The sequence below is a fragment of the Sesamum indicum genome, linkage group LG12 (genome assembly GCF_026168435.1).
Source record: "Sesamum indicum cultivar Baizhima isolate 11 linkage group LG12, ASM2616843v1, whole genome shotgun sequence".
In the NCBI taxonomy this organism is placed as follows: domain Eukaryota; kingdom Viridiplantae; phylum Streptophyta; class Magnoliopsida; order Lamiales; family Pedaliaceae; genus Sesamum; species Sesamum indicum.
Genome location: NC_142668.1, coordinates 8,113,391 through 8,257,569, shown reverse-complemented (window position 1 = coordinate 8,257,569; position 144,179 = coordinate 8,113,391). Strand labels below are relative to the sequence as shown.

General features: G+C 34.3%; 13 protein-coding genes across 18 annotated transcripts; 7 read left to right on the top strand and 6 right to left on the bottom strand.

Moving 5' to 3' along the window:
- Positions 1 to 9,252: 9,252 nt before the first annotated feature.
- On the top strand, positions 9,253 to 11,152 carry LOC105178540 (phenolic glucoside malonyltransferase 1). Its single transcript, XM_011102032.3, has one exon. It carries the CDS (start codon positions 9,424 to 9,426, stop codon positions 10,792 to 10,794), a length of 1,371 nt encoding a protein of 456 aa, XP_011100334.1. The 5' UTR covers positions 9,253 to 9,423; the 3' UTR covers positions 10,795 to 11,152.
- A 5,225-nt stretch (positions 11,153 to 16,377) lies between these two features.
- LOC105178618 (uncharacterized) lies at positions 16,378 to 16,839 on the bottom strand. Its single transcript, XM_011102128.1, has one exon. It carries the CDS (start codon positions 16,837 to 16,839, stop codon positions 16,378 to 16,380), a length of 462 nt encoding a protein of 153 aa, XP_011100430.1.
- Positions 16,840 to 19,590: 2,751 nt separating this feature from the next.
- LOC105155192 (cytosolic sulfotransferase 5) lies at positions 19,591 to 20,801 on the top strand. The gene has a single exon (XM_011071060.2). It carries the CDS (start codon positions 19,639 to 19,641, stop codon positions 20,566 to 20,568), a length of 930 nt encoding a protein of 309 aa, XP_011069362.2. The 5' UTR covers positions 19,591 to 19,638; the 3' UTR covers positions 20,569 to 20,801.
- Positions 20,802 to 24,387: 3,586 nt separating this feature from the next.
- On the top strand, positions 24,388 to 34,578 carry LOC105178541 (diacylglycerol kinase 5). Of its 3 annotated transcripts, none has more exons than XM_011102034.3 (13): positions 24,388 to 24,543; positions 26,152 to 26,416; positions 26,700 to 26,822; positions 26,926 to 27,054; positions 27,607 to 27,692; positions 28,559 to 28,682; positions 29,306 to 29,354; positions 30,177 to 30,259; positions 30,507 to 30,574; positions 31,405 to 31,479; positions 33,116 to 33,203; positions 33,312 to 33,428; positions 33,894 to 34,578. In XM_011102034.3, exons 2-13 carry the CDS (start codon positions 26,222 to 26,224, stop codon positions 34,215 to 34,217), a joined length of 1,461 nt encoding a protein of 486 aa, XP_011100336.1. In that variant the 5' UTR covers positions 24,388 to 24,543; positions 26,152 to 26,221; the 3' UTR covers positions 34,218 to 34,578. The 3 variants fall into 3 exon arrangements, with proteins under 3 accessions (XP_011100336.1, XP_088732480.1, XP_011100335.1); XM_088876354.1 differs by having other exon boundaries at positions 24,418 to 24,543; positions 26,205 to 26,416; XM_011102033.3 differs by having other exon boundaries at positions 24,505 to 24,646.
- Positions 34,579 to 38,846: 4,268 nt separating this feature from the next.
- On the bottom strand, positions 38,847 to 47,216 carry PSB29 (photosystem II reaction center PSB29 protein). Its single transcript, XM_011102036.3, has 5 exons — positions 46,870 to 47,216; positions 45,332 to 45,599; positions 44,778 to 44,994; positions 39,597 to 39,712; positions 38,847 to 39,228 (listed from the first exon to the last, which is right to left on the bottom strand). The coding sequence occupies exons 1-5, from the start codon at positions 47,063 to 47,065 to the stop codon at positions 39,135 to 39,137; spliced, it is 891 nt and encodes a 296-aa protein (XP_011100338.1). The 5' UTR covers positions 47,066 to 47,216; the 3' UTR covers positions 38,847 to 39,134.
- Positions 47,217 to 52,061: 4,845 nt separating this feature from the next.
- On the bottom strand, positions 52,062 to 52,692 carry LOC105178543 (large ribosomal subunit protein uL15x). The gene has a single exon (XM_011102037.3). It carries the CDS (start codon positions 52,623 to 52,625, stop codon positions 52,185 to 52,187), a length of 441 nt encoding a protein of 146 aa, XP_011100339.1. The 5' UTR covers positions 52,626 to 52,692; the 3' UTR covers positions 52,062 to 52,184.
- Positions 52,693 to 55,733: 3,041 nt separating this feature from the next.
- LOC148784828 (homeobox-leucine zipper protein ROC2-like) lies at positions 55,734 to 58,171 on the top strand. Its single transcript, XM_088876527.1, has 5 exons — positions 55,734 to 56,100; positions 56,513 to 56,711; positions 57,153 to 57,270; positions 57,460 to 57,648; positions 58,028 to 58,171. Exons 2-5 carry the CDS (start codon positions 56,533 to 56,535, stop codon positions 58,169 to 58,171), a joined length of 630 nt encoding a protein of 209 aa, XP_088732653.1. The 5' UTR covers positions 55,734 to 56,100; positions 56,513 to 56,532.
- A 23,624-nt stretch (positions 58,172 to 81,795) lies between these two features.
- On the bottom strand, positions 81,796 to 85,358 carry LOC105178544 (uncharacterized). Its single transcript, XM_011102038.3, has 2 exons — positions 84,963 to 85,358; positions 81,796 to 83,167 (listed from the first exon to the last, which is right to left on the bottom strand). The coding sequence occupies exons 1-2, from the start codon at positions 85,200 to 85,202 to the stop codon at positions 81,983 to 81,985; spliced, it is 1,425 nt and encodes a 474-aa protein (XP_011100340.1). The 5' UTR covers positions 85,203 to 85,358; the 3' UTR covers positions 81,796 to 81,982.
- Positions 85,359 to 88,031: 2,673 nt separating this feature from the next.
- Positions 88,032 to 93,395, top strand: EMB1923 (embryo defective 1923). Its single transcript, XM_011102039.3, has 2 exons — positions 88,032 to 88,484; positions 92,471 to 93,395. The coding sequence occupies exons 1-2, from the start codon at positions 88,118 to 88,120 to the stop codon at positions 93,163 to 93,165; spliced, it is 1,062 nt and encodes a 353-aa protein (XP_011100341.1). The 5' UTR covers positions 88,032 to 88,117; the 3' UTR covers positions 93,166 to 93,395.
- Positions 93,396 to 102,020: 8,625 nt separating this feature from the next.
- On the top strand, positions 102,021 to 110,953 carry LOC105178546 (external alternative NAD(P)H-ubiquinone oxidoreductase B1, mitochondrial). Of its 4 annotated transcripts, none has more exons than XM_088876459.1 (12): positions 102,021 to 102,187; positions 102,382 to 102,523; positions 103,228 to 103,504; positions 103,776 to 103,982; positions 104,076 to 104,326; positions 104,434 to 104,526; positions 105,216 to 105,435; positions 105,616 to 105,720; positions 107,905 to 108,168; positions 108,251 to 108,372; positions 110,464 to 110,583; positions 110,664 to 110,953. In XM_088876459.1, the coding sequence occupies exons 2-12, from the start codon at positions 102,444 to 102,446 to the stop codon at positions 110,749 to 110,751; spliced, it is 1,827 nt and encodes a 608-aa protein (XP_088732585.1). In that variant the 5' UTR covers positions 102,021 to 102,187; positions 102,382 to 102,443; the 3' UTR covers positions 110,752 to 110,953. The 4 variants fall into 4 exon arrangements, with proteins under 4 accessions (XP_088732585.1, XP_088732583.1, XP_088732584.1 ...); XM_088876457.1 differs by having other exon boundaries at positions 104,431 to 104,526; XM_088876458.1 differs by having other exon boundaries at positions 102,021 to 102,208; positions 104,431 to 104,526.
- Positions 110,954 to 116,349: 5,396 nt separating this feature from the next.
- LOC105178622 (Tetratricopeptide repeat (TPR)-like superfamily protein) lies at positions 116,350 to 121,125 on the bottom strand. The gene is made up of 2 exons (XM_020699427.2): positions 118,187 to 121,125; positions 116,350 to 116,781 (listed from the first exon to the last, which is right to left on the bottom strand). Exon 1 carries the CDS (start codon positions 120,580 to 120,582, stop codon positions 119,518 to 119,520), a length of 1,065 nt encoding a protein of 354 aa, XP_020555086.1. The 5' UTR covers positions 120,583 to 121,125; the 3' UTR covers positions 116,350 to 116,781; positions 118,187 to 119,517.
- A 2,627-nt stretch (positions 121,126 to 123,752) lies between these two features.
- On the bottom strand, positions 123,753 to 127,952 carry LOC105178547 (beta-glucuronosyltransferase GlcAT14A). The gene is made up of 4 exons (XM_011102041.3): positions 126,530 to 127,952; positions 124,941 to 125,016; positions 124,727 to 124,842; positions 123,753 to 124,436 (listed from the first exon to the last, which is right to left on the bottom strand). Exons 1-4 carry the CDS (start codon positions 127,128 to 127,130, stop codon positions 123,919 to 123,921), a joined length of 1,311 nt encoding a protein of 436 aa, XP_011100343.1. The 5' UTR covers positions 127,131 to 127,952; the 3' UTR covers positions 123,753 to 123,918.
- Positions 127,953 to 133,145: 5,193 nt separating this feature from the next.
- LOC105178548 (NDR1/HIN1-like protein 6) lies at positions 133,146 to 134,234 on the top strand. The gene has a single exon (XM_011102042.3). The coding sequence runs from the start codon at positions 133,352 to 133,354 to the stop codon at positions 134,054 to 134,056; it is 705 nt and encodes a 234-aa protein (XP_011100344.1). The 5' UTR covers positions 133,146 to 133,351; the 3' UTR covers positions 134,057 to 134,234.
- Positions 134,235 to 144,179: the final 9,945 nt, after the last annotated feature.

Sequence of the window (144,179 nt, the reverse complement as noted above, 5' to 3'; positions counted from 1 at the left end):
TGAAGAACTTTATAAAATAGTCAATACTTGCAATTCATATGTGACTATGTAAATTTTTCTTTTTTTAATAAACTGACAATATAAAATTATATTATAAATTTCAATGAACATATACAGCTATACCATAAAATTTATAGTGAACTAACATGTACTATTATTATTGCGATTGAAAAGTCACAATTCAATTTTAGAAAGAATCATGGAGAAATTGATTGCACAACTATTCATCTCATGATTTATTTCGAAAATACGGTATTTCTTAATACTTTACAAACTTTTCATTTTAAATTTAACAAATGAATTTTTAACATAACCTTATTACTTCCATAAACATTGAACAATACAAACTCAATCTTATTATATTATATTACAAGGGTTTATTAAAACTATTGTCATATTATTATTATTATTATCTGAAATTTTAAATTTTATAAATACTAAATATAAAAAAATATATCATCAGCCCAACCCAACTCATTAATTTAAATTCATTTTAAACCCAATACATATTGAACCCAATCCGTTTGGACCCGACCCAATCTGCCCATTCACCACCCCTAGTTGAAACTCATATTATCACCACTAATTTTTAGTTATAATTAATATTTTAAACTTTGACCTCCTTATTCCTTCCTGCAGCATCACGCAGACGCACGTATGCTAGCAAGATGAAGCTAGGTTTGTTAGTGTTTGGTTTTTACAGTGCATTCCAGAGGTCATGCAGTGTTGTGTAGTGGCGGTGTAGTCTAGAACGAAAAGTTGAATTTCTTTAGTATTCCAGAACGTATCCATATAATTTATTGTTTCTAAATTTTGTTGAAAGTTTTTATATTCACGACTAAATAAATGGGTTACCCCTGTGATAAAAGAATCGGAAAATTATCTTTTGTATTTTAAAAAATGAAATAAATTATCCTCTTATCAATGATTTAGATAAAGGGTAATTTACTTTATTTTTCAAATAACAAAATATATTTTACTATTTTATTTTTTATAGGAGATTTTTTCGTCTATTTTTTATATTACATAAGGATAAATTATATTTTTCCGCTAAAGAAATTGTTGAAGTCGTCCCAAGAAAAGTCTCTCTCTCTATCTCTACGTGTGTATCTCTTGCTTGGAAGGGGTAGGTTGATTGTAATGGGTTGGTGAAGATACGAAGGGCAATGTGATGAAATGGGTTGGTGAAGATACAAAGGGCAATGTGATGAAATGGGTTGGTGGAAGCGATTGCTCTTAACGACCAACTACCAGACAGACGCACACAAAAAAAAAATAAAAAATAAAAAAGAACAACTACCAGACACCTGTTCAATAACGTTAATTTATTAAAAGTTAATATATTAAAAGTTGAATTTGAGTGATGTAAACTATGTCGGATCGAATCTTATCCTTGTCAATACAGCAGCCTCACTCGCTAGTCCACGCATCCTTCTATTCATCTTCTTTTATTATTATTTACGGATAATTACATTTGCTTTTTCTAAAATTTAGTGTAATTATAGGTATATTTTTTATAGTTTAAAAAATTACATTTAGAATCTTGAAGTTTGTTTTCGTCATAAGTCCCTCTATTAATTAATTAAAATTTATTGAATTTATTGATATTAACAAAAAATCGAAAAAAAATAACTTATATTTTTTCACATTGACTATTATTGGTTTACTGCAGGTAAAATAAGTCTTTTATGACCAAGTTACCCTCATACGTCTTTCACGAGTTAATGCATGTGAGAAGGTATATTTTCACGTTATAAAGGCAGTTTAATCTGAAAAAACTACTTGACCCGCAATAAGTCCATCGAGATCAAATATAAATTTTCATTCAGTGTTTTTGTTTATATAAATAAATCCAGTGATTTTTGACTAACTGATGGACTTATTTGTTGGACGGCATCAAACTTCAAGAATACTAGATGTAATTTAACCACAATGAATTTTTGTATAATTACATTAAATTTGAGGGGAGGAGAATGTAATTATCCCAATTATTTATTGACTACTATTGTATACATTTACCATCTAACTAAAACTAATTCATAATAAATTAAATTATAATTACTTTTAAGAATTATTATATTGTACCATTTGTGGCTTGTGTAGTCAGATATTTGAAATGATGCACTAACCCAGGCATTAGGACTAAAAATTAATCAATAAGTTTGAGTTCATGTGTTTGATTTTCAATAATTATGAATATTTATTTCAATTTATATGGATTTATGAGTTTATTGTAATTTATTTTATTATTTTTTATTTATTGACTGATCGATTTATTACTTGGTTATTCTGATATTTATGTAATTATATAATCTATACTAATAAATAAGAGAAGATCTTTCTCTCACACAAATAGCAGTTATGACACAGCGACACTAATTTTTTATTATGTCGATAATACCGCTAAACTTTTTTGCTTTGTTGCTTTCTTCTTTCTTTTTCTTTTTTTTTTTTAAATGTGACCTATTGGTGTTTATATAAATATATATTATATTCATAATATATTTTAAAATATAAAATAATATTTATTATTTTCATACAGAAATAACGTGCCACGACAACTAATTTTTTTGAAAAGAATCAAAGATTAAAATGTCAACCATATCAATCGTCTTTGCAAAAAAGAGAGTCCCAGGAATTCATAATTTTGAGGGATAATTACACTCCCCTCCCTTGAAGTTGGTATAATTACACGTAAACCCCCTGTGGTTTGAAAAATTACATCTAGCGCCCTTAATGTTTTGTTTCTATCTAACAAATAAGTCCCACGTTGGTAAAAAAGTACTGAATTTACTGATATTAATAAAAAAATTAAATAAAAACTAATATTTACCCTCGATTGACTTATTCAGGTCAAATAATTTTTTCAGATCAAAATACCCGTATAACGGTAAAAATATACTTCCTCACATGCATATAACGGTAAAAATATACCTCCTCACATGCATGAAGACGTATGAGGATAATTTGGTAACAAAAAAATTTATTTGACCTGCAATAAATCAGTAATAAGTCAATTGAGGGTAAATATAAATTCTTTTTTAATTTTTTGTTAATATCAGCAAATTCGATAAATTTTAACTAACAGATAGAATTTGTTAGATGAAAGCAAATCTCAAAGGTGCTCGATGTAATTCTTCAAACTATAGTGGATTTACGTGTAATTACACTAAATTTCAGGAGAGGAGAGTGTAATTAATTTTAAAACAATTTGGTAGCTCTCTTCCTCGCACAAAGAATCCCGTTTTGTGTCTGATTTCCGTATTTTGATGAATTTGTAGAGTCTATTGTTTTTTTTTAAAAAAAAAAAAAAAACCCGAGGGTGGGGGAACTTTTCAGAGTCCCCTTCCCATTTGCATTAATTTAGGTTTCTCCCCAAATTTACAATAGGGAGTACTAACTCCCTAGATTTGTCTGAAAAAATTATAAATAAGGAGTACTAATCCCTTACAATTAAGAGCTGATAAAATATAAATAAGGAGTATTACTTCCTTACAAAAATAGTTGTAGAAAACATAAACAAAGAATACTATTACCTTACAAAAAGCTAAGACTAAGCCAACAACAAAGTTAGTGACACAAGCTTGAATATAAAGCTTCACAGTGCCAAAAGAATTTAACCATGTTTTGTAAAGGCTAAATTCCATTTCTTTTATTTTTTTGTTCCATGTGTTTTTAGGTGATGGAAGAAAAAATCAATAAAGAAGAAAAAAAGTTGATTCCTGAAAAGAAAAAAGTGCTGAAGAAGAAAAAAGATTAACAAAAAAATATAACTTATCAAATCGACTTGAATGTAATAAATTATTGAATGACCTTGGTCAATTAATCTAGTCATGTAAAAGGTCAGAATAGGTGGGGGATAAAGTAGTATTTTATTTTTACCAACCTTAATTATTGTAATATTATATTAATATAAATACCACATTCATCATAATTTGTGGCACATTCTGTGTGTGTGCAACTTTTACAAATACAATGTAAAATAAAATATTTATAAGTTTTTATTATTTAACAAAGTATATACAAAATAATAAGTTAATAATAAATTTGTAAAAAAAATGGCGATAAAAAAAATGAAAGAAAATTAGAAAAAAAAACTATCAAAAGATAATGGGGCTCGGAAGTTAGATGAATATTTTAAAAAATAAATTAAATATAAAAAATACATACCAAAAAAAGGAGAGACCAAAGAGGCGCTCTTCCTTAATATATAATATAGATAGATAAAATTGCCATCAAGAGCCATTATCTCGACTGTCAGTGGATGAGGCTAAGCCTTACAATTGTGCTTTTGCTAAAATAAAATTAATAAAATTGGCTTATAAAGAGGCAATATTTTTTATGACTATTGCTCTATAATGGATTTAGTTACACAGATCGGGCTAACACATTTTGAAATTATTCTCATACTTAGCTTCTAAGTGTTTACCACTGACACTTTAAGACAGAACAAGCTTGTGAAGGAGCTCAGGATCCGATTGAATTCCTAAATATTCTAAAGATATTCAGGAACTGAGGATTGTTAATAGAGGAAAAAATAAACAAAAAGAAAAGAAAAAGTTGACATTCCCGGAACAAGAAAGTGTTGACGAAGGAAAGAAATCAAAATAAAAATAAAAAATTGACTTACCAAATCGATTCAGATGTAGCAAATTACTGAAAATGTCCTTGATCAATTAATACTAGTCATATAATCTTTATCTATTTTAGTTATTGTAATATTGTATTAGTATAAATACTCCATTCATCACTGAGAGGAGGAGGAGGAGGAGAAAAAAGAGAAAAAGAGGCTTGTTTTATATTCTAATATAATTGTACTAAATTGCCCTCCTAACTATAAAAGTCTAGTCGATCTCATTTTTATACCATTAGTAGGAAAATCTCCATGTGATTTACTTGACTAAAATGCCCTTATAGTGTGTGTGAAAGGAACCATGGTCGAACTTACTTATTTTAACCTTTTTCTTTTTATTTCTTTTGGTTATATAGGGAAATACCAAAAAAATATATAAAAATTTGAAAATTTTAATTTAAATTAAAATAATATACTAAAATTCAATTCCCAAATTTAAATTTTACATGAATATAAATATTAATTAATTATAAATTAATATAATATTTTAATAAATTAAATTATTTGGTATAAATAATATTGTTAACTTTATATTACAATTATATGTAATTAAAATAAAAATTAGTTATTATTAAATTTGAAATTGTTAAATCAATTTTCTTAATTTGTTAATTACTCTAAATTAAAAAAAAATCAAAAAATAATTTTTTAAATAATATCTGTGACTGTAGCTGTTGTCATCCGGATCTACACTGGGCGACCAGCTATTGTCTGCCCTAGGCAACCACATTACCCAACACAATCCCAGTCTGGTGGACCGCGGTCATCTAGATTGAGTAGCAATGGCGATCTGCGCTCGTAGCTGGGGAAGGGATTTGTAGTGGGGGGCGAGGCTAGGGTTCTGGTGGCGTAAGGGCTTTTGGGGGTGGGGGTTAGCTTTATTAATTTTTCTTTTTAAAAAAATAATTCTACTTTTTTAAATTTTATAATTATACATATAATATATATTCAAAGTTTGTAAATTAATATTCTTAATATTTTATAAATTTAATATAACAATTGAGATAATTAATTAGATCCAACAATTAATTTTAACACTAAAAGATTAAACGGTCATTAATCGAAAAATAATATTTAATAAAAAAATGTTTTGAAGATCACTTGATCAATAGGATTTTTTTTTCTTTCTATATTTTAAATGCAAGGAGAGTTTCCTTTAAATTTTTTAAAACACAGAGGAGTCTTATGCAATTTTTTATAAATTATAATTTTTATTACGTTATTCAATATATCTAAGTTTAAAAAAATAATGATTTTATTTTATGATAATTATTTAAAAATTAAATAAACCTGAGATACACTCTTAGAAGGAAGGAGGTATTTTTCTCAATTTTTAATATCATCATATGGAGGTAAGAAAAACAATTATTTTATAGGAGTTTTTGTGAACATGTTAAATAGAGAGGGTATAGTGCATTTAACCCAACAACGTGGAAGACCTCTCTGCACTTGGACCTGTCCGTGCGGTTGTGACTTGTGAGGAACTTAATCTCTAGTTTTAATTCTATTTGTTTCTCTTTCCCTTGTTGTACTTTGCTCATAATCTTGCAACACATGGATTTGGGTTAAAATGCAAGTTTTTGTCCTTTTAACTTGGTTTATTTGATTTTTTTGTCTTTTTATTTTCTAAGTTTGTATTTTGATCCTGAATTTTTTAATTGTCAGGGTTTCGGTCCTTCTTTATGTTGAAGTTCGCCTTCACAGGTGAGAAAGGTAAACTTTGGTTAAAAAATTATCTAAAATCGCAAAAATTAAAAAGATAGATGACCAAAATGCTATTTTAGAAAGTTAAAGGATTATAATATTTTTTCGAATCGAAATATGCGACCTTCTCGAGTAGATCTGAGCTTGCTATATTTTTGCCCAAGATGCCGTAATGAGCCATAAGGAAGAAACAAGTACGTTAGGCTAGTCGGGTTTGTTTCCGACTAAAATCCTCCGACGCTCAAGTTAGTTTCAGTTTGTTGTAAAAATATGCGAAAAGAGATATAAATGAGGTGGAAAGCAATAAATGTGTGTTACCATAAATACTTCAGATTTGAGCTATTTATAGGGCCTACATGTATGGTATGGACTGGGCCACCTGGCGTCCCCTGTCCATAATTGTGCGGTGGGAGAGCATGCTGCTTATATGGGAGCGAGTTTCGGATCCTAGAGCGGGTCAGAATTTGAGAACCCGACCCAGGCATATGCACGCGAATCCCCTTAATTTTTACGATATTTTCACTCTAAATAAAGGGTTTTTTTGTCCTTTCTTAAAAAGTAAGGTAATAGTAGTCCCAACTCTATTTATTTGATCTGTTCTCTCTTTCGAATCTTTTTCTCGATCTCTTGGAATAGCCAGCTGATCCTCCTGTTATTGTGTGTATGATGCCTTTCACAGGCGCATTTTTCCTTACTCCTTGGTCCTTCCTTTCCTCGTGCCATTTTTGTTTGCCTTCTCTGCTTCTCGATCTGCTTTGGCGGATGTCCTTCCTTTCCTCCAGGCTTTGAAATATTCTTGTCGCACGAGTCGTTCGATCTCGTTCTTCAATTGATAACATTCTTTAGTGTCGTGGCCTCTCTCCTTGTGAAATCGACAATATTTGTTCGAATACTTTTTTGCCGGGGTAAACCTTGTATGCCATGGCCATTTCAGCACATCATCTTTCTCCACCATCAGTAAGGCCTTTGCTCGTGTCATATTTAAGGGAGTCTACATGTGGTATTTCGGTTGGTAAGGAGGCTCCCTTACTTTTTCTGCTTTGATCTGCGATCTCCCTCCCTTTCGTTGCGATCTCGACCTCTCCTACTATCTGCAGTGACTCTCCATTCCTCATCCTTCATGGCGTTCATCTCTTCCTCGTCTATATATTTTTGTGCTAAGGCCATAAGTTGTTCCACGTCTGCAGGTGGGTCTCTTGCTAGTGCGGATGCAAACACTCCTTTCTTTAGTCCATGGATAAGAATACTAATCATCATATCTATCTGCAGATCCTGTACCTCCAGTGTTTCATTATTAAATCGCCCCATGAAACTTTTTCAAGTTTCGTTTTTCTTTTGTCTTATGGTAAAAACATGAGTAGTGGATCGCTTCTGCTTTCTCTTACTTGCAAAGTGGAAAGTGAATTTCTGTACTAGCTGTTCGTGTGATTCTATGCTAGTAAGAGGGTAGACTAGTGAACCATTTTTGAGCTTTTCCTGTCAAAGTAGTGATAAAAAATTTAGCATTAATAGGGCCAAATTGCCCGTATAAATTCATTACCAGATCAAATGCTGCCACATATTTCTGCGGATCTTTGGTTCCATCGTATTTAGGAAGGTCAGGCATTCTGAAGCTCAGATTTACTACTTCTGTCAAAATTTTGTTGCAGAAAGGAGAATTTCGGTTATGAGATACTATGTCTCCCCGCCTTTTGAGTTCATCAATCTGCTTTCCCAGCATAGCGATTTGTTTCCCCATGTTGTCTACCTCGGCTCGTGAGATAGCAGGTCCCCTCTGATGGCTTCTATCACAACTGCTCGATCCAACCTCAGAGGGTGTATGGTATTCTTTCTCGATTTCTTTTCTACTTGTTCCTTCAGATATTTTTTCAGGGTCTTTTTCCTTGAACAGTCTCTTTTTAGCAGTTTCTCTTTCAATAGGAGTCGTTGTTCTTCGTTCGTATGCGACGATAGCGTTTCTACCCGCTTCTTCCATCATTTGTTGCAATTCTACCCACGTCAATTGTATAGTTCGTTCTCCTGTTCCCAACGTTGTCTCCAAACCCGGCATGTTTTCCCTAGAGTGTTCCTCCATATTCCACTATCCTCAAAAGAGTTCCCACAGACGGCGCCAAATGATCAGGCTTGAATTCGATGATCTTGATTTGCGATCACGATCACGCTTCGTCTCTCCCCGATCTTAGATAATTCCTGAGGATCAGAAAACACGTCAAGCTAGTTGGGTCCGTCCCCGACAAAAATACTCCGACACTTAAGTTAATTTTTTTGGGTTGAGATATATGATAATCAATAACTAAATTAATAGAATCATCAATTACCTTCTACTTATATGAGCTCCGTGTATTTATATAACTAGAACTTACTATGATGAGCTGCCACGTGTCATGATCATGGGCCTTGAGTCTTTAATCGGACGAGTCATCGTTAATTAAGCGCCTGGATCGTGCTGGGAGGCGGGGATCCGCGATCTTGGCCGTAAATCATGCGTGCGGATTTCCCTCTTCTTGCCTTATCTTGAGACAAATTGACTTAATAGTGCAAATCCCGTTTTTACTCTTAATGAAGGGTATGTTGGTCTTTTAGTAATTCCTTACTCATCAGGTACTAGGTGTAATTTTCTCAAATAATAGAAAGTCTATGTGTAATTATATCAAACTTCATTGTATTAAATTATCGTATCAAAAATGCCATTTTTTTAAAAAAGCCGATTAGTTCTTTTATTTGCTTATATTTTCAATCGTAATTAATATATAGATATTATGTGTATATTATAAAAAATTATACATAATAGCGTGTATAAGAACTAAAATAAAAAAAAAAGGGGCAAAGATTTTAAAATATAAAATTCTATTCCAAACGGAGTAGTATAATTCCCAATAAAATTTGTAGTTAGGCAAATCCTCAAGTCGATTTTGAATTTCCTTGGCGTAAAATCATGTCCATGCCCTCTCTACCTCTCTTCATTTCGTGTCCTTTCCTCGACCGTCCACACCTTTTAAAATTCCTGCCCAAGACTTTCCCAAAGTCCAAAAAGATTTCTCTCCTACCCCGCTCTCCGGGTGTTGTAGCGTCATTCCCCCATCTTGATGGCTGAAACCCGCGAAAACCCAATGGCCGCCGCCCTCATCGAGCGCTGCGAAATCGCGCCGTCGCCGGACACGGTGGCGGAGCTAACTCTTCCCCTTCTCCACTTCGATATAACTTGGCTCTACTTCCACCCTGTTAAGCGTCTCCTCTTTTACGGTTTCCCTTGTTCGAAACACCAGTTCTTGGAAACCATCGTTCCCAAACTCAAGGAATCTCTCCTCCGAACCCTCAATCATTTCCTCCCCCTGGCCGGAAACATTGTTCACCCCATCAAATCTGGCAGACCCTTCTCCCGATTTGTCGTAGGAGACTCGGTTACGCTTACCATCGCTGAGTGCAATAAAGACTTCAAGCACCTAACGGGAAACCACCCCAGAGTCTCCGACGAGTTGTACGCCTGCGTCCCTCAGCTCCCGCCGGCGAAGCACTCTTCAGATGCCGTCATATTACGCGTTTTAGCTCTGCAAGTGACGCTGTTTCCTGGACACGGCGTTTGTTTGGGCTTCACCAACCACCACTCCATCGGCGATGCCAGCACCATCGTCCGTTTCATCAAAGCCTGGGCCTCCGTCAACCGATTCGGCGGCGACGCGAAGCTGATAGATGAGAAGTCACTGCCCTTTTATGACAGAACCGCGGTCGCAGATCCTGATGGACTGGATTCCTCATATTGGGACCTCTTGAAGAGATCCAGCTCCGTGGAGCCTCGCCGTCTCTCCTTCCCTCTCAACAAAGTCCGGGCGACTTTCGTCATCAGGAAAGACGATATCGAGAAGCTAAAAGCCTTTCTCCTGAGGAGAAGGCCCGAAATGCACATCACCGCGTTCACAGTGACCTGTGCCCTGGTCTGGGTCTGTCTCGTCAAAGCAGAGGCCGGGGCTGTGCCGGACGACGAGCCTGAATACTTCGGCTTCGCCGCGGACTGCCGCGGACGGCTGAATCCGCCTCTGCCGGCGACATATTTCGGCAACTGCCTGGCGTTTGTCAAGGCGGAGTCAACGCACGGGTTGTTGAGAGGAAAGGAAGGGTTCTTGGTTGCGGCGGAGAGCCTGGGACTGGCTATACAGAAGACTGTGTATAACGAGAAGGGAATTCTTGATGGGGCGGAGGATTGGCCGGTGGAGTTCCGGAAACTAATCGGAAAGCGGCTTTTTGGGGTTGCAGGGTCGCCGAGATTCGATCTCTACGACGCGGATTATGGCTGGGGAAGGCCGAAAAAGTTCGAATCCCCTTCCATCGACGCGGAGACATCCATGTCCCTGTGCAAATCCAGGAACTTCGAGGGTGGATTAGAGTTTGGCCTGTCCAGGACCAAGAAGAAACTGGATTCATTTGCAGCTGTTTTCACCGAAACATTAAGGAATCTGTGAAGTTTCTAATACTGAATTTTTTGGCATTTCTTCTTTATTTGATGGACGATTGAAAAGAACACGTCCAAATTCTAATCTCAACTGAAATTTTCCGGGCACTTCATTCGTCATCTGAAATTGTCGTCGTACAATTGCTGCATCAACTATCAGGTAATATTCTGCACATTCACTAGATCAAGAAGACCCGTGTACTTAGGTTCTTAGACTTGACTACGCATCTTTTGACAGATGAGAATTACTATGTAATCTGTTCAATATGTACATATGACTTTGCTTGGTGACAATCCCGACACTGCTTTGCTGCTGTATGGTTTTTTTCAAGTGTTGGATGTCAATTCAGTCACGTTAAGCCTTCAAATTCCGGTGCAATTAGTCTACAAAATCCGTTGCATACTCCGAGAAGTGCAGTAAAAGTTTTCCCCATTCATTTCACTCTGATAATTGTGGTTTGAAAAATGAATTTAGTACTCAGACATACGTCCCTGTCTAGTAAATATTTGTCAAAATTGAGTTCAAATTGGAATTTCTTGTGTCGGGAAAACTATTATAAAATTCCATTCAAATGCTTTCTTACGTGGCTGACGTATTAAATGTGTATTGTTGTCAATGTAAGAAAGGAAACGAAAGGAAAAGAATAAGAAAAATGTGGGTTCATTTGGAAACGACAGGGTTCTGAGAATGGGTCACATCTACTTCGCCCTACATTACCAAGTCTCTGATACAATAGATTCTTTTGACAAGAAAATATGAATGAAAAATTTGCTTTTTGTCCAAAATGCCGCAGTAGACTACAATTAATATGTTTGCATAGTATTGTTACTCCAACTCCTCCGACAGGGGATGGAATGTGTGAGTTCTGGTAGGTTTGGTCGGACTTTATAATTGACTGTGGTGGTCGGATTCCAACGCGCGATGCACATTAGTTAATTTTAGTAAAATTTGAGGCCATACCACTTCATCTCGAACCGCTATAATTGGATTTTTAATTTAGTGAGGTTTTATGCTCTTAAAAGTTATGAATTTGAACTTTATGGATACATGGGATTTTGTTTTATTATAACAATAGATGTTGATTTGATCTTAGATATTGTTTAGATATAATTTATCTGATATTATCGATTAAGGTACGATTGTTCTAGCTGTTTTTGTTATACATATATATATATATTCGATAAAAATGATTGTAATCGATTTATTTAAAGAAAGAAAAAAGAAAAATGAAAACTCACCTTGCCCCACTCCGAAACTACACCCACCACGATTGAATAAAAAATAATAATTTAAATAGATTGAATACATTCAAATAAATATTAGTGACAGTGAATTTTGACTAAATATATCTATAAAAATTATTCGAGATGAATGTAGACGATTGTAGATCCATACCCAATAATTTATATATGAACATGTCCCATTAGGCTGGATTTGATACAACTCCCAACTGTAGTTGTCATCCCTACTCATGGGGCCACAAAACAGTGGAAATTTGAAAAAGGAAAAAATTCTTCGAATTAAAAGAATTAAAATTTTTCTTCTTATTTTGATCACTTTGAAAATTATTCTTGTTATAATCACTTTGTAGCACATCTAACGTAACAACTCTTTGTTATTGAATAATTCGATAAATACAAAATAGTCCGGCCATAGTGGACTATTAGGAGTAAAAAATGTGTTAATATTTACATAAAAATTCATTCATAATGTACACAATTGATAGGTATATATACACCAAATAAGAGAGAGAAAATAATTACTTCTAACAAACTGCCTATGTGGATAACAACCTAACAAACTACTTATAACAATAGCCGAAAAACATAACAAGAAGAAACCGACAAAAATAAATAGGTCGTTGTTCTGGAGGTCGCTGGTGAGATGGTGCTGGTGGAGGTCGCTGGTGAGATGGATGTTCAGGTCGCTACAGCCCCCCCTCAAGATGGAGCCGAGGAAGCAAGGCCCAACTTGCAAAGTAAACGTCCGAAATCAGCAGCAGGGATGGACTTTGTGAAAAGAAGAGCGACCTAATCGGATCCACGAATGTGAGAAGGAGAGATGAAATTGAGTTTGAACTGATATCTAACAATGTGACAGTCAATGTCGAGGTGTTTGGTGCGCTCGTGAAGGGGTGGGCAGCATTGTTGTCGCACCAGAAGGGGATGGGCAGCGAAACGGAGAGATGGAGGTCGTGCAACACATAGGAGATTCAGAGGAGCTCGCAAACAGAAGAGGCCATGCTGCGATACTCGGCCTCAGCTGATGAACACGAGACGGTGGCTTATTTCTTGGTCTTCCAAGAGATGAGCGACGACCCAAGAAACACACAGAATCCGATAACTGATCGTCGAGAGTCAGGGCAAGAGGCCCAGGACGCATCAGAGTAAGCACTAAGAGTCTGGAAGGTAGTGGAGGGAAAGAAAAGACCGATGGACCCGTTAGATAACGAAGAACATGAAGGGTTGCATCACAGTGAGAAGAGTGAGGTGCCTGGAGGAATTGACTGAGTTGTTGGACAGCAAAAGAGATGCCAGGTCGTGTAAAATCGAGATATAGGAGGGGACCTACAAGCCGCCGAAAACAATCTGATCACCAAGTAGGGAATCGTCATCTTGCTCTAATTTGAGATCTGGCGATAGCAGGGTAGAAACAGGTCTGACATCAAGTATTAAGGTGTCAGCCAGAATGTCCTGCAAGTATTTACATTGGGTGAACTATAGGCCATGCAAAGAGCAAGCGAGTTCGAGCCCAAGAAAGTACTTAGCCGGTCCGAGGTCTTTGATGGTGAATAAGCGATCAAGATAGGCCTTAACAGAATCCAGAGCAGAAAATGACGACCTAGTGAGGAGGATGTCATCAACATAGACAAAAAAGGCAGTGAGTTCGCTTGAGGTTCGCTTGAATGTTCATGGCTCGACTGTTTGAAACCAAAAGCCAGCAACTGGTTGGTAAGGTCTGAATTTTCACTGTCTGGAGGCCTGTTTGAACTCGTAAAGCGATCTTTATAGCTTACAAACTTGTCTGGCAGGAACGCCAAGGAGGCATTCAGGGGGATCCAAATAAACATCCTCCTCCAGAAAACCATGGAGGAACGCATTGTTGATATCCAGTTGTGCCAAGGGCCATGAATTGGAAGCTGCCAGTGCGAGGAAGATTCGTACAGTAGTAACCTTAGCGACTGGTGAGAATGAAGCAAAGTAGTCCACCCCCTCAATCTCAGTATAACCCTTCACCACCAAATGAGCCTTATAGCGATAAATGGTCCCATCAGGATGAAACTTCAGCTTATAGACCCACCGTGAGCCGATGGTACGTTTTCCAGGTGACAAGGTCGTTAAGATCCAAGTTCTGTTTGCAGCCAGTGCCTCCAGCTCCTTAGACATAGCCTCCACCCAATTCCTGTCCTTACAAGCCTGCAAATAACTGTAAGGTTCCTGTAAAGCAGATAAGTGAACAACAAAATCTAGAATGTGCAGCGGAGTACGAAGTTGAGATACAGGAAAGTGAGGGTGCAGTTGTAATTGTAATTTAATAGCCAGGAAAGCCTACAGTGAAGTTGCTAAGATCTACGAAGTGGAACATAGGTGGGAGAGCTTGGCATTGCATCAAGAGTAGAGGGAGTGACCACGGTCGGTGCAGGAGAGGTCGCTAGGCCGCTCAAGGGAGTAGGAGGATCGAGGTCATCAACAGGAAGTGGTAGGGCAATAGGATCAGAAGGTGAGGTAAAGTTGGAATAAGGGAAGATTTGCTCATGAAATACTACATCCCTACAGGTAAAAAGGTCATGAGAGTTAAGATCGCAAACTTTGTAGGCCTTTTTGGTTTGGGAGTAGCCAAGAAAGATACATTTCATGGCACGTTTATCAAATTTTTTCTTGTGAGGCAAAGTGTTGGTAACGAAGCACAGACAACCAAATCTGCGGAGTCGTGTCAGGTCGGGTCGTCTATGATAGAGGATTTCATAAGGGCACTTTCAGTCAAGGATAGAAGTAGGTAGTCTGTTGATGAGATAGGTGGCTGTGAGAATGGCTTTCCCCCAAAACTGAGTGGGTAAATGTGATTGGAATAGAAGAGCCCTAGCAGTCTCTATAATATGCTTATGTTTACGGTCTACGACCCCATTTTGTTGAGGGGTATAAGGACATGAAGTCTGGTGTATAATTCCAAGGGAGTTAAATAGCGAGCTACATTGTTCGTTAACAAATTCTGATCCATTATCTGATCGAATATATTTCACAGAGGCATGAAAGTGAACTTTGATCATATTTAGGGTCAGTGTTTGAGGAACCTGGGACTTATATTTGATTAAGAAGGTCCAGGTCGCACGACTATAGTCGTCTACAATAGTAAGGAAGTAATGACACCAGGTTAGCTACCTAAGGGAGCTAGGTCCCCAGAGATCCGTGTGTAAGAGTTCAAAAATACTAGCAGAGTAAGTGGTACTAAGAGTAAAGGGCAAATGATGCTGCTTGGCCATAGGGAAAATATCACACTGATCATTGATAGAAGAAACATCAAATTTAATAAATTGGATGTGTTTAAGTACATTGGATGAGGGATGACCGAGTCTTCTATGCTATAACGATGTATTACAAATTTGAGCAGAATGACAAGAATTAATCACAAGAGGACTAAAGGATGAAACATCTATAAAGTAAAGATTCCTGACCCGGTTTCCCACAGCAATGGTCTTCTTAGTCCTCTGGTCCTGAAATATACAACAAGAAGCGTGAAAAACAACCACAATAGTGAAGAGCAGATCTTAGGAACTGAAAGCAAGTTAAATTTAAAAGAAGGCACCAGCAACACATTGGTGAGAGTGAAGTTTTTGTCTAAGGTGATGGTCCCGGAATGGGTAACTTGCTTGGTGGAACCATCCGGAAGATGTATTTGAGTAGGATGTGAGATAGGGGTTAGATTTTCAAGGGGACAAGAGTTATCGCACATATGATTAGGGAATTTAAACAGTTAGCTCCAGAACTCATAAGGGCAATATCCGTACCTGTGAATTCATCTAAGCGACCTCCTCCTATCTGTGCGACCTCCCCCATCTGGCCTTCCAGACTGCATGCTAGTTCGCATAAGCTTAAGCAGTTCCTCCTTAGCATCAGGTCGCGACAGTGTCTCCTTTCGGGTTGCTACTTCCGCTGCCAACCCACGCGTTACGCGTGTATCTCTTTTGCGTTTATCCACCAGCTCCTTGTACCATTCAGGCGTTCCATGAAGTTTAAAACAGGTCTCCCTGCTATGTCTTGCTCTGTCACAGTACGAGCAGTGCTGGATTTGCTTGTCCGGCGGAATATACCGTCTCTTGTCAGGTCGCAGGCCTCCCTTAACATTCAATGTCGCGTTCTCACCACTATTTGCGAGCTCCATCTGAACACGTCTTTATTTTTCCATGCTTTGTATCATGGAGTATGTTTTGTTTATGGAGGGTACAAGATCCATGACCAGCAATTGTTGTCTCACCCCATCGAACGCCTCATTAAGTCCCATAAGGAACTGCATGATTGAGTGAAGGCTGCCGTCTCAGCCACGGCCCCCAAGCCCCACAAGTGCACCCATTGCAAGTGCATTGCGGCATCGTCTTCAGCTCTCCCATTTCATCCACAGGTGTTTCATGTTGGTGAAATATGTAGATAGGGAGGAGGAACCTTGTGTCATAGAGCATATCTGCCGCTGTAGTTGGTACAACTGTGGCCCATTACATTCGCCGTATCGCTGCTCAAGATCTAACCATAAACTCCTGAAGGATTTTGTGTACATAAAAGCCTCCACAATGTCTTTGGAGATGGACTTGAGGATCCATGTGGTCACCATGCTGTCCACTCTAATCCACTGTTCAGAAAACGAGTCATCAATATTTGGTTTGATGGAAGTGCCATTGATAAATCCCAGCTTCATCTTGGCACGTAGAGCTCTCTTGATCCCGAAACTCCAGTTGAGGTAGTTGTTGCCGGTCAGGGGTGCACTAACCAAAACCATCCCAGGATGGTCAGAACCACAAAGTTGCAATTTCTCCGGTAATGGGTTACCCCGCATCTCCGCCATCGCCGATACCATTCAAAAACACAACGCAAAAGGACTCTCAAACGCCAGAAATTGTGTATGTAGAGACCTTCAAATGAAGGCTCTGATACCATGTCGAATAATCTAATAAACACAAAATAGTCCGGCCATAGTGGACTATTGGGAGTAAAAATGTATTAATATTCACATAAAAATCCATCCATAATGTACTCCATTGATGGGTATATATACACCAAACAAGAGAGAGAAAATAACTACTTCTAACAAACTACCTATGTAAATAACAACCTAACAAACTACTGACAACAATAATCGGAAAACATAACAAGAGGAAAATGACAAAAATAAATAGGTCGTTGTTCTGGAGGTCGCTGGTGAGATGATGCTGGTGGTCGTTGTTCTGGAGGTCGCTGGTGAGATGGTGCTGGTGGAGGTCGCTGGTGAGATGGATGTTCAGGTCGCTACAGTTATCACCAAATGTAACACCCCTATCGTAAATACAATCATTCTCATAAAAAATTTACATTAGATCCAATAAGACAAATCTTATTTTTATCAATACATTAATTCTAAATTAATTCTACAATTTTCGTAGTGATTTGTGTGTGACTCTTTAGATTCACCTTCAATTAAATTTTAACTTGTGTCGAACAAAATTAACTAATTAAGTCTAATTTAATTATTTTTTTTAGTAACCATTATTTAGAAAGTCCATCATCATGGGTTGTGTCATAGGGGTTTTTGATGCAGTGAAATTTTTACACCCACTACGTGGCCTAGCTTCGCACGAGCTAATCAATCTTTTTTCTTACACACTCTCATTCGTGTACAAAACTTGAAAAATAAGGATGAAAATCACCCACAAAACATGCAAGGTAGCTAGAATTCACACAATTCAAGCAATATAACATATTACAGCCGAATGCAACCTTATATTTTATTTCCAACAACTAAAATACTAGGGTCCTCAAACTTGCACCGAAAGGGAACGGATCGGCCCGGAACGCGGCGGGAGCGTGCAAAATCGGTAATTAAAATGTTAGTGGAATTAAAATCGGATCACAGTGGTGTACCCTTTGATCATTCCCGGCCTTTCAGTGTAAATTAAACGCAGAAATGCATATAAAATAAACACCGTGTTAGGTGGCAAATGATAAGTAAAAACAAATAAAAAAAGTAACCACGAAATACACATTTTCCATTCTTCTGATCGGCTACTCACATTGGCTCCAACTCCTTCTTTGAATCCGTTAGAGGATTCAAGTGTTGAACTCCTCTAAAGTATGTCCACACCAAGCTGTGGAAAGACAACTAACCTTATTATAATTTACTTGATCAGTATTACCCTCGTCAAATCCCTTAATAAAAAAAGAAAAAACAAAAACTAATTCTGTTCATTAATTCTTTGGGCTACGGCATGTATAATAATAATGACAATCTTAAAAATAGCCTTCTTGAGGGTGCGTTTGGGTCTATTTGATGTTGGGCCAGATTTTGTATCATCTTCACTGGGCCTAGCAGGTGTGCAACAAGTCCAGATTGAGTGAGGCTCGTATCAGTGCCCGACCCATCTGGAACCACCTTGTCCTTACGGTCAAAGGAGGGAAAAGCACAGCAGAAATCTGTACTAGCTTGAGACGGGTGTGCGTCGCAAAAGGCGTTGCAAAATGATAACTAGTAGCCATTTCGAATGTCGTCAGAATAGCCATTGTAACTTTAACTAATATTTGTAATCGAACAACATTTGGGATGATGTTCTAAACTCGTCCCAAGTCTGCATCAAATTTGTGACAGATAAATTTCTCTCGTCATAATTTTTTTCCTGAACTGCTGCAAGAACGAGCATTTGTCCATTTACCCGTTGCAAATTAATTCGTATCTGTTCCAAAAATCCATCCCAAACAAGTATTTTTTTTTTTTTTTTGTACTGTTTCAAAGACATAATAATGGGGGGAGGGGGTTATGTAAAATGAAATTTTCCATATCCCTATACTTCCGCTGGAGAGCAACTGTTATGAGTAAAATTATTTCATATTTGAGAGAAGGAACGGTGGAATACAAGGAAAATTTTATTTCGGCTCCAATTGGATCAAATATAGATCAATTATATGACAAGTACCATATATTTATCACGTGATTATTGATATAGAATTTAAAAAAAATGAATAATCACATACCAATTATTATACAGTTACTCTATGATTGCTTCTTACAAAAGTTTTGCTGCTATACAATTAATTCTGAGTGTAAACCTTAATAAAAGCAAAATTTAACAGAAAAAATTAATTATCGTACGTAGACACCCCCTATACTTGTGGCTGAAACAATCCTTCTAACTTGTAAGAATTTTGAAAAGATTCAATTGGAGTTAACGTAACAGCATAAAGTCTACTCTACTTTTTATCTTCATTAGTATCATCAATCATAGTGCTTTGTTTTTGTAGTTCCGTACTCATGCAGCCATGTGCATACAGCTAAGGTCTATAGTAAAATCACATGCACAAAACTGAATTCTTGAAGCTTTATAATATACAGATTCCTTGCTTACATTTCTATCTAGCTTACCCAAAATTCTAGTTCAGATCCCACTTCATCAAATTTGAATCAATTATATGATAAGTTCAATACACTTATTTTGTGATTGATTTGATTCGGTGAAATTTGATCTGCGTAAGAATTCTTCCTATGTTACGTGTACTAAAAGCCAAATGGATAATTGCCTCTATAAAATGAACTCCATACTCTACCAGCATACGCCATCTACCACATTAACATTCCTCCAAAAATTTTCTCTAAGTAACCAGTGTATAGTGTAATCTGATGGAGAATTTTTCTACAGAGATGGAGTTAAATTCCCTCTCTGAAGGAAAATGGTGGGGTGATGATTGCCTCCGCCATGTTGATGGCTTTTGGCTTTTGCCTCAATTTGTCGAACCCATCGATAGGGTTGTTAAGCATTTTAGGCCTCTCCCAAGTGATATAATCTTAGCTTCTTTCCCAAAAACCGGCACGACATGGCTGAAGTCCCTCCTTTTCGCCATTGTTCATCGAACCTCCAAACATCGTTTGGCGATGAAAAATCCACACGAATTGGTTCCGAATTTAGAAGTTCAAGTTTACACTGCATCCGATGAACCTCTAACGACAAATCCTTGTTCTAGACATCGGATTTTTAGCACACACATTCCCTACCAACTCCTCGCTAAAACCCTAGATTCATCCGACTGTCGCATTGTATACGTGACTAGGAACCCCAAAGACACCCTGGTCTCGACATGGTATTTCGTGAACAAGTGGAAGAAGGCGGAAAAGGAGCCGTGGCCGCTTGAAGTGGCAGCTGAAAAATTTTGTGACGGGCTCGTTCCTTGTGGACCTTATTATGATCATGTCATGGGGTACAAGAAGTTGAGTTCGGAAAAGCCTAAGAAGCTGTTTTTTATAACTTATGAGGAGCTCATGAGTGATCCCATATCACATGTCAAGAACTTGGCTGAGTTCTTGGGGTGTCCCTTTGAAGGAGAACATGAAGTTGAAGAGGTTGTGAAATGTTGCAGCTTTCGAGTACTAAGTGAACATGAGGTGAACAAGTCCGAGGAGTCTCCAGTTTGGTTCCAATTGCCGTACAATTCTTTCTTCAGAAAAGGGGCCGTTGGGGATCACAAAAACCACCTTAGTGATGAGATTATAGAACGCATTGATGCACTTACTATAGAGAAGTTTCATTCCGTAGGTTTCATGTATGGGATTTGATCTAATTATTAGGTTGCTATGTTGATTTTTTCACACCTAAGTTTTTATTTATTTGTATGGAGAAAGAGAATAAAATTTGAGAAACACCGTGGTTCTCAAATCTTTTAATATCGCGACATGGATTAGGGACGTTAACGTTTCTTTTTTTGTCTTTTAAACGTATGATCTGAGATTTTTAATTAATATTTCTTGATTGATCTGGGGTAAAAAATACACTTTGCCCCTGAACTGTATATGCTTGATAAAAACACTTATCCCTTAAACTAACAAATGTAATACTTACCCGCTATGATTAAATTTTTGGTCAATCTTGCCCTTGTATTATATATAGTTCAAAGAATTTCTTTTTCTAATAATTTTAAATTTTAAGTTTAAACAAAATTTTCTCAATTGGAAAAACTATCTTTTAATTATAATGAAGTAATAGAAAATTAGTAAATTGAATAGTTTGAATGTTGTTATATTTTAGAGACTCAAAGTTAAGTAATAAATGAGTACAAAAAAATATTTCATAAAAAGATTTTATTAATTTTGTAATAAAATTAAATTATTAACTATTCATTCTTTTAGATAAAAATGAGTAATTAAATGGTTTTTCGAATATTTTTTTTAAAAAATGTGATAAAATTATTATATATTCATTTTTTTCTAAAAATATTTAACTTTTGGTTAAGAATATATATTTGTCAATTTCTTTTAAAAAGCATATATGAATTATTGGTTATATTATATTTCTTGTGTATCTACTATATATATAATTTATACTATACTTGTAATTTAAATTCTTCCCTTATTAAAAAAATTTAATTAAAAAATAATTTGATGATGATTTAATATGTGCTCTTTGTCTTGGCACAAGGTGTCAGTGTTTCTATGTGGTCACTATAAGCCCTATTCTAGTGTAGTTTAGGGGTGTAAACGAGTCGAGTTCAATTTTATTATTTATGGCTTGAACTCGACAAGCTCTTATGATTCGAGTTTGAGCTCGAATCATATATAGCTCAAACTCGATCTAACATGTATTTACACCATACATAAAAAAGAATGTGTAATTATCCCATCATTGCCAAAATATCACTTTTGGTCCCACTAAATAGGGCCCTTCTCACTTGCAGTCCCACGCTTTACGTGTACAATACCTTTAGTCCTAAAGTTCTATTTTTTTAACAGAAATAGTCATGTTCCGTTAACAACTAACGGAAACAACATGTGAGTTGTCATGTGCCGTTAGTTAATTGGCAGCTGGCGAAAAAAACAAAGACCAGGCTTGTGTTCAGTTTTTGGAGGGAAAAAAGGCGCCAAAAAAATATTTTTGGCTATTTATATATGTAAATAAAGCACAAACACCACACAACATTTTTATCTTTTTTTCATCACTTAATCTTAAGAGCAATAGGCCAAAAAATGTCACAAACATCTCAAAATACTTCAAATATTGAATGCTATTGTAATGGTGAATTATGTATAAAAATATGTTCTTATATATTACTAGATGACCTTTTAGTAATGGTGAATTATGTGTAAAAGGACTATTGGATATGCCTTTTTTACAAGTAATTATAGTTTATGTTGTGTTTAAATGTGTAAGCATAAATCCTGAAAGCAATAAAAACGGAAACTAAAATTGCACACCAGCAATTGTTGTGTCTTTGCCTGCTCCAACACCTTGAATAACCAGTGGTTGTGCAATATAGCAGCGGGTATATATCTCCAGCTGGAATAAAGTTCGTTACCGATGTATTCAGAATGGTTTCCATACTAGTAAGGATATTGGAGAGTAAATAATCATTAATTCTAGACTACTAATAGTAATAAATTTAGCAAGAGATAATTATAACAAAAAAGTAGTGTTTCTGGATTCATTATGGCTGGATTCAGTATAATCCTTTTTCACGAAAAGAAAATAAAATCAAGTTACATCGATAGAACTTTATTATCGCAAATATAACCAAATACAGTATACATCATTCAAACAAGAGCTACGCATGCAAGAAATCTTCCATTTAATCTTACTACGTTGTGTTTGAGAAAAACCATTTTCAGAACTTTTTGCTGAAATAGGAGATAGAGAGTCCTGGAGGTAGGTCAAATCTGGGAGTCAATCCCAATGACTTGGTGCTTGGAAATAATATCTTTTAGAGCTTTTCCGTTTATCGTTGTTCTACAACATTTTGCAATCCCAATTTTCATTATTTTAGTTAACTGGAATGGTATAATTTATATTAACTTGTGGCTCAGAATAAAAGAAAACTATATCAAGAGTAGACATATACAAGAATGTGGCAACACGACGGCCTGACAATAGGAAAGTGCATAATAGACAAAAATATCCTTACCGCATTATCGCTTCCCTTCAATCTACCCAGAGCCGAGTCTTTTGCAACTTCTTGTATGCCAACTTCACACCTAGCAGAGATGTAAAAGGTATGTCATATGATGAAACTGGTTTTATTTAATCCAAGCATATAACTACTGTGCCAGTTGCACAGACAAATGAACTTGATTCTTTACCAGCTAAACTATGCTGACTAGATTATAAGAACTAATTGATACAACATTCTATCTTGTAGCACTATCCAAGACTATAAACATAGAAGGCATATCTGCATATCTAGTTATAAGTTAGTTTCTGTATTTATTCATCCAGCTGCAATACCTAATAAGAAAAGATGAGATACCTGGACTAAAGGTGTTGAACACGTAAAGCGTGGGACTGCAAGTGAGAAGGACCCTATCCAGTGGGACCAAAAGTGATATTTTGCCTCTATTTTTTTCGCTAGCTGTCAGTTGACTAACAGCACGTGACTTATCACATGCCATTTCCATTAGTTGTTAACGGAACAAAACCATTTCTGTTAAAAAAAATAAAGTTTTGGGACTAAAGGTGTTGAACACATAAAGCGTGGGACTGCAAGTGAGAAGGACCATATCCAGTAGGACCAAAAATATTATTTTGCCCCCATCATTCAATTCACTTTTACACCATATATGAAAATTTTCCCCACGTTTCATCTCTGTACTATGCTCTTATGCTTAAATCACCTACTATAACTATAGCACTAAAAATCTTCCATTCGTCGTCAATTCTTTGTCAGTCGTTGGCTTAATTATTTATTTATTATAATTTTTTTAAAAAGTATTAACATAATTGTGTTGAGTCATGGACAACCACTAATTTTTTTTTAATAATTAAAGTATCGAGTCGTGGACAACATCCAGGACTTGACACACAATTTTTTTATTTTTAAATTATGCCCATGTCGTGGTTGTAATTCATGGCTCGATTTTTTTAAAATAATTATACATAATAATTAATTAATAAAAACCATAGAATTATAAATTTAAATAATAAATTACAATAAATCATGATGTTAAAATTGTATTAACTAAAATTTAAAAAATATTTGTTCGTTCCACAATTGCGTTTATGGCGTTAACGGCGAGATCTTCTTATTTCCTTACCCATAATTTGTATTGACTCATTTTGTTCATGATTTATTGTGGCTTGTCCAGATTAATACAATTTTAACATTATAATTTATTAAAATTTATTATTTAAATTTGTAATTATATGCTAATATTAATTATTACATATTTCAAATTATTTAAAAAAACTCGAACCGTGAGCGTCCACAACTAGCGATCGTGGATAGAATCCATGAGGTCGAGTCGTGGATGTCTTTATTTTAAATATTACGTTCATTACTCGACCGTTATTTTTTTTAAAAAAAATTATGTGTCCACAACTCGATATAAATGTGTTAATACATTTAAAAAGAATATTATTTTTATAATTTTCTTTTTTTTTATAGTAAAAAAATAATTAAGCCCTTCATTCACGTGCGTTCTTAATCACGCGTTCATTTCTTTCTCGCTCGCTCGCCCCACTTCCGTATTCCATACCTTTACGAGATCCGAATTTCGCTGCAGAATCACCTGTGATCCCTCCAGCAATCCCTTTCTTATCTCTTCCAGGTTCCGAAATAATTCTTGGTTTTTTATTCTTCTTGTATATTTAGCTGGATTCTCCTTTTCTGTTGGCATCTGTTATTGAAATTGAACCGCATAATCCGAAAAGGTAGGTTGCAATTACTGTGATGACTGAGATTGATTAATCTGATACATGTGAGAATGAGAATTTTTGTTTGTTAATGCAGACGTACATGCTGTCTGAATGTGTTATGAGTGAGCGATTGATCTAGTGTATGCGAGAATGAGAAGTTGTGTTTGTTATATTAACCATATATGCTGCCTGAATGTGTACTTGTGAGGTGGAGAGGGTTTTAAGGCGTGAGCCGTTTCATGGGTTGTTTGAAAGAGATCCTTATCCGCCTGTGATTCTTTTCACTTTGATCCTGCTGAAATTTGAGGTTCAGACAAGATTATCACTCCAATTTTAAGAGACAAGTGTTATTTTAGGATCACTTTGTCATACTCAGTTGTGTTTGATTCCAATGTTCTCTCTCCCCAAAACAAGTTTCTAAAATCGCGTTTTCACCTTGTCATCCATCATCTTTTTCTTTCGTATATGAGCCCCACAAAAGAAAAGTCAACAAAGGTTGGCTTCTGGTCTCTCTCTCTCTCCTCTTTTTACTTTTATAAGCTTCAAGTATTACTAAGTCTTTTTTTCATTGAATTGTTTAATTTTTAAATTTGTATGAAGTGTCGCCATTACCTTAATTTTTAATTTATTAAAATATCAGCTCTTGCCCATTTTGATGAAGGAAAAGTCACATCTTTAGTGCACTTACATACAATATAAAAAGTATCAAAGTTCCTAATATGTCATAACATGGACACATAAAGCTACTATCTTTCATGTTAACCGGAAATTACATTCAATACTATGGTACAAAATATAAACTACGAGGGGACCTCACAACATGCATGCAGACCCCATGGAATATTGATTATTTATCTTAGTTTAAGGTAGAGTTTAGTCAGTTTCTAAAATAATTATTTGATTAATTAAAATTACATTGTTCTTTAATTAGTAAAAACTACATAATTATTACTTATCCAATATAAATATATATATATATATATGTATCATCTTGTTCATTCTCCTATATATAAAAATCTATCTACGATAATTATCTTTATATAATATGTACTTTACATACTGAAAACCCGGGATCCAAATACCATTTGACATCTGTAGTACTTTTTGTACCTCCAGAAATAAATTCTAAAACAATTTTACTCTTTCCTTCCTATTTTAAACCATTCTTTAAAAGTGCCAAGCATACATAATATTTCCTAATACATTTCTCAAGAACACCATCTCCATACCACCTAGTCGGAACCATTCAACAAGAAATCCAGATAAAGCCAAAGAATTTTTATTGAGTTTGCTGGTGCATTTTAAGGACATTATATTTTTGTATACTGCGAATATTGTTAATGGTTAATGTAGTTTGACAGATTGCTGATAGTAGATCAATAGGGGTATATTTATCTTGCTTTCAAAGTCAGTTGTGTCTTGCTTTGGTTTCAATTCAGACTAGTAGTAAAAGGTTTGGTTCTATGCGGCAACATTGTAAGAGAATATGGGCTTATAATTTTTTTTCTCTTCTTCTTTAGACAAGCCATTCTTTCTTAGACTCAGATCCCCAGCTACGAGATTCGTATTGCAGTTGGCTTGCAGTTAGGAATGGAGAATTTGGATCTTGACTCTGAAGAATTTATCAAGAAGTTTTATATCCCTAGATATATACTTGAGCCAGAGTCAAAGGCCGAGTTGTTCAAGCCTGAATGTCCTGTTTTGGTATTTATCAACTCTAGAAGTGGTGGTCAGCTTGGTGGAGAGCTCCTCATCACGTATCGATCCATACTAAATGAGAAGCAGGTGAGATCATCTATGTTTCTTCAGATTGTTTTCATCACATATAGTTCATGGCTGTGCAGGGGATGGCCTTTTCAAAATAACGGAGCACATTTTGTACACACACACAAAAACACATTCATATATTTCTGAATTGAAATACATAATAATCCAGAAGAGCCACTACATCAAGTGGTGTGGTTGTAATTTACTGCTATTAATGTAGTAGGACCTTTAGCTTAGTTTTCTGCTGGTCTCCTTCAATATAGATAAATTCCTTTTCATAGACGATCTCATACATTTTCAGGTAATTGATTTGACAGAAGAAGCTCCTGATAGCGTGTTACGTAGGCTTTTTATCAATCTCGAAAAGCTCAAGAATAGTGGTGACGGAACTGCTCCTGAACTTGAGAAGAAGTTGAGAATAATTGTGAGTTGTGAAACAGAAGACTATCTGGAAGTGTGTCTTTCCTTTGATGGTTCTTACTTAGATCTGATGCATATGAAACATCTGATAGCCTGTGACTTTATAGGTTGCAGGTGGAGATGGTACAGCTGGATGGCTTCTTGGGGTGGTTTCTGATCTAAAATTATCTCAGCCCCCACCAATTGCTACTGTGCCTTTGGGAACTGGAAACAATCTGCCATTTGCGTTTGGTTGGGTATGAAAAAGTTTTATGACTCGTGAAGGCAGCACTTGACATACTAAATATATGTTTATTATACATAATTCTTCCGATATGCTGTCTGAGAATTTTTTAGTAGGGCTATTGCAATAGAAATGCATGCATCTAAAGTATTGATGATTGATCTCCTTTAAACAAAATCATAAAGTTGCCTGAAATCTTTAACTGAGCATCATGAGATTGGAACTTCCAGATGACTTGTATGATAAACTCCCTGGGCTGCAGTTCTCTTTTTAAGGACAAATTCTACACTGCTAGCCTAGTCAAGATACTCTGGCACCAACAAATGGCAGCAAAATATAGAAGCCATTGTTTCGCCGATTTCCACTTTAATATATTGTACCTTATCTGTTTCTCTTTGTACTGACTTCATACACAGCAATGACTTTGCTTTTCTTCTTTAATATTATATCAGTGTATGCGGAGCTCATATTAGCTATCTCAGTCCCTTGGTTGAAAATATCTATGCAATCTTTTGGGCCTTGACGTTTCTTGTACATCAAATGAATCTAAGCCTTTGAATTTCAGGGTAAGAAAAATCCTGGAACTAATCGTAATTCTGTGCTATCATTCTTGGATCAAGTGTGGAGAGCAAAAGAAATGAAGATAGACAGGTAATTTCCATTCAAGTTGAGTGACTATGAATTTTCTTGGATCAAATGAAAACAATTGTTTCTTATTATAACAAGATCACATTCCATATAAAAATGCAACACAAGCTGGTCTTTCCTATTGCCACTAGAAACATTCACAGGCTTTCTGAACATATCCATTGGAAACATATAAGAAACAAGGCATCTTTAAGGTAAAATACTTGCACAATGAACATTTAGAGAAAATCTTGCTACCTTGTTTTAGAACAGTAATTACTTTGAAGTAATCCAACAGTTCCATAATCCTTATTTCCAAGCTTTACGGCTCAATCATGTGCTTCATGGATAACTCATTATTGTATCTTTTCTAGATGATGCACTAATGTACTTGTGAAAAGTAGAGAAGGGAAAAAGAGATATGTATATCTGAAATCGAAATAAACCATCTCAACATATTGAGATGGAACAAACACCCTACCAAAGATAACTATCCTACTAGATATATACAAATCATATCATATCTAATGATATATATATAACAGTACTTATTCATGACGTGCCCGTACAAGTCACTGATAATTATGGATCTCAAAAATTTTTTTCTGGAAAAACCTACTGATGAATAAAGCACTTCTCTCGCTTGCCTGCTAATGACCTTTTTAGTTTTGCTTAAGATATTACTTTTTAAGAATTATTTTACTCCTTTGAGTCAATTTTTATTCTGTTCACATAATGAGTCTGTCATCAAGGTCAAGTACTTTTCTATCACATGTTTCTCACAACCTAATGGGCACTGATAGTGACCTGTGCTGAAGTCATTAGTTGCCTAGAATTTACAATATTTTTCTATTCTCCTGATTGTACAAAATAAATTGAATTATCTTCAGTTGGCATATTCTTATGCGAATGAGAGCACCAAGGCAAGGCTCTTGTGATCCAATTGCTCCCCTAGAGTTGCCACATTCATTGCATGCATTTCATCGGGTTTCTTCCACAGATGATCTCAATGTGGTAGGAAGCTTTTCTAACCTCTACATTAATATTTTTCTCTCTTGAGCATTCTATGATTGTGGTGATGAGATTTTCACTTCACCTATGGCTATACCAAAATTGACGCACGTCAATCTACATATTATTCTAGATTTATCTTTGTTGTCTGCTTTCCCTATGTTCCTGGATTTGATACTTCTGATAACTGTTGATTTCAAACGTGTTGCTTCTTTGGTACCAGGAAACGACGATCTCATTTTGAAGTGAAAAAAAAAATCTTCTTAGTGTTATCAGTGATATTCTACCTAACTCCAGACCCCTCCTGAAGTACATGAACAGTATAATGTTTGGTCGAAACAAGCAGCTTTGTGATGTTGTCCAGCTATCAACCTAAACTAGATTGTAGTAGCATGTCTCTGGAATTTTTAACAATATATGAAGGCAAAGTACCTAAATTTAGGGGCAGCGATAAATTTATGGAAATTACTGGGATATTGTTATAACTCATGTAAAGTACAGTCATCCTTATATGTTTCTGTAGTAGGTAACCATCTAGGTAACTAGTACAACAAACAATGTTGTTTCTTCTATTGTTTTAAAAGTAAAAGTGCTATGTGGAACTTCTGAACGTGTAAATGTTTCAGGAAGGTTACGACACATTCCGTGGAGGCTTTTGGAACTACTTCAGCATGGGTAAGTGAACGGTCTGTAAACTTCTTAACAAACTAACACAGTTATGCTTAAATTGATCATTATTTGTACTCTTGTCTTTCATTTGATCATGTGAAATCTTATTAATTCCAGTTCCACTTCGAGCTTGTGAATAAACCTTTGTGCATATATCTTGAGCTATGCCATTTAGCGCGCTTAGGCTGCTCAGGTGTGTAATGAAATAAGGACTACCACTAGCTGAACTAATGAAACTATATTCAATGGTGCAAGATACTATTTACTGTAAAGAATGACATTGATAATTATGAATATTGCTAATTGATCCATGATTCTTTCTTGCAAAGCTTTACTAAATCTTTTGTTAATCCAATGTCCTCTGTGAACTAATGAAACCATATACAATGGTGCAAGATACTATTTACTGTAAAGAAATGACATCAATTATTATGAATATTGCTAATTGATCCATGATTCTTTCTTGCAAAGCTTTTCTCGTAGGACCTGAAGAGATTTGTAGGTTTTGAAATGGCACCTTATAATGGAATTATTTGTCGGTTGTTGTGCCATTCTTAGAAGAATTGCTGAACATATTATTCTTATTGCTTATTTATTACACAGAAAATTAGAATATATATCATAGTGGACCTTAAATTCCAACAACGGAAACTGATCCATTATGTTTCATCGTATTTGAAGCTCATATATACGTGTGTTTGTATATATATAGTTGTATTTCAGTTTCCATTTTTTAAGAAACACGAACAATTGAATTTTCCTTGCTACTGCTGTTATGAAATCATAGTCTGTAAGATTGAACACCTTACTAATTTTTCCGGTCTTCAGGAATGGATGCACAGGTTTCTTACGCATTCCACTCTGAGCGAAAGCTGCATCCAGAAAAATTCAAAAACCAGCTAGTTAATCAGGTATAGTAATAGTATGTTAACATGTACTAGTTTAATTTGGAATTTTTAGTAAAGGATTGCTCACAATTTACCCCTTGCATAGAATTTCCAAATTATTTTTTTATGTCTTGAACATACTAAGGATGCTTTTAGTTGGCTTGAGTTGCTATTATATCATAAATCATTTGTCTAGTGTCTTGTTGAGACTTTCCTGCAACTAGTGTGAATTTTGTTGATTGTAAAGAGATGCTTCTTTGCTGCACCTTAGAGTACATACGCAAAGCTTGGATGCTCACAAGGATGGTTTTTTGCTTCTCTATTTCACCCTTCTTCAAGGTGAGCTTATATGATCTGTGATACAATACAGTTTTGCTTACCTTCCAATGCATAAAAGGAGGAGTTGAACTGTGTAGTTCAATCCATTATTTTTGAAGTGAAACATGTTTACCTACATCTTTGAAGCAAACCCAATATTCACAAATTACTGCTGTCAGCTTAAAGCTTAATAATATGATAACTTCAAGTACTAAAACATACCACCAAACATTGACCTTCTTACAGTGTTTTGTTAATTATAAAGTTTCTAATTTATTTAAGTTCTTCAACAACTTCAGCTTGTTTGACCTTCTAGGTGTGGCTTTCAAAAGTTTGTGGCTGAAATGATGTTTTACCATATGCTTGTTCAGTATTTGTTTTGGAACAAACGTGTTGCAATATCTTACTACTTTTGATGGCTAACCTTTTTCTCCATGTTCATGAATCTACACGATACTGTGAACTTGGTAAATTCAAATATTTCCCTTTTGTTTTCTACTGTTTGCTTTTATATTTCAAACTAGTTTTTCACACTTCAGTTAGAATTTTTGCATAAGTGACGTATCCAATGAGAATATGCAAGAGTATCAGCCTTTTATTATTATATAAGATAATTCCACTATGTTAAAGCCAATCTTGTTAACACCACATGCTTTTCTTAAGCTACAGATATTGTATTTTATTGCTGCAAATATATAGGTGAAAAGCAGTTCCGTTTTTACCTTACCTACAAGGTCAAAAATACTCCATTAGTATTTCTAATATGCATTATGAACTCCCCGAAATACGAAGTCTTTACCTGTCTCTTTCTCCATAACATTTTCTTTTGATCGTAAATAATTGTGGTGCAGGAATATAGCTCAACTCTGCAAGGTTAAGATCATGAAAAGACATGGTGATTGGCAAGACCTCAATATTCCTCACAGGTATAACACTTGTTTGCTATGCAGAAACTAATTTATTTCTGATGGTGTGCTTCCTATTTCCACTTAGAATTAATGAATACAAGTAGTAGTCGAAAAAAGGGCCATGAATCTTCACGTAGAAAAAGGAGGCCAAGAAATTTTGACGTTTTCTGGTCAGAATATTGGTAGAGTTGAATTGGTGGTCAAATAGGATATTTCTATTATCTTAAGAAACTGGTCGGTTTGGATTTGAACTGAAAAGTTCTGGTATTAGTACCTGTATATCTACAATGCATAAGAATCTTCTTTAATTTCTATAATCATAGAAAGCCGTTCTGCACAGAAAGAACAAAAGAAAGAGACATTCTCACAGGTAATTAGTTTTGGTTAACCTATTGCAGGAAATTGTTTTAATGAAGACTCTACTAAAACCAGTTTCTGATTCTCCATAATAAGTTGACATGGCCTATTAATGTCATTCTATGTTCATATCTTGATATTGCTAGCGGTGGCATCTCTCTGGATTTTCCCCTGAATATCTGTCCATATTTTCATTTACCTAGATATACCTGGAGATTTGTACTCTTTTTTCAACTTGTCTCATAGTGCAGAATGTTTGAGATTGTCGTCTACAGAGAGATGAATGTCTCTGTGAGGATAGTCATGATTTCCTGAAAAAGATATGCTTCCATGCAAAATGTTGCAGTAGTTTTTCAATTATTCATGCTATATGCTACAGGAATTTGTTTCTTGAAGCATTAACTATTTTAGAAGAAATTTTTATATTCAGAAATTTCAGTTCTAACCAGTAGAAAATTGATGTGGGCATATCTGTTACTTTCATCTCTATGACTTAACATTATAATAACGATAACTAAAAACTCTCTCAAAATTAATTTAAAAAAGCCAATACACGTAGTTATCTTTTGTCCCTTGGGTAATCCTTATTTTTCGTGTTTCATATCTTTCTCCGTAAACAATTTGGTAAAGATAGAATCAAGAGTCTTCTAGTTAACTTGTACTAGCAAACTTGAGTGTTTTATGTGTCATAAGGTTCAGAAATACGAACTTGTTCTTTTGACTCCTGAAACCAAAATAGACTGAGAGCATAATTTATCTTACATAAGTTGGACTGTTACTTGAATGATTGTAACTTGTAATTCCCATTTGCAAAAAAATACAATCTCAGAATATGTTGCAACTGGACTGGCCATTATCATATTCTCTGACCTTACAAGTTGGGTTTCAAATATGAGATAAATTTACTCACTCTTCTACTGCTGGTAGGCTTTACAGTAATCTGGTAACATAGAGTCTATCATGTTTCCCTTAAGTTTACTTTTACAGAGGTATTTAGCATGTTTGCATTTCGTTTACTTTTGCAGAGGTGTTCAACAGAATTTCATTTATTTCAATATTACTCCACTATACCTTTTTATATATCTTTTTAAAAATAGTAATTAGCATGTTTGCATTTTGTACTATTACTAATAAGACTAGGAAGAATGTATCATGTTTCCCTTAAGTTATTTTCTTTTATCTTACTTTTCCAATTAATGAAACATGTATAACTTATACAGCCACTCTAAATGGATTATAAATGTGATTCCTGAAGAATATGGTGAAGTTGCACTGATATTTCTTTTCCAACATACAGCATCAGGTCAATTGTATGCCTTAACTTGCCAAGCTTTTCCGGTGGGCTAAATCCTTGGGGAACACCAAATAGTAATAAACGTCGTGATGTCAGTAGTCTCCAGAAACATCTTTTTCTTATATTTTGTGGCAATTCTGTTACAGATGTTAGGAACTAAACATCAACTTCTTAAATTTTGTACTTGTTAATATGTCAGAGAGACTTGACTCCACCGTTCGTAGATGATGGCCTACTTGAGATTGTTGGTTTTAGAGATGCTTGGCATGGACTCGTTTTACTCGCTCCTAATGGACATGGGAGGCGTCTTGCACAGGTTTTTTCACTTTTCCTTGTCCATAATTCTGATGTCCAGTGGAGTTTAGTTACAATATTCTTCTAATGTTTTGTGCCAACAGATGCATCCTTGTGTTATTTTCAGAATGCTTATGTTGAGGTCTTGCACATGCAAATATAATCAAAGCCGTATTAAGCATTCCATAAAGTTTAATTGCTTTTATTCATTATAGATGAAATTCTTGGCAGTGGAAAATGCAAAATTGCCTTGGGAAAATAGGTCTGTTTGAGCCATGTGAGAGTGTAGGAACTTCAGAGCATTCTTTGAACTTGAATCACATAAATAGGACGAGGAACCTGTACTCAATATCCACCAGAAAGGCTAGCTCAGTATTATTGAATAAAACAGGAGGGAATTGTTTATTACTTACAATTAGTAAAAGCACAGACTTATTATGGTATCTTTTTATACTTATCCCAACTGTTGTGGTCTTGTTGCATGTAGGCACACCGTATCCGATTCGAGTTCCATAAAGGTGCAGCTGACCATACATACATGAGGATTGATGGGGAACCATGGAAGCAACCTCTGCCAGTTGATGATGAAACTGTTGTAGTAGAAATTTCTCATCTTGGCCAAGTTAAGATGCTGGCTGTCCATGATTGTAGATCCAAAAGTGTCCTTGACCCCACATCTCCAATCGCTCAAGACGTCGACGAGAGGGATAGTGACAATGAAGACGAATCTGTTGGGGAAGAGTGGAGAAAATTTGGAGCAGCAGACACCTTCAAGATTCCAGATGAGGTCGACATTTCCCATCTCAGTTAACCCGCTGCCATTACCTCAATTGTTACTATTTACTTGCCATAAATTATTTGGCTGCCAAAGTTGAAGCATAAATCAACCCCCACACTGATCGTTTTCTTAAACTCCGGTGGACGTTTTATTCGCAAGTCGCAAATATATTGAAGTCATACATTTGATAGGGAAAAACAGACAGATCAATTGTAAGGATTGTCATAAGAAATTGTATGATGATTGGTGCATTGCTTTAGAGAATAGGAAGTATATGCGTTATTGCTGATTTTTGTACAACACCTACTTAAAAGTCTGTAGAATAGCTAAGTTTAAGAACCTAGACATGCTTTTAGCCAGTTATATTGATAATGGCGCAGGGTTAACGTCTGCAGTTGATCACCCTACAACCTGATTTTTAATATTTGTAAAAATGACCATATGTCCACATGTTCACCAATGACTTTAGTGTCGAGGTCTTCTTATCTCTTTACCCACATTGACATTAATATGCAATCATGATATTGTGCAACTAACTTGATTGATTTTTTATGACGGTTAATCGAATCGAATCAAGTACTGAATTATAATATATATAAAATATAATATTAAATATCTTAACATTTATATTTATAAAAACTTTTCTGGTTAATACATATTTAATTGGTTATAATTATTAATTAACAAATAATTTATAATCAATAAATTAATATTATAATAACTTAATCTAAAATTAAAAAATAAAAAGAATTGTGGACTTATACGCGACTCAAAGTACTTTGAACAATTTTAAAAAATAAAAAATAAAAAAGATGCAAGTTGTGGATGCAGTGCACGAGTTACTATATTTTTATTATAATTAAATATTAGAAGTATTTGTGTTATCTTTTAGTTTCTTTTATTTATTTTAATATATCAGCCCAACTTTCCTTGTACTAGTAAATCATAAGCGTGTTGTGCATATTGCTAATGGATTTCATTAATATTCTACATCTTTATCTTCACTAGGAAAATTCAACAAATCAAGAAATATTTTAAATCTTGTGGCAAGAACTTGTAATAACAAAAATATTATTGGTGTTAAATGCAAATTCTTCCACCGTTACTTCTTGCAATATGATTAACGTAGAATTGATTAAAATGTGATTGAAACTTTGATAACTAGATGATTGATTGGTCAGTGTTTTGTTTAGGGATGATTACATTCTCCATTCTTAAAATTTGTTGTCAGTTATACATAGACCTCTTATAGTTTAAAAAATTATATTTAGCACTCTTGATGTTTGCTTTCATTTAACAAATAAGTTCCTCCATTAGTCAAAATTTATCGAATTTACTGATATTAACAAAAAACTGAGAATAAAAATTTATATTTACCCTCATACGTCTTCACGCATTAATGCATGTGAGGAGGTATATTTTCACTGTTACAAGGGTAGTTTAGATGGAAAGAAAATTATTTGACATGTAATAAGTCAATCGAGTATAAATATCAATTTTTATTCAAAGTTTTTTTATTAATATTAACAAATTTGATTAATTTTAACTTATAAAGGGACTTATTAATTTGTTAGACAAAAGCAAACCTCGAAGGTGTTAGATATAATTTTCCAAACAATTAGGGACCTATGTGTAATTACACCAAACTCCAACAGAGGGGAGCGTAATTATCTCTTTTATTTACTCCATATCATTAAACTATGGATTGTTAATTAATTGCAATCGATGTCCTGTTTACATTCAATCTTTCAACATGTGTCCAAGAAGTAGAAAAAACAAACATGTCACTATCAAAGCCTGTATATTGGACAAAATTTGTTGACAAGAGACCATTGTTTCTCTAGTTAATTTCACAGATGTCACAAATTCGTGATTAAACTCCTAAACCTAACAACAGAATAGATAATGTTTAATGAACTAGGAAAAATATGAAAGAGTAAAGCAAAAGTTCATGAATGATGTCAAGTTAAATTTTTTTTTTCGATAAATATAATTTTCATAAATAGAAAAAGATATAGTACAACAATTATAAATCAAGTAGTGTTTCCCTCGACAGGCCAAGGAATACGCCACAATCTATAAAGTGCATGTGTACTAACAGAGCTAGTTAAGGTAATGCCAAGTATACGTTGTCTAATATCCTCCACAATTAAGCTAGCTACAATATTTGGGTTCCGCTCAATATGCTCGAATCGCCTAAGATTTCTCTCTCTCCATATATGGTAGATACACGCACCCAGTAATGCGCAATAGGCCACATTGACAATATGTTTACCCCTCCACTTTCTTGCAGCCCACTCAACATCTGTCATCCAATCTCTATTAGGCCACGCAAAGCGTACAACTCATCTAATAACGTGAAGGTATTGGCAACTGTATCGAATGTCAAGTTAAATTTACTAATTAAAGAATGTCAGGAGGAAAGTATAAGCGTTTCAACCATGGAAGAACTCAGGCACAGTGTGGAAGAAGAGAAAATGGAGCTTCTAAGTTAAAAACTTTATACCGAAGATGGTGAAAACTCAAAGGTTTAAGCTCATTTTTTCAAGAATAGTCTGACATTCCATCACTTCGTGCTGAGGGTTTCTTGGGGAATTAAATTCAAATGAAAGGCAAAAAGCTACAATGCTAAAAAGTTGAAGATAAAAATTAGTCATAATGACCATCATGACACATTTATCCACCCATTTAAATCTTAATTGAAATCACACAACAATCTCATTTTTTGCTGGGCCTAGACACAATATCACGAAATGAACCTAAATATGATAATGATGATCATGCAACTTTTACAGACAATTTAGAGGGACATTTCTATGAATTGGCAAACGATATGCCATTTAGGACAACCTACCCCACCTTATCCAAACAAATAATGTCAGTATCCAGAACCACCCGTTTGGTACTGATCTACTTGTTGGCTAGTAAATGGTGGATTAGATTGGATTGGATCATTCGTTCATCCAAATCTCAGTAAAACGGGACCATAGAATACATATGTTAATATCATCACAATTTTCTAATTTTTTATGTTATTTTTTTCAATATCTCACCAACTTTTAATTTTCTTCTCTCTTTCTTCCGAGTCTCCAGGAGTATTTACGAGCAGTTTTAGAAAGCGTTTTTTAATTCTGACGTTCAAAAAGTACTTTTGAAATATTTGAAATGTCAAATTCTACTTTTGAAATGGTTAAAAAAAGTGTTTTTAGGCCAAAAGCTAAAAACTTCTAGCTATTTTTATTTTTTTTAAATAAATCCATCTTTATTTTTTAATATTATTTTTATTTTTTTTAAAATTGTATATTTAAAGTTGATAATGGAGTTTTTCAAATAATTTGAATAACTTAATAATAATCAAATTTACACTTTCACATATTTATTTTGTATATTTTATTTGCTATATCGAATTATATTATTTCGTTTACATATTATTATTTGATTAATTAATATTCTTTTTCTTTTGCAATCATACAAGTTTAATTATTGTGTATGAATCAACAATTATATTACTTGGTGGGAGTATTATTAAATTAAACATATACTTTTTAATATTTTTAAAAAATATATATAAAAGATAGTAAGCGAAATAAATTTTATTATTTTTGTAAAAAAATAATTATTATTGCATACAACAAGTGCAATAATAAGCAAAAAAGATAGTATCATTTTAATACATTGGAAAAAAATTATCTTTAATCAATTAAGTTTATTTTAGAAGTGATTTTTTTTCAAATACTATCCAATTCAATTTTTATCTACTTTTTATTTTTTATACAAACAATACTTACTTGTGATTCTACTACAACTTTCAACTTTCTCTACAAAAATTATTTTTTAAAAGTAGAAATTTTTACAAAAACTCCCTGACTGTCATTTTGTTTGCTTATTGGTGTGACGCTTGTAGGGAAACATTTTTATTTCAGCAATGCAGGCGTCACAGAGAACCTATAATGCATGGACACAGACACGATATAACACAGACACGATCTCACGGCAACATAAAAAATATAGAAGAATTATGATATGGCACGACTAGATATAATATATATTTTTATTATATATTCTCAATTTCTCATAAAATTAAAATATGCAATATCAATAATATCAAGATAAAATATAAAATAAGTATATCTTACATTTATATTTTAAACCAAATATAATTTTAAAACCACACAATCAGTTTATCTTAAAAATATGCAATGAAAAATTTTTAATATTCAAATTAAGTAAATCATTATGACCATCTCCCAAATTTTTAGTAGTTTCTTCTCAAAACTTTTAGTTTGAAATGAGTGAGTTAATTCTTTTTATTTTTTAGTAAGATCAAAATTCTTTTAAAAAAAATAATCCAAACTTTTTAAAATTCAAAAAACAATCCAAAATGTGTAGGACATGCCACCAAACATGTCCCTGGCTTATCCAACACCGTGTCCTTGTTTTTCTTTTTCGTTTTTTTAATTTGGCATGTCCGAGCGTTATCGTGTCAACACGTATCCGATACTGTATTATGTAGAGAACATTTAAAGACATCTAGAAATGCAATGGGAAGTGAAAGCTGATTGAGCATCATCAACAAGAATGAAAAGAGTTGTACAGAACCTGCCTGCAAATTCAAACAAAAATTATGGTGTTAAAAGGAATGAAACAAATGTTACAAATGTCTTTGACTTGGAAATTTGGGAAACGCAATATAATTTTACTGGTCAGGAACTAACATAAAGCTTTACAACATAGTAGCATGAATATCAATATCAAAGTTGGTCTCTGTGCCTTGTTTGGAGGGCTTGTATTACAAGAAATTATCGAAGAAATATGCGACCTCTATTATATTATCTGCCTGCACACCGGATATACCAAGCTTACTCTTATAATAATTCATCATTGGGAGGCAGTACATCCCTATGATGATGCAGTACATCCCTCGGATCGTAAGGTAACAGAAAGGAAATGCTACCGTGCGGCGGATTGGTACTCTGCCAAGCACTTTGTGACAGCCTCGTTGGCTTTTTGAGATGCTGTCCTTTCTTCTACTTTCTTTTTCTCTCTGAAATTCAAAAGACAAAGAACAGTAAGTAACAATTTCCTAACAGATATTGATCTGAAGCATGACAAAATTTGGGAGAGAAAATGAAAACAAAGATACATGCCAGTAAGCTCTGTATATACTGTTTTATTGTAGCGAAAACAAATGAATATGTGAGAAGTAAAAGAACAATAGCACATCGAAGCTGAAGTTGTTTCTTGAGGGGCAAGGTAGGGAAATGTATTAATCAATTTTCTTGGCATCAGTGGTAAATCAGCCATTATCGTGCAAAGAAAAAATGTCAGTTCAATTGAAGTTTTAGCAAATCACGCGAGGTATCAGTCTCTTATAGCATTGTACAATGAGATGAAGCATTACGGTATTATCACCTGTCAACATATTCCTTTAACAGCTCTTTTGCTTGAACCAGCTTAGAAAGCAGATTGCGGTAGACATCAAGGTCCCGGTCAACACTTTTCTTATTTACATTTAGCGCAAGACAAAGCTGTCAAATCATTGGAGAACCATATCAACAGCAAACAAAGTACAAATTCTATTGGATACTGGGCACCAAGTGATAAGCAAATAAAAAAATACAGTACTTTGTCCATCTCTTCTCTATTATGAAATAAAGGGGCTTCTAATAAGAAAACATATACATTCGTGCAACATAAATATGGAATTTTGACTTGGAATAAGAGTAAACTATGTAATAGTAAACTACGTTATAAAAACTCAAAGGAAGTTCAACAGAAAAATAAAAGTGAAATAAGGTCATTTAATCATAACCCTGAGAAGTATACGACATAGTTGGGGGCTTTTGAAGAATCAGAGAAGCTTTTATCAATAGCAGAACTACCTTTTCCAAAAGGTGCAGCAATCATCTAATTACATGTCTAAGACGAAGAAAAAGAAGATAGATGAGATATGCAGAAGGTACTATTGCTAGGATTGCTTGTCAAATATTTCCATGTAATCTCCTCTCATGAAATATTTCTTCTTTGTATATATGATCATTAGATTTCTTCATAATGTCTCAAACACATCTTACTACTCCACAAAGTATATCACTTCAACCATGATCATTACATTTTATATTTTTCCTGACATCTTTAAACGTTCATCCCCTATCATATTATCACATTTTTTATCTCACAAAATTCTCTCAATCTCATCTAAACAACTCTCATCTCTCCTTTCCACATTAAGATGAGACGATGAAATGAGATCATCAGTGAGAAAATTACAACTAAAATTTCCTCTACTCTTTTAAGGTTGACATGCCACAGCCAAAATGGAGGTCAAGGAGACTTGATTCTGCCTTAATTCAGTATACTCAATCTGTTTAACGAACATCAATGAAATTCCCACCAACAAAAAGATAAGTTATGAAGAATCCTATAATGCAATGTCTTAACTACTCTTCCTGCATCTCCTTCTCGGAAAGGCAAAAAAGAAAAACAGTCCAAGAAGATTTGCGCTCCTGTTGCTGCTAAGAGATTTATAACTATGGTCATATGGTGATGCTAATAAAATTACAACATATCAAAGAAAGCATGCCCAATTGCAGGATGATTGAAAACCAATAATTGGAACAGACAATTTTTTCTTGTTTTTGAGTTGCGTGTAGCGAGAAGGGAAGTACAACACATCTTTCAGAGGGGAACTTTCTTCAGATTGGTTGGTTTTCTGATTAGTGTAACTCCTTTTTCTAGCAGATTTATAAAGTTGGTATGTGACTTTTATGGTGACATTTACACTTAAAGAATATTTTGAAATTTGGAGATCCTTCCTTCTAATATTCACGAGAAGTACATTATGCTATTGTTTTAGCCCGCCTAGTCAAGTTATGACCCAACCCTCGACTCAGTGAGCTTGATTCAGAATAATTACACCCAAAAGTTCATAAAACATATGGAGTTGATCAAATGGTTGGAAGATAATATGCAAATAAAAAATGGAGCTTTGTTCATGCTTCAAAACAATCAAATGACTAAAGGAAAAAAACGAAGGAGCATTTATTTATAAATGCTAATAATGTCCATAAACCATGAAGCACATTTCCCTAATCATAAACCAACACAAAGTAAACCAAAGGCTTATTTTCTTGTCAAGATGAGGGAACATGGATTGCATAATCCCCAATGTCATTTTTTCAAAGTTTTTTTCAAGACAGACATCTATATGCCTGCATCTCAGTTAAGCACCAAGTTCTTATGATGCATCAAAAATAAGAAAATCAACTTCCACATGCAAATCTAATCAAAATCATGGTTAAACAGAAAGAGCAAATCTCTAGAGCCCATATCCTTTCACCAGTTCATACTCAGCAGCTCTCCCATATATGGATGTAAAATTTATTAATGGGCTAATCCACCGGAATCCACATGCAAGCATGATTTCATCCTTAAAACTAGTGAAACAATGATGGTATGATTTCCAATTCCAGATATGCAGACATGTTTTTCTAAATTGGGACTAGCATAGCATTGGCAGCTGCTCCTCAAAGTACATAAAAAACAGTTTATAATGGAAAGGCAAGCTTGTGGACATTTTTACTTGATACACAAAGAAGCAATGTCATAGCTATTAGTTGCTTCTCATATTGTATGGCAAGCCTCCTGATTATAAAGTACAACCTGAGGCATTCTTTTCATCGTTCTTTTCATGTCCCAAGAACCACTGGCGACCACTAAGTGCACAAGCTATAATGTGTCCATGAATCAAGAATCGAAAGTACACGGCCTCTACAACAGCATTAATACTTTCTCAGGTCAAAACAGTATAACGTTTTGCTAGTATGTTCGGGGCCAAAGAGTGTTGGTTCCAAACTTAATAGTAAATCCATGTCTTAGAACACCTTTGTTATCATATGCCCTACGAGGGGAAAAAGCTATGAGAACCACCTAAAGAAAGATTTTGCATGTGTCAGCCACATATTGCACTTCACCTCCTTTAGCACTACCACGAAGACAAAAAATTCATCCTACATTTCATGCCAAATGCCTGTAGGTACTTGCCTCATCATTAAAAAGTTTTTGATTCATGCTCCATAATTTCCTAGGATAAAATAAGAATTATGAGCACAACAAAGATTGCTATTTCTGTTGGCTAATCCTCATGCTAAAATTAAAATTTTATACAGCTGTAAATCCAGTATTTCTTTCCCCTCAAAGAGCAAAAGGTGATTCGTTTATCTTTTGCAATATCTGTCACTTAGAGGCTGCAGGAGCTTCTCATTGTACAGCTGGCTGCAGCCCGGAGTACCCTGGGTCAAGTAGAATCCCTTAAAAGTCCAAAGTTTACCGCTCGCAGTGATCAAATCTACTGATGCAACAATATTGTGAAAATGAATGTGCTCTAAAACCATGTATTATTGTTAGCAAGCAGTTATAAATTACAACTAAGACACTCAATACTAAAATATTTACTAGAGAACAAGTCAACGTTCAGATACAAATAGTAGGACAAGAAGTTAATCTTGAAAATAGACACTGGAGCTTGTGTAGAAGCCTAGTTCTACTTAAGCTTTTACTAGAAAGTAGAAAGAATCACATTAAAAAAGAAAAGGAAAAATTAGAATAGAAACCAGCCACCAATTCTCAAAATTGTTAATCTTGTGCATGAGGTAATTTTGTTAGAAGCTACACCCCGGTCCAGACAAACAAAATGGAAAACCAAGCAGGGCATAGACTTGTGTTTCCAATCATTCAGAATGGTGGAGTCTATTGTGCTAAAAGTCTAACTTACAGGCTCCAGTACCACCCAATGGGCCAGAGTGTGATAACATGACATGAAAACTAGGGAAGAAGCAATGGTTCAGCAGGGCAGTATAGAGAGGTAAAATGCCCTCGACATGCAGGCCCATAGTTGTTAAAAGCGCACAGCGTGCCACAGCACAAAGGTGTCCTGGAGCCAAGGCACACGGCGCATGGCGTGGCGCGCGCATTTTTGAAGTAATATGCAAATTTGCATAAATAAATTATATATTCAGATATTAATATATCTTTTAACTTTAATATTAGACAAACAATTAAATATAAATACTAGAAATTATATTAATCATTATATCATAAAATAAATGTGTAAAACAACTAGTAAGGAATTTTCTCTTTTCTTTTGAATTTTTCTTTCACATAATTCTGTAACTTTTTTTAAAAAATTAAGTTAAAAAGTTTTAAAAACCCCAAATTTCTCTGTTCCTTCCTTTTAAATCTTTATTCCCTTTTCATTTTTTTTCTTTTCTCCTTGTGTGAAACCATAGTTCTCCTCATTCTCTGAAACCCTAGTTTTGCACCGCCGCCGAAGTCCCAGATCGGCGTTGCCGCCAGGAACCCTAGCGTGCCACCGCCTTCGCAAGCGTACCCTGCCCTGTAGCCGCCCTCTGCCACTACTGCGTCATTTCAACTGGGCAAAGCCAGTTTTATTCTGACGCTAACAGAAGGGGCGCCTCTGCGCCTTGCTGGAAGGCATGCCACCGCCATGGCAAAGCCCAGCACCATTTTCTGAAAAAGGTGCTGGGCTTGCGCCTCGTGCCCTTTGCGCCATGGCGCGCCATTAATAACTATGCGCAGGCCCAAGATGTGGGACCTACATGTCACAGTTGAAATGTTGTGCTAATGTTTCGGTGAAAGTTCAAAAAATTAGTCACATATAGCTAAAACTTGTAGCTTTTAGCACAATGGTAGCACCAAATCTTATACTTGGAAAGGCCTAAGCCCTAAGGTTGGCAAAATTCTTGGATGCTTCGAGCAAGTTGGTTAAGGCATAGCAAGACTTGTATACTGACAAAGTAGGATGTGATGATATGTTATATGGGCTGGCGATTTCAGCCTGTAGAGAGTGGAGGTTTCACATCAAGGGGGAGCACTGATATTGGTGGCCACGTGTGATGGGAGATTTTGTTAGTTACATGTACTTAACGAGGTCCAACAATGGGAGACCAACAGAGACATGAGCTTAAATTGCACTGCCTCCAATTTGTGTACAGATTTTCACACATTAGGCTTCATAAAAAGAATAAAGCACGCAATGGTGTATATTGGAGATTAAAAATTCAATATCTTTCTTGGTAACAACTTAAGAGTTGTGAATGAGGTTGTCATTCAATAGTATCTATCGTCTATGATGTAAAACTAAATTCTATTTGTTTACTTCTTCATACTTGATCTAGTTGTCTGGTCCAGATGCACACTTAAGTGGAAAAAGATATGCCAGTGCAATCCACATTTACAGGTTTCCAAGTTCAAGCTAACTTATCTATACACCACTACAAATCACTAGTGATAGCTGTGGCTGACAAAATCTCCTTTCAATTGCCACTCATTCGAATAGCTCATTCCTGAATTAAGTTGCTTTTTTCCGTATGTGAAGATAATTCACAAACTGTTCAAACTTATGGCTGGTTATTAAACTAAGGGCTTCACGGTATACGTCAAGCCTGCTTCAATATTATTCTCTTCATGTGGGAAACCCTGGCAATTAACTGATATAAAGTATGCTTTGCACAATCCTTGCAACTTTAAGGGATAGCATCAGAAATTTTCTGGACACTCCCACTTAATTTTTACCTTGTCTAAGATGGTTGGCTCAGTTGCATTTGATAACTCAAGCAGGCGGAAGAGACCAACAGCAAAGAACCTACTGTAGCTGAAACTTCCTTTGCTTCCTGCTCTTGTGGAAATGTCCTTTAGAATGCCTTCAACTTCGCCTTCTCTGGAAGCGAAATCTACTAAAGAACTGGCAGACTGGGAACGGGCCCATTCTTCCAACTTCTTTGCATCAGCCCTGAAGTACAAAGCAGCTAACCTTAATACGGCAAATTAGCAACTGAAATCAGAGAGAGCAAAAAGTGCTTTTCAACATTACTCGGAGTGTCAACATTTTAAGATAAACTGCATTTCACAGTTTTGACACATGAAAAAGCTAATATTATAAACATGGTTTAAAGTCAGTAGCTTCAAAGCTTTCTCTTAGATGTAAGTGTTTACACAGTTCACAATCAAAATTTGATTAGACGACCTATTTGAAGAAACGTACATAATTTTATCATATCCATCATGTAATAAAGTGCAAAAACACAAACATAGATATCAAATATTTGTTCAAGTTGTTTTATACGAGCCTGTATTGGGCAGGATCCTCATTTAGAGCCTCTATGTAAGCTTTGAAAATGGCCTCTCTATCCTCATCACTTGGGTACCCCTCCATGAGTTGATCGTAGACTGTAACAAAACCAAGTGCAAAGACAGGATCGTACTGATATGACCTCTTGTACCTCATCAAATGCTGCTGTACAATTAGCTCTTGTAATACCGTGTTGTATATACTTGGAATTGGTCTCTTATATGCCTTCAAGAAATTCGACTTTGTCTCAGACACTGTAGGTGGATCTGAAAGCAGCATCCATAAAATAATTTCATAAGCAGTAAACTAGAGAAGAAAAGCGCAAGTAAAATCAAAAGAAATTCACTTATAGGCTTACAGCAAAGAGATCAAAAGAAGCTGAATCAAAGAACTTATAAAATTCAAAGTCTCCCAAGTTGTTAGCCTGATTAAGGATTAACAGGAAAGCTCTATTCTTTAATTTACAGGTAATCTTGACCAATATCTGTAAAATTAACAAAGTTCATTCGGATATAACGTCTAAGGTAGAATTGCAGCATAGTCTTGGAAAAATATCATGTTGCAGCGTTTTACAGAACAACAAAATTCTGAGTATTGTAAAAGAAAATTCATACTTCCATGTGTTTTGGGTGACTAACAAAATTATCAAGGTATGATGAATTTATGCAGAATACTGACAAGTCAATTCAGCCAATACAAATATCAATGAAGCAAATAATTTACAGTAGATCAGCAGGCCATGTAAACCTATCTTTAAAGAGTAAGTAAACAATTAAGAAGTAAACTTAAAGCACTTTATTCATTTTATACTGTCTTTTCCTTTTGGTAAATGGAAGATTTGATTAAGTCAAAGAAGAATGTTGGACTCATTACATTGAAGAACACACTCTTCAGAACTATTCTATATCCAAAGGGAAGCCTTGACCAAAGAAGAAATCATAAGAATAACAGGAAAAAACCTAAATTGGGATAAGCAACAAAAGTTTGATTTGATGACTTTAACTTTATGGTTTTTTGAAGAGAAACAACATATATACGAGTTCCTGCACATCATATCATTTTTTTCTTTCCAAATAGAGTAGAACCACAACCCCAAAACTCAGCTTAAGGTAGCAACCAAGTAACCCGTACACTCATGAAATCAGTAGGCATTTATGTCTCGTACCATCTCCATCCACAATGATATCAATGCTCATTCAGGATGAGTTAAAGTGTTACTATCTGCGCAACTAATACAATTTCACTTATAACACTTGAAAAACACAAAATGAGTATGGTGTTTGTGCTGCTGGACAATCATTTGAACTATTTTATTCCGTTTAAATCAAAGACCATAAGCTTTATACTACCAAAGATGATTCCTAATTGTCGGAGCTTCCAGTTCAAAGTTTCACACTGCAACACGAAAGAATAAAATATCCAAAATCTTGAAAGCCAACTTTGACAAATGTAGCAAAACAATGAACACAAAATCACACCCACAAAACCGACCGAGATATATATATATGAGAGAGAGAGAGAGAGACTGATCCTTGCCTGTGGCAGTGGACATGCAATGAACTACCATACGAGAACTGGAGCTCCCGCTCCGAAAATTGCACGAATCATAGGGCAAGCGGAGCTTAAAAGCATAGAAATTGGACGCCAGATAAGTGCGAGTAGACGGAACTGAGACTTTCCTGTCGGTGGATTGAGTTATTGCAGCAAACGAGACTGAAGTCAGGGCCGCCATTGTTCAAACGGAATTCAATTCCCCTCTTCTCCTGGAAGACTTTTCGGGTTCAGAAAGTAAAATGGTTTTTCATTTCGGAAGAGAGAGAGAGCAAAAATGAAAAGAAAAATTGAGGAGTGGAGTGGATTTTTCAAAAGATTATCCGGCTAAGTTTTTTGCATTTCTTTTCTAGGATTTGAGATGTCAGAGAAGAACCAGTTAGTTTTTGGCACGTCGGCTGTTTTGATGCTGCCCCATTCACCCTCTCTTTTTCTAGTCCACAACTCCTCTCCCCACACAAAAATCAGATCTTAGTCCTGTTTGGCTATTCGTATATTTAGATTTGTGTTTTGAGTGTTTTGTTTTGTATTTTAAAAATAGAGATGAGTAAGTGTGTTTTGAAGATAGATAGTATGTTTGGATTTAATATTGAGATTTGGGAGACAAAAATTACTATTCATTGTCAAATCATATTTCTTTTATATATATTTTTATATATAAATATTGTATATTTAATGTTGTACTTTTTAAGACAAAAATAACTGTTTATTGTCGAATTATGTCTTTTTAATATTATATATATAAATGTATATATATATTATAGAAAGTTGAAAAATAAAAAAATACAAAGATAAGGTGTAAAAACACAAAATCAAGCATTGAATGTGTTTTATCTTATTTTGGAAAATGTAAAAATATGAATCCAAACATTGCCTAGGATTTTGGTGTTCATTCCATAAGATTAAACTCAAAATGCACACTGGATTGAATTAGGCTAATTCAATTCAAGATCTAATTGAATTAATAAAATAAATAAATTAGTTTAGTCTAGGTTTATTTGGGATCGGATTAGTTTTTGACCGGTATCAGAAATTAATATTTGAAATCAACTCAGTTCAGTGATCCAAGATTATCTAGTCCTGGATTAAGTTTAGGCCGAGCTTGTTGGGTTTTTTTTTTCCTTAATAATACATGACATATAATTTTATTTTATTATTCTAAGCTGACTATTCTAATAGTGTTTTTATACTCTTGAAAACTGAAATTTGTATCTATATTGTTCCACTTTTAAAATTTTTAGCACTTTAATTCATTAATATTCTTTGTTTTTTTTAAAAAAATTTATTTTAAATTCTTTTTGAATTTTTTATTATTTAAGTTTATTATTGTAAACTTGTTAGTCAAAATTATTATTTAAGTTCATTATATATTCTTAACTATTTTTTTCTATATATAACTTTTCATGTGATTTAATTTATTAATTATTTACTTAATAAGATAATTATAAATTTAAATAATTATTTATAAGAAGACCTCAATATCATAAAAATAATAATAATAAAACAAACACGTCCAATTCTGATCCAGTCTTAGTATAGCCTGGTCCAGGCCTTAACCGGGCTAGTTCATGTGTTGGGCCTAGGTTTAAAATTGGACCCAATTGGGGAACACTTAAAGGCTTAAGACTGTTACAAGATCGATCATAAATAGTAATAGGTTGATCATAGACCTAATTTTTTCGGACTAGTCCGTACCGATCCTGAGCCAATCTGATCCACTGAATACCTTAAGATTGAACTATGCGAATTGAATTGAAAATTCATTACACTGAAATTTGGTACATGAAAATCTTATACCGAATGTTGGTTCTTAGTTAGGTGGTCCAATTTCGATAAAAATCTAAAAGGGATAATTACACTCCCCTCTCCTGAGATTTAGTATAATTTAACATAAATTTTCTGTGGTTTGAAAAATTATATCTATCACTCCTGAGGTTTGCTTCCATCTAACAAATAGATATTTTCATTAGTCAAAATTCACTGAATTCGCTAATATTAACAAAAAAAATTGAATGAAAATTGATATTTACCCTCGATTGACTCATTACTCATTTATAGCAGGCCAAATAATTTTTTCTGACTGAACTATCCTTATAACGGTAAAAATATATCTTCTTGCATGTATTAATACCTGAAAATGTATGAGGGTAATTTGATCATTAAAAGATTTATTTGATCCGAAATAAATTAGTAATAAACTAATTAGGGATAAATGTAGTTATTTTTTTAATTTTTTTGTTAATATAAGAAAATTATTCAGTGAATTTTGACTAATAGATGGACTTATTTGTTAGACTGAAGGAGGCCTCATGTGTGTTAGATATAATTTTCCAAACTACAGGGCGTCTACATATAATGACACCGAACCTCATAGAAAGGGAGTGTAATTATCCCAATCTAAAATTTTAATGAAAAAATATAATCACAATTTTTATTTATTTATTACATTTTAATAAATAATATATAAATGTGTATAAAAATTATATATAAAAATAATTTTAATTACCTTATAAGTTTAATGCAATTTAATTACCTCACTATAATATTGCAAATGGGCAATTTATTCGCCTGTATTTTTCAAAATGAAGCAATTTAATTACCTCCTTAGATAGTCATTATGAGGTATTTACATTTTTGGTCATTTTTTGTCAAAATTTACCCTCAAACCCATCTCACCAAATCTCTCTTTCAACACAACAAAACTCATTCCTTCATCAAATTCAACCAAAACTACCATTAAGGAAGCAATGAAGCATGAAAATTCAAGAAGTGCATATGCTTTTACGAAAGGAAAACAGTAGGGAAAATCCATAATCAAGATATAACCAGCACGAACTTTGTTTTCATTTTTACAACAAAGTGTGTAATTTTATATAGGCAAAATTACATATTTTGTAACTTTATGTTGTTAGCATTTTTTGTTCTATAGCATACTTTATTTATATATTTAGTTCTTTTTTTAATAAATTTAATTATTAACATCTTACATTTGGTCATTTTTTGACAAATTTAATCATATGTTCCAATTTTGGTAGTAATGACCTATAGTTATAGGATCATATACAATGTGAAAGGGATCAAAATTATCAATACAGAATTAAATTTGTAAAAAAAAGATTAAATGTGAGATATTTAAGACTAAATTCGGCAAACAATGACTAAATATGTTACATGACTAAAGGTGCTAACGACTTAAAATTACAGGACCGAAAATGTGATTTTGCCTTTTATATGTTTTGGGAGCCATATGTAGAGGTGGCAGACGAGTCGAGCCGACTCGCAAACTTCACGAGCCAACTCAATTTTGAACTCGACTCGAGCTCGAGTTCAATTCCCTCTGTTCATCATTCACGAGCTTTTTCTATTTTTTTATTTTTAAAATTTTTATATATTTAATTTCATATTTAATACTTTATTAATTTTATACTAAAAAATGACCATATATTATAATTATTAATCAATATCATATATTTTATTTTGAATAATAATAAATTATGATATTTTTATTTATACATTAAATCTTTATAATACAAAAACAAATTTAATCAATTATGGACAACTACTATTTTTATTTTGTATGTTGAACCCAATAATAACAGTCAACAACTCATATTAACTCAATAATCCACTCAAGACTCACGTAAGATTTAATTAAATTTAAGCAGCACAACCAACTTAAAATTAATTAAGCTAGTTAGAACCCATCGACCCGAAAGCATTCTCACCCCTATTTTCTTTTAATACACAAATTCGAATACAAAACCTACCAAAGATAAATTTTAAGCCAAACACTTGAACTTGTCCCTGGAGACACTGCTACCCCTACTGAAATAAGGTGAAGCTGATGCTTTGTCCTGTTCATTGTTGCAATCACAAAACATTCTTAATAATGTTCTTACCCAAGTCATTTACATATGTGATCACAACAGATAACATAGATTGTACGTAACCAGTACCCAATACTATATATTCCAACAGATGGAGCACTCAGGGTTGTGGTGTTCAACCAAAGGTTCGAAAAGAAACTACCAAATCAAAGTTTCAAATGTTAGCATGCAATCATGGGAGGATAACTACAAAATCATAGTTTCAGATGCTAGTGTGCAATCCTGAGGATCCTCCCGGGGTATCGGTTTAACAATAGATCAAATCGCAGTAAGAAGAACGATAGCGAAGGGACCATAATGAAAAAGGTGAATTGCTAAAACAGATAAAATACTAGGATATCCAAGTAAATCTGAAACTTTATTCCCAATATTGGTGGTTATGTGGAACAAGGGTGCACTAACGAGGTAAGGTGAGCAAGCCTCAGAATAGCTGGTAAAATAGATGCCAGTTATTTGGTTGATGAAGGCACAAGGGAAGGGTGCAATTTATCAGAGCTCTATACATTGCTACAGAATAGCCCACGACAGATTGTATAATGCCAATTTTATGCCAGGGATACACTTCAATTCATCACCATCATTACATATTGACTCACAAGCTTCAATTTGGTACTCGCAACAAACACGTGCAAATTCAAAACTAACGAACCCATGGTTCGTACACATTTTTTTGTACACAAAGCTTCAACTATCCAAATCACAATTACAGAGCCAGAGTCAATTAAACACACAACATAACAGCACATCATAGCATCAAGCATAACACCGGCAAGGCTGCAAAATTAAGTAGCGATTAATGAAATGATACCATTAATAACACATTCACATCATGCTTCCACATGCTAATCACAGCTTTCCTTAGGTATAAGAACATATACCAGTATCCAAACCACAACTTGAATAGCGACAAAAGTTTCATGCAATAAAGAATATATACAATAGAAATATAAGCATAAAGATTCAATCAAGAACCTAACAGCAGCCCAGAACAACAAAAAGAATTCCTGAGTTAAACAGAAGTATCTTGGAAAAAGAAAAAAAATCACCCATTGTTCCCACAACACATTCTAAGAATGTATCCTGACATAACAGTGAGATGGTTATGCAAGAAGCCCAGATATACAATTTTTTGAAACAAATCTAACCTTTTGCATAAAAGCTACACGAAGTAAAATTATCAGCAGCTTGCATCACATTTAATTTCACAGCATCATAAATCAAATGCCTATTTGTGAAATCAACAAAATCGCTGCAAACGCAAATCCAATTGGATATAATCAGAACACAATCTCTTTAATTTGGAACATTTATAAAAATATATCAAGATTTCCCGGATAAAAAGTCCCTCCAGCAATAATAAAGTCAACATCGTAACACAAATCAGTAATTAAACAAAAAAGCACAGAAACCTAATCAGGCAGTGAGCACAACAGCGCCACCAGCCTCCTTAATCTTCTTCTCTGCGTTCTTCGATACGAGCTTCGCCTTCACCACAACGGGGTGGTCGGATGGAAGCGACCCCTTACCAAGAACCTTAAAGTAACCGAACTGCGTTACATCAATCAACGGCGCGTTGTCCTTCGACGCCTTCTCCTTCACTTCCTGCGGTACCATCGACCAGAGCTTGTCGATGTTGACCGTGGGGCAGAAGAACTTGTTGCGGAGCTTGTGGAAGTAGCGCATACCAACTTTCCCAAAGTATCCAGGGTGGTACTTATCGAAAAGGATGCGGTGGTGGTGCATGCCTCCGGCATTACCACGACCACCGGGATGCTTGCGATGTTTACCAATACGGCCGTGACCGGCGCTCACGTGGCCACGCTTCTTGCGGTTCTTCTTGAATCGAGTCGTCATTGTGGCGCTTGAAAATAGGATGGAACGAGCTGCGGTAGAAGAGGAGCGGCAAAGAAATGAAGGCTAGGGTTTGATGAGCTTATATATAGAATCGAGTGTGGGTGAGGGTTTCCCAAGGGGGTCTTGCGTTACGTTATTACCCCTGTTTGCTGTGGGGAATTACGAACATTAACCACTATTCAGTGTACTAATTTTCAGGGGTGATAAAAAAATAAATAAAAATTGCTCAAAATCGTCCGAATTAAATTGAATCGAACCATTATTTATAATTTATTTTTTACTATAATTTTAAATTTAAAAGAAACCACATAGCACTATTGATTTACTTGTAATATTTAAAGTTTAAAAAAAATCGCCAACAATCAAATTATCGCATATTAATTTAGTCTTTATTAGATGTTTTATAGTTGGATTATTATATATATTTTATACTTTAATTTACTTAAAGTTGTAAAGAATGTTGGCGGTCTTAATGGACCCGTCTTAAGTTCATTCATGAATTGGGCCTTTTTACATTTATTTTACAAGAAAAAATAAATCATCGTCTCTAATTATACTCACTAGATCAACAGTTGAGGAGTACATTAGCGGGAGAAAAAACGTTCTAATTGTTAGTAATGCTAAAAACGATAAAGAAAAATAAAGAGACACACAGACCTCAAAATCCAATAGAAATATTTTAATCTCACTAAATTTTTTTGAAAAATATTCTAGATTAAATTTAAGTTTTGGACACTCCAAAATGATTTAATCCCCATAGAAACATTTTCCATCACTTTTGGAAATTCAATATTTTTCAAAATAAATCAAGCATTTTAATCCCACTCAATACTCAATAAATTTCGAAAAACATCCAAGGGTTTCCAAAACAAATATTTGAACATTTCAAGTAATATATTTTATTAGGAAATATTTTTCAAACTTTAACTAGACTTAAATTTATAGGGAAAATCATATTTAACCATTTAAAGCAAAAATGAGTCTAATTAAATTAAATATTAAAAAAAATAGCATTTTCAGGCATAAAACAACGGTCACGTCGCTCAAACCATTCCAGCACAGCTGTAGTCGCTCGAGAGAGGACAACGTAGTTGGCAATGCCAAGCGTGCAACTGCACAAGCAGTCCATGGGTTGGTGCCTAGTGTTTGCCGCGAGCACATTGCATGCTGTTGTGTGCAAGCCGCATGGCCAACGCAGGTAGGCGCCCCTGCCTGCGTGCATGCCCGCCCTGCACGCCCTGATGATTGTGCATGTTTTGTATCGTTTTCCATCTTTTCGTTTCAGAACTTTTCTAAACCTTTTCTTTTTTTTTTTGTAAACATTGAATATTTTTCATGATATTTTCATATTTAATCATTTGCAACACAAAAAAAAGCTCTTCGAAATTAAATCACATCTACACATGCTTAAGCACATAAAATCATGCATAAACTTTATGTAAAATATGCCAAATATTGACCATGATATCACATACAATCCTATATGTTCTAATCACGTTTCAACACATAGAATCTAGCCTTTACTGCTGAATCGGACTCTAATACCACAAAAAGAATCAATATAATCCAGGAGATCGTATACACAACAAAAATTAAAATTAAAAACATGAAAAATAAAAGGCATGTAGGGATCACATCCCTTTTTTTAGGTGTTCAACACTACTTAATACATAAATAAACATACATGGCTAGATTAGAAAAACTACAAGATGTTGGAAACATAAATTTCAGTTTACCTCGTTAGTTCGTCTTCTACTGTTACAAACTTTATTTTGTTTTCTTTAAACTTCCCCACAGGGGCTAACACAAATCCCCTCTACTTTGTTCACACCACAACATTATTGTCGCACATATAATCTTACTAGAAACCAACGTAAATAAAAAGAAGAAAACTAAATAACACATACTATTAATTAATATAATTAATTAATTTCTTTTGTTCTCAACTCGCAAATCTTGCAAATAAAACCTATAGAGAGTGGACAACCGTAGCAGCTGGGAGCAAGAGATGACAGATTTTCCTTACATCACATACAGTTCACTAACATACACACTTCCATGCATACCCCACACTACAAGCACTCAAGTATCACACTAAGCAAACATGTGTGTATCATGGTACAAGTGGCCTAGTGGTTGGTCTAGAAAAACCACCCATTTGGTCCTCTCTGTTGTTACATGGGCTAGGAAGTTTCAACTTTCCTTAACCTCTTTTAAATGGGCTTGTCGGATTTGAATTAAATTTAAACGTGGGTTGGATTAATTTTAATTTAATATTTTGATTATTTTAAACCCAATCAAATTTATTTCGGCCTTCAAATTAATCTCAGTAGTTTTAAGGCTTGAACCCATATTTATTTAATCAAGTTAACAAATCAAGTCTGAAGTGATTAATTAATCTCATTAATTAATTAATTCTAGACTAGATAAATTAATCTCATTTAGGGACAAGGTCCAATGGCCCGTTACAATTTTTAAAATTTGTTCCAAATGATTAACTTGACCATTACAAAAGCCGTTACTATAAAATAATCTTTTTGTAGTATACAAATATAAGATTTGACAATCATTTAAACTTACTCTAAATAATTTCAACACTTTCTCGACCCGATTTAAATTTTAAATAAAGCGTTTTAATATAGATCATCATTATTCAATATCTTATTCGTAGCACTAGAATTTACATTGGAGAAATATCATAATTAAATTCATTATTACATACCATGGAAACACAATATTTGGTGTATTATTGCAACTTATTGTCCTAATGCTCGTGACTTCCATAGGATGCTTAGAAAAAGTTCTGCACTAAATTTCGGAGTATTAACTGCATCCAGAAATGACATTTATTATCGTCAAGGGTTCTCAAAATCTAATATGGGGAAAAACTTTATTACGACAATTTGAATTTATTTTCTTTTTCTTTTAGACATTCTGAATTGTCATGATTTTGGCACTTCCGATGCATGCATAGTGTGATTCTTTTTGTCCTTATCTTTTCTCTTTGTGGAAAATTACTCATCCAGTTGTCTATAAAGCAATATTCATACTCAAACAGAGAACGTTAATGCTCTACTCCAGGTAATTCACCAGCCATAACAACTCGTTTTAAGCCCCCTCCATCAAATTTTAATCCGTCGTCTTCAATTTCTCCGTCCATTACATCAACTTCTTTGCATATGTTCTCCCTATTCATTCTCTCCATCGGACTCTTTTTTACCATCTCATCGTGTCTTCTCTCGTTTTACTTTTGTTTTTCACTCTCGTCTATTTACCTTCTAGAAGCCACTTATTAATCATACCATTTTTTAATAGAAACCTAGGAGTTTATTCAATAGAACATGCCTCAATCATTGATAAATTGAAGGAAGTGCCTTTGTGGATCTCAGCCGTGAATTTTAAGGTTACAAGAAACTTTATCATCTTTGGTAAATTGAAGGAAGTGCCTTTGTGGATCTCAGCGGTGAATTTTAAGGTTAGAGAAACTTTTTCATCTCTTTAAAGTAAGTTTGTCTAGTTGCTACAATTTATTTCTTTTTGGTTAAATGCTTTTATCCAAAGATGCACACTCCACTCTTATGTTGTGTTTGACAGTGGAAAACTTGCATTAAAAATGCTAAGATTTCTATATCAGAAATATACTTTAGATATGTATTTTTTATTGCCTTTTGAAGGAAAAAAAATATCAATAAATACAAGTTTTTGCAAAATTTTTATGAGATTAACACAAGAATTGTTAATCCCCTTTTTAAAATGTATACATGGTAGGGATTATTTTTATTTTTCATTGATTCTTCTACTGCATCAAGTGCTATAAAAATGCACGCCACTTAAATAATATCTTATCATGCTCTTAAACAACTGAAACATAATTCATTGTGCTATAGATAAAAAGGCGAAAGAAAATATGCTTCCCGACATGAACTCAACTGCATCTGGAGGTGATGAATCACAGAGGAACAGAGATGATGGAATTAACAATAAATCTAGTAGAGAAGATCTAGATAACAATTCCATCAACAATCAAGAGTTGAAGAGAAAACGCTACCATCGCCACACTCCAGAACAAATTCAAGAAATGGAAGCGTAAGTTTCTAATAAATTGAAAGTTTCATAAAAGAACGAATTTTAAGATAAATATAAATCTTGTTTAAAATCTCTAAGAAAGCAATTATATTGATAGAAATAAACACAATTTCTAGTTTGAGGAAACAAGAACATTTATGTTTGTTCTTTATGGTCATCTTTTAATCAATGCAATATTACATTTGTAATTGTACTATATTCTTCTTCCTTAATTTTTTGTGATCCTATATTGTAATCTTTTCACCACGTTGGGTATGATGTATTGGAAATTGGTGAGATTTATTTAATACTATGAATTCCACTATCGTCGACTAAGTATAATGTAATTAAAATTCCGCACCAAAATTTTTTGCCAATACTATCCTCATAACCATGTTCAAGTCATGATTTATTTATTGAAATTATCTTTTGGAATGATAACATAATTTCCATTTATTGTAGGTTTTTCAAGCAGCACCCACATCCCAATAACAACCAAAGAAAAGAGCTCAGCAATAAACTGGGGCTAGAACCATTGCAAGTCAAATTTTGGTTCCAAAACAAGAGAACCCAGTTGAAGGTAAGAAAGGCATTTGCATTCATATTAAACAAATTTTATATACTATAAATATTTCCTCAAAAAAATTAAGACAGCCTCTTGAAGTTTTTTGAAGAGAAGTAATAGGATACTAAGTACTTGGCTAATGGTTTTCGGTCTTGAATGTATAAGTATTCAAAATAAACTTTTCATGTAATTATTTATTTACAGACATGGAATGAGCACCATAAGAACTCATATTTTCGTACTGAGAACAACGAACTTCGAACTGAAAATATGAGGTGCAGAGAAGCCCTTAGCAATGCACGCTGTCGTGCATGTGGTTGTGCCATTGCTCTTGCTGGAAAATCTTCTAATGAGCACTGTTTAAGAGTTGAGAATGCTCAACTGAGAGAACAGGTAAATCCGTGAAGAGATCGTATTTAGTTATATTGCAAAAAGTTTTCTCTTAAACTGATCTTGCCTTCAATTTTATGCATTAACAAAGAAGTATCATGTGCAATGTACATATATTTTGTTGTAAATATATGACTTACAATTAGCTATAGAAAATATTAAATTCATAATGTTATATATTTTTCTATGATCAAATCAGTACTACATACAATTATATTTTCAAATAAATTGATAATTATTGTTTTAATTTATGAGGAAGCCATTTAATTTTATTATTTCTTATATATGCCTATTTGGTTTCTCTAAATTTTGCTTTATTTTTGTTATATTATCTATATGCATGTTATATCTTTTCTTTTTATAAATATTTTTTTTTATCCAGATTGAATACCTAGCGGCAATTCTAGCGAAATTCGTTGGCAAGCCCTTGGCGGATGATGCTGTTACTCCCTCTTCTACTGCTTCACCTACAGTTGATACTGAAGCTGTTCGAAAATTAAAGGGAAAGCAAAAGATTGAGGAATAAATTTGTGGAGCTTCAAAATAAGTAAAATGCACTTGTGCAAATATAATTTTTCTCATCAATTATTTCATATCAAGATTTCGTTAAAGAATTTTGTTTGCAATGTTGAAGGATGTGTTATTCCTACCATATTTTCAAATGAAATTTATTGTTTTGGCAAATGATATTATTGACTCTTGATTGGGAATAAAAGAAACTATCAGTTAGAGGTGTCTATCATTTGACTAGCATTTGATGATAGTCATCATACTGAATTGCCTTTTGAATCTTGTTAGCATTTAAGTGAGTTGACAATATATATATATATATGCAAATAAAAATCATTAAAATTTTTACTTTTACCTTTCCAATCTTGCATATAGATAATATTTTAATTTCAAAGGATTATTACCAAGAAATTTTCGTTTATATTAAAATATTTAGTTCTATTTTCTTTATGTCAATGTGTGACTCTCCTAAAGGATGATTATATCTGTCTCCTTTTGACTAGTGCAAGTACTTTAATTATTTACCGATCCGTGATAAATTAGAAAATAAAATATGGTTTGTAGGAGCATGTGTTGTGTTTGTGTGTGTGTGAGCGATGGTTAATAGTGCGGGAGAAATTCGGTAGATTAAATGATTTCTCAATTTACTAGTTACTCACACTTTCATGTTCATACACGATTAATGTTAAAATACTAGTCATAATTATCTTATTATTTTAAAATACTAATCAAATGCTCGCATGTTGCACGTGAGGAGTAAATCTCGTGAAAAAAAGAAAACTCAATAAATTATTTAATATTCTATCTATACAATAAAAGATTATAAAAATAACAACTAAAAGTAAATAAATTCAGTACCTAATTTTTTGAGTTGGTTTTGATTGTAACATTAATCTATTTTTTATAACATCTACTTACTGAAAAATATTTAGGCTTCTTTAAATTTTCAACATAATCTTTTTTTTTCCTTGTTCAGTCTTAGAACAAGTTGAGTATATAATTGATTTATTGCATATGCACAACTACACAAAAATATACTTTATGGTAGAGATAGGCATAGGGTTGCCTGCATATTTTTACTCTTTGTTCTTTCCTATTTTTTTTTAATTGTTGTAAAAGAAATTTCTACAAAATGAGGTCCCTTGAATAATTCTAATTATACCATATTCTATTGTAAGGATGGTTTTAGTAAGTATATTACATGTAGAAAACTGAATACAAAAAGTAATTAATAGAAGTGATATATATATAACATATTAAAAAATTAATAATAGTAACTTACATAAATATCATTTACAATAATATAATTATTACGGCGACATTAAAAATTCATTGAATATAATACTTTTATAATATAAAATATAAGACAGAGATAGAGTTAATATTTTTAATATTTTTAACTATTTCATATTCATATTATGTTTTGCCGAACATAATGTTATTTTCACACAAACAAGGAGGATCAATACTTCTGTATTTGTATGAATGAGTTTTTGAGAAAGCATGAGAAAGGAGTTTCTTAATTGTATGAATGATTTAGTGTAATTGTAGTGTCTTTGTAACTTTATGGCTTGATTTTTATGATTTTGTCAATTATTTTCTGTATTTTCGACGTTTCTAAAATATGAGAGCTCGAGTTTTTGCATTGCTTGTAGTTATTTCTGCAGCTTGTAAATCATCTCCCACAGACAAAAAGTACCAATTCGAGCTACAACTATGAAATACGCCCAAAAACTGGGCAAATACATTTTCAATGCTGGCCGTTGTGGCACGTTATCCCTGCGTGCATATTATAAGTTATTATTTATGCTTTAAAATATATTATAAATAAGAATAAGATATATAAATCAATATATCATATTTAAAAATAAATAAATAAACCTAAACTAATTTAGAGATATTGACACAAAAATATTTGGTGTGAGTGAGTTTTCATATTACTATAGATAGATAGTATAGATAATATAAATAAGAAGAATTTGAGTAAGAGTGGTTGAAAATATATAAGGACAATTTTGGTAATTTATAAAATTACTGTTACGATTTAAGTAACCACTATTTATAAATAAAAATAGATTTTTTTTGGGATAATTACACTTCCCTCCCTTGAGGTTTGGTATAATTACACGTTGGCCCATATAGTTTGGGAAATTACATCTAATACCCCTTAAATTTGGTTCTGTCTGACAAATAAGTCCATCAATTAGACAAAATCCACTGAATTTGTTGATATTAACAAAAAAAAAGAGAAAAAATCTATATTAAACCCCCATTATTGACAAATTCGATGAATTTTGACTAACAGAGGGACTGATCTGTTAGACAGACCTCAAAGGTGTTAAATATAATTTTTCAAACCACATGAGGTTTAATATAATTATACCAAACCTTAGGGGAGGAGAGTGTAATTATCCTATTTTTTTTTTATATAGTATAGATAGATATAGACACCAACTACCAATGCAAGGGGGAAAAAGATGAGCGATTTCACTCCCCAAATGGCCTAACTTGCGGCTAACGTGGGACTTCCATGAAAATGGAGCAGACAGACTATTAGAAATACCAATTAGGAATGGCAATTTAACCCGAACCCACAAAAATCCATAGGGGCGATTCGGGTTTGAAAAATGAGATTCAGGGCAAGTCTTGGGACTTAAGTTTTAAGACCCGCCCGAGTGTGGGACAAGTCTCAAGTCCATGGAGATCCGCCCCGATACATAATTAATCTATTTTTTTTCAAATTTTATATGTAAGTATGTAATTTATTTAATATTTGCCCTAATCCCTTCCCTTCCCAACCGCCCCCAAACACTCTACTTTCACAATCTCATTCTCTCTCTCAAATCTCCATCTCTTTTATCTCCCTCTGAATCTTTTCCTATCTTACCCATATCTACTTTCCTCCATCTTTCTTCTTTTTCTCTCAATCTCTCGCCATCTCTCTTCTATCTCACTGTTTATTCATAACTCTCTTGCCTCGCCTCGTCTTGTTGCAACGCTAACTTTGCCTAGTCGTCTTGTATCGCCGCCACCTTGCCTCACCGCCTCTTCACGCTCGCCGCCTCACCCTCGTTGTGGCTTCTATTCTCTTTTTTTTTATGCATTTCAAAAAATTCGGGTCTGTCAGGACAAACCGACGCTGAGGAGTTTTCGAGCGAGACGGATGGGTCTTGGGTTTGTCTCGTAGTTGGCGGGCCGGGTCCTGGGTCCATTAGTACCCGCCCCGTTGTCATCCGTAATACCAGTTGTCAAAAAAAATTGTCAAATTTATGGACCAATATTAAGGATTCGGAAAACTTGGGACCAAAATCAAATATGTGATTAAGTATAGGTAAAAACAAAAAAGGCAATTAACCTTCCAACTTCATACTAGAAATATCCCGATTTATTGAGCTCGAGAGAAATTTTAGTTCTAATCAACTTGATTATTACACTTTCTTTTCCTGAGATTTGATATAATTACATATAAATTTCCTCTTATTTGAAAAATTACATCTAATGCACTTGAAATTTGCTTCTATCTTAACAAACAAGTCTCTATTAGTCAAAATTCACCAAAGTGACTGATATTAAAAAAAAAAACTGAATGAAAATTAATATTTACCCCCCAATTGGCTTATTACTGATTTATTGCAGGTCAAATAAATCTTCTTATGATTAAATTACCTATTCTACATTTTCATACATTAACACATGTGAGGAGGTATATTTTCACCCTTATAAAGGTAGTTTAGTCAAAAAAAAAAAAAAATTATTTAACCTGCAATAAGTCAATCGATAGTAAATGTCAATCTACATTCACTTTTTAGTTAATCAACAAATTCAAATGTAATTTTTCAAACTACAAAAAATCTACATATAATTACACTAAACTTAAAAAGAAAAGGTGTATAACTATCCCCGCATAATATATCATGTCTAAGTCATTGGGTGTTTCATTATTTCACTAATACAACGACAACATTTAAGGTATGGTAGCAAATTGTATATTAGGATCAATAAAGTGGTCCTAATCTACTTAATAATTAGTCTAACTTTTGCCTTCTTAATCTATAATATCATGAGGCAGGCAATTATTGAAGTAACAGATCTTCCAAATTATTAAATTTCCCCAGGATCTACTTTTTAATTACACAGCTTCCTCATCTTCAACTTTTTAAACCCACCTTCATTGTGGCTTAATTATTATTTTTTTTGCACGAATCTCTATAAACAATAAAGTCTTAATTTTTTTTTGTGCAACTTTGTGAAATTTGCATTTTGTCATATATGATTCATTTTATTTTTATTGATTTTTCTATCGAAAGAACGTAAAATGATGTGCATATGTAAAAAAATCACATTGCATAATCCGTAAGTATCACATACGCACTGCATGTGATTTTTTTTTTTTTTTTTTGATAAAAACTCGATTAAAAAATAGTTATAAATGACGAAGGGCAAAATTTAGTAAAGTTGAGTTGGTAAGTTGACAAAAAAAAAAAATAAATAAACGTCAAATTATAAAAAAAATTCATAGATCAGATGAGAAAATATAATTACTCTTATTTAAAAATACAGAGAGATAAATTACTAAATTTTTTTATAAAAAAATAATTTATTCATTTATAATATCACGAAACGAGTTACTTGCATTTTCTCATTTGGAAAAGTGAGAGTGTGTCTCCAACATCAATAATTGGCATTATTAGTATTAAGGAATAGGATGTAGTGAGTGACCTTCCGATGGCGACAAGCAATAGCTTGACAGTGATGGACTTTGGCATTATCCACAATTTAAAACTAAGACTATTTAGATATTATTCACTTGAGTTACCAACAAAAATATTAAATAAATGCAACTAAAATTACATATTTATGTTAGGATTTAATATAATATTATAAATGAATAAATTACTTTTTTACAAAAAAAAATAGCAATATATATCTTTTCTTGTATTTTTTAAAATAAAGTTCATTTTGAAAACACAGAGAGATAATTGTTGTATTTTTAAAAACATAGAGAGGTAAATTGCTATTATTTTTTTCATATGAAAATAATTTGCTCATTTGCAATATCACAAGGGAGTTGCTTGCATTTTTTCCATTTATGTTAGTTGAACAAAGGCAATTATATAAACCCAACGTAGAAAATTTTTTGCTCAAATCATATTTGGTTAGATTTAATTAAATTATCTAACAGTATTATTGCACATTTCATGTGATTGGTCTGTAACTCCTTTTAAGTTTGATGTTCATTACATCATAAATATATTTTATTTGTTATAATATTTAAGTTCAAATAAAATGTTAAGATATTAATATGAAGCGAATCTCCTTTCTAACAATTTAAAATTTTTTATATAAGACGATCGTGTAATTTGATTTCATGCTCGGCCAAATAAAAAGTTTTGAGTTTGAATATTGTCATCCATTTATAATATACGAAATTTACACGTATTGAAATATATTAAGATATTAATATTAAATCATTATCGTCTCTTAACAATTTAAATTTTTAAATAAGAGACTCACGTAATATAAATCTAACTAGAGTTACTATTGGTGTCACAATTATTGATGTGATCAAATGCACATTAAACAATAAAATAATAAATCAGAATATTGATAATTAATATTTTCCCAATATAAAAAGCGTATGCTAATTAAAATAAAAACTTGCAATATTTGTAGTCAATTAAAATCGAGTATGCCAAGTGAAATGCAAAGGATGAAGAAAAGGTAACTATGTAATTTTGATATTCTTTTTCTATCTTTTATTCTAGTTATTAGTTTTTTACTTAATTTTTCATAAGAAAATTTCGTATTACAAAATACAAACATTCATTTAAAAACTAGTTATAGGACAGTACACTTGACGCATGTGGATAATTTAAATTTTTATTTTTTTTATTCTAATTATATGTAAAAGAAGAAAAATAAAATAAATAAGTGATCATGAGTACTCGTATTTTCTTAATAATTTTTGTTAATTTTAAATGTGCATGAATATGATAAAAAAATTTAAGAAATGGTTTTGTTCATGTTAAAAAGAAAAAAAAATATGTTGAATGCATTTGATCGAAATATATTTTATCAAGTAAATGTGGTTATTCTAACCCCATTAGACCTAGTAAATAACCAGAATTATGCACACTGGATGCATATGCAAAATAAAGCAGAAATCCACTTAATATTTACATAATTATATAAAATTAATTTGATATACTACATGTAATTTTTTGTTATAACTATCGCTTTGTGATTTTTATTCAAAATTAAATAAATAATATGGTAATTATCAGGTGGTACGAGCAAAAAGTTGCTCGTTCAATAAATCTTAGACTTGAGCCTTTTGGGCCAAGTTTCTTCCAGCCTTTGGAAAGGGGACTTGCAAAATATATGTTAGCATTCCGACGCTCAAGTCAGTAAGTAGTTGTGAAAAGATAAAACTAATCGAAATAGAACTATGACGAATGATTAAATGACAAGGGAATGTCAAGAATATAATGCTCTCGTGCAAATGGTATTGCAAAAATTGCGTAGAGACTTGCTTTTATAGTCATAGTCCCATCAGGAGAAGAAGTGTGATCCCTTAGGACTTGGGTCAATAGTGCTACAGATAAGTCCCTTTAAAATTGGAGGCAGCTCGTAAGGATCTTGGATATGTTGTTGGGAAACCCTTGGATGGATAAGTTTCTCAATGGGTATAGATTCTGAATTCTGAGGAGGTTGGTGGAATGCGAAGGATTATCCTCGTGCCATGTCACAATTCATGTGGACGTCCTCCTACCTTGTGGACGAACGGTCTCCTGTGATTTGTGCATACAACCACCTTGGGAACCACATAGACACAGGGTAACTCCTCTTCGTGAGCCAGCGGGCCTTGATTATAGCCCCTTCCTCCAAGGGCCTTTATTAGGTGGTTGGGCTAAGGATCCCACCTTCTTGGGCCTCATGTACTTACAGACTCCTTAGTGGTTTTACTCAAAATAGATTTTCCCTTGCGTTGAGTGTAATTTTGGGATATCATTCAATCCCCCCGCTCTGAAGAGCAGGAGGCCACCTCACTCTTCCTTAAGAGTAGTGAGTTTCTTCCAGAACAGATTGTTGTGTATTTCTCGAGAGAATTCCACTTCACAGGGTCCTTCTTGTCCTTCTACTTTCCTGAAAATGGTAAAACAACTTTCTTCAAAATGTGCTATTCTATTAGGACGAATTGATGGCTAGTACTAGCCTGTAATGATGTTAGGTGCATAGGTCTTTCAGATATAGTGGAGGGTGTTTGAGGGTAACCTCCCCTGTTGGTAACGCATGAGAGGCGTTACTTGGTATGAACGTGGGTGACCATATCTTTAGGTTATTTTCCTTCCTTATTGCATCTCTCTCTGACTCTTCTCCTTCATTTTCCCCCATGATCTTGGAGAGAACATCTTGGAGCTTTTAATTTCTCTTTTCTCCTTTATTACTCCAATAAGTATTCTTTATCTTTTCTTGCGTGTTTTGATTGTTTGTTGTGCCTCCTACTTGTCTTCCTTTCTTGGGGTTTTTTTTTTTTTGTTTTTGTTTTCTATCTTTGAAACTTTTCCTCAACTTTTGATGGCATCATTTGATGAATATGTGAGATTTGTTCGAGAAAACGCTGTGGGCGATGACCCAATGGAGGCTACTTCTAGGGGAAGGGGCTTAGGCTCAACCTCTTATAGATGAGCTTTATAGTGGAGCTTACGACGGCCTACAGTCATACAGTGTTGCCTAATTGATGTACCTTCTAATACGAAAGTAGGGCATTTTTTTAGAATATGGGAGAAACCTCCTTGAGGTAGAAGGAGAAGAGAGGGGAGTTAATGGCAGTCAACGGAGAGGGGACTAGGGTTATTAGCCCCATTTTAACAGACAGGTCCTCTCCGTCCTTCAATGACGCGGATGCCAGTTGGTTAGTTGAGGACTAAGCCATCCCTGAGTGTTATCCGATACTCCTCCCCACCCTGAGAGTTAACCTGATATTCTTTCCTAATTGCTTGTGCTTCATCACTGCCCAGTTCCAGACAGGTTTGCGCCATCATATTCCTCCCTTTTAAGCCGATGTCTTAGTATTTTTAAGGTTTCCTTGAATCAGTTAACCCCCCAACTCTTTTCGTCATTTGGAAAGTTTTATGATAATTTTGTATTATCATGGTGTCTCCCCCATAGGCATGGATTTTTTTTGCTTGTTTTCAGTTGAAAAGGTCGAAACCTAGTATTTTCCACTTTTCCCGCCATCATGGAGTGTGCTTCCTCCTTGCTCCAAACGCCCCCAAGAGCTGGAGGTGGAGTTTTTTTTATGTTTTGCCTCCCTCTCGCTGGGCATTCTCACATGAGTAAGCTTTTTTATCTCCCTCCCATCGCACTATATTCTGTGAGAAAAATTAGTGCAGATCTTTACGCCCTCCTAGAGGAGTTGAATCCCGACCTTTACAATTGTCGGGGGTTGGCGGATGAAAGGCTCCTCTAGCGCTTTAGCTTGAACCAAAGGCGGTCCCCTTGGAGAAACCCCTAAGTACAAATGATTCTTGATTCTTTTCTGGATGCCTTTTCTTCGTATGTTTAGTATTTTACTTGGTTCTTTCCTATCTTTGTAGAACGCATCATGTCCAACAAATTTCTAAGGGAGAGCGTTTAGGGTAGTCCTGGGGCTACACAATGGCTCCTGCTCCTACTCCTACTGCGAGGGATTATGGCGGTACACCAACCTCTAGTGATTCCCAGGAGAAACGCCCGACGATGGCCCCCTAGGGATCATCCAAGCACTCCAAAGGGAGCTCCTCCAATCAACCTCTGGCAATGGTTCCCCTCTAGATGGTTACGCGCTCCACCGCCACACCTTCTCGCTCTCTGCCTCCTCCTTGTAAAGACACGGGAGGGTCTTCCCCCTAGTGCTAGCAATTTTCACCTGAATGTAGCCTTTATACACACCAATCCCTTCTGCAAGAGCACGTGGGGGAGTTTAGGCTATTCTCTGAACTTTTGCGAGGGATGCTACTACCAAAAGATAGGAGGTTGTTGTCTTCCGCCTCCACGGAGGAGTTCACTGGCTTTCTATCCTACCATGTTACTAAGGTATTCTTCAAGTTTTTTGCTTTTGTTGTGTGGATTTGTCAGTTAATCTTTTAACTTTGTTGATTTATTTCGAGCGCCCCCCAATCAATAGTGGTGATGGGAGAAATGCTCTCTCGCCCTCATGCCATGCCTCTTCCCCCTCCTCCGGCAGACAACCAGTGGAAGAAATTTGAGGATTTCTAAGAAGCGGATCGGTAGGGAAAGCGTGGCGAAAGCGCAAAAAAAAAAAATTAATAAAATCAAAAGTGTATAAACCCGATCAAGGGATATACCCTTGATCTTTCTTGCGCAATTGATGTGCCAAACAAAATAAATTAATTGCAATTGACATGTGACAATTTAAAATTCTTTTTGGTTCTTTTTTTAAGTAAATAGACAGTATACGATTATATAATAAATTTCAATGAACATATCTGATACTAATTTATAATGTACTAATATGTATGATTAATATATGCAAATAGCTATTATTATTATGATTGAAAACCCATATTTTTGTTCAACAAATAATTATGGAGAAATTAATTGTATAACTATTCATCTCATGATTTCTTTTGGAAAATATTTTGTACACGTTATGAGTTTATAATTTTATTTAACAAATGAAATTTTAATGTACATGATTTCTTTCCAAAAACAATAAATAATACAAATTTCAATGATATTATTTTATAGGTTGTATTAAATATATCGTCATCTTATTATTATTATCTAAAATTGAAAATTTTTTAAATATTGAATATATAGAAATGGTTACAATTGATCCGACCTGACCCATTCACGATCCAATTTGGACTTATCAATTTTAATTTATTTTAGATCCAACCCAACCCAACCATTAAACAACTCTAGGGTCTAATGTAAACAGTAAATTTATGGGCAAATATAAATATAGTTTTACTCATTTTTTGGGAAAAGTAATAACTTTGTATGTTTAGAAGAGGTCTAAATATAATAAATTATATATTTTAAAATATGTTATATGCATGTATAAATGACTATAAGTGTGTTAATGGGTAGGATCTTATCCTATCCAAATTCATAGATTAATTTTAAGACCCAGATCCAAACTCAATGGATATTATTAGACCAAGATCCAAATCCAGACCCATTTAAGATATATATTGGGTTTGGTTGGGTCTCTACCCATCAATACCCATGGTCTATGTTCTCAATTTGGACCAAAAAATATATTTATTTTTCTTCACTTCAATTAGATTATTATTTATCAATCGATCTATTTTCAATGAAAAAATCTAAAAAATATAAGACATCATAACGTTATTTGTCGTGCAATATTTTCATAAGATTATTTTATAAACAATATAATGAATGATATACTAAAGAGCTATTTGTGAATTGGCCTCAACAATTTTGAATTTGTTAATAAATTATGGGCAAAATAGAAAAAAAATTAATTTAATTAGTATGATTTGCAGAAAAAAAAATCGGGTATGAATCTAATCGGACCCAAATACTGGGATGGTCGAATATTGAGACCCATGAGACTTGAGTGAGGTTCAATAAATTAGGTAGGACTCGAATCTTAATTAATTTATTTAAAATTTTTTGAGTTATGAATATGAGTAGGGTAAAATCCTACTTATTGATAAACTTAAACGATTGTCACGACGGCTAGTAATGTATGAACTGCCAAATAGAGACAAGGAAAAATGCAGAAAGGAAAAATCCAAAAGGGCCAAGTGCTTTATTTTTGGAAGGATAGAAGAGCCAAAGGTTCACAGAATTAAGGAGATGATGAGTAATGGGAAACGTTGTGCGTGTGGAGTGTGTCACGTGAAGTTCCCATGGGCAGCCACCGCCTTCAGCTTCAAGCCCCCATTCTTGATCATCGAGCCAATGGCTGACGGCCGACCCATCGCCATATCCACGTGTCAAATATTTTACTTTTCTTTTTCTTTTTTTTTTCTTTGAGAAGTATTATTTCTTTTTCCTTAATCAGGTTATAAGCTTTTAAAATTTTAATTTGAATTTTATAACGCTGATTTTGTTAAATAATATATATCTGTATATGTTCTTCTTCTGCTAGAATTTGGACAAAAATGCTTATATTATCAAAAAATTACATAAATTTATAATTTTGCCGCTGATTCAATATTATCATGTAATAATTTTTTTTACTTATAAGGAAAAAAATATGATGATATTGCAAGCATGCAAAATTTATTGCCAACTACATATTAACATATGCTGTATATTTTTTCATCAATTTTATCTTTTTATAAAATAAAATATTAATTGAGGGAAAAAAAAATCTAATATTATCATGTATGGAGTTGAAGTATTTAAGACGATTTAAATCTTTTCTTACCAACAAAGGAAGCGAATATCAATGATTTGGTATTTTACATCATATCTTGCTATTAAGGAAACAAATCCTAATTGGCAAATCATATTGTGTCATATCATGAAGTAAATATGACAAAATCTTCCACCCTACAACTATAAATAGGAACGTTTCACTACTTAACAGACAACCCAAGGCACAAGACAAGACACAAGTGAAGACGAGTCAAGAGGTTATTCGATACAGAATTAAAGAGACGATTTAAGACAGAAGCTAGAGAGAATTCAAGAAATCCCAAATCCTCTCAAGCGAAAATCAAAGAAATTCACGGCGTTCAAAGCAAAATCAAGGTGTTCGTCTCGAAAGTCACTTAAAACCAACATTTGATTTGTGAAGAAGTCGAAAGACCCACGAATTAACATTGTCAAGATAGAAATCCAGCTTGGTGGAAGATCGGAGCGTCAAATCTATCAAGAAATATTCAAATCCAAGTCATATATTTCAAAGTTATAGCGTTCAATATGGGAATACGTCAAAAGATCTCTAAATTAATGAAAATTCAAGTCGAAATTGAACGAGATCAAACCGTCAAGTTCTACCTTCGAAGTCGCCAAAGTGACGAATCAGAGATTCCAAGTAGAGATTTTGTACCCGCAAAAAATGCATTTAAAAATCAAAAAATCATTTGTAATATTTTTCTTGTTTCAATCAATTCAAAAATATGAAATTTGTGTTAAAGATATTAACATCACTCCACATATATATTAGACTTATCCCTTTATAAGTAAAAAAATATACTAAATGAGGGACAAGATTAAAATATATATATATATATGTAATATTTTTTGCTAATTTCAGTATTTTCATCTAATTCCTAACATAAAGGGGTTACATGTAAATGCGGAAATATTTTAAGTGGTTGTATGTGCAATTCTAAAACTTCTTTGGAGGAAGGTGCACATTTTCAAAAGGGATCTAAGTGTAATTAACCCTATCATTTAAGGTACATTTAGATTAATAGATTTAGATTTAAGGGAAGAATTTAAAAAAATATAATTTTATTTAATAATAATTTAAAATTCATCAATATTATAAAAAATTAAATTTTTTGAAGTCCAAAATTATTCAAATGAATTAAAAAGTTAAAAATCAATCAATTGAAAAGTAACCTTAAACATTAATTTAACTTCTTTATATACCAAAAAAAAAAAAGCTTGGTACGGATTCCTACGTGCATATAATAAATATTTATTTTTTAAAAATATATATTAAATAAAAATAAAATATATATATCAATAAATTATATTTAAAACAAACAAATAAATAAAATAAAACTAATTTGAAGATATTATGGACACAAAAAAAAATATAGTGTTAGTGAAATTTTCATATTAATATAGATAGATAATATAGATCGTATAGATGAAAAGAAAAATTTGAGTAGGGGTGGTCGAAAATATATAAGGATATTTTTGGTAATTTGAAAAGTTGGTGTTGTGGGAAATAACCGCTATTTGTGAGTGAAAATAAGATTTTTTTTTATACACTAGTTATTGTGGCACGTCGTTCCTACATATATAATAAGTAATCTTTCAATCTTTAAAATATATTATAAATAAGCAAAATATATAAATCAATACATTATATTAATAAAAAGGACGAAAGAAAAAATAATTATTTATTAATTAACGTAAATTTTGAAAAGTTGAATAAATTAGTTATTGTATCACGAAAAATATTTTCAACTTAAGAGGAAATTGGTGCGGTGTTGCCATTAACCGTCATTTGTAAGTGTGGATGAATTTTTCTTTTTATATTAGTACAAATATAAATTATAAGTATATTAAAACAAAAATACAACTTGAGGGATTTTCTTATTGGTGCAGTGCTGATCCCCCCACAAACCACCACTCGTGGCCTTATCTCAGTAAACGACAGACTTTTTATTATCGTTAATTTTCTGTATTGTTTTTATAGTTACGTTGCTGGAAAAGGACAAGTTTTAGGTAAAGGACAAAAGTTTGGAAATAAAGAACATATTGGGACCCACCCACCCCCCCACCCCCCCCACCCCGGGGGGGAAGGTGGGGGGACTGTAGCTCAATGAATTATTGGGAAACCTGTTGGCTGCCCATTGGGTGCATGATTATGACTCATGGGTTTGATTCGGATAAGCACGCCACCTGCCCCCACTCTTGTAGGGGTATTTGCACTTTGCACCCTGAAATTAGGTTAAATTTCACTTTGAACCCTAAAAAAGATTTAAATTGTACTTTCTACCTTAAAAGTTAGTAAATTGCGCCTCAATGTTTTTTTTCGGACATTGGAGTGGGGGAATTTTGGTTTAGTTTGTTAGGTTATGGGGTTTTGGGTTAAGCCTTTAAGATTTGTTTCCATTAATGAAATGGTGAGTTAATTATTTGATATTTATAGGAAAGTGATTATTTATAGTATTAGGATTATCTTGAAAAAATGAACATTTTACGTACCAAAATATGATATTTGGACAGACAATTTATTGTGGGATAGATTATGAAATTAAAATAGTACCAAAAGTTATGTTGCGTTTGCAATTTGGTTTGTAAACAATGGATAACGTTGGATTGGACGAGATCAAACAAAGTAAGTAGGAATATTGTTAGGGATTAGAACGAGGACATCAGACTCGATGCGGATGGAAACCGATAATTAGACTTGGTTTAAGATTTTCAAAACATTAAAAAATATATTTTTCTAAAGATAATACTAGGATAACTTTATAACTATGAAATAATAATATTATAGGAAGGCATTTTTTTTAATAAGTTTTTATTTGCATGGTTTAAAATAAGTGTTACTTATTATAGTGATCTTGATCGAATTCAGCGACTTGGATGAGCGACCTCACTACGGTTAGCTAACTCCACCAAGATCAAATATTGGGTTCTTGAGAATAAGACAAGTAAAGTGAGCTCGTGGGGCACGTCCCCGAGAACGACCCTCCGACGCTCAAATTAGGTTGATCGAGGTAAAAGTGTGCTATTAAAGGCGTGGATCGAAAAGGCTTAGCATTAATTACTTCGAAATGTAGCGTCTTGTGGTATTTATAGGGCTTAACTGGATACTGTTGAATGGGCCACGTGGCTTTATCCTGCTAGCTTACGTCCGCGATCGGACGCCTGTCGTTGCCTAGGTCTTCAAGTGGATAATTGGGTCGGGGCCAAGTCCGCTCCGACCCGACCGATAGAAAGGAAGCGAATCCAGGGCAAAAAGACTGAAATGCCCTTCATTAAGGGTATTATAGGTATTTTTTATGTAGACCTATCATGTACATTAAAACGTCTATAAATTATTTTATATCTTTGTTTAAACCAATAAAAATATTAATTTTATGTATTATTATGTAAGTATAAATTAAATATACATATTTATTTTTCATATAGGAGCAAAATGTGCTTCATATAAGTATATAGAAAATATATTAAAAATCTAAAAAGATCAAGTTTAGTTCCAGTCTGACGCCAAATTTGAGACGCGCCTCGGATATAATTTGATTTAGCAATTTGTTTGTTTATTATTATTTTTTCAAGTAAGAGTGATAAATTATTATTAATTAATAAATCGATTACAATCATTCCAATCAAATATCAATATCTAATCAAAATTACTACAACAATCATACACTGATCAATAATATCAAATAAATAAATCTAACAAACACCTACTATGCAGTAAAAACATCATCTCACACATGTTGCGGACTTCGAGCCATGATCTTAAAATTTTAACTTCGCCAATTAAATTAAATCTTATTAACAATTTTGTTGCATCCGAACTTTTGGTTTTCAGTGCAACGTCTACAGAGTACCATTAACGTCAATTAAATTGGAGCAACTTATTGGCCGAAAATCACTTTTGGGGTGCGATTCGCCAAGATGTGTACTTTTAAGGTAGAAAATGTTGCTGGTTTGTTTTTAAGGTGCAAATTGCCAATTAGCACTATTCCAGGGACCAAACTGAAAATAGTCGTACATTATATGTCTCTTATGTGTATATAGTTATTGTTTCTGGATACGATATTTTGAAGCACGCACGCCGGTTTTCTTTTCTCGAGTTTTTGAGTACTTATTTCATGCTTCCTTATTCTTTAGTCAATAATTTTAATGCTTACCATAAAATACGGGCTTAATATAATTTATCTTCACGTGATATTATAAATAAATAAATTATTTTTTTATATAATAATAATTTATCTTTATATTTTTTAAAATAAAATAATTTACTTTTTTAGAAAACATAGGATGATAAATTACTGTATTTTTAAAAACGTAGTGAGGTAAATTGATAATTTCTTTTATAAGAGGTGATTTGCTTATTTGCAATATCACAAGTAGATTGTTTGAATTTTTTTTCCATAAAATGCACAATCTTTTTTGTTATATTTGTATTAATTAATTTTTATCATAATGCAAAAACAAGTAATAGATTTATAATTGTTTGGAACTCATAAAATTTACCTAATGAATTTATCTTAATAAGTTTTATGTGATTTAAATGTTATATATCATAAAAATATTTTGGATTTAAAACCCCACTTCTCTTCTATTAATGACGGTCAACTTCACTATTAATATAAAATAAGAGACGGATGCATTTTTAGGAGTGTCTGAATCAACAAAAATCCAAAACGTAAAACTTTAAATACGTGGTTTTGGTGACGAATTTTAAATGAGCACAAATTTTTTATTCGGGAGACGTTACCGAATGATCTATCTATCATCTCGATTTTGTTTTTGAAGAGAACCTAATCCCTACCACTTTTGTTGTGAGGAACCACCATCCATCACAAAATTTCATTATTTTGATCACCGTTCATCGTTTTTTTAAATTTTTTTTATTTTTCAGTTGACTTTAGTTAGTTTTTACATTTTTTCTATAATTGTTTCTTGAGTCTCATATCTCACCAAATTATTGGTAGAATGTTAGGTTATACCTGCGCTTAATTCCACAACTCCTTGGAACAATAAAAATTTTTGCGTGTTCGAAATCTATTTAGCTTAATTTGAAAATTTTTCTTTTAAATACTGCAAACTCTAATATAAGAATTTAGAGTTTAATATAATTTACCTTTCTATAATATTGTAAATGGACAAATTATTTTCATATAAAAAACTAATAGCAATTTACTCCATTGTATTTTTTTAAAAATGAAGCAATTTATCTTCTTAGATAAGAAGATAAATTACTTCATTTTAGAAAATACATAAAAAGTAAATTGTTACAGTTTTTAAAATACAGAAACGTATATTACTATTTTTTTATAGGGAATAATTTATTTATATGCAATATCACGATGAGGTTACTTCCATCTTTTCATTCAAGAATTTATTAAAAAATAAACTATATTTTTAAAATTTCAAGGTCTTAAAATATTGAAAAAGAATCCTCCCATTATCCTTTCAGCTTTTTATCGTTTCCACTCCATCAACTATATTCTCGGAATTGACGAAAATCTCACGATATGTCTCGTACACCTTCGAGATTCAAGAGACTGCAATTACCGTTTTACCCTCCAAACCCTCTATAAATACACCCCCCCACTCCATTGTTTCCACAGCAAAAACGCCCAGTTCCCAAGCATCAGAGAAAACATACAAAAAATCTGTAGTGCGAAAGGAGAAGAAAAGCAAAGCAGTTGAAAAAATGAGTTACATGAACAGAGTGTGGATGGCCGCCAGCGTTGCGGTGATGAACGGCCACTCCGATCAGGGTCAGAAGCTGAAATCGGGCCTCAAGTCCCTCAACCACAGCAAGAGGCGCTTTTTATCCAACAGCGGAGACGGCGCGGATCTCCGGCCGTTGTCCGGCGTACTCAACTCCGAGTTCGGAGGGTTTGTGGGCGGAGGCGGCAGCGATGACAAGAGAAAGCAGGCGGATGAGTCGTTGCGGCAAGTCATGTACTTGAACTGCTGGGCTGGCCAGAGCTGAGCTTGATTGCGAAAATCTGGGTGCCCGGAAGGGTAAGATGGTGAATTTTTTGAAGTTGGGAGGAGATCGAGTTGACTCGGCTGTTGAAGTGAGTGGACTCGGATGTCGTTGTGCACTCAATTAATGTGCGTGTCCTTGAAATGAGATAAACAGAAGATGGAGGACTCGGATGTAAATGCTGTAAATTTGTATGACTACTGATTCCCTGAAAATCGAATGGGACAGAGAAAAATGAATGAAAAGACATTTTCTTATTAGATTTCTGCCTCTTTCTTGATTTATATAGATCGTCTTTGCTTGTCATTTAATTTACATTTCACAAGGTTCATTATCATTGTGGATTGGAATTTTTCGTTCCAAATGATCTTTTCCATTGTAATTAATGTATACGCCTAGCGGAATGCAAAGTACTTTGGATGAAGTTTAATGGTCAACTATGCAAAATCTAATGATTTAAGTTCATTAGATTTTTGTGAAGAGGATTAAAGTACTTTCGAAGAAGGAAGAGGTTTTTTTGATGTATCTCTGAAGTGAGAATTGAGGCCTCCCTTTAATTTTTTGATGTATCTCTGAAGTGAGAATCGAGGCCTCCCTCTTTATAGATCTGAAAATTCAGACAAGACCAACGACTAATTGATGATGGATTTTCGCGACAAATAGTTTTAATCAATCAGCTAGGTCGGACAAATGAGTGTTTACTTGTTGGTCATTCCCCAGAATCCCCCACCAGTACCAACTAGTTAGAGAACATACTTAATCATTAATATCTTTTGTTTGAATTAATGCATAGTGATGTGAGGCAATAATTCAGCTGATGAAAGTGAAAAAATTCTTGGAACTTTCGCTAGCTCAAGTTTAGACCCCCACAACACGTATAATTTTATTAAAGATTGCTGTTTCGCCCATAAATACAAGCATTATTACTGACCCTATGCTAGCACTTTGGTTTTGGTTTTTTGATAAGTGCTCTAGAAAGAACTTATTTTCTTTCATAGAAGGCAATCCATCTTGACAGTCATTTAGATAGCTTCATCAAGTCCATATTATTATAGACCACTCAACAATTGAGCTATTATATTATCTTCCTGACCCATTCTTTTAGGATCATCCATCAAGTCCTTGTAAAGACCACAAAAAATATAGAGCTACGGGTTTCCGTATGGTTATTACTATATTATATCAGTCTAGGGGTTTGAGCCCCATTGCTTTTGAACTCTCAAGAATAACTCTCTTTGTTTGTCCCTTTCTGAGAGAATCTACCAAGTTTCTCTCATACCTCTAGGGAGATTATTTTATTTTTCAAGAGTTCTTTCACTGCACCATATATGATACGAATATGTCTCATTTTGCCATTGTATGCATAATTCTTAGCAATACCAATAGCAGCTTGAGAATCATAGTGCAAGGAGATTGATACAGATGACCTCCACAAAGGCACATCTCCCACCAAGTTTCTCAACCATTTAGCTTTTGATCGGCTAATTCAAGAGTTATAAATTCAGATTTCATGATAGAGCAAGCAATACAAGTTTGTTTAATAGATTTTCAAGAAATAGCTCCCTCGTCCGAAGTAAAAACATAGCCACTAGTTGAACTTACTTCATCATTATAGGTTACCCAATTTACATCACAAAATCCTTCTAACACTGCAGGGAATTTATTAAACTATAAACACAAATCTATTGTACCTTTCAAGTATCTTAACAAGCGATAAAATGCATTACAAGATTCATTATTAGGATTATGAGTATAACGACATAGTTTGCTCACGTATAGGCTATGTCAGGTCTAGTGTAGTTCATGAGAAACAAAACGCTCCATGTGATTTTTGCATACTCAACTTGTGACACACTAATACCATTGTTTTCTTTAAGCCATAAGCTGGGATCATAAGGAGCTCTTATAGGTATTTCATCATATGGTTAAAACTTTTCAACATTTTCCCCATATAGTGTTATTGACTTAAGGAAATTCATTTTTAGTTTTTTGTTTTTTTAAATTTTAACATCTAGTATTACATCAGCTTCTCCTAAATTTTTAATGTCAAATTGTAAAGACAAAAATTCTTTTGGGTATATCCTACAACTACAAATCTTGCTTTAAATTTGTTTAAAAATCCATCTGGCTTAATTTTTTTTTTAAAAAATTCATTTACATTTAATAGGCTTACATCCTTTGGATAAATCCACTAAGTTCCAAGTATGATTCTCTAAGATAGACTCTAATTCGATTTTAACGGCTTCTTTCCAAAAACTAAAGTGTGTGAAAGTTATGGCATGTACATATGATTTAGGATCTTCATCAACTAGAAATACTGAAACAAATTGTTTGTTTATCTTATCAAGGTCTTCAACTAAAAATACAGATTAGTCACATTACTTGAAGAAACTTTATGAGATTTATATGTATTATTTAAGGGGAATTCTAGCTCAATGTTAGGTTTTTTAAATTATGGATATGCAATTTTAGTCAAACACCACCACACTTTGAGGTAGGTATGGGTAAGTGTAAAGCCTTTCCACATTTGATAGGGTGTTTCTCCAACTCTATTTTCCGTGGAACTCTATTTAAAATATAGCATGCAGTTAGAACTGCTTCATCCACATGTTTTTAAGTGTACTAGAACTTAGTAACATAGCGTTCATCAATTTTTTTGGAGTTCTATTCTTCCATTCAATTATGTCATTTTGTTGAGGTGATTAAGGAGTTTGAGTTTCATGGATAATATTGTTTATTCCACAAAATTCCTTAAGAAAAATAGTCTCACATTCATCGCCCCTACCAGAGTTAAGTCTTTTTATTTTCTTATCTAGTTGTTTTTTTACTTCAAATTTGAATTTCAAAAACATTTCAGTTGCCTCATCTTTTGTTCGTAGCAATTAAATCTTAGTATATCTTGATCAACTATAAAAAAAAAGAAATATAATATTTCCTACCACCTTATTGTGTTTTTTAAATCAGCTAAGTCCGAACGAATTAATTCCAGCAATTCGTTACTTCTACTAGTGGCAAATTTAAAAGAAAAAAAAAAGTTTAAAAGGCTTTTTAACATATTTTGCTTCTATGCAGCATGTCCTAGTTTTCCATACCACACACCAATGAATTCAATCATATAAGCATAATTTCAAGCAATTTTATTAGAAACAAAAGGAATAGTGTTGAGAACAAACAGCCATTCGACACAGGCCTGTCAATGGGCGGGTATCGTACTATCCGGACCTAGGCCCGATAAATACCCATGGCAATTTTTTCATACCCTGCCCATATTATACTCTATAAAATACTCACAGGGTCTTATCCAAATTATATACAAAAGAATTGGGTAGAATTTGGGTCTTACCTATTTGGGATCCATTTTTTTTTCTTTTACAATACGTTTAGAAAATAAAAGTTCTCAAATTTTAAATTTACTCAAGTTAAACAATTTATGCTCTAAATTAACTTATTAGTATATTTTCATAACCCGTTGGTCGATAAAATACAACTTATTACTTTCAATAGGTGTAAATCGATCATCGTTGAAATTCGAATAATGAACTTGATTTTATCTAATTGACGGACTGGTATTAAAATTTTAAATAAAAATTTTAAACTTATTCAAACAATAAATTGATAATATTAATTGAGTATTAAATGGAGACAAGTTCAAAATAGAAATGAAGACATAAGAGTTGGTAAAAATAAACGAAATTAAGTATAATATATCTAACTTTCGTTTAGATCTCTTAAGTATCATTTGCTTTACAGTTGCATTCAACTTTGATTTGATGAAATTTTAATAATTTGATTCAAACAAAATTTTATTTATTCCACATATTACTCGAATTTAACTAAATTAAGTTTCATCCGCATTTTTTTATTTCGTAAATATCAAGTTAAGTTTTGCTTAGTTTGATCATAAAATTAATATTACATAACTTCTAAATATCACATGTGCATCGCATGTGGTGATTTTTCGACAAAAAACTTAATTAAAAAATAATTATAAATAACAAAATATAAAATTTTATAAAATTAAAACATTAAGTCCACACAAAACAAAAATCTAAATGTAAAAATATAAAAATTAGCATAATTCATATAACAAAATATAATTTAACCCCAATATATTTTACTTATCTACATTTTAATCGAAGTGACAACTAATGCCAGCAGCCCTGTCGGCAACATTCCATTACTTTGTCCATTACAAGACATTGTTAGCAGAGGGCAGTATCATTTGAAACGGCACAAACTACGAAATGCATAGGAATTAGGCTGATTAGTTTATGCAAAAAACGGGGCAAATCTGCTGCATGGGGTTGGTCATTCCAATGTGTTTCTTCTGTTTAAATACTCACAATGAAGCAGCCACCTCCATTCAATTTTCATCACTCTTATCAGAAAATAAAATCCAGCTCATGATCATTATGTCTAAAACTATGTTCCTCAAGTTGGTTTTTGTGCTCAGTCTTGTTCTCATGATCTCTGCGGCTGACAGTCTAAAAATTGGTAGTAAGTATTTGTTAATATTACCGAGCTATATATATATTGGGTGAATACCAATATTGAAAATAAGTACATTATTCTTTATGAAAAAAATATAGTAATTTGCCGCCTTGTACAGGGAGGTAAGTTGCTACATTTTAAAAGTCATAGAGGGGTAAATTGTTGTATTTTAAAAAATACAGGAAGGTAAATCGCTATTTATTTTTTTATAAGGGGGTAATTTGCTCATTTGCGATATCACAAGGGAATTGCTTACATTTTTCCCTATATATATATTATCTTTTGGATTTACCGCAATTTATTTTTATATGATACTATAGTAAATGAACAAGTAATTTTTTTTATAAAATAATAATAATAATTTACCCTCGTGTATTTTTTGAAATGAGATTATTTATTTCTGATAAAATCGTTTTATTCTTAAAAATACATGGAGGTAAATTGTTATTTTTTCAAATAGAAAGGTCATTTTATTCATTTATAATATCGAAGTGGGATTGCCTCTATCTTTTCGATTACACCCTTAATGATTTCTTTGCCGTTGAAAAATTATATTGCATTGTTCAATGTAATTATCTTTTTGTGATATTGTAAATGAGCAAATTATCCCCTATATAAAAAAAATAATAATAATTTACCCATCAGTGTTTTTCAATATGAACGATAGAGAGGTAAATTGTTTCACTTTGAAAAACATAGGAGGGTAAATTACTTGCATTTTTCCCATTCTATCCAAGCCTTAGAGACTTGAAATCCAAACTTTTCATTCCATTTTCTTGTTCTTTCCGTATGCAGTTGGAATTGGAGGCCAAGATCCGTCTGCAGTGTGCAACGCTGTGCATGGAGCAGTGAGCGGTGATACTTGTTCAAGCGTCGCGCAAGAATTCGGTCTCCCCCTCCAAGACTTCATCACTATTAACCCTAATATCAACTGCGACGTGATCTTTGTTGGCCAGTGGCTGTGCATTGATGGATCTGCCTAAGTACTGTTGATGGATGGATATAGAGACCATTTTATGTTAATGAACGGCATCAATTAGGTGTAATAAATGTGACCAAAGTCGCAGGTTTATTTTCGTGTGCCTCTGTGGTTAAGGATTTCACCAACGTTGGAATTTCACACATTTTCTTTTCCAACACAAACAGTGAAACGTCATTAAAATTCCAGTATTTATGTGTGTCTAGCACTCAGGACTAAAACACAAGTGAAGAGGGAGACCCTACCGAGTGAGCTATTTCAGGGACGGTATTGTTTGTTCTCTTTCACAAATATATATAACGGTGACTATCTCTCATGACATTTCGCATGATTACGAACAACCCTTCATTATTTAAAACTGAAATAATAATTTGTATATTATCTTGGAGTAATCCATCAAAATAAAAAATTCGGAGTTCCAATTCATAGCTTTTACCGAAAATCTTAATATCAACAAATTCACTTACGAATTAAAAGAAAAATAGTTTGCCTTTCAATATAAAAGTAGCTCAACATATTTGAATCGAGAAAAATACAAGCAATTCTGTTGTGATATTACGAATGAGCAAATTATACTCTTTTATGGAAAAAAAAAAGACAGTAATTTACCCTCCTATGTTTTTTAAAATACAACAATTTGCTTCCTGTATTTTTTATAATAAAACAATTTACTTCAGACAGGGATTATTTTAAAAACACAGAAAAATATATATATATTTTTTTTCATAAGGAGTAATTTACTCATTTACAATATCAGTCAAATTGCATGAAATCCTGTTTGAACCTACGAATTAAACTTGTTAGTATTTATAACACAAACTTGTAGTGTCCCACATCACAAACCTCTCCAAATCCAACCCGTTGCCATAATTAATTAAAGTTAACAGCTCATTGTTCGGTTAGCCAATGCATGATGCATCAGAAGTTCGATCTTGAAACTTAGAGTAGGTAAAAAGTCAGTAAGCCATAATCAGTAGTATGCTAAAGCCATTTCAGAACTGCTTAAACTAAAAATCTGATTCATCTGTTTCTTCTTTGTCTGCTTCACCATCTTCTCCTGACTGTTGTGCAGATTCGAATCGCACCTCTGTTTCAGCGTGATCGATTTGTTTATCATGTCGATCGTCATTCGTTTCATCATCTTCTCTTCCTCCAGGACTATTTTCTTGTTTCACATTGTTTCTGTTCTCCGAATGCTCTGTGATGACTTCTCGTTCACTCTCGACTTGATTAGACATGTCGAACTTTGCAAGTTTTCCGCCGATCATATGCTCAGCACCTACAGGTTTTATGCGGTTCTGCAACGTGATGCCTGATCGACTCTTTTCACCGTTTCCTCCGTTGTTTTCTTCCGTATAATCTTTCACGTTGGTCTTTAAAACAGACTCATTGCGAACTCTGTCTGCCTCACTGTGCTTCCCTCTCAGTGTAAATTGTCGGCCACGGGAGTTTTCCTGCAACTCCGATTTCACCCCACCTTCACGCACGCCCAACTCTTCATCAACGTCGCTAATGTCAGACTTCGACGTTCTTCTTGAATCAGCATCTCCCGCAGTTGCTAGGTCTTTGCTCCCAGTCAAATCCACTTCGCTCTCTTCTTCTTGATCATTTTTAGTCTTTGCCGTTTCAGAACTTTGGTCACTTTTATCAACACCAGTTCTTCCGTTTTCAGCACTTCTTTCCTCAGAATTTCCACTTTCTTCATCACTCTGCATCGAGCTTTCCTTTTCTGTAAAGCGTGAGGCATCATCTGCTTCGACATCCTTTCCTTCATCATGCTCAGTTACATGCACATCTTCTCTTTTGTCTCGGTTCTGATTGTTCGTCGTTCCATTCCCGGATACGATTGTAGCTTCGTCTGCGCTCACTGACCCGACATTAGCAGGTATACCAACACGAGGGTTCAAGTCCTCGATTCGAGCTTCCTTGCGTTGTAGTATCTCTGTTAGAGCTTTAACTTGAGGATTTTGATCCTTTGCGTCTATATATCTCTCCCTCAAGAACTTGGCCTCATTATGCTTCTCCTGATAGGCTAACTCAATGGTCCTTTGCTCTTCTCTGAGGGAAGATACTGTTGATTGCATCTCTACTAACCTGCCGTTGAGTTCCGTTTTCTGAGCTCGAAGGCTGTGAATCTTCATATTCATCTCCTCACATTTCCTCTTGACTTCTTGCACCTGTTCTCTTTCTTTCTGTGGGTTGAGAAGATAAAGCAAGTGAAATAGAGATATGTACCATGGAAGAAGATAGCCTGTTTGGTTTCATTTTCAAGCTATCGGAATGGATCAAAATATACCCAATATTTGTGTTCGTACAAAAACACCATATCTTGATGTTTTTATCTCATTTGGCATAAATACATACATATATATACACACACATACATAAATCTATATCTTTACTATATAAAAAAGTATGTATCCTAAGTATTTGTTCCTGATTGTGAAAAGACACTCATACCCTTACTTAAGTACTCTTTTTTAATAATAAATAAGAATTAGTTATAGAAGAATAAAATTCTATAAAAAAAATATTTAATAGTCCTAATACCTGTAATTAAACTACTTAGATAGTGATAAATATATTCATTATAACAAATAAATAAGAAAATAATATTTCTACGCGATTAATTTGTTAGAAGAGACTTTTAAATACTTCAAGAAATAATTTAATTCACTAGAGCACGGTAAAATTTAAAACAATATATAAATACTAATCTAAACTTCAAAAATTGAAAACAAAAAAAAAAAAAAAATATCATGAAATTTTAAGTAAAAGTTATGAATCTAATTATTGATTAGAGGTGCTTTAGAAGAATAAATATAAGTAACTTCCAACTAAATGATTTTTATTTTAATATTAAGATTTCATAATTAGTTTTAGATTATAGTTTTACTTACTTTTGTTTTTTTATCATAATATACTGAAGGTAAAATAATACTAATAAGTGCAACTTATGATTATAATAAAAATATAATATTGAAAGTGTCTTAAGTGTTTATTCTTATTGTGATAAGACATACGTACCCGTAAGTACTCTTTTTCAATAATATTATAATTGATCCCTTAAGTTTCTGATTAAAATCACTTTAGTATCTAAAGTCAATTTTTTAATTTTAGCATCCAACCATCTCTAAACTTTACCTTTTATTTCAAATCAGTTATCTGACTATTTTCTGATGAAAATGTGGCCGAAAAATATTCATTTGACCAGCACATGGCTTAACGGCAAGGTTATTTTTGTATTATATATTTTTTTTAAAAAAATAGATAAATTAGACATGGCTTAGCTTTGCTCTGTGACATGAATATGTTCTCCAAACAAGTACATTATGTATTCGGACCAAAAATTACACGCCAAGACTGTATTATATAATATGGTTGTATTCTTTAATGAAGAGTTTCAAAGCATGAATAGACCAAAACACACTTAGACTGTGTTTCACCTATAAGGTCGTATTTTCGTCCCAAAGTCATGTTGTTGTCAAAATTTTTGTCCAATCATGATTTTTTACAAACTTTTCAACTTATTAAAGGATGAATCAAGACAATTAAGGGACAAAACATATGTAGTTGAAACGGTTCATTTCATTACAATACAAACATTATTTGCTTCAACAGTTAGTTTACGTACAACATCTACTTAGTTTCTCATGTGTATTTCTAGCCCTCTCATTATATTACGCCACAAACAGTACTACACAAGCCAAGAAAAAAAAAATCTTCACATATTTATGTGTTGTTTGGGATTTCTGTGTATCATTCTCCAAATTTGAGACAAAAATTAAAGTTAAGTGATGCCAACATTAAAAAATAAACTTAAAGAACTAAAATTTATTAGAAAATAAATTATTATTTTTTTTATAAAAAAATAATTTACTCGTTTAAAATATTACATAGGAGTAAACTGCGTTAAACCGCAATGAGGTTGGGTGTGGGTAATGAGAGAGGGAGTAAATGAAAGTAGATGAGGTTGAAGGAGCATACCTGCAAGAGAAGATGAATGGAGAGAATTTGGTCATCTTTTTCTTTGATCAAGAGTGTGAGAAGGCGTCTGTCCTTGAGGCTGTGAAGGCCCATCAATCCCACCACTCCACACCCAAATACCAACAACACTGTCATCCCCATCAGAACATACACATTCCACCTCCCTCTGCTGCTGCTGCTGCTGCTGTGTGCTGCATGCATATACCCATGCCCATGCCCACCCTTCATTATTCCTCCCATTTCTCTCTCTCTCTTACGGACAGAGATCGTTAGTAATTAGGGCGATGGATGTATGGATCGGAGATCGATGATGTTGCTTTTGGGGTAATAGACTGACTCATCTCTCTCACTCATTTCACGTCGCTTCTCATGTCAAAAAGCTCTCCAACCAGCCGTGCTTTCTCTCTCTTACACGCATCACCAGGTATAATCATGCAATCTATATGTGAAGTTTTTTTTTTTTTTTTTAAGTAAGAGCAATAAATTGTTATTAATTAAAATAAATTAATTTTAATTATTGTTATTGAATATTTATATTTAATAAAAATTATTATAACAATTATACTCTAATTAATAATATCAACATCTACTATTACAGTAGAAACTACACCTATTCAATAGACACAACTTTCCACACATAATGTGTGGAGTTCGAACCCATATTCTTTAAAATTATGGAGCCTTAGCTTCTACATGTGCAATTGTGCACAATTTGTCCAAATTAGATTTTCTCATACTCCATGAATTATGGGCAAAAAAGAAATATTGGATAGTACTAACAAATTGTCAAGTCATAAAATTGTGATTATCATTCATCATATATTAGGGTAAACTTACAACGGGTGATTTTAAATTTGGCATAATTATAAATACCTTATTACTATTTGAAAAATTGTCGAGACTCTTAATTTTAACGATCGTCCAACAATTAATCCAATCCAATAGTTTCTATTAGTTTTCATCTATTTTTTTTTTGTTGCAAGGGCGAAAAAGGTCATTGTGGACAATTTTATTAATGTTTTACAAATTTATAAAAAAAAAAGTATTTTTTTTTTATTTTTAAAAGAGCTAATTGCATTTTGGTCCTATAATTATAAGGAGTTGGTAATTTTGGTCCTCTAACTTCTGAGTTGGCAATTCTGGTCCTATAACTTTCAAATGTATGTGATTTTGGTCCTTCAACTCATTTTATGACCATTTTGCCCTTCTAGCTAAAAATTAACTATAGTCCACTACATGCTCCAAGTTATGTCCCAACATGCTTTCAAAATAAATTAAGTCCTCATAAATTCATATATTTATTCGACCGCCTCGTTTTTGGGTATTTCAAATTTTTGATTTTATGGACTTCCTCCAACCACACTACTACAACAGATGGTTCGAGGTACTTTGCTCCTTCACAACAAACAACACGACCTTATTTCATTTCCTACCTTAAAGTGTAGAAGACACTCCAATATACGGACTTAATAGAACTTTGGACAACAAATCGGACATAAGCGTTACTTTTATTGAGGAGATATATGAAATATTACATAGATATTATTTCCTCCGTTAGGGGAGACAACTAAATGACTCTCATATGATAGAAGACTTGACTCGTTGGGAAAATCCCCATTAACTAAGAAATTTAAAAATACTAAGACTTGAAATTCGAAATATTATGTTTTGAAGAGTTGGAGAAGATTTCTGATGATCCCCATCTGCTTCATTGATTCCTTATTTATAGGCGTCCAAAGACATCAATCCCGGAATCCAAACTTCTTTTTTTTTTTTTTTTTTATGACATCAATGCGTTTGTCATTATCTTGTCTCTTTTGGATAATGTCATTGCTTTCGTTATTACCGCATCCTTTTCAGCTGTTGGCTTGTCAGCCATGTAATTGCTAGCTGGTTTCCTGCTTTACTGGCTGTTGGTCTTTGTTGTTTTCTGCCAACAGTCTTATTTTTTATTTTTTATATTCTCTAATTTTACTTTATTTTGTAAAATTCTTTCTTTTTCCTTTGTCTTGGTTTGGTTCTGTTTTTTTTTTTTGTGTAATCCGAATTTTTGTTTTGAACAGAAACTTCTCTTGTTTCTCACAGCAAGAGCATATATGGTTCTATCATTTGGTTTTTCTCAATCAGCACATGATCATTACCTCTTTGTTAAGGTGCTGGGGCCGATTTTATTGCCTTACTTGTATATGTTGATTATGTTCTAGTTATCAGTCCTTCCCCTGTCTTGATTGCTAAAGTTAAGACTTATCTGGACAATTTGTTCACTATCAAGGATTTGGGATTAGCTCGCTATTTTCTTGGGTTACAGATTGCACAATCATCTGCTAGTACTAGTCTTACTCAAGCGAAGTGTATTCAAGATATTCTGTAGGACACTGGTCTGCAACATGCCAAAGCTGCAATCACAACACTTCCCTAAGGTACTAAGCTATGTGCGACTGGTGGTGCTGCTCTATCAGACTCTGAACGTCATAGACGCTTGGTGGGTCGTCTGTTATATCTGGGATTCACTAGGCCGGCCATTTCATATGGAGTACAACAACTTAGCCAATTCTTACATCGGTCTTGTGAAAACCATTAGCAAGCAGCCTTATACATTGTTCGTTACCTAAAGAGAACACCTGTCACAGTTAGTTGGTTGAGTCAATTAACTTCAGCAGACAGATTCCTTATTTAAAGAGGGGATTGTTCATTTTTCTTCTTCATACAGAAACCTTCAATTTAATCCATGGCGTTTCTTGGAATTCTCTCTCAAAGCTTTCCTTCTTTTTAGTTGTGTACCAGATACGTACCTTTTCAAATTCTCCTGAAAGCCCCTGCTCTCCATTCTGTGGCATTGTAAGATTACCAACGGATGAATCCTCAACTCCATCAACTTTGTTGAATTCTCAAGGGGCGAATTGCAATTTACTCTGCTGTGTTTTATCTTTAAATACAGAATCCCTACCGCCATAGGCAAAAATACTCTCGCAACTAAAGCTGACTACGCTGCTGACTAAGCTGTACAAGTGGACCAGCAAACATAATACAATTGCTAAGTCACTAACAAAAACGTCACTACAAATACACACGACTTTCTTCTTCTTTTGTTTTCTGCACTGTTCATCATCGTCTATGCTCAACAAACTCTGTCAACTCCTAAACCCCCTATAATCATGTCGATGGTACTCTCAACCCTCCACCAGAAAACCTGCATAAAATTTTTCTCACCCAAAAGTTCACCTCGAATTCATCAGATTAATTATTCATTTCCGTTTGGGAGCTCTTCGTTAACCACAAACGCAAAGCCCTTAAACAAACTCCGGATTACCCACAATTTTTACGGGCCATTTAATAAAACTTTAAATGGGTTTCCAGTAAAATCTCGTGGGTTTACTGTAAATGCTCAAAATGGAGGTGATTTCATTCATAACAGGCAGCAAGAAGAAACGGAGGCTCGTGGGGAGAGCAGTATGCCAGAAAGGTTCAGAAATTTGACTAAAGAAGCTCCTGATAAACCTGTTAGGTGGCCGTGGCTCATTGGTGCGCTCAATTTTCTCTTTATATTCTATGTTTTTCTGGATTTTCCCTGCTAATTTATAGTATTTTAATGCATTATTGATTTTTGTGTTAATTACAGAGTTACTAGTGATATTTCTTGTTATTGAATATTATTTTAGTTTTTGGAGTTCAGATTCCGAGGACTTTTAGGATGCATATGGGTCTCGCTGTAGTGTCATTTCTGATGTTATGTACAATTATTTGGGCAGCTGTGCTGTGAAATGCAATACTGTGGGCTACTTTATTGAGAAATGAAGTATTGTTCTTCTTTGCTCTTAGTTTGTCTAATGATAAGTTGTTTTCTTGTGTTCTTCTTTGCAGTAGATATAATGGGATTGTTTATCCTTTTTCTTTTGCCTTTCCGAAGTTGAAATTTGCAATGTGTGAATTTATTCCTGTGAGAACCTCATTTATGACAATGAGATTACTGATACTTACTAAAAGAATATGCTGAAAACCCTGTTCTGATGGAAAACTAAATCAGTCTCAGCAGTATAAGTTTGGATGATATCTAATAGCTCAAGGAAAGGAATGATTGAATATATTATTCTGGTTCTGCTTTTAATCACTAACTTCTTAGTTTGGAAATATTCTATTAAATCTTGTCATATTTCAGTTGAATGCCCATTATGTGGTCTGTGGTCAGATGTTCAGCAAATACGATTCAGTAACTAGCATGGATGCAGCTCTTGTTCTTTCTCTCACTTTTATGAACTACTTGGTAACATTCTACAAGAGACTAAATATAGCTTACACGTGAAATTTATTTTCTATGGTAAAGGACTGGACACTACATATGATATAAATAAACTCACTGCACTTTATGATTTCACGATACTACTGAAGCTAAAATTCAATTCATTCTCAGTATTTTCATATTTATGGCTGGTGTATCTTTAGAATCTAGCAGTTGAATCACATGTCAGAGATGGGAAATAATCATGCATCATGCTTCAAAGTGTCTACTTCTGGCTAGAACATAAATGGTAGAGGACATGTTCAAATTACTCAAGGGAGAAAGAGAAATAAGGGGAAGCAGGATTAGAAACAGAAACTTCCCTGTAAGGTAACTGCATATGGATTAGAAATGAAATTTCTCGTGTGAAGGACTATTATTAGGGAATCAGGACGAGAATCACAAAATTTTTTGATAGGTAATTACCTACAAAATAAAAATGAGAGAAATGGTGGGGTACTCATTAAGTGTTGTCAGTCTTAAACTCTGACCTGTTCTGTCACATTATAATCTAGGATGACTATGAACCATTGTGATTCATTTTTTGAGTGATGAAATAGGTCGTAGAAATAGTTATTTAGAAGTCATGAAAAGTAAGCACTGCCACAGCAGTGATGAAAGTCTTAGAAATAATAAGGTAACTACGTATGGATTAGAAATGAAAAGCTCGTGAAGGACTATTACTTAGGGAATCAGGATGAGAATCAGAAATTGTTTTAACAAGTAAATACATACAGATTAAAAATGAGAGAAATGGGAGGATACTCATTCAGTAATATGGGTCTTAAACTCTTCATCTTTTTTGTCACATTATGATCTACGATGGGTTTAAAGTTTAAACCACAGTGATTCATTTTTTGAGCGATGAAATGGGTCTTGAAATAGTTTTAGAAGTCATGACAAGTAAGCAGAGCCACAACACTGAAGAAATAGAATTTTATTTTATTACATATAGTTTTTAGAAAATGGCTGTCTATTGTTAGTTTCAGCAGTGGTGCAGAATGCGAAATTAATATGAAAATTTTTCCAATTGAGAATGGAATCTGAGGAACTCAGAGCGACAAATGGCTAAATCTTACCACCCCGAGCCATTTTATGCTAATTCAGTCTTTTTCTTTAATAAAAGTGTTTGACTCTTAGAGTTTATTGTTGACCCATTCCTCTAGATGGTGTACAGCATGATTTTGCAGAAATTCCAGTTTTTTGGTCTATGTGGAGGAGATAACTTCAATTTAATTGCATTTGTTTTCCTCCAATTTCAAAACTCCTTGTGGTAACTCATCTGTGCTTTAACTAGCCTGCTAATCCACTTTTGAATTCTTTTTTGTTTTTTCCGATTCATTGACTACCTTCTATTGCATATAAGATGCATAGAAATTATACTTGCATTTCAGAATGGCGATTATTTAAAATTTTAATATATATTGATATTTATATATTTGAAGATATGGTTTTGTGAATAAATTAAAGTCACATTTCTGCCCTTCCATAAAGCACCTTTCTCAAGAATTGAAACTGGCATTTTCTTGAATCAGAAACCACTCACGGCAGCATAGAAACTTCATAGAATTATCAATCATTATGTAATGTACACATTCCTTTTCTATCTTCTTTACCATATTATGATTAGTATATGTGCAACACCTTAACACGAAGAATAGGCTTGATGAAACAAACTCGTAATTCAATGAAGTCTCTTTTTGTTTTTCTTTCATCAATAATTTTGAACTTCATTTTGGGTGGTCAAGTTTGTCATGTCCCAGACTCCCAGCCTCAAAGTGGTGAGTTCGTTTATGTAGTCATTGGGATAGCCTGTGATGGATTAGAAGTGATCAGGAAAAGAAGTGATAATTTCTTGTTTGACCCTTGGTAATTTCTTACTCTCCATAAATAAAATAAAACTGTTTTTCCTGGCTTGAGTCCTTGACCGGAGATTGAAAATACTCATGTTTTCTGTTTCTTCTGGTACAAATTCAGCAATACGGTTTAGGGATTAAAAATTGACTTACTCTTTTTGCATTAGCTACATATCAAATTGAGAATTTAGAGAGAGCTTCTTTTAGTGAGTTGCTTCATGTACAACCGCTTGTTGTCTGGATTTTTACAAATAAAATGGTTTACATACTTATGCTAACTTTAACACCATTATTGACTTAAAGGTTTCTTGGTTTTGGAATATCTTTTGAATTGGATTTTTAATTATTTCAGTTTTTCTGCATGTATATGGAAACAGATCGATGCATTTCAATCTGAAGTGTGCTAAAGGAACAAGCTTCAATATTTATAACCTTTTATTGCCTCGATCCTGTTTTATGTTTTTGGATACACTAGCTACAAAGTTTTTCTTTGTTACTGGGATTTCAAATGGTTGAGATTTCCATGCCTATTATATCATTCACCAATTCAAGGTTAGTGGAACCTTTTCAGTGAATTAACTAAATCAATGTACATCATCCTTGAGTCCAGTAAGAAGAGTATACTGGTTTGTTGATGTAAAAGCATAATAAGAAGCGTTATTTTTTTTAATTATCTGTGCAATCTTGAATTAGAAGTTTCACTCATGAGTGCAGATGGATTGATGTCTAGGCAATACGGTCATTCTATCCCACTGGAATAAATGTCAGAAATGAAAACCTCCCAGTCGTGGAAATTTTAACATGCATGCTTATAATTATTCCTCTATTAGTTAACTGCAACAGAGAATGTCTCTGGATCTCCTGCAAGGGCTTATACATGCATGCATGCATGGTGGCGTACAGAGAAGTGGAAATAGCTCGTCTCATTAGCATATAGCCTTAATAAATAGTTAGATTCGTTCATCCGCTGCTTTTTTCCCTGCTATTAGTGTCTGGATGTTCTTTGTTTTCACGTGATACTTGCTGTTGAACATGTCTTTACTTCTTTTTCTTCTTTGCCTAGTAACCATGGAAGCCTCTGTTATATTCACATGCTTTTGGCTTTTCTTACTTTAATCTGTCTTTAAGGAAAAGTTTGTGAGTCTTTGAAATATCAAAAGGAATAATAATTTGAAGTATATTTTTACTTCCTTATGCTTGTCAAATTCATTTGAGGTACTATGGCCATATAATTGTGTTACAACTTGATTTGTGCATTTTTTGTCCGCTTAAAGAGAATGCTCTACACTCTACATACTAAAGCTGTGTGTATTTCTTGATTGTTCCCATTCTATTGTAAGAGAAATGTTGTCAATTCTAAATCCTACTCTTCACAGTGCTGGCATTCATGCTCTATGCCTGGAGAACTGTCTTGTGGGAACTCTCTAACTGGAGAGCGGCTGTTGCGGCTGTTGGTCGTCTCTTAACATACATCTCAAAATTTGCATTGGCCCTTATATTCCACTTCATTGGAGCTCCAGTCACATCTTTAATTCGAGGAGTTGAGACAATATTCTACACTATTCGTGCTTTCTACTCTGGTATAGTTGCTTCTGCTCCAATTCCAGAGCTAACACTGATCATCATGCTGGTATCTGCTGTACTTGCTGTTGCCGAGGCTGCCTCTCCAGATACTGTGAACAGCCAGCCACATCTACTCACGGTGGCTGGCCTAATTGGATTAGCTGCTGTGACAAACTACATATCTGAAGCCCTTTTCTGGACATTACTTGTAGGTTTATTCAGTTTTGCAAGGTTAGTAAAGAAGAGAGATTATGTATCTTCTGCATTGCCTGTTGCTGCTGTTTTAGCTGCCGTAGGGGAGCCTTGGGTCCGAGTAATTGTCATGGCTTCCTATTTGGCTTTGGCTATCTTTCACCACTCTAATATCCCTTCACATTTAAAGGAAGATGAAGATGCCGGAGCAATAAACAGGGTCCCGGTTCCCCTATTATGTGCTGCATTGGCGATTGGCATCCATGTTGCCGCTAAATGGGCTGGCTATCGGCATTTGACATGGATGATCGTTTAGCTCTTGCAGCCACGTGTTTCCTCTTTGTTCGTAGAAGTGCATGTTCATTCCTATGTACAATTTATATAGCAAGTGAATCTTCTTTGTTCTCTCTTTTCTTTGAGGATTTTGTTGGACAGGTGAGTGACAAGGATACAATTTGATATTCACAATCTTGATGAGAAGAAAGCGGGCATGCTCCATCATACAGTATTTATTACTAATTCTTTTGAGCATATTCCAGTGAGATATATTTTTGTTTTTATACTTTTAGGCACCTTTACGGGAATTAGCCTTGATATCCCATCTTATTCTATTCCAATTACATGATTTTTTGTATTTTTTTTTGAAGTGGTATTCCAATTACATGATTACTTGCAAAGATGTTGGCTCGAATATAATTCTCCAAGGCCGGTATTTGCCTGGATGAAGTCTTGATTATTATCCCACTAAGTTAGGGGGGATTATTTACTGAAATGCCAGAGCTATAAATAGCACATGAGGGCTATAAGAACGCCGGCGATTTTTGAAAAAAAGAAGGGGGTTCACTTATCAATTGCAATGACCATATTGCCCTAATTCCATGTGCTATTAACACCTAATACCTATTTTTTCTTTTACCAAATGCATATATATTCCAAATGGTAAATTATATTTTTGATCCCTATATATATATTCACTTATTCGCTTTTGGTCTTTAATATTCACGTGTTTTGTATTCAATGTTTAATATTTTTTTGCAAATTTTGGTCCATAATTTGACAGTAGGACCAAAATTGTAAGAAGTAGTAAACATTAGTGATGATACCCCTTCAACTATTTAATTCCAAAGTACAAGAATATGGTAGTGGCTCCCCACCAAGGCAGTCCAGCAGGACAAAAACAATCCCATGAGTAAGGTAACCTAGCCCATAGCTTGCATTAACTTTACTAACTTGGCAGACCCAAGAAAAATCTAATCCAGTAAGTTGAGTCATCATACATCAAGGATGACACGTCATATAAGTTGGATTTAACATACGTCATAGTAAAAAATCATTGATTAACTCTAAGAAACCTAACTGAAATAAACTCTTTAGTTAGCAAGTAATTGAATCTCGGGATAATCGGACAGACTGGCAAGACTCAGTCAAAAGAGCATATCTTCGTTGAGATAAATCCCAATCCTAATTGTTTTTTTGTTATGTAGCTAAGGCGTGCAGCTATTCAACGGTACCAGATTCACCCTAACTACCTTCCGTATTCTGCTCTACAAATGCTTATAAATCGAGCATTGTGCAGTTATTTTGCTAAAAGACAAGCTATCACACTAAAACTCTCATTCTCACTCGGTTTCTAGCTATTTTCAGCATTCTTTTTGCACTTCTTACAAATTATATCTATAACATTATTTTCAATCATTATTCTCCTTTTGATTGTTCCCCTTTTATTTCTTCAATAAACACGTTACTAACTTAACCATTGAAGTGCTAACCACTATTTTACATGTTAGTCCCTCGGTAATTTAAGATTTTTGTGAATGTTCTTTAACTATTATGGTGTTACAGGACAAGGGTACGCATCATTAGTGTCATCTGTGGGAACATTTGAGCTATAGGCATGAGAATCGACCAGTTCTAATAATAGAGCGACAATGTATCCTTCGAGGGAAACACTTCTCTCTCTGCTGCAGCAGTCTCCGCTGTTCCACCTTTGAAGCAAGCATTAGGGCATCTCATGCCCCCGCTCAAGCTTTCGATCCTCCAATTCCGTCTACTGCCAACCCCTTTATTTGTGAGCAACTCCTATAGTTCATTATGGAAACTATCAATTCAACCTCCATGGATTCCCAAACCAACAGAGCATAACGGTCCTGTACCTATTGAGCCTGCCAGTAAGCAAGCAAGTTCCCAGGAGCCCCCCCCCCCCCCAAGAGCTGACACTCTCTTATAAAAAAGATGATGGAATTTTGCCAAGAGGTAAGGAAGGAAACCCTGTTCTTGGAGCGAGGAAGTCCCTCCGGTGCTGAGATTATAGCAGAAGAGCTCTCTTCTCATTTTAGGGTGCCTTAGCAGCTCCTTACTTACGATGACACCACCAACCCTGTTGAGCACATTCGTAAGTTCGAGAACGCAAAATTGTTGCACAAATGTACTGATGGTATCAAATGTCACGTATTTCTTGAAGGGAGTGGATCGCCCGGGAACAAGTGCGGGAGGAAAGAACAATAGTGATAAATATGCACAGTTTAAATCTCAACTCAACCAAGAGGTGTGCCTTGGTGGTTCTCGAGCATTCCATTTAGTACGAGGATTAAAAAAACAAGAAAAAGTCCATGCATACTAAGCTACAGATAAACAAACAAACGAGGTGCGCTATGTAAATGATGATTACCTCTTTCGTTAATCACAACTAGCAATGCATATCCCGATCTTTGTTAACCTTAGATTTCAAAGAAGAAGTCCACTAGAGATAATCCATATCACATTGACGGGAGAACGATCTTGACCTCCTTGCTAGAGGAAATCAAAATTGATTTGGATGAAGGTGATTAAAAGAATCACACTCTGAATTAGTGTATTCCTTTTATCACAATTCTCTACAACTCTACGCTTGATACTAGATCAAAGAGAGCTGGAGAAATAGAGAGAGATGAGGGGCGACCTATTTTGGCTAGGTAGGGTTAGAGTTGTATTTTTTTTCTTCTATTATGATATGGTGTACATGATCACATATATATGGCTTGTATGGGAGAGTGAAATTGGGTCTAGATACACTCCACTCAATTATATACGGCAAGCCCCTCTCTACATGGTATGATCCAATCATACCATATAGAAGGAATACCATATATAACTAAGTTGTACTTTCCAAAATTGCAACTTGGTCAGCTCTAGTTCCCAACAATGGAAGTCAACCCTCTAGCCAACAGGCCTTAATTTAGTGAATCGGATTTTATTTTAATTAAATTAAAATAAATTCAAGGTTCAATGTATTTAATTTAACCCAATTTAATAAGACCTAAACTAAATTCCGCCTAATGTCATATAATCCAATTAAAGATATATTACACCAATTTTGACGAAAATCGGTAAATTCTTATAAACTAAATGTTACACCAAGTTCCCAGAAATAAGCGAAAATGATCAAAAACACAAAATTCTCTCTGGAGCAAATTCTAGCACTACCTCTGCCCACTTAGCCATGATCTATAGGATTATAACAAGAAATAACATAAAATGTGTCTCCTCAGTTGCAACCACTTTGTGCACCTGGAGGTTTTATTTTTCGAAATGAGCTTGTTATGTTGAAACCACAAACCCGAACATGTGGCCAAGAACATGGCAGAGTCTTGTGCCCCCATTGCCTTTTGAGCCTTGCTACCATTCTGATCCCCCCTTAGTCTGCTGCAGAATAAATGTTCGACGAAGGTCAGTGACAACCCACACTAGCCTTGCAAAAATGCAGGTAAATAGCATCTAGAAACATCCTCCTGTTCTATGAAACAACAGGCACAACTTTTGTCTTTTGTAATCCCTCAAGAAAGTAAATTGGCCGCTGTTGATAGTGTTTCGTGATGCACCTCCATGCTAACACCTTTGCTTTCGGAGGCACTCTACATTTCCATAGGAACGTCCATTCTTCCCCTTCCCTTGACGAAGATGCTCTGGCAGCTTGGCTAATGAACTGTGAAATGGCTCTTCCTCTCAAAGTGCCAAACCATCTCATCAAGGCAGGGATTCTCATTTAGGGCTATCAACAGGATGCACTCTGCATCGTAAGGTAGGAATTTAGATCTAATCAAGCCCTCTTACCTTTTGCGCTGTAGGTAGATGAGCAAGGCTACATTGTCATCCTTCCGCAATGTTTTAGGCTGTGCTAGGGGATGGAAAGTAAGTGAGGGCTGGAGTCATGAGTAACCCACAATAATCGTCGTCTGCTCGTCTCCAATCTTCTAGTGAAGCCCGTACACCAGCAAGTCCCTCACCAGGAGGGGTTGTGGCCTGATTCAGCCATGAAAAAGTTAGTCCTTGGGAAGTACCGTTGTCGGAGAATCTTGTATAACAATAAGTTTTCGTATGTTGTCACCCTCCGCTCCTGCTTTGCCAATAACATTGAATTGTTCTCCTTCAACCGACGGATCCAAGACCGCCTTCTTTCAATGGAACCAAATCTTGCTCCAGGCCCCCAATGCATTCTGTGTTCCAATTCTCCATGCCAAAAGAAACTAGTCGTCATGCTTTCTAACTCTGGAAGGAAGGAATCTGGAATCCAAAAACAAGCCATGACATATGTCGGTATTACTTGCACTATCAATTTAATTAGGACTGCTCGACCTGCTTGGGAGAGTTTCTTAGTAGCCCAACTATTCATCTTTCGCCGCACACGATCCTTGATGCCTTCCACCAGCTCCTTCTTGGATTGTCCCACAAAAGAAGGGAGACCCAGATACTTCGCGTGTTTAGCACCCATCTATACCCCTGACACAGCAGTGATCTCCATCCAAACATTGGGCTCCGCGTTGTGACTAAAGACCATGGCAGATTTTTGGTAATTCATCTTCATCCCGAACGCCTGCTCAAATGGAGGAGCAGCTGGTGGACACACTCCATTGTTTCCTTAGTGGCTTGATAGAAGATCAAGGTATCATAAGCAAAAAGCAAGTGGATCACTCTAGGGGCAAGACAAGACACCACAATGCCCTTCCGCAGTCCCCTTTGTTCGGCATGGCATCGAGCTAAAGGCTTTCGCATAGAACAAGTAGAGATAAGGGGACAAAAAATCACCTTGGCGAATGCCCTTTTCCGGACACAAGAAACCAAATTGTTCCCCATTAAGCAAAAAAGAATAAGAAGCCAATGACATGCATGCATAATTAAGACACGTACAAGTAGATGTTAATATCACTTTCTTTTTATAATTGAAGATCACACTTTTATTGTTTTCAATTTTTTTGATCTATCTATTTTTTTTTTCTTATTTTTCAAATTCTTTTACTAGATTTTATTTTTTTGGTCGTTTTGTTTCCTCAATCTCCAATTTTCTCTTTTTTTTTTAAAACCCCTGTGCCTTTTTTTTTTCTTTTTCTTTCTTTATTTTTTGTGAGAACAAGAGAGAGTTTATCATTGAAATGGGTCAAACTTGGTCAAAACAGTGTCAAGAAGGAAATCTGGAGGGTCACAGCCACCCTCGAGACCAGTAGGTGCATGCTTAGCCAAGCAATGAACTAAGTTATTACCAGTTCTCCAAACAAAAGCAAATCAAACACAAAAAGGCTAAAGCAAGTTAATACTATCTGAAAGTAGAGGTCCAATAAAGAGAAGAGATGTTGGTGTGAAATATCCTTACCAGGGGCTCACAAGTACTTTCGATAACCACTTCCAGCCACCCCTACCTACCTGCAAGATGTGTAGCTTCACGAATTGCACAGACTTCACTGTGCAATAGGTTCACAAGCTTCCATATCCGAATCGAGCACCATGCGAGGCACTATCCCTTGGAATCACGCTCGGCTACTCCAATTCCTCCCTCTTTCCATCATTGAAACAGGCAGCGCTAACTGAACCTACTGAGGGTCGCTCCTAGACGCTAGTTCACATTAGTTCATAAAAATATTTCAGAAAATTCTAAAAATTATAACTCATAATCTAAAAAGACAGTTTGGACAATTAACCACAAAAAAATACATGTAAACTTAATAGAGGATAACAAAACGGATTCATTGTTAGATGGATGTTGAAATGAAAAATAGTTGTAATTTGTCAAATAATAATCAAATATTTAAAATTTTGCCAAATAATAACTGTAATTATCCAATTGAATATCCAAGAATTTAAAGAGTGCAAATAGAGGCTTGCCATGACGATCTCAAGGGTTATTCCATATCACCCAAATTGGTTTAGATGGTTTCAGTTCAGTTTGAATAATTTGATTTTCAATTCCGCTGCCAAACTCATTATCACCTATTTGGTGATGTCAATTAAGGGGTGATTGCTACATCTTATATTTTTGTGGTGGAAATAAAAATAAATAATAATAATAATTAATTTAAAATGTTTGAAAAATAGTTTAATATTTATAATTTTTCATTAAATTACAATAGTTGATAGGAAGCTACTTATAATTTTTCATTAAGTTACAGTAGTTGATAGGAAGCTACTTGATCAGGCTATAAGTTGGTGATATGGATCTGCGATCATGATCACACCTCGTTCCCGATCTTAGATAATCCCTGTGGATTAGAAAACACGTCAAGCTAGTTGGGTCGATCCCTGATGAAGACGCTCCGATGCTCAAGTTAGATTGTAGGTCGAAAATATGTAGTGAATAAAAACTAGATTGTTATAAAAATCTCAATTACCTCAATTGGTCTAATTTCTGCATATTTATATAGCCTGAACTTACTATGTTGAGCTGCCACGTGTCAAGATCACGGGTCTTGAGTCTTCAGTCGGACAACTTATTGCTGATCATGCGCCTGGATTGCGCTAGGGCCAAAGATCCACGATCTTGTCCGTCAATCATGCAACCGAATTTCCTCCTTACTTTCTATAGAGCTAAGTTTGACTTAATGACACAAAATATTGCTTTTGCCCTTCATTAAGAGTATATCGATCTTTTAGTAATTCTTCCCGCATCACTACTTATAATTTTTAATTTGAATAAATTTAATTTAAACATCAAGAGTAGAATTTGTAGACTGTTTCTAATTTATTTTCAATAATAAATTGATAAATGCTTACTTTCAGTATTTATAAACACTCAATCTTCTTAGCAGCAGGGGAGCACGTGCAAAATTAAACATTAAAATGAGGGGTTTGCTATTATTATATATATGGGGGATGCTTTTAATAATTTTAGCATAATTGAGGGGTGTTTTTTTGCAATTAGCCTTAAAAGGTTTTAGTTGGTACACTGAAGGGATGACATATGGAGAGTTATTACTAGGATATATATATATATATATATAATTGGATATTCATATTCAAATCAGACCCTCAAAGCCTGGACATCTTTTTGCACTCCCAATTGCAACAAAATTACAATCAACTACCCATAAAAGAAAGTGAAGGCCAAATGATTTAATGATGACACATGTTTCTGTAGATGATAAGTTATGTATTTGACTGCCAAAGAATTGGTATAAATGCAATTTTGATCTTTAAATTTTAATTTTTTTTGGTATTTTTGGTTCTTCTCTTAAACTGAACGAAAATCTCATTTAAAGTGGAAAGTTGCTATTTTCCTCATATTTTTTGATTTTTTTCGAGTTGTAATTCAATGTATCTATTTTTTCTATTTTTCTTCAAACTTCAAAGAAGAATAAACCAAAAAAAAAAAAATTAAGTAGCAAATTTTCTAAAATTTATTGATAATTTTTCTATTATTCACAAAAATTTGTTACTTAAATTTATATTTTTGGTTTATTTACTTTTGAAGTTTGAAAAAAAATAAAAAAAAATGGGTGCATTGGATTACAACTTGAAAAACACCATAAAATAGGAAAAAAATAGTAATTTTTTTTATTTTAAATAAAATATTCGTTAAATTTAACAGAAGGACCAAAAGTGCAAAAAAAAAAGTTAAAGTTTGAGGACCAAAATTGCAACTTTAAATTGTTTGAGAATCAAAATTATTAGTGACTATATTTGAGGACCAAAAATGCATTTATCCCGAATAAACTATCATCTATTTATCTATACTATTATAAAAGAAAACTCATTGATCCTACAAAATTTTTATTGTTCTATTTTACCCTTTCATTCATTTTAGTTTTTCAAAATTAATTGCCCATATTAGTAATTTTAATTTTTTAATTATTTTATAATTATAAATTTTTTTCTATGAACCCACTACTCCATTTTTCTCTCTCATGTTCTCCATATTTTTCGCCCCATAAACTTTCATAAGTCTAATACACCCTTAGTACAATTAATTTTTTCTTACAAGTTTCCATATTTCTAATAAACCCACAATTATAAAAAAAAGTTCTTTCTTACTTCACCCCAAAGTTTTTAGCTTACGTACTTTTTTTGTTTTCATCACCTCACTACGTTTTGTGTCTTTTTATATTTTTTTTTCTCTTCATCACATATTATAATTTTTTATTTATTTTCGGAAATTGCGTGCAACAATAACCAGTACTATTATTAAAAAAAGAGAATCTTTAGTCTTATTAATTTGTTATTATTTCAATTCATTCTATTCTTTTTAAAGAATTGTCCACAATAGTATTTCTAATATATTTTTTAATCATTCTATAAATTACAATTTTTCCCCTATCAACAATTAAAACATCAAAATCGCTACTTTTTTAATAAATTTTAGGGATGCTCACAGTGCGATTTCGATTTTTTAAATTTATTTTCAAATTGAAATGTTATTGGCAATTTTATAAAATAATTTTTTAAATTGCCAATTTTAAAATCAAATCAAAGGCGTGGTTTGGCGATTTTAATGTTTATAACAAAAATAAAAAAAATGCAAGTTAAAAATTAAACATATTTTTTTTTGTATAAAGTTCAATTTGATAACATATGAATTTTTGTATTATATAATTTGAATGTGAAATTCTTCTAAAAATTAATTATCGTATTGAATTACTATATAAATAATTTAAAAAACTAATTATTTTTGTTGCGGTGGGGTTCCATTTTTGACCATTTTTTTAAGTTATAAACTAAAATCAAATCAATAGTGTAGTGTAATTTTACTCTAAATTTAAAATTATGATTTAAAAATAAATAATGAAAAACGGTTTGCTTCGATTCAATTCGGGCATTTTTGAGCGACTTTTAATTTTTTCAATCACGTTTAATAAATTCATAAATTATAATTTATTTTTTGATTTATATTATGATTATTTTTATATACTCGGGAGAACCGAATAGACAAAAAAGGAAAAGCTCTCCAGATCTGCTTGTGGGATGTTTACTCCTGATGGGCGGCAGCAGACACTCGCAAAAATTGGAGCAGCAACACAACTCACAAGTCAAACTGACTGTTCGAACACTCCAATTGTAAGGGAGAGAAACAACACTGCCTTTTCTCTTTCTACACCAAGGTACAACTCTCCCAAGACGACGTACGACATCTCATTTACATAGATTCATCCAAGTTTTAAATTTTTTTGCCTATTTATAGTATTAAATGGAGAAAATGTCTATAACCCGCATTCATGAGGGTCTTAACTCCCTGGAAAGAGCTAGTCTTTACAGACTTTGACAGTACAAACAAGTGTTGTGTGTTTTCTCGCAGAATTTCAAGAAAGCACTCAATTGTCAGCTATTGTGAAGGCAAAAGTGTGGTGGCAGATCAGGATGAGGTTTTTCTCATATTTCAACAGGATTCTTGGCGGTGATCGTGCTTCAGCCAAGCTTTTGTTTGTTTGTTCTCTCAGGTTCCATTTGACCCCCATCATACATATCATTTCCCTCTTCCTCGTTTGCTCTTCAGGTTTTGCATAATTCTGTGACATAAGGTGCAACTGTTTTCTCGAAGGACCCGTATTCTTCCCCGTCCAGGTTTGGTGTTAGGAATCTACCTGGGTTGATTTGAGATCAACCCCCTGTAAAGTTGCCAGTTGTTTTTAAGTTTTTTGGTTGGTTATTTTACTGTTTGACCAGCTATAAAGTCACATTTTAGAACTTTGTTACTTGTTAGTTGTAATAGTTTATCATAAAAAAGTAGATGAAGGTAGGTGCTGCTTCAAGATTTCTTGTGGTGTTTTAGGTGAAACGATTTCCTGTAGTGATTTCAGGTGAAACATAGCGAAGACCTTAGTCAGAAACGAGCACCACCTTTGACTGACTCTTGAATTCTTGTGATGCTTTATTGAAGCTTTCTATGCATATGGTGTTAGTAGAAATTAAGAGATTATTCGGTTCAGACTATGTCAGCTATTCATTTCCTGAAAGCTTCCTCTGATAGAATGAATTTCTTTCAGAAAAGTTCCATGACACTCATCTAATTCCCAAGGTTTCAATAATAAATGGTCTCTTAGCATGACAAAATGCATAAATACTTTACCTTCTACTTGTTCTTTATGTTTTATCATATTTTGGACTTGTAACACAATTATGATTCGGTTGTATGATGTTACAGTAGTGGAAGCCTCATTTCATATGCAGAATCTCCTTCAAATGGGGATGGATCAAGTTTTACGCAGATTCAAAAGGAAACACAGAGGAAAAAGGTGGTAGTGCTTGGAACAGGATGGGCTGGTACTAGCTTCCTGAAAGATTTGGATATCTCCTCCTATGATGTTCAGGTGGTTTCACCAAGGAATTACTTTGCATTCACTCCTTTGTTACCGAGCGTGACATGTGGAACAGTTGACGCAAGAAGCATTGTAGAGCCAGTTCGAAACATTATAAAAAAGGTAAGCCAGTTTTAAATCAAGTATGGTTTATGTTTGTCCCCTCATTCTATCTGACTGCTCGTGGAGCTCATGCCTAGCTCCTTTCTTTAATTGGGGCATGCGTACATCTGTTCGGAAATTCAATTTTTTTCTTAATTCTTTTGCAGACTATTTTACATTTTCTCAAGCTTTCTAACTTTTATTGGTAACCATGGGGATATTCCCGATTGGTATTAGGTTTTTTTTATTAAAATCTTTATTCACAAAGTGTCTCTTTCAAAATATCATGCAGAGGAATGGTGAAATTAAGTTCTGGGAAGCAGAATGCCTGAAGATCGATCCTGCAAACAAAAAGGTTTTCTGCCGGTCCAATATTGATGAGAATTTAGCTGGGAGTAATGAATTTACTTTAGAATATGATTATTTAGTCATAGCTATTGGGGCACAAGTAAACACATTCAATACTCCCGGTGTCATGGAGCATTGCCATTTTCTGAAGGTAATGTCCTAATTCACAAAATGATACTTGCTATAAAATTTACTGGCGTGTTGTTAATCATGCTTTACTTACATTCAATAGTATTTCATGCAGGAAGTAGAGGATGCTCAAAGGATACGCAGGACAGTGATTGATTGTTTTGAAAAAGCTGTTCTTCCAGAGTTGACTGAGGAAGAGCGGAAGATTAACCTCCATTTTGTTATAGTAGGAGGAGGTCCAACTGGTGTAGAATTTGCTGCAGAGCTTCATGATTTTGTTTATGAAGATTTGGTCAAAATATACCCCTCTGTTAAAGATTTAGTGAGCATATCAGTGATTCAATCTGGTGATCATATATTAAACACGTAAGCAACCAACATACATAAGTTTACTTTGTGCAGGCAAGATACTTCCAAATAGCACTCTGACACCTGTATTCAGTTCTAATTAGTTTTTGGATATTATATAGTAGTAAAGTGAATGGTGCGGCCACCTGCTACAACTTAGTGTTCTCATGGTCTAAGGGAAACAAAATTCCGAGCTCTTTGGTCTTGTCCTCGTCATGGTCAGCTTCTGCACGATTAGTTTAAATAATCATCTAATCTTGTTTTATGGTTCTTGCTTTTTTGTTTCTCTCATTTTGGTGTTATTGAGAGATTGTCTTCTTGGTCAGTCATGTCCATAGAATTTATATTTCAAGTGTCATGACGGAGTCTATCAATTGGACTTTCCTTCGTTGACTCCTTATCCAAAATATCTAATGGCTGTATCATAAAAGAAGAACAAATTTCAATTTTCCTTTGATTTGAAGTGGGAGACAATGAGAAAATTAGTTAAATGCAAAAGGAGTGATAAAAGATAGTTGTAGGCTAATTTCTGAATATCAATTTTAAAACAAGTGATGCTCAGATAATAGTTGAACTTGAAACAAAGAGTTTGGTCCTCTAGTCTCTCTTTGTACTTGCTGGACAAAATAGTTGTTCATTCTACATAAGTTTCTTCGAATATCAATTTGAAGACAAGTGATGCTCAGATAATAGTTGAACTTAAAACAAAGAGTTCAGTCCTCTGGTCTCTCTTTGTACTTGCTGGATAAAATAGTTGTTCATTCTACATAAGTTTCTTCGAAGAGTGGACAAGGAAATCCATGTAAATATAACTCATTTTGGAGGTTATGCTAACATGTTTTCTCCATGTTTCATGTTGAGAAGTTCAGGTCAGCTATTACAACTGAGATATCGAATGTTTCTGTAGGTTTGATGAAAGGATTAGCACATTTGCTGAACAGAAATTTCAAAGAGATGGCATTGAAGTTTTAACAGGACACCGTGTCTTGAGTGTTTCAGATAGGATGATCAACATGAAAACAAAATCTACAGGGCAGAATATTTCTATACCTCATGGAATGGTAGTATGGTCTACTGGAGTCAGCACTAGGCCAGTTTTGAAGGACTTCATGGAACAAATTGGCCAGGTACGTTTTGTATTATAGCCAAAATTTGTTCCATATCCTTCATGTCTTGGGGCAGAGTCGGTGATAGTAGGGTTCTTTTGTTTGCACATGCATCCTTTAATCTTGGTTTGTCCGAACATTGGATGTGACGACCATTATTGCCACAGGAATTACATTTTGTGCTTCATTTTGTCTTTACAGGGCAACCGACGGATTCTTGCAGTTGATGAATGGTTGCGAGTAAAGGGGTGTGAAGAAGTGTATGCTCTTGGTGATTGTGCCACTGTAGATCAAAAGAAAATCATGGTAATTTAGATACTTTACCTTGCTTTCTATGCTTAAGGGCGCATCTAGTTTCAGCATGTAAAAGCTTTAATCTGGTTTTCATGTTACTAAATACCATAACACTGCCCTTCACTGAATCTTCCCTGTTTACAGATCTATTCAAATTATCTTTAAATTTTATTTGTCAAGAAGCAAACATTTACGCCATTAGGTTTGTCAGTAAGCAGTTCCCTTATAGAAGTTTAAAGTTTTGAATGTGTGATCTACTGACTCAAAAGCTAAGAAGAGCCACCATCACTGCCTAAAGTGCTGTTAAGCATGTTAAGGAGAGCAAACGTGTCAGTAAGAACTTGAAAATATTATATAATTTGTGGTCTTGAAGTTATCATAACCTGAAAGATCCCAGTTATAATTTGTACTCTAAACTTTCAAACAGAAGAATAGAAGAACAAGATAAGTTTTCTCAAATCCATCAACATTGCTCTGGATGTTTTTTGATCTTAACCTCGTTTTGACAGAACATTTTGATTTTGAAATTCACACTATGTATGAAATATATAGTGTGAATCTTGTTAGTATTTGTTCATATTGTGAAAAAACATTCGTACATTTGCTTAAGTAATAATAAAGAAGAATTACATATAAAAAAAATAAAATTTTACTAGAGAAGGGAACTATTTAATAGTCCTTATTCCTTTAAATTACCTAGATACAGTTTTAGGATGAAAAACATTTCTAGCTAAAACAATATAAAAATGGCAAATAATATTTCGATGTAATTAATTTTTTAGAAAAAAATTTAAATATTGCAAGGAAAATTAAACTTTTAGGTCATGTACTAATATTTGACCTTAAAATTTTATTTGAATTGTAAGTGAGCATATGTAAAATAACAAGGTAAAACTTTAAAATATAGCCTAACATATTTAAAATAAAATGTAGTAAATAGAAATTTAACAATATTATTAAGGTGAAAAATTTAAGATATAAGAAGTCTGACTAATCGACTTTATTTTAATAATAAGCAATTCTTTATATGTTTTCATTTTCACTTTTTTGTATCAATTATTTTTTTCAATATCATGGAGTAAAACAACAACATATACGATTAGGAGTTTAAATTAAGGAACAATATCAATTTGATGAATGTCCTAAAGAAAATGACATTATATATAAGAGGAAGCTGAAGGAAAAGGTTGAAGAAGGATTTACACAATGTTAATAGTGCATAACCAAATTTAAGATCTATATAGAGTAGTAAGTACTGAGTATATTGACCTAATTATTGGATTTAATGGTACGAGCTAGATTATTTTCGATACTAAGGGTTTATTCACTTGGTTTTTCCTTAAAATAACTAATAAATAGTATATATTCAATCATTTTCAGAAAATTTAGAAACAAAAAGATATTGGTAAAAGAATAAATAAAGGGAGAATAGACTATTGTATAGTTAGTGTTACAAAAATAGCGAATAATCAGATCTATAAAGTTTTAAATAATCACATTTTAACAGTCTATAATTTCAAATTTACAATTTTATTATTCAACAGATTAGTGGATCAAAATTAGTTCCTACAGAGTAATGAATAAAAAATGAGCTAATTATATTGAAAACTTATAAATAAAAGAATTGGGTAGATAATAACAAAAAGAGAAATCGATTCCATAGGAAAAAATTTGTATGAATAAATTAAATTTTTAAAAAAAAGGCAAAAATTCTAAGAATATAAATAAATATTTGCAAACAAATGCACCAACTCTATTAAGTTTAAGTTATGAAAATTCAAAATTGTGGAATTACAAATTTAAAGTATATTGAAAAATAGTTAATAATGAAATATGCTTAGCATAATCATACCACCTCGCATTAATCACTTTTGGAAAATGAACTGCAAATGATAAAACTGAACTATCTCCTCAACAATTAAAAAATATATGTAGATTTTCTTTTTTTTTTTTTGAAAATATAATTGTGTACAATAATAATTTAGTTATAAAATTATTAATAAAATTATGAAGATCATTTTATTTAAGCTATAAGTAAAATATTTACATCTAAATATATATATTTTTCCCTTACAAGTAAATACTTGTTTCTAAACATGCATGGCACGTGATTCTTTCTAGTTTTGCTTTAAAAGTAAAGGTTCAATTTCTTTTATAGTAATGCATCATGGCCATTGTTATCTGTTTATGTTACAGGAAGATATATCAGCCATATTCAAAGCTGCCGACAAGGACAATTCTGGTACTCTAACTATTGAAGAATTCAAAGATGTGGTTGAAGATATCATCATCCGGTACCCCCAAGTGGAACTATATTTGAAGAACAAGCATCTGTTTGACGTAACTGACCTACTAAAAGATGCGGAAGGAAATGACAGAGAAGAGGTTGATGTTGAAGGGTTCAAGTTAGCACTATCACATGTAGATAAACAGATGAAGAGCCTTCCTGCTACTGCTCAAGTAAGCTTGCTTTGAAGTTAATCTTCCTGTCATTCCGTGACCACCAAGACATGAGTTTCTGGTTTACTGTCATCCGTATTAGGTTGCTGCTCAACAAGGTGCATACCTTGCTAGGTGCTTCAACATGCGGGAGAAATGTAAATCCGATCCTGAGGGTCCCCGCAAGTTCAGAAGTGGTGGTCGTCATGAATTTCGCCCCTTCCAGTAAACTTTTTTCTTTATGAGCATCTCATTGATTTCTTTACTTAAAATTCTAATTATATCCTTGCCTAGAATGGGAAGAATTCAGAAATGGTAATGGTTAATCTAAGATGTATGCAGAAAACCACTTTTTTGTGCTGGCTGCATGCCCTTGCGAGTCCTATATAACTGACGAAACTAGTGTGAAGTTGTTTTTCTGAATCATGGAAGCATTTCCTTCCAGGAAAAGGAGTTCATTTGGATTACACCCTGACTACCTCAACGATTGTGTCTATTTCCCTAAGTCATATAAAACTGCGGAATTTTCTTCCCGTAATCTCTATGCCTGCTCATATCATACAAAGCAACTGCTACTGTTCTACTTGGTGTTATGGATACTGTATCACGATGATTGGGATATACTGGGACGACCACCTGAACTGAAATATTACCTTTTTTGTCTTGGCACCTGATGCACCATTTGTTACTACCATACGCTTTGTCCAGTATATTACCAGCCTATAGGGTCCGAAGTTAATTAAGGCCTTCCCCAGCTTTCTATTTTTTCCAAAGACCTAAAAGTTAATGCTACACAAGTTGTTAAATAGTTAAATACTTCTTTCCTTTAAAATGGAACTTTTCTTGTAATATTGCATCACTAGGTTTTCTGCAGACTCATCTGTCTGTACTTTGCTCATTCTTTCCCCACTTTATTCTTTGTTAAATACGGAAACCTCCTGAGTTCTTGGTTCAAAGTTACAGTATTATGTGCAAACTTAATTGTGGTACCGCCAATGTCGTATTTTCACTTACATGTATTGCAAGCTGGGCTACTGGTACATCCTCAGTCACTTCATGTTTGGAAAACTCTGAAGCTATCATTATTATCCCAGATTCCTATCAATTAGCATTGAGTCGGGACAGATTCAACATCTGTACTAATTCTAGAAACCTAAAGAACTAATCCTATGAAGTGATATACTTTGGGCTTTGGGATAATTCTATGTTTGAAAAATTCAGTTCTTATCTGCAGCGGCACTGCATCTTTTAGTTGATCAGAAAGATTCATATCATTTACTATATCTCTAGGTTTGCTTTCCAACACTGCCGTTTCTCACTTTGTAGTCATTTAGATCAGTTCTCTTTTAATTCTCATCCTCTGGATGCAGTTTCACTATTTGAGAAGGTTATAAAACTTTACTGCTACTATTCTTGATTTTCTTATTCTGATTTGTTATTTCTCTATTAAGGTCTTGATGGTCACTCTAGATCTGACTCAACTGATCTGCATTTCTCGTTGTCCCAGTCGATCCTAATCCATGTGTAAATTCTCAGTCTATGTTTAGGCAACAAACAAAATAATTAAGGGCTCCATATAAGTGTTACTCTGTTCCATGAGGGTGAGTATGACATCCAGACATTATGTACCATAATGTTGTCTATAGTTTATGTGATCATCCCTGTGCAAGAGGAAAGGACATACATCTAGCAACCTTTTTGTCTATAGTTTATGTGATCACTGACATCTGCCAAATGTCAAGATAAGTAACTTTGCAGGAACATTCTTTATCTTTCGTCCTCTCTTTGTTTTTCTATTAGATCAACTGACAAGGGACGAGTTATACGTATTTGAATGGTCAAAATGGCATGTCATGTTGGATAGTAATGAGTTCTTGCAAACAGACATGAGATGTATTGCCAATAGAAAGGATCGTCTGGCCTACATTAGAAAAAATTGAAGAATCTGCACAATCTCTGGGATAGAGTTGATCCATGTTCGCCTGAAGTGTTACTATGGCTAAAAAGATGGACTAGGAGAGTGCCGTTGCTTTACATTCTGATGAAGTCTATAGGCTGGGAGCAGTGATGTATTACCCTGGTTCATAAACGTCTAACCTTGTGTAAAGTATGGCTTGTTCATGAAGGTCCTCAGACCTGATGGGGTCGACACATGGATAGGTTCTTGAATGAGATTTTCTGTTCCAGATTACATATTTTTCATCACTGGGAAATTGCATTAGCAAGCAACAATCCAACATAGTCCCTCTTCACATACTCACAAATTCTTATATACCCTTTACATATTCTAATATTTTCCCGTGTCTTGACAAATAGGTATCGGCATCTTGGGCAATTCGCACCCCTTGGTGGGGAGCAAGCCGCAGCTGAGCTGCCTGGAGACTGGGTTTCCATGGGCCGCAGCACACAATGGCTTTGGTATTCTGTATATGCAAGGTCAGTATGTTTTCTTGGTTAAGATGGCTCCTGCTGCAATCTTGCGTTCAGCGTTTGACGTGTGATTTATTTATGTACAGTAAGCAAGTTAGCTGGCGGACGAGATTACTAGTAATTGGTGACTGGAGTAGGAGATTTGTATTCGGGAGAGATTCAAGTCGTATCTGAAACAAGGGAGTGCTCTGCTGCCAAGAGAAAGGAAAACTAGCCCGGAGTGCTGTGATTTCTTGTACAGGCTTAATGCCTCCAAACTCCAGTACATAAAGGTTTTATAGGGGTACTTATGAAAAGGTGGATAATGTGCTGTGTTTTTTCTCTTGTGGACAAGTAAAAGGTGACACTGACTGCAGCTATTTCCAACTTTCTGGCATTTCTGTTACCTTTTTCCTTTGTAGCAATACTAAATCAGACATTTATTTAAAATAGACTAACAATCATTAGTCAATCTATACATAATAATGTCATCGCATGTTTCCAAGTTTGGTCTAACCAAACCAATTACAGAGTAATTGTGATACACTTACTCTGTAATTGGTTACTTTTCTTAATTGTACACTAATCATATGAAAGTGCGTATAATTGGTTCGAGATTGACTGAATCGAATCCGTGTTAGAATTTCCCTGTTAGTAGACGTTCACGTTTTCTGTTCATTGGCCTCTGGAACTGAACCTGTATATACAGTGCAATTGGCATCATTTCAGAACTATATAAGCACAATGCCAATGGTGTATCAGGAATAGGGATGACAACGGGTAGAGTTTGGGCTCGATTTGTCAAATTTTGAGAGTCGATTTTTCAAGAATTTCTTTGACTCGGTACCCAATCTGTCTTGGATGAGGATCCGACGGATTGGAGTAGCCAGACCTAGTTTAAAATGTATAAATAAAAAATACTATTATAATTTTCTAAATACGAAAACAATAATATTATTGAAAATTTAAATATTTTTATAAATTTGTATATGTACATTTTATACTTTGAAATATCAACACTTTTAAAATATATGCTATTTATATACATTAAAACTAAGTCATAAATTATATAAGTGTAATAAAAATATACATATATTCTTCATATTTGTGTAAATATATTTCACATAAATACACAAAATATGTAAAACATATTAAAAGAACTGAGTTTAGGTCGACTTTGGGTCGATAACATCAAAATTCAGGAAGCAATTGTGGCTTCAAACCCACTACAAATAGGACGGGTCCGGATTCGATCCGGATTAGATCCAAATTCATGTTGAAGGGAAACTAAGGAGAAAGAAAATATTGCTTTGGTTGACACCATCACGTTCTTATAATAATGTCGTTTTTCTTTTCGTAATTGCTGTTTTTTTTATTTCGAATTGTTGATTTATATATTATTTCTTTAATTTGATTTATAATATTATTTATATTAATAAAATTAAAGTTAATTTTTCTATTAAATAAGCATATTTCGTACTTGCAATTTAAACTTTAAATTGCATGTATTTTTATTTTGCCTCCACGTATTGTGAAAAAAAAAATCAATAAGAAAGTAAAAATACGATATACATAATATATGTAATAATAAAATAAAGTTTTTGTCTTTTTTTTTTTTTTTTGTGCGAACACCACACGTGCACAAGTGGAGTTGCTTGATCCCTACCTGTTGATTATGTTGATCTTGAAAATACACAAGTAAAGCAACATGTCAAGTAAATAAGGAATGCTATTCCCTTTACAGTACGTTTGAACAACTCCCATTAGCATCTAAAGCCGAGTTTCTCTCCAAAAGCGTGACATTCCTTCCCCCTTTTCTTTTTCCTTGTCCCCAAGGATTGAACCCTGAGAACCTTGCCTCAATTACTCCATAATCTTCCCAGGTGGCCTGTTCTGGTGAAGAATGTGACCATTCGATAAGAACTTGAGGAACTCCCACATTATTATATGGAACAGTCTCGTGGCTAGGATAGTAGCTGGATAAATCTTGAAGACATCATCTTTAAGCTCGAGCAAATTCAGTGAAGGGAAATACTTAGTTCCAATCTTTTTCTTCAGCAGTGACACATGGAAAATAGTGTGAATTTTGGACTTAGGTGGGTAGATCAAGTTAATAGGCAGCATTGCCAATTCTTTCCAGCACCTTATAGCGTCCAAAGTATTTGACAGATAATTTGAGTTGTTTTATGAGTGCTAAGCTTGTTTGTCTGTAAGGTTCGAGCATAAGAAATACTTCATCTCCTACCTCAAACTCCCTCTCTGTCATTTTCTTGTCTGCGTATAGTTTCATTCTGTTCTGGGCTAGCTGCAAGTTCTACTTTAATAATTGAGTGATTTTGATCCTTTCCTGAATCAACTCCTCAACATCAGTGTGGTGGTTCTGCAGGTAAGGCCCTATAGTTAGATGGTTAGGAGGATAACCATAGAGAGCCTGAAAGGGAGTGGCTTTAAGACCTGTGTGAAAATTGGTATTAAACCAGAATTCTGCAAGGGTGAGCCAGTGCATCCACTTTTTTGGTTGTTGGTGACACATACATCTTAACTAATTCTCCAGACATTGGTTGATCCTTTCTGTCTGCCTATCACTTTGTGGATGGTAGGCAGAAGACGTATCCAAAGAAACCCCAGCGAGATCAAATAACTCCTTCCAAAACTTGCTGGTAAAGATCTTGTCTCTGTCAATCATTATACTAACAGGGAGGCCATGTAGCTTGTGGACATTATCAAAGAAAACCTTAGTTGTAGTGGTAGCAGTGTAAGGATGCTTGAGAGGATGAAATGTACTTAGTGAAATTGTCAACCACCGACACTATTGAATCCTTCCCTTCAAATTTAGGTAATCCCTCAATAAAATCCATGCATATGCATGACCATGCTTGCTCAGGAATAGGGAGTGGTTGTAGCAACCCTGGATAGGCACTATTGTCATGCCTAGACCTCACATACTTCACATTCCTTCACCCAAGTGTGCACTTCATCCTTCAAGGTAGGCCAATAGAACAATATCTTAAGCCTCTGATATGTACTATTGATACCTGAATATCCCCCTAAGGCTGAATCATGCAAAGTTTTAGATTTTGCCTCTTGTTTCTCCATGGCTACCAACAAAGATTCTGTGCCCCTTCATCAAAATCCCAGGACCATAAGTATAACTAAGGTGAGACTGATAATCCAGCACTTTAGACTGTATGGTTGCTTGAAATAAAGTGTCTCCTTAATAGCTGCTTTGTAGAACCTGCATCCAAAGTGGTATCTGAGTGGAAACGGCATAATACTGACCCTCTTTGTTGTTATGTTCTAACCTGGCGAGCATCAGCAAACCCTATTCTCATTCCCTTTCTTGTAGGTAAGCCTCAAAAGTTTTGTTACCAATTTCTGCTGCAAAATAGAATCAACTCTCTGGTCAAAAGTATGTTTCAGGCTTTTCTGATCTATTCTTATGATAAAATGGTTCCCTTAAGTAGTGTTTCATTTAGTGACTGCCAAAACCAAAGCCAAAAAGCTCCTTCCCATATGTAGACAACCCCAAGTGTTTTGCAGCCAATGCTTTACTCAAATAAGCAATAGGCCTACTACCTTGCATCAATACTGCCCTTTCCACATTCATTAGTTTCTACTACAAAAGGCTAGGATAAATCGGGTAAAGCCAAGACAGATGCACTGGTCATCACCTCCTTCAGCTGATTAAATGCTTGTTCAGCCACAGAGTTCCATAAGAAGGCATCCTTTTTCAGTAAGGCAGTTAATGGTCTGCTGATAACTCCATATCCTTTTATGAACTTTCTATAGTAGCCAATAAGTCCCAAGAAGCCTCTTAGAGCCTTAACAGTGGTAGGTGTTGGCCAGTTCTTCATGCATACCTTTTATGGATCTATGTCTACTGCATTCACAGAAATCACGTGACCAAGGTAGTGAGCTTGTGATTGAGAAAAAGAACACTTGATTTGCTTCGCATATAACTGGTGTTTTCTCAACAATTCCAATATCTATATATCAGTATGTCATCAAAGAACACCAACACAAATTTTCTGAGATCCTTAAACACTTCACTCAGGGAGTGGACTGAAAGTATTTTCAAGTCCCCTTTTTCATTTAGAGCCTTCAAGACAATCTTCTTCCCTGCCTGATTGATAGTTACTTGTAATTGGTAGAAATCCAACTCCACTATTGTTGACACTAAGCTAGTCACACCCCAAGACACAATCATAACCTCCCAGTTTCAGAACACTCACGGGATGTAAGAATTGGTGTCCCTGTATCTCCCAACAGAATGTAGGGCAGATAAACTTGCTCAACATCTTTCCCCCATTAGCCACTCTCACCAACATAGGAGTAGCAGATTCCACCTTATAACTTAATATCTAAATCACTTTTTCATCAATCAAACAGTGATTATTTCCACTGTTAATGATAATATGTATTTCCTTGCCATTAACTGTACCATTGACCCTCAGTGTGTTGCTACTGATGTTCCCACACATAGATGGAAAGAGACAGTGGTATCTTCCTCTTCCTGATGCTTAGCCGAATCCTATAATTTCCCTATATCTTCCTCATAAGTTTTAGCCTCCTCTTCACTCATTAGCATGCAAACATATCTCAATCTGCACCTATGTCCAGGTGTATAGGGCTCATCACACTTATGATAAAGATACTTTTCCTTCTTTGGCCTTCACTTCTGCTTCAGTTAAGAACCTTCTGGTTTGAGGATTCTCCTCTCTAGTTTTGAAGGAAGGTTTGAATGCTGGCTTGTAAGCTTGGTTTTTGTTTGGAGGTTTATAAGAGGTCTTGTCGGGGTTGTTCTTTTGCTGCTGATTGGTCTTTCTGAGGATAGCATTCACCATGGTTTATTGCTTCCTAGCAAGAACAGTAGCTTGGTTTAGTGTGGTGGGCTTCATAGTGGCTACATACCCCTTTATCTCATCCTTTAACCCACTGATAAACTTCATCATAAAGAAGTCCCCATTCAGATTTTTGTTGAATATAAGCATGTGGGATTCCAATTCTTCAAACTTCTCAAATATGCATTCACAGTGGTTTCTTACCGCAACATATTGAACTCAGACATCACCCTCTCATAATCCAAATCCTCAAACTTTTCCAAGATAGCCAGTGTAAGCTCTGTCCAGGAAGGTACCCCCCTCTTTTCAACACTTCCTTGATACCGTAACTTAGCTCTCTCTCCTGCATGTATATTGCAGCAAGGGAAACCTTCTGATCTTTAGGAATGGGAATCATTTGGAAATACCTTGTGCATCTCCTCACCCAGATCCTTGACTCGTCACCATTAAAGAAGGGGAATTCCATCCATTGGATAGAGTTGTAGCCTGTTGAGTTGTCCTGGTTAGAGCTCTCATTCCCAGCTGGTTTTTGTGCAGTGATTCTTATGATGATCGTTTTTCCATGTATGCAGTGAGCTCTTTAGCAAGTATAGACTTGTTCCTATTATATTGTTGTATCTGTTCAACTACACTTTGGAGCTATTGCTGCACAGTGACCATCGTATGCTCCATATTCATTACAACAGCCTGTAACTCATCTTGGGTTTTATTTATATAATCAAGGAGAGCATGCATCTGTTTTTCACTTGCTTTCCTTCTAGCTTTCTCATCCATTAGTATCACCTCTGTTTTCTTTCGAGATTCTTCAATTCTTTTGGTCTAGTTCCGTCAGACATTGTTACCACAGGTCTAAGGTTGGGCTGGCTCTGATACCATTTGTAACATTCAAGAATAAATTCTGGAAAAGACATAAAAACAGAAGGGGATGGGAGAAAAGAGAAGAACACACATGTTGGGAGAAAGGCAGAAACTTAGTTCATTTCACAATAATCCCCAAAAAACGTCTCTCTTCCCTCTTACATGGAGTTACAGTCAAAATCGACAAAAAAGTAAAAAGTGAAAAGCTACAATTAATTTCTAAAAAATTCTTGCTCTGATCTGTTCATCCTCCTTTTAAGCTTCAAAAGCACAAAACAACAACTCCATAACTGTGCCAGCTACGCACCTTCGTTCGCTTCCACGTGTCTACTTGTCGGTCCTTCTAGGGATTTAGCAGCAGAGTTGAAATCCCTAATTTCTTCCCCAATTCGGCCCTAATCCTCCTGAGACGACGTCGTCATCTGTCTGAGAGTTTAATTTAGCCCCAATTTGAATCAAACCTTTGATCGGACAGCTCCCATTATCTTTTCCATCCCATGGTCAGCATCTAAAGTTGCGTTTCTCCCTAAAAGCGTGAGAAAAAGTGAAAGCAAATGAGAACCTATAAGATAGTTTGGTGTTTGGTCAGGGGGCATAGTTGAAAGGAAAGTAAAACTCGATGTATATAAAGCATCTTCAAAGTAAAATTTTATTTCCGCCTAATGGAAAAAATATATAATTATTTTTAGGGTAAACTACAACGACCTTCTCTGATATTTGTCATAATTACGAATACTCCCTCGTTATTGTAGAATTATAAATTTAAAAACTCATAAAAAAAATTGAACGGGATCAATAAAAAGTTTAAAAATTATAAAAAAAGCCTACCCACTTATACTATAAAAAAATTAAAAAATTAAACAATAAATAAAATTATAATTTTTAATTCACAAAGATATTTTAGTTAGCTAGCCACAAAAGATGAATGAAAACCTAATGGATTGAATTAATTAATAGACAACTGTTAAAATTATATAAATATTGATAATATTTCAAACGAGGGGGTATTCGTTAGTATACAAAACTTCAGGGGAGGTCGTTGTAATTTACCCTTATTTTTATCTACTCTATTGCCATATATATATATATATATATATACATATATAATTTCTTTCAATTTTTTCTATCCTTCCGATGATAATACTATACATAATTGCCAAAAACAAGATAACAAAATTGATGAAAGCTACTATATTGAAGACAACAATGAATTTTTTTTATAAAAATTATTCTTGTGCTCGTCTGATAAATATTTTTTTATTAATAAGGTCTTTAAATATTTTATTTACTTATCTTAATATGATATTAATTTATTTATTTTCTAATACAAAATAAAGAAAATGGTTATTCAATAAAATTACAAAAAATAGCCTTTTTCTTCTCAATTTTTTTACTCATACCAGTCAAGTGGAAATATATGAAATTTACTCACTTTCCAATTATACCAAACAACTAGAAAAAAAAAAAAAAAAAAAACAATTATTTTCCCCCTCTCCCCTTTTACTTCCCTTTTCCTCTCATTTCAACGAAATGAAACCTTATATTATTGAAACTGAAACAAGATAATCCTATTCTTTCGGTTCTAATAAGTCCTACTGCAACATCTTTCAAAGTTAAAAATCTCTATGAATCTCGTCACTGGCCCAGTTGGTGAAGAAATCTGCCACTTGATCTCCCTCGCAGTGTATGTGTGTTATTTTCAGTTGCATGTCCACCATAAGCCTCCTCAATTTCATAAGTTGTGCTGTAGTGCCCAATGCACATACTACCACCTCTTTGATATAAGTTGGATAATTGAGAGTGCATCCAATTCAATCCACACATGTGAAAGTTATTACTATGACACAAAATACCTTTCAATACTGCTACCAGGTCGTCTGCTCACATATATTTTGTTCTCACATACTCATTAAAGGCAAAGCAAACCTTACCTTCATAGTCTCAACTCAAGCCACACTACGTTTGCTCCAGCCATGTCCGGTTCCCTCCAGCTGCACCATCAGTACTGACCTTGATCCACTCAAGAGGTGGTTTCATTGACGTCACCTGACAAAGCATGAAACTATTTACAGCAGCTCTAGGTTAATCAGTGAACTTGTTGACGATAGACCACTCTTCCAGAGCTGAAATGTCAACAGCTTAGCCTTATGCAACAAAGTATGAATAACCGATAATCCGAGCAATTATTGCACTAGACCGAAACTTTATCACCTTCTGTTTTGCTGCCTTTCTGGCCCACCATATGAACCACAGGATTAACATGGGCGTTATGGTTCTGATGTGCAGAGCCACAATGGAATTCATTTATGGGATTTGAGCTCTGAATTTGATGCCAAACAAGGACCAATCATCCACATTCGTTCACTTGAAATGAAAGGGTGAGCTACTGTTTCCTCTTGTGTACAACATTGGCAGCGTGAAGCAATGCAGAATCCTTTCCACTTGAGGACATCATCAATTGGATCTACTGGTTTAACAGTCTAAGCCTGAACAAATATTGTTTGAGCGACAGAATCAGGCCAGATACTACTTAGAAAGGCTGCATATCTCTTGTATTTTATGCAGCCAAGCGGTTTTAGTAGAAAATTTTCTGATGGATGATATTTCCCAGTAGCCTAAATCTGATTCAACTGCTTCAACTGGGTGCTGCTTATTTGCTTAACCTTGTGACACTGCTTGGTGCTACTTCACTGTGTCCCAATCACCATTGTGTCTGAGATGTTATTTTTAGATGAAAAAAGTTTCTCCACGCCAAACACATAATCAATAGAGTCGGATGAGATAAGATAGAAAGTATTTGACAGCAAACAAGCACAGTACTCTGCTCTTCAAGATTGTCTCGTTGTTGGATATTAAGATAACATGAAAAGAATAGTAATAGAAGCTCCCTGAAAAAACTAGCAGGGAGAGCAAATTAAAATAATATGAAAGTCTCCTGCTCTTCACTTTCTATCATAGATTCACATTAACATTTTCGTTTCAAGTGTCTAATGACCTATGAAGCAGAATCTTTGAACTCAGAATAAATCCTAGAGGCAGAGGACAAGATGATTTTACAATGATCTGTACCTAAGAAATTTGAGCGGAGACATCCAAGCTCTTTTTTCCTTCTTATTTTCCATTTTCCCTTCTATTGAAGGGGTGATGAGTTCAAGTTCTTGCTATGCTATATCAACAGCCTCCAGTAGCAGGCCGAACTAGCAGGTTTATCTCTTCGATAACCATATGATAAGACTGAAAATTCACTAGTTATGATAGCTAATTATCTGTTCTCATATTGGAAATCCCTTGGAAGAACAGAGTCTTGAAAGAGTTTGTTCATCTCTGTCGAAAATCTCAAAGCCAACTCCATCTTTCCCATCCTCTTCAAACTGAAAATTAGTGCACGATAGATATGAATGGAAGGACGGATCTGCTTATATTTCATCTCATCAAAAACTTTCAGGGCTTCTTCTATGTTCCCTGATCTGCCTAAGCTCTCAATCAAAGCTTTGAAAGTCAAAGCATCAGGTTGAACTCCTCTATCACTCATCTCCTTGAAATGCACCATGAACAAATCTAATCTACCCATCTTCCTCAAGCTGTTTAACACCGTATTATAAGTGACAATATCCGGAACAAGATCAACCGTTTTCATAAAAGTGAATTCACGCAACATGTCATCTACTCGCCCAAGACGACCCAAAATCGCCAAAACAGTGTTATAGGTAAACAGGTCCGGTTTACATTTTAAACTCTTCATATGATCAAATACAAACAAGGCATTGTCAACATGTCCACATTTAGCAAGGGCAAAAATAACCCTGTTCAGAACTACATCAATTCTTGGAAAATCCATTTCACAAACATCTCTGATAAAATTCAACAACATAGCAGGATCATTACGCTTTCCCAAAGCTCTAGCAACAATAAGATACGAAGTAAATCTTACAGAGGCACAAGAAACCAGAAGATCCTTGAAAACTTGAGAGAGGATATCAATATCATTCTTCCTATCTGCAGCTTCCAGAAGGCAATCATATGCACGAGGGCCTAGGAAGATGTGCTTACCGCGTAGATTTTTCGGTATCTTAGCAGCAGCTAGAAGATTTCCAGCAGCGCAGAGGTTTCGAATATAACTGAGACAAACTTCTTCTCTGGAAACAGAATGGTCCTGCCCAGCAGCAAGGATTTGATTCAAGACTTCGTCAGCGGTTTCTTCAACAAAAACTTGGGTCGATAAGGAAAGCCGACTGCCAATTGAATTACTCAGTACACTGAATGGCCAAACCCAAGACACTCTAATGGGGCTGTGTTTAACAAACCCCTGCACTAGGAATACATCCATAAATTGTCAGACTTGATCAGCAAAACATTAAAAAGTGTAAAGATTCCAAAGCACGACCCACACAACACAGCAACATGGATTTTTCTGAAACTTGAAAGGGCTAAAACCCGAGGATGGCCATATTCCTGTGTTGGAAGGCACTGCATATATTTGATACTGTATGCAGCTTATGCCAGGCCATGCGAATTAGCTGTTTAGGCCGTAGGGTCATGGTTAGGGGGATTCGCAGCCCATAGATTGAATTGCGTCGGCGTCGATTTTGGATTTGCAAACAGAAACGTGGTTGGCCGTGAACTGAGGGTTGGACCGAACGATTCTATCAGATGGAGTGATCTTCTCGGGTGGATATTTTGCTGCGTTTGCTTGTTCTTTGCTGTGTATGTATTTGCTGCTCAGGGGCTCTGGAGACGGCAGCGGAGATGGCGGCGAGATAAACAAAAGGAAGCGAGAAAGACCAGAAACAAAGTAAAAAGAACATAAAGGGAAAGGAGATAAAGGGTCAGAAGCCAAAACTTTGGTAAGACAAGTGATTTTTATACAAAAGGTTCGTCAGTCGAGCAGAATAAAAAATGGGTAGTATATATAATAAATACATAATAATTAAATTGATTAGGGTTTGAACGGAAAATATTTTAAAATAAATTAATTAATTAAAAATTATTTTATTCATATTTATTAAAAAAATATTTATTTTTTATTTATTATTTTACTTGTTATTTGTCAATAAAAAATATTCTTCCATAAAATGTAATAAATTTTATATTGATTAATATATGTTTACATTTATTTTTTTAAAGATACTAATTCCATTTAATAATACTTCCACTAACTGATATAAGTGTTGATTCATACACAATATTTAAATTTGTGTTATTGTAAAATAAAAGTTATTTTATTAGTTAATCAAATAATAATGTGTAAACAAAATAATATAATTGAATGATATAGCAAATAAAAGATAAAAATTTTAAATATTTATATATGTGAAGTGCAAATTTAATTGGTATTAAATTATTTATAAACTCCAATATCAATTTTAAAAAAGATAAAGTTGAATTAAGATTATTATGATAAAAGCAAATTAGTAAAAAAATAAAGTTGAATTTATTTATAAAAAAATAAAAATAGCTGGAAGCACGTTGATCATTTCAAAAGTAGAAATTAACGTTCCAAACATTTTAAAACTATTTTTTTAAAATTAGAATTTGAAAAACAAAATTATAAAGCGCTCTGCTAAGTCGCTTTTGCATCCTTTGAATTACGTTGGTTATGTATAACGTAACTTTAAATTTTTTAACAATTTTAATTATCCATTTAAGTTCATTTAACTTCAGTTAGGAAAGGAGTTTAAGTTGTAGTTTTATAGCCCTCATTTCCTAATAATAAATTAATTTCAATAACTATGCTTCATACTCGATATGAATTTACTTGATTGATCAATATAAGAAATTCTTTTCTATTTAACAATCTCTACGGCTATAGACTTAAAAAATCTAAACAATCTCAAAGCGTATAGGAGATATCGTTGTCATATACTGACAATGAACTAATTATTTTTTGAAAACTACCCTCCATAATACATGCTCCGACTGCACTAAACAATGCTTATAAGGGCCATATCAAAAGACAAGGTAACCTTTTTAAGATTCAAGATACAGTTTTCATACGCATACGACTATCATGATTCCTCAAGTTTGAGAATTAATCCTGTATTATCGGAATAGTTAATCATACCGACCAAGCTTCCATGGCTTTCATATGAGGATTCTCGGAGTTAATTCAGCAAAAATAGCTTGGCGGAGGAATTATCGAGAGTTTTCTGGACCTAAGTGGAGGATCTCGTATTGAAAAAGATAGAGGTTTCTAAGCACGTCGAAAAATTAAATCTGAACTGGAAATGACCTTTCAGGGTCCTATAGCTTACAGATAACTGGGGAAGATAAGTTTTCTCAAAGTTTTCTCAGTTTTGGAACTTCGAGAACTTGAAGAAATTCTACACCTAAAGCAAATGCTCGGTAGTCCTATAGGAAAAAAATATTTTGACTAAACTTCTTGTAGTAACGACGAATTATGCAAGTTCTTCACTTCACCATATTTCTTGTAGTGGTGTCAATTGAAATTTTTTATAACGATTAATGTCATGATATGAATTATCTTTCTTTTTTTTTTTTTTGAAAAATGGAGAAAAAAAAATATTTTTGTATAAATCCTAATTATATTGTTCGAATATACTGATAGTGTAATAGTATAAACTTCAAGCACAAGCCAAATTTATTTATTTTAGGAGTAAAAAACATTTGGTAAAATTTTCATTGTTGGAGGGGTCAAATAATTATATATATATTACGAACACATGTAAATTCTGGTTGTTCACCTCTTCTTGAACTAGTTGAGCAGGGCTAAAACCCAGATGTCTAATAAGGCAAATGAAAAGATGGGACTTTTCAAGTGATGTCCTACCTCCACTTTGAAATTTAAACGAGTCTTGTCCAGTAAACTCGAAATTTAGGGAGTTTGTTACCTACTACTGACAGGCCAGACGCTGTAGATTTAGGGAGAATTTTTTAGAAATTTTTTTGTATAGTGTATCTCAAGATGTTGAAAATGTATATAATGTGGAATTCTTATTATTTGTTGAGTTAGGATCTGTTGTATTGAATTTGTTTGGAGCCCTATCAAATTAGTATAAATATAGGGATCACCAACATTGCTCATGTGCCACCAAGTTCAGACCTATTGGGCGGATCAATGAAGGTTCATTTTCTTTATTTTTGAGCTTTTAAAAAAAATGACGGTAAGAAAACACTCATAATAAGCATTTTATAACATTATCTCTTTTAATTATTATGACATTGCATCTCTACAAATTTCAAAATATTATTAGGAGTATTTTGGTTCGATAAGAATTAAGATGATGAGGGACAAAATAAAAAATTCACTTATTTTAATTAACGTCAACGTTTTTTATTCATTCAAAATCCTAATGACAAAAGTATAAATTGTAAATTGAAGATTTTGTAACTTATAATTTTTTTTTGGGAGAAAGAATAATTTCATATTTTTTAAGAGATTTACGTGTAATTAACCCTATGTTTCTTTTTTTGTTTTTTCAATATATATATCTATTCTTCATTAAGAAGTAAAGGAAATAGTTAGCTAGAAAAAAAAAATAAATAAATAAAATCCATTTTTCAGGAAAAGAAAACAAAATTCTACATTGCACAAATTCTATCAACAATTAATGTACATTTCAACCATCCAACTTTCCTTGTGAGAGAACACTACTTGCTTGGAAAAATTGCAAACAGCTTCTCATCTGTATGCACTGCGCATCTCTCATCCCTGCGTGGAACACTGCTTACTGCGAGAATCTTCAGATAACAATTTCTTCATGAGCTCTTGCAACCTCTCAGCACCTGGTCCAGGCCTAAACACCGAATCGTCACCACGCACAGAGCAAGGATCGGCACCACCGTCAGAGCTACCTATACACCAGGCTCCTCGAGCAAAACGATTCGTCCGGCCAAGTAACTCTTTATCGATCTTGTCCAAAACTGGATCATCCTTGTGAAACTTCCTAGCGAATGGGGCGCTGCTGTTTATCATTTTGCTGAAGTCCTTGAGAGTTAATGATCTGGGGTGCTGCTTTGGTGGAGTGTCCCAAGCAATGTAGTGGAGATCATGACTTATGGCGGTGTGCTGAAACTCTTCAGTGTTGCAAATAACCGTGTGGAAATAGCCTTCGGGAGACGAGATGAAATTTGCGTAATACATGAGGATAGTTCGGGGAAGGTTATCCCAGCCCCATATGCAATATTCTACAAATGAGCGGGTTAGAATCACCCAGGCGGAACCTGTCGAAGAAACAAAATTCCAGCTCAAACCTTATTCACAAAGCATCATTTCGTACTGTTGTTCCAGAAATTGGTAAGCTAGCAAACTTGCAAATTAATCAGAATGCAGTAAAAACACCTTTCAGTTCTAATGAAGGATTTAAATGTACGCATGAGTTTCTTATCTTTGCCAGTCAATCTAATGTGCAATCTAAATGATACCAAGATTCATGAATGCAAGAGAATTTATAAATTCATAATAATAGTTAGTGCAAGAACTCAACCCCGCCAGATTGGTATAAGAGACTCACCAGTAAACAACTTAAAAGATGTCGGTAGAGACCGGCGTTGAGTAGTCCAAGCAATATCAGATTTTTTAGACAAATAGAGACCCGGATCAATTATGATGGGCTTTGCTCTCTGGTTCCTGAAAAAGTGTGATCATAGCCAAAGTGGAAAAATGAAATCCATGAGTTGAATCAAAACAACCATACCACACCTTTCCATGAATGTCTAGGTACTTACAGTTTCCACCCATATATCTGTGTATGCTCGATAAAGTTCAGATTTCGGGACACATTTGATAGAACATAAAGCAGATCTGCAAAATCAGAAGACATTGTTTCAATCTCTCAGATGATATACTGAAAACTTATTGGAAACCCACACAAAACCAAACTACCTTTGGAGAATATATTAGAAATAGTCCTCTCTCTTGTATAACTAGCATATTCATCGATACAATAATTGCAAGAAAAAGCATACAGAATGTCATCTACAGCATACTGCTGTCTTGTTATCAACTAAGAAGCTTTATTTCAATACAAGAACTCAGAAAGCATTGGCAGCAGAATATATTGTGAACAAGCATCGCACAAAAGGTAGCAAATCATAAAAGTTATTGGAACTAGCACTATACCAAAGATAACATAAAGGGTTCTATGATAAGGTAACTTTAAGGAGTTTAAGATAATAAATTTTCATCATATTGTAGGATACTGATGGAGTATTCCAGAAATATAGATATAACTAGAACATCAGGAATTAAAGTTCTTCAAGCAATATTTTCAGGGAAAAACATATGTCTAGGAAATATAAGCTTATGTGTGAGAATATCTATTATGTCGAGTAACGTGCACAGTCTGTATCTCATTTTACAAAGTAGTATTTTTGTCTATCTGCAAACATACGAGGAGATCAAAATATTGAGAAACTTGAAACTCTAGCAAAATTGTAGGTTCACAGGATTTTGGTCATTTAGAACATGATGATAGCAGATCGTTGCTTCAAGCTACTGGCAAACTTAACTTGTAATATACAAATTATTTTGAGGAAAAGTACTGAGGAAGACATGATAGAGCTCTAGAAAAACATTGAAGTAAAGTATCAGTGAAGTATAAACTACACAGTTCACTCTAATCATTTATCCCGACGAATCAAAAACCAAGAATTTACACAATTCAAGCTGTTATTTCAGCTTCTACCCACATCCTTGAAGCAGAGTATCAATAAGAACCTGAAAGCCTTTTTTGGTTCTTGTTAGAGGTACTGTGAATAGCCAAACTACATCCATAATATTGCCATGCTGACTCGTGAAGCCAAAATTAGCCGCATCACCATTCTCCCAGAATGAATTTTCTGGATTCATCACCTTATTATCTTTTAATATTGTCGCAAGACAATGACTGAACTGAGATAACATTTCAAAAGACTTTGAAGCTGGAGTAAGTGAAAAGTTCAAGAGGATACTTGTCCAAATATCCAAACTTGACAAGGATTTTAAGACCAAAAGGTCGTTATAATACTGTCATCACACTTCCCTATTTTCAGCCCCGATTCTTGCTGATACCATCTTTGAATATAAAAGAATGTCAATCACTATCAAACACATAAAGGATATCAATCATACTGGTCTACTTAACTAGTTCAGCAACAGGTCATGCCTAATAGTTTGTCATCCACATAATTTCACCATCTGGAGAGAAGGTGTCGTCACAATGTAAACAAAATTAAAAATCTTGCACGTAACTACTCTTCGAAAAGGTATGACCATAAAGAATGCCATAGCACAATGTGATAATGGGTGAAAGTTACTTCAGAAGCAGAGAACTGACCATCTTGAGTCACAAGAGGATAATCAGAAGCGCTCAGATTAATAAACCAATCCCAGTTCAAGCTCTCTTTCAGTAGAAGTGCTATAGCTTGGAGTGTACAAGCAATCATTGTCGGACCTTTGTACGTCACCAAATTGGATTGAGCCATCACATGGACATTCTCCACCTCATTAAATGTCAGGTCATTCTTCACCGAAATTGTCAAATTTAACCTCTCCTTTGGCGGAGCCTCAAGATCCATGTGAAGAATGTACTGATTTCTGGGATGATAAACAGCTTGCAATGTCCTCATCATCCTCTGGCTGTCCCCTTTTGTTCCTGAAATTAGATAAGCAAGTCGTGGTGGCTCCAACCGCGAGGTCTCAGTGGATTCAAACGACTCCCTTAAATCAGATTCTATGAAATACCCATCTGAGTCCTCAGAATCAGCAAATGACATAATGTCAAATTGCAACTGATCTCGGCCATACGGTGACAAGTACAATCCAAATATGGTAGCAGTAAATAGAGTGATTGACACAAGCAAACTCACAAAGAACGGTATTTTCCATCTTCTGTCACTAAACACCCTTCCTGGATGAGAATTAACATTTTTCCTCATTTCTTTCTCCTAATTTTAGAACCAGCCTCTCAATTGTTCCTAATCACTAGAGAGAACGAGGGTGAAAAAAAATTAGAGAGCTTTACCCTGTGAAAACTCAAAGCTGTTTTCTCCAATGTAAAATGCTTTTCAGGATATCAAAATTGAGCTACAGCAACTCGATCCCTGAATCTCCACCGACAAAAGAAACAACTTTCTTCGGGCATCCCCAGATGTAAAGGGTGACAAAAACTTTTCTTAAACAACCATAAATCAAGGGGCGAAAGCCAAACACAAACAAGAATGCCAACAGTCAGATAAGCTGAAAACGTAAATACTAAAGGAAGTACTCAACTCAAACCTAAGCCTCCTACCTCCCAGCAACCACTTCTCTTAGATCCAATCACCATAAACAACAATATGATAAAGACTATATAACAAAACGCCAAATGGGTTTTCCCAAGATTCAATCTTTTTTCAAAAAGTTGGGATTTTGCACCAAGCAAAAACCTTCCCCCCTCTCAAATATGAACTACATGCAGAGCCCCACAAGCTTTTACACAGCAACAAGAAATAAGAGAGATGAAGATTCCTTACTACAACCAAAGCGGCAAAGCTAGAAATAAAAGGCAGAATTCTGGTACCATTTGAAGTTTTTGGTCAAGAAAAGAGTAAAGTTTGGGTGAGCTGAGAAAGAGGGGGAGAGAGAGAGGACCGTACAGATTGCTTAAGATGTGGGTTTTGAATTATTAATACCATATTTATTAAGTTAAGTAGTACAATTAGATTTGTGTAGATGCTATAATGGTGAAGTATGAAAAATCTGAGGCTGGTGGTTTAGGCTTAAGATCCGGGGGAGTACAACAACAATATGGACAAACTTCGATAGCAAGGGTGGGTTTCATTATACCTTGTGCCTATTTTGGCCACAGTATTAGTTTTCCTAATTTATCCCATCATTATTTGGTTATGATTTTCTATATTATCAAAGTATGTCAAATTTACTTATTTGAACTTTAAAATATTCTCATAGTAATAAAAACATATTCAAACTAATTTGTGATTCACTACAAATTGAAGTAGGGAAAAATCTAAATACCTTTTTGGTTTTAATTTTGAATTTTTAATTTCTGAAGCAGTAAAAAAAGTCATATTCTTTAACAAGTATTCTCACTTGAAATGTTTTTATCTCATTTTCATTTCAATCATTATTTTTTATATATTACATATATAGAGTTTTTTTCAAATAATTAATGTTATAAACTATTAATATATATTTTTCTTTTCATAGAGGTTTGATATGTCATCACTAACATATTTTAAATTATAAAGAATATAAGTATCAATTTCATTCGCAGGAAAGGTAACTCGCTAGGTAGGTTTTCAAAACTTTAAAGTGATGGCGTTCTTTTCTCCACTTGAATTGGTGGACCTTCCTCGACACCTTGGAGAAGGGTAGACTTCTCTCTACGGGTTTGGAGATGAAATGACTGGAGGCAACTATTCTGCCAGCCAACTATTGGAAATTGTTAATGGTGGTGGGTGGTTTCATTTTGTGAATAGATCATATCTTGTCGAGGTTGACCTTTATAACTCATTACGTGGCCATGAGCTAAGGAAGCATCCATCTTAGATGCCGAAAGTGCTTAAGGGATTGGCCTTCATGCAAAACTTCCTCAAGACCCCAAAAATTTCAGCTATGTTAGCAATGTGATCTTCAGCTCGCCGGTTTTTGAGCAACATATCGTCTACATATGCTTCCATGTTGTGTCTCTCCTATTGGCCTAACATTCTCTTCACCAGCCTCTGATATGTAGCTGTTCTAAGAATAGGTGACCAAAAAAGCTAATTAGATTACTTCTTCCGTAATCTATTTTACAAATTCTTTTTCGAGTGTAATATTGAATAAAATTCATTTGGCACAATTTTTGTCGTATTCATTTATTGCTTTATATATATGCGCGTCATGGACAAAGTCCACAAACCATTAACAACTAATAAAGTTAGCTTGTGCATTTGATGGAACTCATGAAACCAACTTTTAGGGGTTGGTCGAAAACGTTTCAAATCGAGAACCTCGAGATAAGACATCTTGAGTTTTATAGAGACTTGCACTATGTAATGTATCCATATGATGGTTTCATATTTTATTGACGACAAACGTGTAATGTATATACACTATTAGTGGTTGGTTGACAAGAATTATCAAACCGATTGAACTGACTGGCAAGGAGTTGTCATATGAAAGCTTAAGTTGCAATCTGCCTCCCTAGAAGCTAGGAGCTCCTTATGTTGAGCCTCGAGCTACATGTTCCTATGCAACAAGTCTTTCACTTCAAAAAAATATCTTCCTCTCTTGATCACGCACCTCTTGATCTTTGGCAACCAACTGCCGATAGCTTTGATACTAAGCACGCAACATTTCATTTTGTCATTCAACTCCCTCACTCGAGCCTTTGCTACTTTGGCTTTCTCTTCCACTTTGGAAACTTGCTCACAGAAATTAGCAGCTTGGAGAGTCACACCATGTAAAATCTGACTTGCCTGGCAAACTTAAAGGTTACAAGGTATCAGAAAGAGAATAACATAGAGCTAGTAAATGAGCAAGAAGAAATCTTTACGCCCATGAGAAATTTGGCCCCATGAGGTTCCATCTCAGGTAGAGGGTTCAACGAAAGCTTCATCTGGTCCAGGGGCAAGAGAATTCTACGGTACAAGTCACACTGCCCGTAACAAAGCCCAAGGCAGAAGAATTTTTATGAACATTCCAGTTGGGGTGAAGTATGGGAGTAGGATTTGCAGACTCCGTAGGAGATTCCCTAGTAGCCAACCAGGTCTCCCTCATCTCTTTGAGCAAATCTTCCATCATTTTCAGCTGCCTCTTCATAGGTGTGTACTTCTCCATGGGGACTTAGACAAAACTCTCTTCTAGTTCAACAATTACTTCGGGCTCCAGATGAGAAGAAATCTTGGTTTTTTCTTGCTAACATTACCCTTCGAGGCCCTGCTAACTTTCTTAGCAGGGGTAGTAGTCCTTGGCTCAGAAATTGAGATTCTCGTGTGGCCAAGGAGCTGAGAGGAAGGTCATTGCCTTCGTCATCCACCTCATCAGAGTCATCAGCGCCTATCAACATCATCTTGAGCCTAGTAGAGATGCCGACAGTTGGAGAACTTCCCATCCCACCTTCAACAATAACTTTAATGCGAGTCACGACAGTAGTAGAAGACATTGGGGGCATAGTAAAAGAGTTAGACAAAACAACAACATCATCATAATCACTTAGATCACTAGAAGGAGAGGGTACCCTGGCCGAGATAGGGGCCACAATAGATCCCTGAGAAGAAGATGCTTTCAGACTATGGTAAGCACTCATCCGAAAAACTACGCGAAGCCATCACAATGTTCGTTGAAGACAAGCGCAATAAATGTCAATAAGCAAAATGAAAAAACTCAATCAACACCGAAAAAACAGAGGAAGAAGTATACCAAGATATGACGCATCCAAGCAAAAGTAGGCTGGAGACAGGCTAACTATAGAAAAAACTTGCTCGTTCATAATAACCTTATAATCATATTCATATCTAAGAAACCTTTCCCACAAGAAGGTATCATCCCATGAGATAGGCCCCAAAGGTATTAAGAGGAGGTTCGGACTAACCCAGGGCTTATCAAGAGGAGGGCAAACATAGAAAAACAATTGTTTCCTTTCTATATACGATCGCTTGTTATTGCTCACTAACTTCAGCCCCTTTCTTCTATTTAGATAGAACAAACCTTTCTCACCTATACTAAGGTTCGATTGGTGAAGGGCGCAAAATTATCAACCGAAAGATCAATACTTAAGTAAGCCATCAAATTTACAAAGGCAGAGATGGTTCCAAAAGAAACTCGGAGTAAGTTAGGTTATACACAAATGTAAACGGTCAAGAATCCCCTCAATTTAAGGATGTAGAGGTAGACGAAGATCAACCTCAAAATCGGCAAAAAACAAAATCCTATACTCGATAGTGGGAATATGTATGCAGTCACCAGGCATGGGTTGAATAATCTCATAACCCTCATGTATATGAAACTTAGGACGCAAAAGATCAATGTCTGCGTCACTCAAGGAAGACGATAAGGAGAGAAAAAGATAGTCAGAACCCCTGGATTCATCATGGATCAAGTCCCCATTTCATAGTTTATGGCAGGAAATTCATACATTGGATCCGTAATCGAATCGAAACTGAACAAACCTATAGGAGCACTAGTGATCTTCGTATCACTTGAAGAACCAGACTGCAACATAGCAAGTGGATGATCTAAAAACTCAGGGAGAAGAGGTGAAGGGATACTATCCTGATGAGAAGAAAGGAAAAAAGGTGTTGGCCTTAGGGAGTTGCAAACCTTAGAATTCTCATGAGCAAGAGAGTTGGAAAGGAAGGGTTTCTTAACAAGGAAGAATCAACACATAAAGGAAAGGAAGGGTGCAAAAACCAAAAAACCCACAACGATTCCTTTTGGACACGACCCTGCAAAAAAAGTCACTATTTAGCACCTATTAATAAATGACTAGTTGGTAGACCCAGGTATGCAGTCGGTGACGAAGCTGCCCAAAAATTTTTGAATTTCATCACCAAAACTCAAGACGACGAATTATGCAAAGAGACACGACTGCAAAAAGGAAAAAGTTCAAAGGTCTCGTGATTCTACTTACCCGACCTTAGTATAGATAAATTTGGTAAGTGGGAGAACTTCTGATTTGGGTTTATCTCCTACATTCTTTATTGAGACCTTCATCACTCAAAAAGAGACCTACAAAGATCAAGATAAACAATATTAGTGAAGGTATATATATAATATGAAAATAGGACCTTAGAGGACCTATGATGGGAAAGTATCCGAAGGTCGCCTAAGTCCTCTGAAGACAAAGGACAAAGTGTCAGAAAAGCAGTATCAGAGCCGCCTGAACTACTCTACCCGCACAGTGTTGGTCCCTTGGATCACCTCCTGTCCTTATCAGCTGCCTTGGTACAATCCATGGCTATCCACCGAATTAAAATACGATCCAACAGATCATATCACATTGTACAAATCCACACTTATATAACCAGGTTCGAACACCCTATCTAACTCATACATTCACTACATATTCTTGGGTTTCCTTACTGACTTGACTGTCAGAGAATCATCGCTAGAATTCCCTCCGACTTGGCTCTAACGTGTGTTTCTCTTGTAGATTCTCAATGACAATCCTCCATCTTGCGAATAGTTGACCGCGAGACCTTTGGAGCCCTTCTGCACACCTACCGATACCTTCCTGTTTCCAGGATACAATAGTTATGGTAGGTGCTTCATTATCTCCGAGGGGTAAGCCACATTCTCGATTTCTATGATTCGTCATTACCACTCGGCACAATATTTCCACAGATGATTCCAATGATACTTACTAGATTTCAACCCCAATAAATTGTAAGTTGGGAACAAGGTCTTGCACATGAATTGAGTAGCAAGGTACCTGCAAAAGAGGATTAGGACTCCACCAGTCCAATCAATAATAGAAACAAAACGAAAAGCACAACTTGTGAGAAAAAGGTCATTGGCTGAACAAGACTATATTTTGGGCCAATGACCTTTTTTCAGCACAAATTGATACAACTTTTGGGCCAAGAAATAAAATTTGTGAATAATTCTCACATAATTAAATAAAATATTCGGTACGTAGAAACATTTTGTATGTGTAGAAGAACATCATTATCAAATAATAATAGAAATAGATTAAAAAATTCAAAGTAGTAATTTTTATTCATTACAATTGAAAATTTTCCATATCTAATTTTTTTTACCAAAAAAAAATTTAATTTTGAAAATGAAAATATATATGATCATGCATAGCACCAGTTCTACTTTGATATATTACAACCTATAAGATTATATGTTCAACTGCTGAATGCATGTTGCAATAATCAAGACCAGTTTTGTACAATATATTATGTATCAAGTTTCTTTGGTAATTGCCTCTTGCATATCTATACCGCACATATCTAACAAAGTCCTTGATAAACGGAGCAGTCTCACAATTGTGAGCTCTCTTTTTCCTCCCTTTCTCTTTGCGTCTCCTCTCTCTCAGTCTCGCCGGCTCGCTCCCTCTTGATATGCAAGGAAAGTAACAGAGGCTTTCCTCTATTCCTCCTCTTTGTGTGGTGGATATCCATCTCTCTGGTGCATCTGTTATGGTTGATGTCCACCAAAACCTTTTTCGATGACTGCATCTACAACCCAACACGTTATGCTCCCAGGAAGCCGGAATCCAGGCAGCACCGGGGCTCCTATCTACCATCACGATGTCCCTGGATACAGCTCCAATTACCGAAAGAAGTCGGGAGGAAAAAACTGCTTTAGGTGCATTTGTTGCTGTTGTTGCTGCCTCTTGCTACTCATTTTCAGTCTTGCCATCCTTACTTTCTTTCTGTACAACATGTACAAGCCAAAAGTCCCTTCATACAATATAGAGGACCTTCAGGTCAAATCCTTTGATCTACAGCCTGACTCCATCCTCAAAACTGAGATTTTGGTAAATGTCAAAGCTGACAACCCAAATAGCCACATCGGGTTTACATATGGCAACGACAGCTCTGTTGATGTTGTCTATTCTGATACCAATCTTTGCACCGGAAAACTCCCATATTTCTATCAGGGCCACGAAAACACGACTTTAATGATGATTGATTTGGTAGGGGAAAGTGAGCTTGGATCGGGAGTTCAGGAGGATTTTGCACAACGTCAAAAGGAAGGGAAGATTCCATTGCTTGTGAAGGTAAAGGTACCCCTAAGAATCGTGATTGGAAACATGCCACTCAGGCAATTCAAGGTTTTTCTCAATTGTTCTCTTGTAGTTGATAACCTGACTCCAAACAAGAAAGTTGGGGTCCTATCAAGTAACACTACACTTTATTTTGAGTTCTGAGGTTCACAATAAAAACCAATACTTGTTTGGGTCTCTTGGTTCTTGGCCTACAACCCACCATCAGAGAACGTATTGCATGGGATTTATAAACAAAAATTCAATTGCATTTATAAGATAACTTAGCTAGAAAATAGCATTGGCTATGTGCGTATACAAGAATATTTGAAGGTAAATTAATAAGTAGGGTTAAAGGTAATTTTCGTTCCCTAATTTCAGGTTATTCTCATTTTAGTCCCCTAAGTTACTAGGGTTCCATTTTAATTCCGTAAAACTCAAAAAATCTCAATTTTAATACAAAGTTGATCGGAAAGTTGAATTACTCGGCGGGGACTTGTATTGTGATTGGCTGAAAAAATGATGTGGTGAAGACATGGCCTGAAGTTAGGGAACTAAAACGAGAATGGCCTGAAGTTAGGGGATGAAAATGGCCTTTAAGCCTTTTAGGATGGCCAATCACAATGCAAACCCCAATTTAAAAAGTCACATGCCTGGCATGTGACTTTTTCCGGCGAGTGGCTCAACTTTCCGACCAAATTTGTACCAAAATTGAGATTTTTGCAGTTTTACGGGATCAAAATGAAACCCTAGTAAGTTAAGAGAATAAAACAAGAATGGCCTGAAGTTAGGGGACGAAAATTGCCTTTAATCCTTAATAAGTAATTGTTAACTATAAAAAATAATTATAGTCACAATTTTATAGTTTGAATTATTATTGTTTGTGGAATATTTTTTTTTTATAAAAATAATCATTGATAATAAAACATTTTAATTCTATCATTTGTCACTCACTTCCTCTATTTAATTAATACTATTGAATAAATCTCATCCTTAGAATATTGAAAATTTGCATGTCTTAATGTGCACATCGACCAGATTGACGTGGGTAGTTTAATACTAAATTCCTGGATTTCGTATACCTTATATGTCTTGTACTATAAATGGATCTAACCTCTTCTTTGGTGTAATAATTTTCTATCAAGGAAAGACAACCAGTGTTTTGTCCAGCGTCCGCAATCTAACTTCGTACAGTTCTTTGGTGGTCCTCCACTAGATACTCTTGTATTTTGAGGTGTAAGATTCTTGGTTTTTCTTTAGTTTTGTTGAGAAAATGTAACTACTACATTTCACTTGATTTTTTGGGTTCATTACTTATATATAATGGAGCCAAAGAGACTTATAATCCACTTCAAAGTCTTTTGACTTATCATTTTATCAGGGGAAAAGTATTATTTTAGTCCGCTAAGTATGCCTAATTTTAATTTTAGTTCGATAACTATGTCCATTTTTATTTAGGTCCAATAACTTATGAAATTGCTTACTTTTAGTCATCTGGCAGATTTTCGGACAATTTTACTCCTATGAGTACATATGGACTAAAAACTGCATTTCAAAAGTTGCATAGGGGTAAAATTATCTGAAAATTTGTCAGAGGACTAAAAGTAAGCAATTTCGAAGTTACTGGATCTAAACAAAAATGGATATAGTTATCGGACTAAAATTAAAATTAGGTATATTTAGCGAACTAAAATAATATTTTTTTCTTTTATCAGTTGATGATAAAATAAACTTTGTCAATATCTATCTCATCAACTAAGAATAAGATATACCTGTCACATAATGTTTTTTTTCATTATATATGGATAAACAACCTATCTATTTTCATACGGAAAATACAACACAAGCAGACAAATCATTGTGGGTATTATGGGATGCTGGCAAATTATAAATAACTAGGGAAGAGCACCGGGCTATGCTGAAGGAATCAGTACAAGCACAGGACGTTAAACGAGCAAAAAAAACAATAAATAAAATATTAAATGGGATCATATCCCACGTTAATCGGGCTATCCATGCATTTGCACACCAACTAGTTAATGCAAATTAAGGGATAAATATCTCTTTAAAATTATTGGAGTATTTTAGCTTAAAAAACACTCCTCCAATAATGTCTCCTTTGTCGACACCAGAGCTAAACAAAGCTCTCTCTAGCAAGATTACAGAATATACGAACTTTTGTCTCTTTGAACCTTGCTGGAAACTTAAGAGAGTAGGATTAGAACAATATTTCTATGAAGTAGAAAGTGTTCTTGACTCAAAGCCTTGGATAAATTTCAAACTCTTAAGAAAAATAATGAAAGAGATAGACTCTTTGAGGAAGACAAGAGATATACACATAAGATGAAGAAAACAAAACACACACCAAGAATATATATATATATATATATATACATATATAGAGAGAGAGAGACACCACACAAATATAGAGAGAGAGACACCACACAAATATAGAGAGGTGTATGATGCTTCAAGTCAATGTAGGTAAGTCCTATTCATGAGGCTGCAAACCACTAATCAAGGGTTTTTAATACATAGTAGGTTCTCATGGTTTGGATTAGCAGTTAATTAATTCAACCAATTAATTTCAAATCCACATCAAATTCTTATTTAATTTTTGGACCCAAGATTAATTAATCCCAAAGCTTAAATATTTAATTAACCCAATTAATAACCACTTTTAATTTTCTATCACATGAGACTCTAATTGAGCAATCTAATTATTCAAATGATTAGTTTAAACTCTTTCAAATTAACCATTTCTCTTCTAGAACTAATTCAATAATTAATTCTCCAATTAAATTTTCATACTTCTAGTGTCTTGTGTGTGACCCTTATAGGTCCATTTTCAGCCGAATAGGGGTTTGTATCATGTATACAATTTAATTTAGGTAAGCCTCTTGCTTTAAATTAATTAAATTATATTTAATTATGAAAGGAAAGGTACGTGCCCTGGAACAAAAAAATATATGATATTCAAAGTGGCAATAGGCAAAAGAACCGACAATGCAAATGAAACGTAAATCGAATTTACCTTCTTTTCAATTGGTTAATCCGATACAAGCGTTGCTCCACACTTATTGCTTGTTCATGCAAAAATCAATGAATTAATTAATTCAATTAGTTTTATTAATGAACTAAGCCCAATTAAATTAATCAAGTTAGTTTAATTGTAGAAAGTTCAATTTTAATTAATTCAATAAATCAAAAATTGGAACATCCATCAAATGGATTATCCCATTAAATGATCCAATAATTTATTCCTATAATTAATCTAAACAATTTAAACTAATCCGTTTCTTCTCGAATTGATTCCAAATTAACTTCAATATTTGCGACATGATCTGCGTGTAACTCTTTAGGTTTATCCTCAATTAGACATGGACTCATGTCTGACAAAATTAATTAATTAAATCTGATGTAATTAATTGCTTCTGCTATTAATCCAAAAACACTCGTCATCATGGGACTGTCTAGCAACAAACCATAGCACTAGAGACTAGTTGAATGTTGGCGCGAACATTTAGGCTTCCAAGTACTATATAGGTATGGTCCTTCGATTAGTTGTCTCCCAATTTAAGTTTAGAGCATGAAATTGGGAGTCTTAGCACATTTACTCCATCAATTGACAACCATGCGAGGACTCTTAACATGTTTACTCCATCAATTGACATGAGATCATCTCCTATTCGATAACTTATAGCCATAGACTCAGAGAGCTTAAAGGTTCGACGACGTACAGGAGGAACCCATCGTCCTCATTACATGCTTCGATTGCACTGTACAACGATTATACTGAACATATCATAGGATTAGTCATATCTCCCAAGATCAAGATACAATAATCACATACAGTTGTGGTTCCTCAAATCTGAATACTAGGAATACCAGTTATACCGACCAAGCCCTAAAAGTTTTCATCTTACAGCTCCTTGCTAGCTGTTCAGCTATCTTGACATCCCATGTTAACCACCCACTAAACTTGCATAGACGTCCGCTATATGTCGTTGATGAAACACGACACTCATCTAATGAATGCAACACTCAATGCAAGTCTTAATAGAATACGCGATTCATAGCGTCGAGATTCTTGACTTGGAATGTTTAAGTCCCAACCTCCAATAATTAGTTTGACAACTAGCATCTAATGCGCAACTTGACTACGTTGATTGTTAATTTGATCTGTGGGTTTTATTGTTATCAAAAGCAGTAAAACAATTACATAAAAAGTTAACACAATAAAACAATGCTATAGAATATAATTTATATTCATAATTCAATATTAGATTTGGAAAGAAATCATTCAGAATAGATTAATATACCGTCAATGTAACTGGTTTTCCATCATCTATTCTAACAAATTAATGACTCTTGATTAGCTCATTAATCTTAGAGGACCCATTGCTATATGTGGTCGTCTAGTAATGACCCATGGCACTAGAGAATATGTGAAAATAGTGTGAATCTTAAACTATGTGTATCATACAAATACAATCCTTTGATCAAGCTCTCTCCCAATCAAAGTATTGAGTACGAACTTTGAAACGTCTCTGATACTTGACTTTGATAACTATTTATCTTAGTCTTGATTGTGTTTCTCATTAATCAACATAGACAACTACTTTTTTATTTGATCAATAGTTGTGGCCACAGACTTCAAAAGATTCCTTCTTGGAACACACCAACCTCCATGTATGTTTGCCTAAACTAGTGCAAGGCATTTGACAACTACATAATACCGTAGTTACATCACCCAAGACCAAGATATAGTCGTCAAAATACACAAGGCTACTGTGGTTACTCAGGTCGGAGGACTAATTTTCATATTATTGCAACTAAGGAGTTCTAGTTATACCGATCATGCCATACAAGATTTTGTATGACACCTCATGAGAGTCAATTCAACTAATTTGACAACCCACTTTCCAAGCACCAACTAAAGTGCATAGATGTCACACGTCTATTCTAGATAAAACGCGACAGCCATCATGAATACATCGCTTAGTGTAGTCTCTATTGATCCCATCAATGCCTATTCTTGACGGTTCTCAACTTGGAATGTTTCAGACCAACCATTGAAAGTTGGATTCATAGTCGTCATTAAATGCGCAACCCAACTTCATTAGTTTAACTAGTATGTGGGCGCTTATTTGTGAAATATAGTAATAAAATATAATATATCACAACAAAGATGACCAAAAATTAACAATATTTATGATATTTAACGTTACAATGAATAAGATCATTAACAATAGATTACAGAACAACTAGTTAATTGACTTTTTGGCACTAACACCTCCTCCGTAAGATAGAGGAGACTTAACGTTTTGGGCTTGATCTAACTAATTAATTATCCATTAATACGGCGTAGGTATTTAATTGTTCTCAAATTAATTCTAAGCTCATACTAATCCAATGAATATTTAGACTTAACCACTTAACTAATCTTATTTATTAAGCCCAAACCAAACCTAATTAATTCAATTAATTAGTATCTTGGGCTTCCTACTAAACAATCTCAAATAAATAATCAAATTATTTTAAGTAATTACTTGTGTGTCTCCTTAATCAACAAACAAAAACCTAATTCGTATTTGATCCTCTATTTTGGCCATGGACTTTGTGGGGTACACAACCTAGAAAACACATGAGTTAATCAGTGTCTCATCATGGACGATGAATGTTTTCCTGGAACACTCCAACCTCCATGTATTTTTTGATTGCACTAAAAGAGGGGATTTTGTAACCACGTATTCACGTAGCCATGTCAGCCAAGATCAAGACATAGTCGTCCTGTACTCAAGGTTATTGTGGCTCCTCAACCTTTAAGACTAATTAAAGCATAATTGCAGCGTAGGAGTTCTAATCATACCAATCATGCCTCACAGGTTTCCATATGTCAATTCCTACAAGTCAATTTAGTGAGCTTGACAACCCTTTGTCAAGCACCTAACACTGAGTTTTCTTTGTTTTTTGCGTTGATGCAATGCGATTTGTTCGCACGTATGTGTTTAAATTTGTGACAATGTCTTGGTTTTTGCTGTTCCACAAATAGCCTCCTCATCCTCCCCTGTTGTTATCAAGATATAACTACAAGATTGGCAGTGTTAGGTGCCACAACTAACCTTTTGGATGTAATCTCCATCCAAACAACCTCTTTGCAGCTTCAAAAACTACAATAATTTTGACTTTTATCATGAAGGCACTATCGTATCTCGTTTAAAACCCTTTCTAATTGACAACTTCTCGATTTAGCCGAACTACATAACCAATTTAAAATTTAATTATACCCTATTACATATTGGAAATCTGTATCAATATACCTTTTCTTCATCCTTAGTTCTTCTTAAGTACTCAAGGACGTCCTAGATGATAGTGTTATGGCAGTGCTTGACGTCCCAACTAGACTAACGGATGCTAGCTAGGTAGCACAGTTTGACACCCTATTGCATAACAATCTTCTTTGTATCACATTAATATCATATGGCATTCTTTCACTCATATTTGTGCTTATGAATATATCTGCATAATAGAGTGAAGTTCCTAGACCATACATGATTATGGCTCTGATGGGGTATACATAAAAATATGTGGGAAATGCCTTTAATACCCTTAATGAAGGGTATTTCAGTCCTTTCGCCCTTGGATCCGCGTCTTCTCAATTGAATGGGTCGGAGTGGCCCTGACCCAGACCCGAATATCCACTTGAAGACCCAGGCAACAAGCACCGTCCGATCATAGACCTAAACTAGCTGGATAAGGCCACGTGGCCCATTCAACAGTATCCACCTAAGCCCTATAAATACCCCAAAATACCACATTTTGAGGTAATTAATACTAAGCCTTTTCGATCTACGCCTTTGATCGCATACTTTTACTTCGATCTACCTAACTTGAGCGTCGGAGGGTCGTTGTCGGGGACGTGCCCGACGAGCTCACTATTCTTGTCTCATTCTCAGGAACTCAACACTTGATCTTGGAGGAGATTTCTATGAGTAGGTCGTTCTTTTAGATTGCTGAATTCGAGGAAGATCAGGCTCGTTATCATGCATATGATGGTGATCATAAATTAAGCATCCAAGGTCTTATCCTTATATGTTCCAAACCAAGGATCAAATAAAATGTGGATATCACTTGTAAAAAGAGTAGAATTTAGGATTGTGAGTTAAATGGTGGACATTACAAAAAGAAAATGCCATTGCCAATGGAACGAAGGCCCATGATGTATGGGATACATTTATGTAAGAAAATAGGATTTATTTTCATTTTAATTGTTTACCCTAACTAGACTGACCAAATGATCAACAGTGGCCTTAGTGGATCTCATAAGATTGCAAAGGCCCATGATCATCCAATTATATGTTTATGCTTTGTTTATTATTCTTTTTTATAAATGCTTGCGCTAGTCATTAGGACATAATAAAGCAAATGCATTATGAGATGAGACCTTGCATAAATATTTAACCAAATATTTTGGAACCCTCACTTAAAAAAGTTTCAAGTTTATGAATTAAAATTAATATTGTGATTCCTATCTCAAGCAAAAAGTGGGTATATTAAGTTGGACTTGTTAAATCCATGTTTTTATCACAAGGACTTGCCACATTTATGCTACCTTGCTTGATGCGTTCACTGTTCCAACGTGGGAGCACATTGGGTGGCGGAAAGCTGTGAGTACTACTGAGCATAATGATGCCCATGGGTGCGCAGGCTTTGCGTCTACTGTGCCAACTTGGAAATGCTTAGCTGAACCATTTTCATAATTAATGATGGGTCCTGCTACAATAGGTAACTCAACCAATTCAGGGTTTATGGGAATGGTAAAGCAAAATATTATTGAAGGTTGATAATGATGGAATTGACAAAATTTGTCTACCTCTAAAATTTCTCACATTTACTCAGCCAACTGAGCTTGTGGTGGATCTTATTGGATCAAGCATACTTTGATTTCTTGATTTTTCATGAAAGTGTGAAAGAATTTTGATAAAATAGTGGGAGACATTTATAGATAAAGTCCATTTTATAAATGTGATGTGAAAACGAATGAATGCCGATATTATTTTGATTGTATTGACTAACAAAGAGAGCAGTTGCCGTTATCAATTGGACAGAAAATCCTCAATGATCCTCAAATTGAAAAAAAAAAACCACATATGAGACTCAATGTGCAAATTAACCTGAGTGTGGGACGAAAACTGAAAACAAGTCCACTTATGAGACCAAAAATGTAATTTACCCCCCTATTACTTATTTATGATCACACTTTCACTATCACGTACTTTCTTCATTTCCACATAACAGAAAAAAGAGAAAGAAAGAAATTATATTTGAGTCATCACAAGTTTATCTGTGAACATTTCCAAACAAGAAGAGTTGAATAAGTCTAAAAGAAGAACAATTAAGAAAGTGGGAAATTAAATAAACTTGAGGAAGGGGATAAGAAGACCCAAAAAAGTAACTAAAACAACAGTATCACCGAGTATTCCTCTTACAATAAGTGATTCTAGAGCAACTACGGCTGTAGGGATTAGCCTGCTCATTTGAATGGCAATAATAATAAGAGTTCCCTCTTACATTGCATGGAACATTATTCCTATGAAGTGAACCATAACTGATATATGCTGATTGTTGTAAAAATCTTCTGGTTATGTCTGAACCCATCATCGCCATTTCTTCATCATTAGCTTTCGGTGAGAAAAAGCTTGTATGTTGATCGTATGTAGGGTTTTGCACGTACGGTGATGGCTCGACCAACATGGATAATGTCAGACATATCAGTATACAGATTCGATAGTTCATTGTAATAGAATCAGAGGTAGAAAATGGGATAAAGACAAGGGATTTGGAGGGTACGAGGTGGTGATAATTATAATGGTTTATGAAAAAAAAATATTAGGGAAGAGATGTAATTTGAGCCCGCGTCTTGCTCCTTACTTTACTAGTGTTTGTTGGAGAAGAAGTAGGTACGTGGAGGAATTTTTGTTTCTGACAAAAGCATATGAATTACTCACCAAATGTTCCTCATTTTCAGCCAGTCTCTTAGCATCTTCCTTGTAAATAGTGGAATTCAAAATTGATTTCCTAGATGAGGACATTACCGATTAGGGATCTTGAGTTACAGTAACTTTTATTAAAAGTTAATGTAATTGTATATATATTGGGAACATTGCAATTTTAGTACTGTCGTTTGTAGCCCTACACTAATTGATTTTCGCAATTTAGTCCTGTAACGTATAATTTTTTCAATTGTTTAGTCCTTTTGGAAGGAAAAATGCATTTTACTTGCAATTTTAGTCTTATAAATAAATTCATGCAGGAGAATTATAAATACATTTTACTTGCAATTTAGAGTCATGTGCATGTCACATGCAATTGGCCGAGAAAGGATGAGAATTGCTAATTTTTTTTAAGTTACAGAACTAAAGTGTAAGAATCAATTCATGTAGGACTAAATGACATCCCTCATGAGTTACAGAACTAAAATTATATTTTCTCCTATATATATTCTACATTTTTATTTTAAATTTATAATAAACCTCCCTTTCAAGTTTATATTGTTATTTCCTACCTTTTTTATTTAGAATTTTGAATGGAAGTGACAACATTAAACAATGTAATGATTTTTCAAGTTTACCCTTAGCATAACTTGTAAAAATTAAAATCATCTTTTTTTTTTTTGTTTTTGTAATGAATTGAAATTTGTAAGGAGTAAACTGAAAGTAATTTTGTTTGTATTATGTGTAACTAAATGCCAAATTTAGCCTTAGTTGGTTTACATTTTACATACCCTATTTATATGGACAAATTTAATGCATTCATTAATGTGACTAAACTTAAACTCATTCATAATTTATTGGGTCTCTAATTTTATGATGTTAGCTCTTTACAAAATAAAAGAAACTGGCATTGCAAATTTCTTGCAAACTCTATTTTAAGTTTGTGAAAAATGCACAAAAAGTCACATCATTGATTAACTATGCATCCCTTTTTATATCTTATATCTTTTCAAGCGTTCCAGCACTCAAACATCTACATAAATAAATAAGTGATTAATTTTTAGCAGAAGTAACTGCTTGACGGACTGAGATCTCACAACAGAAACATTTATGTCGGAAGAAATGAATCCAGATCTCAGTATTAATTAGTGATTCGAATTCTCAAGTACTTAGTGGAACCTAGTTCAACAAGAATCCTAGGAGAAAATAAAGGGGGTTGGCCGATTTTCTCTAAGAAAATAAAGGGAAAGGAGTTTTGTAATTTCTAAAATTAAAAACCTTGTGTGCTGTGT

Excerpts from the sequence above, each read along its gene's own strand:
- LOC105178540 (XM_011102032.3), top strand. The coding sequence starts at position 9,424 with ATGGCTGAAACCCGCGAAAACCCAATGGCCGCCGCCCTCATCGAGCGC.
- LOC105178618 (XM_011102128.1), bottom strand. The coding sequence starts at position 16,839 with ATGGCGGAGATGCGGGGTAACCCATTACCGGAGAAATTGCAACTTTGT.
- LOC105155192 (XM_011071060.2), top strand. The coding sequence starts at position 19,639 with ATGGAGAATTTTTCTACAGAGATGGAGTTAAATTCCCTCTCTGAAGGA.
- LOC105178541 (XM_011102034.3), top strand. The coding sequence starts at position 26,222 with ATGGAGAATTTGGATCTTGACTCTGAAGAATTTATCAAGAAGTTTTAT. Across the intron at positions 31,480-33,115 it reads GACCTCAATATTCCTCACAG|CATCAGGTCAATTGTATGCC; the intron begins GTATAACACTTG and ends TCCAACATACAG. Across the intron at positions 33,204-33,311 it reads ATAGTAATAAACGTCGTGAT|AGAGACTTGACTCCACCGTT; the intron begins GTCAGTAGTCTC and ends TTAATATGTCAG.
- PSB29 (XM_011102036.3), bottom strand. The coding sequence starts at position 47,065 with ATGGCGGCCCTGACTTCAGTCTCGTTTGCTGCAATAACTCAATCCACC. Across the intron at positions 44,995-45,331 it reads GAGGATCCTGCCCAATACAG|GGCTGATGCAAAGAAGTTGG; the intron begins GCTCGTATAAAA and ends TTTGTACTTCAG. Across the intron at positions 39,713-44,777 it reads AGCCAACCATCTTAGACAAG|CTTTGTCTTGCGCTAAATGT; the intron begins GTAAAAATTAAG and ends ATGATTTGACAG.
- LOC105178543 (XM_011102037.3), bottom strand. The coding sequence starts at position 52,625 with ATGACGACTCGATTCAAGAAGAACCGCAAGAAGCGTGGCCACGTGAGC.
- LOC148784828 (XM_088876527.1), top strand. The coding sequence starts at position 56,533 with ATGCTTCCCGACATGAACTCAACTGCATCTGGAGGTGATGAATCACAG. Across the intron at positions 56,712-57,152 it reads CAAATTCAAGAAATGGAAGC|GTTTTTCAAGCAGCACCCAC; the intron begins GTAAGTTTCTAA and ends CATTTATTGTAG. Across the intron at positions 57,649-58,027 it reads ATGCTCAACTGAGAGAACAG|ATTGAATACCTAGCGGCAAT; the intron begins GTAAATCCGTGA and ends TTTTTTATCCAG.
- LOC105178544 (XM_011102038.3), bottom strand. The coding sequence starts at position 85,202 with ATGGGAGGAATAATGAAGGGTGGGCATGGGCATGGGTATATGCATGCA. Across the intron at positions 83,168-84,962 it reads CCATTCATCTTCTCTTGCAG|AAAGAAAGAGAACAGGTGCA; the intron begins GTATGCTCCTTC and ends CTCAACCCACAG.
- EMB1923 (XM_011102039.3), top strand. The coding sequence starts at position 88,118 with ATGTCGATGGTACTCTCAACCCTCCACCAGAAAACCTGCATAAAATTT. Across the intron at positions 88,485-92,470 it reads TAGGTGGCCGTGGCTCATTG|TGCTGGCATTCATGCTCTAT; the intron begins GTGCGCTCAATT and ends TACTCTTCACAG.
- LOC105178546 (XM_088876457.1), top strand. The coding sequence starts at position 102,444 with ATGAGGTTTTTCTCATATTTCAACAGGATTCTTGGCGGTGATCGTGCT. Across the intron at positions 105,436-105,615 it reads TCATGGAACAAATTGGCCAG|GGCAACCGACGGATTCTTGC; the intron begins GTACGTTTTGTA and ends TTGTCTTTACAG. Across the intron at positions 105,721-107,904 it reads TAGATCAAAAGAAAATCATG|GAAGATATATCAGCCATATT; the intron begins GTAATTTAGATA and ends TTTATGTTACAG.
- LOC105178622 (XM_020699427.2), bottom strand. The coding sequence starts at position 120,582 with ATGGATGTATTCCTAGTGCAGGGGTTTGTTAAACACAGCCCCATTAGA.
- LOC105178547 (XM_011102041.3), bottom strand. The coding sequence starts at position 127,130 with ATGAGGAAAAATGTTAATTCTCATCCAGGAAGGGTGTTTAGTGACAGA. Across the intron at positions 125,017-126,529 it reads TCCTCTTGTGACTCAAGATG|ATCTGCTTTATGTTCTATCA; the intron begins GTCAGTTCTCTG and ends CTGATTTTGCAG. Across the intron at positions 124,843-124,940 it reads CAGATATATGGGTGGAAACT|GAACCAGAGAGCAAAGCCCA; the intron begins GTAAGTACCTAG and ends ACACTTTTTCAG.
- LOC105178548 (XM_011102042.3), top strand. The coding sequence starts at position 133,352 with ATGACTGCATCTACAACCCAACACGTTATGCTCCCAGGAAGCCGGAAT.